The sequence below is a fragment of the Equus asinus genome, chromosome 20 (assembly GCF_041296235.1).
Source record: "Equus asinus isolate D_3611 breed Donkey chromosome 20, EquAss-T2T_v2, whole genome shotgun sequence".
Lineage (NCBI taxonomy): Eukaryota > Metazoa > Chordata > Mammalia > Perissodactyla > Equidae > Equus > Equus asinus.
In genome coordinates this window covers 87145571-87267466 of record NC_091809.1, presented here as the reverse complement: position 1 = coordinate 87267466, position 121896 = coordinate 87145571, and the positions used below count along the sequence as shown (strand labels likewise).

General features: G+C 36.1%; 6 protein-coding genes and 3 pseudogenes across 6 annotated transcripts; 2 read left to right on the top strand and 7 right to left on the bottom strand.

The window, feature by feature from the left end:
* The first annotated feature begins 5947 nt into the window (after positions 1-5947).
* On the top strand, positions 5948-6907 carry LOC106830108 (olfactory receptor 51G2-like). Its single transcript, XM_014839541.2, has one exon. The coding sequence runs from the start codon at positions 5948-5950 to the stop codon at positions 6905-6907; it is 960 nt and encodes a 319-aa protein (XP_014695027.1).
* A 6526-nt stretch (positions 6908-13433) lies between these two features.
* On the top strand, positions 13434-14258 carry LOC106830107 (olfactory receptor 52E2-like; annotated as a pseudogene).
* Positions 14259-19741: 5483 nt separating this feature from the next.
* LOC106830352 (olfactory receptor 52E2-like) lies at positions 19742-20677 on the bottom strand. The gene has a single exon (XM_014839934.3). It carries the CDS (start codon positions 20675-20677, stop codon positions 19742-19744), a length of 936 nt encoding a protein of 311 aa, XP_014695420.3.
* Positions 20678-25770: 5093 nt separating this feature from the next.
* On the bottom strand, positions 25771-34447 carry LOC106830106 (olfactory receptor 52J3-like; annotated as a pseudogene).
* A 7840-nt stretch (positions 34448-42287) lies between these two features.
* LOC106830105 (olfactory receptor 52J3-like) lies at positions 42288-44667 on the bottom strand. The gene is made up of 2 exons (XM_014839540.3): positions 44601-44667; positions 42288-43258 (listed from the first exon to the last, which is right to left on the bottom strand). The coding sequence occupies exons 1-2, from the start codon at positions 44665-44667 to the stop codon at positions 42288-42290; spliced, it is 1038 nt and encodes a 345-aa protein (XP_014695026.3).
* Positions 44668-58386: 13719 nt separating this feature from the next.
* On the bottom strand, positions 58387-59322 carry LOC106830351 (olfactory receptor 52J3-like). Its single transcript, XM_070491544.1, has one exon. It carries the CDS (start codon positions 59320-59322, stop codon positions 58387-58389), a length of 936 nt encoding a protein of 311 aa, XP_070347645.1.
* A 14418-nt stretch (positions 59323-73740) lies between these two features.
* Positions 73741-74676, bottom strand: LOC106830104 (olfactory receptor 52J3-like; annotated as a pseudogene).
* Positions 74677-88535: 13859 nt separating this feature from the next.
* On the bottom strand, positions 88536-89471 carry LOC106831590 (olfactory receptor 52J3). The gene has a single exon (XM_014841898.3). It carries the CDS (start codon positions 89469-89471, stop codon positions 88536-88538), a length of 936 nt encoding a protein of 311 aa, XP_014697384.3.
* A 25736-nt stretch (positions 89472-115207) lies between these two features.
* On the bottom strand, positions 115208-116149 carry LOC106831631 (olfactory receptor 51G2-like). The gene has a single exon (XM_070491543.1). The coding sequence runs from the start codon at positions 116147-116149 to the stop codon at positions 115208-115210; it is 942 nt and encodes a 313-aa protein (XP_070347644.1).
* Positions 116150-121896: the final 5747 nt, after the last annotated feature.

Here is a 121896-nt window from a genome sequence, read left to right as displayed (position 1 = left end):
CCAAAAAACCAAAAATAGTATCAAAAATCTATGAAAATATACTTTAAACATGGAATGAGACAGGAAAGTAGAATTATAGTAAAAGAGTCCAGTTAGCGCTAGAGAATAAACCAAAAAGAATAAATAAATACATTCAGTTACAGCTTATAGATGACAAAGACATTATTTCTTCCATTCTGACTACGTGGTCTCATTTTCCACAACAGTCCAAGCTCCAGGGCAAATCATAGGTAATTCCCATGTACTTTACTCTATGCGCATTGCCACTTAAGGAATTTATTCAACTTTTCTTTGTAAAAGGGACCTCTTATCTCCTTCTTTTCTGAGCTGATTTTCTCCCTGTCTTCTCCTTACCCTTCTTCAGTCCCAGTTTTTGCACATTGTCACATATAGAAAAACGAAGTCTACAAAGACTTATCTGAAGCATTCTGTCTTACACTTGGGCAACTGGCTTCTTTGTGGTGACTCCTCATTTTGGGGGGAGAAAAAGGACTTTTGGCCTGATTAACCAAAAAATGGGCATGAGGCTTCTTGCAAGAAAACAATGAAGAAAAGATTACATATATTAAAACTTCAGCATGTAATAAACTTGCAGATAATGATAGCAACGATGATAAACACAGAAACAGAGAGAGAATGGGACAGAGAGAAGTATCAATGTAAGTGAGGTAGACATTTCTGCTTTGTATTAATTAAGGTTCTGTCAGTAAACAGATGCCATGCTCAAACTGGACAATGAGAATTTGATAAAGGGGTCAGGAGCCATTGAAAATATGTGAGCAGGATTTAGGAAGACCAAGAAGGAAGAATACATATATACATATGTATATATTCCAGTTGGGAGTTTGCTGCCATCACTAGGCCTGAAGTGGCAAAGGAAAAACAATTTACTAGAACTCAGAAAGGGCAACATGTGGAGAAGGACACTTGTTGAGAGTTGCAGCCACCATGAGGAAGCCCAAATGAAGGCTTGGTGGGGAGTCCAGGAAGTAAACATCCCAACTTTATGTTCTTCTGTATTTTTGTTCCCTGTCAAGGAAGGTTTGACCAAATCAAACCAGAAGCCAGAGAGCAAAAGGACCTGTTGATACAATCCATTATGGTCAGCACACAGAGCAAGGTAGATGTGGAAAATAGACTAAGCTTGCCCTTCTTCCAGAAGACACTCTGATTTTCATATTTTTATCCACTCTCGGGTTTTGTGGTCTAGGTAGTGCTCTATCCACACCTCTTAATGTGGATATTTGCCCATCACATTCTCCCCATCCTAGTGAATCATTTAAAATTGAGCTTATGACCTAAGGTTTCTCAAAGAATTGACAGTGGTGAAATAGTTTTCTTTTTAAATTTCCTTTCTTTGTATACCTGAGAAATATATAGACCATATGACAAAAGAGTATGGTTGCATTGACTAATGATAATCCTCTAAGTTTGGGATCCTTGATCATATCAAACTTAGATGACATCAAGGTGATTTAAACTAATATTGTAGGAATTAAGGTATAAGGAGAATTCTGAGGCATTCAGTGCCAGTGAAGACAGTAAGTTCAAAACATTTCCCTGGTAATTTCATAAGGAGACCTCTGAAGATGGAGTTGTGAGGGTCTTTCTAGTGGTAAGGTACAAATAGCCTCTTGTTTTCATAGACTATCAGTGGATGGTGAATTTGTGTAGTAATGGAGTCAATTTTCTTCATGAGAATTACTATTTCTATTAAGGTCACCAATTCCTAAAAAAAGCCAATTCTCAATTGAATGTATTAAACATAAGTGTATGAATATTGGTAAGTTATAACATGTAAGCAATAAACAATATCTCAGCTGAGTGAATGGATGATAGAGTCGTTAGGTGTTATAATTAAACCAATATTGCAGAGATCAAAACCAGAGTTGGAAAAATTAACAGCTGACTATATTATTTAAAGCAATTTCTGTACTAAATAGGACTGAAATTACAAATGGAGCTTCCACCCTGATGAGAGATTTCTTATCATTTAGTAGTCCACATGCCAACCCTGCTGCATGGCTCAGTCAATATTACACATCTAGAAGTCAGCATTGTCGACAGGTAGGGAATTTCATTCATTGAGTAAAAGCTTTGATTTATAATCAGATCAAATGCATCTAATCTGTTTTACGAGGAAGAACTCTACAGCACAGTGAAGAAAGCATCACTCTAGAGAAACAAATCTGAGTGATAAAATTGCCTTTTTTGTATGATTTTTTAACAGATTTTATTTTTTAGAGCCATTTTAGTTTCACAGCAATACTGAGTGGAAGGTATAGAGATTTTCCCTATACATACTCCGTATTATATGGTTTTGAGGGAGGCAAATCTCATAACTGAGTCTCATTTTTATCCAGTATATAATAATAGAACTGAACTAGAGTCACTTCCAGCTCTTAGCTTATAGACTCTATGTCCCTCTACAGTTTAAGTCCTTAATAAATCTTTGTCATTGGCTACACAATGTCTAAAATTTTTTAAAACCCTATCACATTCTGGATACAAACTAATATTTCGTCTTCTGTTTCACTACATCATTTGTTCCAGACGTTGAGGCAATACATGTTTGAGAATCTTTACAGCCTTCTTGCCCCTGTGTTCCCAGACTGCAATGTTCTACTGCAATCTGAGTGGTGTGTGGGAAGGACCATAAACTGAAATGGTGGCACTGACAGGGTTACATGCACTGTCCTGCCTTTATCCTGGGTCCTCATCTCTCTAAGGACTGGAGGAAGATTTATTAACTCATCCTTCTGGCTCTGAGCATTAAAACCATCTCCTATCACAAGAGGAGCTGTTCTACCAAGTACGTGAAAACTGGGAAAGAGAGGAAGATGGACACCCAAAATGTGAGAAGGAAAACCAGGGGACTGGTTCAAGAAGGGATAGGTTTTCACTCCATCACAGGAGATAATTTTCACCAAAATATCTTTATTGTTCATGTCCATGCTTGTAGGATTCTAGCCAGACTCAGACCTTTCATATAGGCCTTGCCGAAGATTCATTGTAGGCGGTCTCTTCTCCATCCATGGGTGTGATACTTATCACAGGGTGGAGGACTATTTTTTCAGATGTGACAGAAGGGGAATTCCAGAATAAGATTGGGGTTACACTAGACAAGCTTCCAATCTCTTCCAATCCCAAGTATCAGTGAACATTTAATTACAGCTCAGAGGTCTAAACTCTGCATTGTAAGTCCTCCAGACTTTTGAGTTTATAAACTCACTCCACAAACTCTATTCCCGTCCTCTGAGGAATGGTGGAAGACATTGCAAAGCCGAGTGAATGAGTTTGAAATTATAGGATCAAGAACAGCAGTAGCTGGACAGTCAAAATGAACCAGTGTTACAATATGAAGTGTTTTGATATGATAAGCAGACCAGAAACCAATGACTATATGGAATATAGTGAATATTTATATGTGCTAACTTCAGGATACTAACGTGGCTGCTCAGATTCCTAGCTCACTGAAATTCCGAAGATATCATTCCTTTTGTTGGTGAGACTTCCCATTTTACCCTGGACTCAGGCTTTTTTTTTTTTTTTCCCCACCCAAAATTGGCACTGAATAAAATGAAAGATATATACACAGGGTCATTGTACTTATCAGAGGAATTTTGGGGTCAGAGAAAAAGATTAAGAGGCCATTCACATCTCAGGCTATACTGAATCTTCACTGGGTGAAAAGAAGATGAAATTGATAAAATTCACTTCCCACCCTCAGCTTACTTAGGTCACTTTTGTGAAATGACCACACATGTTTTCTTCTATGGAGGATATTCCATAGTCTCTCCATATCTTCTTTCCTCCTTTATACTTGAAAGAATTATTATTGTTGTTGTCATCATCATTGTCATCTTCATCATCACCATCATCTTCACTGTTATTTTATGGTCATTATATCCAAGGCTCTATGCTAAGTACTTTACCCACGATGTTTACTTTAATCCTTAGTATAATCCTGTCAAATTGTTGTTATCTTCAGTTTACAGAGGAGGCAACTTTGGTACAGAGAGGAATAAGTCATTTGTCTAAAATTAAAAAGACAGCAAGCATTGGAACTAGAATATAACCTAGGTCAATATGATAGCAGAATCAGAAAAACAGAGTCTGAACAAGGGAGATGATGGATAACTGTCTCCTTAAAACTTGAAGCTAAAGCCATTGAAATGACTGAAGGTGCTTCAGACTGGTCTCCAGATCAGAAATCTTCCAGTTTTCAATTAAACTTCATATTTACTCCTTCTTGGCAGTAGGTTTGAGAGGTTATAAAATCCGAGAAATGGTCTGAACTGACCAAGCAGTGAGGTGGAAAGAAGGCGGATTTCAAGTTTGGATTATGGATGAGAACTTCAAAAAGAATCAACAAAAGAAACAGATAATGTTAGAAATTCTGGGTATTGAAGGTAATAATGAGTCGAAGTGTAGAAAGAAGGGTGAAGTAGACAAGCAGGAATTTTGGGGAGGCAATAAGTCAGGCCGATTGAGGAAAATAGCAGGGCCATAATTATCAGTTCATGTAGTGTATGCGTAGAATTTATTATAATACAAATAGCCAGAAAGACTGAATTTACCTCTGGAATTTACTTCTTTGATTTCTTGGTTATAGATATTTAATTTCCTAGACAATTCTAATTATTAAACATCCCAGGCAAATATCTTCTGCATTCGAAGTTTACCTACATTAAACTAGAGGAGATTGAAGGGGATTTGATGTTCCAAATGGCTGAATTAGACTTTAGAAGACAGGAAGATGCCAATTTACAATGCGAACTAATTTATCCTGTGGATTCTAATTTTTCAAAACAGCATTTTGGTGAACCTGGATGCGTGGCAAATGATGGATGGTGGGATTTTGACAGGCAGCCCAGTTTTCTTACTTCAGAGATATTTTTCTTGACCGCAGAAGAAGTGTCGGAATCTAGTGGGGGAGAAATATGTTTTCTCATTTGGTCTGAGCAGAAAACATTTGATGTCAAGATCAGATACCAATAGGCTTTTTCTGAGCATGAATTTTTTTTTGTTACTTTGTTTTCTCTTGTTTTTGCTTTCAATCATGAGTTTCTACTCTATCTTTCCACAACCCCTTTCTGTCTACTGTTTTACATTTTTTTGTAGAAAGAACCAGTCTCTAAATGATTGTTCAGCTCTGAATCTTTAAAATCAGTCAGACTCAATTACACTTTGCTTAAATTATATATTGTATTACAATAAGAGTATTACATATAAATTATATATTTTATTAAAACTTTTAAAATTCATACATTGTTCTAAGTCTATCTTGTCTATCCTCTATTTAGCTCTTGGGGATACTGGTCCAAGACAAAATTGATATTAGAATTGACTATCTGTGTATACCAGCCCTGTTCCATCAACTATATAGTTGGAGATACGTTAGGAAGAGCAAGAACTGTGCTGACACAGACTCTCCCGAATTCTGTAAAGATAACTTGCATGATGATTTAATATTACTGAAAAAACTATGAAGCTCAGACAGATAAAGGCATTTCATGTAAATCACTGCAAAAGTCATTTGAAGAAAAAAAAAAAGGCCAGTGAAAGGCCAGTAATCTTGGCCAAGAAAGCTCCTGAAGAAACTATAAAATTAAAAACGTGGTTTAGAAGAGGTTGTGTGTATGCTGCTCACGGTAGTGTCTTTAGAAGAACATCTTCCATATTCAGATAGGATGTTGATGAGTCTGCATCTGGGATGCAGAAGGGAAGGTTGTTTTGTTTATAAAGCGAATATTTTACTTAACTGACAACACTCAGCAATGCAATAAAGAAAGAAAAGACAAATGTGGGGATGAATTTAGGAGTGATTATAGGTAAGGCCTGATGTTTTGTTTTGTCTTTTTCCTGACATAGGTGCTGATCTTTTCACTGCTGTCCCCAGTGGAGTCTGATTGTGAAACTGGATTGTGGTTTAACGGTAAATCCTATGGCAACGTTGAACTCCAGCAATTCCCTGTCCTCCACATTCTATCTCACAGGTATCCCTGGATATGAGGAATTTCACCACTGGATTTCCATCCCATTCTGTCTCCTCTACCTTGCTGGAATAATGGGTAACTGCACCATTCTGCATATCGTGCGGACAGACCCCAGGCTCCATGAGCCCATGTACTACTTCCTGGCCATGCTTTCTCTCACTGACATGGGCATGTCTATGCCCACAATGATATCACTCTTCAGGGTGTTGTGGTCCATTTCCAGGGAGATTCAGTTCAATATTTGTGTGGTCCAAATGTTTTTCATTCACACTTTCTCCTTCACTGAATCATCTGTGCTCTTGGCCATGGCCCTTGACCGCTATGTGGCCATATGCCACCCTCTACAATATGCGACCATTCTCACCCCAAGACTCATCACTAAAATTGGAATTGCAGCCCTGCTTAGGAGTGGTTTTGCCATGATTCCACTTCTATCCCGACTGCCCTTTTTTCCCTTCTGCCGCTCCCACAAACTTTCTCATTCTTATTGTCTGCACCAGGACATGATCCGCCTTGCCTGTGCTGACACTAAGTTTAATGTTATATATGGATTGGTTCTGATCACTGTGCTGTGGGGCATGGACTCTCTGGGTATTTTTGTGTCTTATGTTTTCATTCTTAATTCGGTATTAAGAATTTCATCCCGTGCAGGGAGGTTTAAGGCTCTCAACACATGTGCATCTCACATCTGTGCTGTCCTCATTCTATATGTGCCTATGATTGGGCTATCTATTGTCCATCGTTTTGCCAAACACTCCTCCCCCCTCATCCACATCTTCATGGCTCATATCTACTTATTAGTCCCGCCTGTGCTCAACCCAATCATCTATAGTGTGAAGACAAAGCAGATCCGTGAAGGAATTCTCCACCTGCTTCTTCCCCCTAAAATCAGATCTACTGTGTTGTAGACATGTCCTCAAGACAATAATGGCATCAGTCTTAATGAGGAAAATACACAGTGAGTTGTCTGCTCTGGATATGTTGGCACCAGAGTTACTGATGAAAGACTACTTAAAAAGCAGAAAGAGAGCTAAGAGAACATTACAAAAAAGCCCTAAAGGAGAAAATTGCTGTCCACTGGGATTGTATAGCCTGCCTTAACGTGTACACAAACACTCATTCTGTCACAGTGCCCTGAACTTACAGGTGTTGTGTCTGAGCCAGAGTCTTAACTGCTGCAGGCTGTATAATTTGAGAAGCCCAATTCAAAGAAAAAGTTGCTGGGCCCTTTGCTGAAAATGCAAGGGAAAAAAGAGCTTTTATTTTTCTTCCTTGGTCTCTCTCTTAACCATTCACATATTTTTAATTTTCTCTTTTCTCTTGCTCTCTTTTGGGCATGGGGATACCTGTAGAGTAAGTGCAAACGTGCACAGGAACACAAGGTCCATGTCTTGTGAATTGGAGCACTGGTTATGGGTGTGGATAGGTTCAGGGTCAGGAGCATGCCAAGGATAAAAGGCAATAGCAGCAGTCTCTGGTCAGGGGGAAGGTAGCTAGTGGCCAAGAAATCATTCTGGGAAGATACGGAGGGTGCAGCCCGTGTGAATGTATATGAGTTGGGCTCCAACCCCCAGCACCTTCCTCATTTTCAAATCAGTTTTCTATTACTGAACATAAATTCAAAGGCAAAATCGTTTAAAAGTTCAAGAGAGAATTAAACCCAAGTCACCACCTAGCATTATACCCTATTGGTCCCTCTTTTGAAAGCCTAATTTTAAGTACTGAACGGGTCACGCACTCACAAATAGCCCATCAGCATTAAATCAGCCTCTACATGTCCAACTTTTGAGATATATTGGTTATATACTATTTCTGGGGAAGAAAGATGGCAAAAGGACTGTGTAGGACCATACTTGCACAATGAGTTTTTTATTTTTCATAGAATAAGTAGATTTACTTGAAACATTTATGACACAATATTAACGTCTGCTTAAATTTATTGTTAAATTTACTGGTCTGGGTTCTATTACAAAATTTTATGTTAATTTTGCCTATTGTTATAACTCAAAATTTAATCATGATGTTAAATATCAATAAAAAGAATCGAAAGATTTAATGATTACATTGGAGATTAACTATGAATTTGAAATGGATTGGTACAGTAAAACGGAGGGAACAACTGAAAAAAAAAGGAAAACAAAGAGATGAAATGATCTATCCTTGTCACTTTTCTTAGTAAATTTATACAGCTAGTACAACAGAAGTGTTCTAATTTGAGAGCCCTTATTCTTGAACAGAGAATTATACTGTCCCCCATATAATGATCTGGGATGGTGAGAGAATAAACTCCATCAATGGTGTTCTCTGACACAAAGCAAGACAACCAAATGTTGATGGAGACTCACAAGGTAAACAAGAAACCTTACTTTTGCCTGCCTTCATTTACCTGGGAGTCATGGCTGTGTGTTCATGTATCAGGGCCAGATTAGAAACTAGAATCCTCAGAGGCCTTGTGTCCTTTACACAACCGGCTCTAAGAGATTTTCTATTGAAAGCTCCTCCCTGGCAAAGAGCAATGCCCTCATAAGGACTGAGCAGATTGAGGCAGAACAGATAGGATTCCATCCTGGTCTTCAGGCTGGTGAGTCTTCCCTGTCTCCTAGCTCACAGTGCATCCTTGGGACACAGTGATGGATGAAGGGAAAGAAGAGGAATAGAAGAGGAAGAGAATAGACAGGGGATAAGTTTAGGGAAAAGAATAATGAAGCTTTGGGAAAGAATAGGATCACGTTTAGGAAGGGCCATATAATCCTAGTAAAAACATTTGGATTTCAGCGTGAATGCATTCAATGTTCATTTTAGAAAAATTAGCCTGCCTAATAGCTAAAGAATGATTGATAACTAGTATGTTTGGAACATGGTTCAAAATGTTCTAAAAGAATTTTCTGTTCTGAAACCAAGGGTTTAATTTTTAAGAGTTTGTTTACTCTTATTATTTCTGTATTTCAGATGAAAAAAGTGAGGTATAGAGATTCTAAAGTTCTTCTGCAATCTCATACAGCTAATCAATAATATTTTTTAATTTACTTTCCCTCAACTCTAGAGTGAATATGTTTGAAGCTAGGCTTTGACACAATTAGTCTGACTGTGCAGCTCATGCCCTCTAGCACTAAGAAGCCTTGTGCCATAATCAACCCAAAATTGATGTTTGTACCATCCCAGTTAGGATGGAGGCAAGTGTACTGATTTTAATCAGATTTTTAGAAATAGAATCAATAGCATTTTTCTTTAAATTGGTGGAAAAGGGAAAAGAATGATGCTCATATTTCTGAATTGGCCAAATCACTGAATGATAACGACATTTACTAAGATGGACGACAGCAAAAGTAAGATAAAGTTAGAATGGAAGTTTAGAAGTAGGGTTGGGATTTCAATTTTAAAAATATTTTATTTGTAATATTTTTGTGAAAGAAAAAATGGTGGTAATGTCCAGGAGGAATTCGGTTATGTAAATCTGAATTTGTGACTAGCAGATGTAGATCTGAGGTCTAGTGACATTTATTTAAGAGTCTTCATTAAAAGATTGCTATTAAAGCAATGGATGTAGATGAGATGGTTCATATACATTAAATTGAATGAGACATTACAGGAGCTAAAGCTGAAGTTTAAGAATCACTAATATTTAATGAATGGTCAGAACAGGTATCTTTAAAGAAGAATGAGGGGCCAGCCTGGTTAAGGTCACATGATCTGCTTCAGCAGCCGGGAGTTCACCAGTTTGGATACCGGGTATGGACCCCACACACCGCCCATCAAGCCATGCTGTGGCAGGCATCCCACATGTAAAGCAGAGGAAGATGGGAAGAGATGTTAGCTTAGGGCCAGTCTTCCTCAGCAAAAAGAGGAGGATTGGCAGTGGATTTAGCTCAGGGCTAATCTTCCTCAAAAAAAAAAAAAAGGTAAAAAACAGTAAAGAAAAAATAAGTAAAGAAAAATGAGAAGATGAAACCAGAGAGGTAAAAAGAATATCAGAAATGTTCAATATCACAGGCATTTATCTTTCTAGAGCTTACAAAATGCACTTATAGAATGCATTTTACAGTTACAGAATGTCAGAATGTGAGGCAATGGTGACATTTTATATGAAACTCTTTGATTTTGCTGTTGAGAAGGTCTATGTGTTTTGAACCAGAATGTCTTATAAGTTTGAGAAATTCTACTCTATATTAATTTTGAGTAGATTTCAAGATTAAATTGACATATTGATGTAGATCTTATTTCACTATTGGTGGGATAGTTCCATGAATTTATTCTTAGACATTTGTTTCCCTTGATCCTTGCTTATGAACACTGCATCAGATTATATATAACATTTTGCATAATTATACATTATTTTGCATAATTATGCATGTTTATGCATAACTGCACAAGCCTCAATTTTAAAATGTCTCAGAACAGTTTCTGACACATAGAAGACATGCAATAATATTTATTTAGTGCATGAAAAATGCATACATGCATGTAATTATTAACAATAAGTTTAGAAAACAAATTATATCTGGCCTAGGAAGTCTTTATAGACGTTAATCATTTTACTATTAATTCACACTTGATGCAATATACTCTACCAAGTGATGCTGGTGATGCAAAGATAAATACATATATTCTATCTGTCACTAAGGGATTCACAGTTTGTTGAATATTCACATGCATAAATAAACTACATATTAAGTGTGCAGCTCAATTAATTTTTTATAAACTGATCACTGTGATGTAGGTAGTATATAAATGAATAAACAGTCATCATCAGCACCCTAGAAGTCCCACTCATACTGACTGCCAATACTCCACAATGTAACAACTACCCTGACGTAGACTATGGATTAGTTTTTAACTTTTATATGAATGGTTGACTTCTTTCTCTCATCGTTATTTTGTAATATTCTTGCATGTTGCAGCATGCGGTTGTAGATTGTTATATGTACAGCATTTTACTGTGTCAGTATACCGAACTATATTTATTCTTTATGCTGTTGATGGACATTTTGTAAGTGGTTCACATTTTTAAATTTGATACAGACATGTAAACATAAGTCATACTTGTAATAATGCTGTATTACAGATTGGTATTAGAGTTTGTAGGAACACAGAAGAAGGGATAGTCTATATGAGGTAATTCACCAGTGCCCTAAGAATACCTCTAAAATATATCTTGAAGGATGCTTTTAAAAACGTGTTTGATGGAACTTTCCATTATTGTTTACACACATTTGTCCATTAGAAGCTTGGACTTGACATTGATATTTTTACCAATTCAAATACAGGGGAGTCAAGAAGAAAATATCAAGGTGATTCTATTGTAACATCAAATGGATAGAACACCTGTGCGAAACAGTAAAACTTCAAGATGGTTTAAATACAAGATTGTAGGTTTCCTTGGTTTGGAAGATAACCAAGATTACGAACAACCCTTCTTTTAACATATTCATCTCACTATACTTTGCCCCTTTTAAATTTTTGTAATTCCTGAAGGCCTTGTCAACAGGTTCAAGACTATTCCTTTCTACTTTCATATAGCCATAGAGGTTATGTGCTGCCTTGGGGTTTTACAAAATTTAGCCTTTAACAATCATCTAAAAAAACTGTTTAAAGTCCACTGGAACATAAGGATTTATACAGCTGAGAAATCAGATCTTGTTCCTTTCCTCATATTCTTCATTTCCACTCCTTTTTCGTAATTTTGTCTATATTTGTGTTCCACTTGGTTGGTTCATACCATTTTCTGGCTACTTACTTAGTATTTATCCTCTGGACCATTGTAGGGTATGGTTATATGACCAGGGAGCCGTAATTTTCACTAATTTTATTTGCAGTCAATAATATAGTACCATCCTTTCCTCTTAGAAAAGCCAGAGAAGCAGCTTATTTCTACTCTTTAGGAATAAAATCTACATCTAGTACTTAAAGTAACTTTCCCATTAATTGAGAAACTCTTACATATGTATATACTGGAAAGAGAAAAACTTTGCAGATTTTTTGCTGATTTCCACCCATGTGATTCCTAGAATCTTGCCTCCAATGAATAATTCCTACTTTCACTCCTCCTGTTATTCATTGTCATACCTTTTAAAAGTATTGACAACTCCATTGCAATCACATAATCTTATGGAAATAGCCTCTATTCCTACTGCAACTGCCACAGACTGTCTCTCGCTAACAGTCCCCTGCTCCTACCTAGTTTTGGTTCTCTTCACATTTACCATCCACACTCAACTGCTCCTTCCATAATCTTTTATCACAGGCACTCCTTTTCGTTTTCTTCCCTTTTATACCAATGTCTAGATAATACATCTTCTTGCTGAAATGAGGTTGTAATTTTTATTGCTGCTGTGGAATCTTCAAATGACCAGAAGAGATACTTTTTACTACTAAATAAGTACAGAAAGGAGTAAATAAATGCTTTGGAAATACTCCCCTCTCAAATGATACAAGTGAGCTACATCAAAACATGGAATAAGGGTTTAGGGAACTTGGAAAGTGATTGAATTATTATGCACCTAATTTAACAATGCTTTTTTTTTTTATCAGTCTAGTTTTTGGTTGACGTTTATCTTAAATTCCTAAAGTTGTAATTGACTCAGTTATCAATGAGAAATGCTACCATATTTTATTCAGATAGATGTTGTAAGTTTTAAAAAAAACGTTGTGTATTTGTACACTGTGTGTGGAGTATTGTGTGTGTGTGTGTGTGGTACTTGTATATATATTATAGGTAAGTCATACATTACCTTTTCCTTTGCTTCCATTTTCCTTCTGTTTCCATTCAATACTGTTCTCCCTGTCTTGGTTTCCCAGAGCTTCCATGAAAACCATTTTAAACTTTGACAAGCCTCTTAACCTTTTTGATCCTTAGATCACTTATAGATAAAATATGGAATTTTAATATTCTCCTTGAAAGATTTTGTTTTGTTTTAATAACAGAGATGATTTTTGCAGTCTGATAAAAAGTCATGCAAATCATGGCAGCACCTCACTAATTGGTAGTTGATGCTGTGGTGTTACAATTATTCTCTATCTTATTTTGTAATAATATGACCAAATACTAACAAATGCATCAATTTTAATCCTTTCAAGTAATTTTTAATATTTTGGCATAAATTTGGTGAATTTATTCTTTATTGAATAGTTATTATCCATCCCATGTGTTGATCTCTGTGTGTTGTCATTCAATCAACTGGAATTAATGGCCATCTCTATATTTAGAGGCTACCTGAACTTTAAATTGGTTGACATTGAAGGGGAGTTTGTTGGTGATGATTGTGACGATGAGAGAAGGTAGCTAATTAAGTATTCTTATACTATCTTTAGACCTCAAAAGCTACAGAAAGCTATCCAGTGACCTGTAGATTAGGTGAGTTTATATTTCTGAAGACTTATTCATTACCAAATAGGATGTTCTTTCCCACTGGCGCCTAATTTCACCTCTTCTTTTTGTTGCTTGGAATCCTGGGAATGGAAACACACCACATCTGGATTGGCTTTCTCTTTTACGCTGTGTACCTGACTGCACTCATAGGGCACTTCAGTATTCTGTTTGTGACCCAGGCTGAGAGCAGTCTACACCAGCCTATGTTCTATTTTCTGGCCATGGTGGCTACCATTGACTTGGGTCTCTCCACAGCTACCATTCCTAATATTCTTGGGATGATCTGGTTCAACCACGTGGAGATCATCTTTGAAGTTTGCTTCACCTAGATATTTTCCATTCGTAACTTCACACTTATGGAATCAATAGTCCTCTTGGCAATGGCTTATTACCATTACGTGGCCATCTGCAACCCACTCCGATATAGCACCATCCTCACCAACAAGATTGTTTCTGTGATTGGTCTTGGTGTGTTAACGAGGGCATTTATTCTGTTGATTTCGTTTGCATTTCTCATTTTGTGATTGCTTTTCTGTGGAAATCATGACATTCCTCACGCCTACTGTGAGCACATGGGTCTCATTTGCCCTTCTTGTGCCAGCAACAAGATCAATATTATTTATGGCTTATGTGCAATTTGTAGTCTAGTGTTTAACATCATGGCCATTGCCTTTTCCTATGTTCAGATACTTTGCACTCTTTTCCATCTTCCCTCCTGTGAAACCTGACTCAAGTCCCTCAGCGCCTATGGTTCTCATGTGTTTGTAATTCTTGCTTTCTATACATCAGCTCTGTTTTCCTTTATGACACATCACTTTGGCCAAAATTTCCCCCATTATATCCACATACCCCTGGATAATCTTTATACTATGCCTTCAGGGGAACCCAAATGAAGATATGGGCATTAACAGCATTAATTTAATGTATTAACATAGAGTAGAATTGCCCAGCAAAATATGAGTCTCATTATTTCTCTCTCTCTTTCAGGTTTATGTGTGTATGTATATATGTTTGTGTGTGTGTGTGCGTGTGTGTGTGTGTACCTCTTGCTCCCTGAACAAGAAGCTCAATTTTCTAGTGCAGGTATACTATATTTCATATGAAACAAATGGTTAACCTGAAGTGAATCCCTTCAGTCTCAATATGTAACAGGTAAAAGTTTCCTGATATTTTTTACTTCTGAAAATGTATTTTCTTCACTCTCATAAATGATAATTCAGCTGAGAATCAATTATGAAATTGATGATTATTTTTCTTCAGACTAGTAAAAAATGGTATTTAATTCTCAGCTCACGTTTTTGTTGCCTTTAAGAACATTGCATCTGGCTGTTTATCTTTCCTTTTTCAGCTTCTGAATTGTCTTACTCATATCTGCTCTTATTTTTCTCTATATCTTTGATCAATAGATATTTTAATACAGCTGGTGGGATGCAATTTTATATTACAAATTTATATTATAATTTTATATTTGCATATTATAATTACAAATTTATATTATAAATATCTTTATATTAGTCTGGTAATTATTTTGAATAAACTTTTGATGTATATATTTATAATTGCTTTCGTAATTAGTTATCATACATGATATCTTTTAATATAGCTCCCACACCCTATTTTCCAGTTTCTTCTTTTAAAAATCCTATAAATAATATTTTAGAAACTCTTAATTTATTCTCCATTGATCTACCTATAATTCACAGCCATTCGATTTTATTTTTTCACTCTTGTATGTTACATCTTTAGTGAATTATTCATTATTACTTGTAAAGTCTCTATAGTTACTTTTTAGGATTTCTACTTTTTTTGTATTCAACGATTATAAATCTTGGCTATAATAATTATTTCATGATACTTCAGTTTTAATTGGTTGTTTCTTTTTACTCAATTATTGTAATCTTTTCTAAACTTTTAATCTTTTACTTTTGAAGATGATAAACATTTGCATATTTCTTCATTTTGTTTATTTAAGTTTTTTCTGGACTGATTTGTTTTCTTTCTGTGAATATTCTGGTTCACTTTCTTTATGTATTGTGTTATATGGGTTTCAAGATCCATCTTAAGTGAGATATTTCCCTACCTCCTTTTCCTCTCCCTTTTTCATCTGTCTCTTTTGTTTTCTGTTTTCCTCTCTCTCTGTCTCACTCACTTTATCCTCTCCTATAAATTCACCATCATTGTAACTTAAATCTATTTCTGTCTAGAAATTTTGTGATGATCTCTACTAAAACTCCTGTGATGTCCAGTGCAAAAACTGGTTTTGTAGTTGAAACTTCAGGATATCTAAGAGAGAAGCAATGACCAGCAGGTGCTTGCATCATTTGAGTTGAGAGTTTGAGCTGGGAACTATGATCATGCTCCTTTATGAATGTATGAGTACCAAAAAATTTAACCCCAGCAGTGTTTTTCAGTTTTCATTCTGATGCAGTAAGTCTCATCCCAAACTTGATTTTGAATAGTAATAGGTTTGTTTTAGGATCCTGACTCTGGTAGAATGTTTTAATCCTCCTCAGCTCAAAGGAGTAGACAGTCTATCTTACACAGCATCTATTTTTTTTTCCTGGAATATTTTGTATATAGTTTATTTACTCTTGAGGAATAATTAACATGTAGCAAAATGCATAGATCTTTTGTGTACAATTTAATGAATTTTGACAAATGAATGTACTCACGGAGCCAACATGTAAATCTGAATATGCATATTTTCATTACTCCAGAAAGTTTTCTCATACAACCTTCCTTGTCTCCCAAGATAGCCAAACACAATTCTAACTTCTGTCACCACAGAGTTGTCTCGCTTGTTCTTGAGATTTAGATATATTGAAGCATATAGTATTATAGTTTTCCTTGTAACTTATTTTACTCAAAAAAGCATATTTGTTTGTTTTTAGCATGTTGTAATCTGTATAGTAGTTCTTTCTTTTTATTGCTGAATAATAATTCATTGTAGGAATATACCCTAATGTGTTTATCCTTTGTCTTGTTGAATGCATTTGGGTTATCTCCTCTTTGTGGTATTGTGAATAAAGTTGACATGATTGCCAATATTGGGGGTTTTGTGGATATATCCTTCTATTTCTTTTGGTTAAATGCATAAAAGTGGAATTTTTAGGTCATAGGACAAGTATAGCATAATATGTATTAAACACTGTAATTTTTTTCTTTTGCATGATCAACTCAGTAGATTTTCAGTTGTTCTCTATTTGTTTTGTCACCACTTTGTATTGTCAATGTATTTTTGAGTGTATTAATCAACTGGGGCATGAGAAGTCATTTTATTAAAGAGTTGAATTGCATTTTCCTTAAGATTAAAAATTCTAGGCACATTTTCTTGGGTTTATTAGATGTTACATATCATTCTTTATGAGTAATTGCTCAAATTCTTTTCCCCTTCTTTTATATTGTTTTTTTTCAAGTCTTAATAATTGAGTTATAGAATATCTTTATATAGTCTGCTTACATGGCTTTTCTCATGCTATACATAGTAAATATTTGATGTCTATGGTTTGCCCTTTCATCGTTTAGAAGTTCTTAAAAGAGTAAAATAGGGGCAGGCCCCGTGGTGCAGTGGTTAAGTGCACACGTTCCGCTTCTCGGTGGCCCAGGGTTCTCCGGTTCAGATCCTGGGTGAGGACATGGCACTGCTTGGCAAGCCATGCTGTGGTAGGCATTCCACATATAAAGTAGAGGAAGATGGGTATGGATGTTAGCTCAGGTCCAGTCTTCCTCAGCAAAAAGAGGAGGATTGGCAGTAGTTAGCTCAGAGTTAATCTTCCTCAAAAAAAAGCAAGAGTAAAATATTTTAATTTTAATAAAATCCGAGGTGTCTTTACTCATGTGCCTTGCTTAAAAATCTTTTCCTGCCCTGAGGTCTCAAATGTATTACCCTGTTATTTCCTCTAGAGATCTTATAATCTTAATTTTAATAATTAGATTAGGAGTTAGGATTTATCTCAAAAATTCCATTAGAAATGAATAATAATGATCAAGAATTAAGATGTGAAATGAGTGATACGTGTATTTAGGAACCTTGGCAATAAAAGACTTTTATGTAGTGAGTTTAAAATGTGACCAGAAAAATGTGGAGTGGAAGAAATGATTAAACATAGGTACTCAATTTTACTTTCTTTTAAACATTCCCCTTTATTTCCTCATTTCTTAATAATACTTTATAATAATAAAAATTATCTACGTTCAACATCAAACATTTTATACAATTAACAAAATTTCCCCCAAAATAATTATCACTGTCTAGGAATAAACAATTTAAAATCTTGCAAATTTATTTGTGAAAATTATATTTTCTTGGTAGTTTGCATACTGTATACAATTTTGTAACTTGTGGGGTTTTTTCCGCTTAACATTGAATCATGAAAAAATCAAATGCAAGTAACATATGTTAAGGGAATCCATCAAAGATGATACATATTATTATGTTGTCATATAGTACTAAAAACTGAGCTGTGAAATCACGCTGGCTGGTTTGGAATTCAGGCTCCATGTCTTACTAGCTGTGTGACTTTGGGCAAAGTACTTTATGTCTACACGTCTCATTTTGCTCAACTGTTCAGTGGAAGTAAAAATAACACCTAAACCATAGGATTGTTGTGATAGTAAAATCAAATAATATATGTAAAGTATTTGAACCTGTCCCTGATACAGGAGAGTTTTAGAAGCATTATCTATTACACGATCTTGAATAATTTATTTGTTTATTACTATTTGCACATTTAAGATGATGCTGATTTCAAATATGCTTTATTTTGATACTCTTCCTTAATTGGTGGGCACCTCTCTCTTACTCTTGACTATAGTCTTCAGAGTGCATCATGTAATTCGAGGATATCAGAGTATCTACTTATTTATAGTTTTAAATAAAAATGCAGCAGGAATAGAGTTTCCAGTTAAATTTGAGAATAATCAAAAAGCAATAGTGTTCTATCAGGTCCAAAAATAGCAGTGGTCTTGAGAGCAGGAAAATAATAATAATCTCTTACAATTTAAGTCGATGTCATACATCAGATGCAGTGTTAACCTTGTGTTCATATTGTCTCTTTTCCTCATAAAAAAGAGAATTTGCCTCCAGCTTACAAATGAGAGAAACCTCAGTGTTGCAGAACTGGCCATTATCAGTTAAATACAAATCCTTTGACGTAGAAAATAGGTGTGTGATCTGATCTAAACCTACCCTGCTAGATTTGGTGCGTTCTTCAATCTCTGTGTTAACTACTCTGCTCTACCTTACACTGAATCTGCAAAAATAAAGTTTATCAAGTCTCTCTGATCATCCTCATGTTGTTTTATCTCTTGAAATGCGTAATTAATAGAACGGTAGTCCTGGGAACCCCTATCAATCACTAACTTATACATGATACCTGAGCATATGTTCACTCCCTAAATAGAAATAATCTCTTCCTATTCAGAGACTCGGGAGTATTCTGCAGATCTATATGTTTCGCTCTCAGCATATTTCATTGCAGAGATTCTATGTTTTCCTAACAAACACACAGCCTATTTTTGTAAGGCAAATAGCTTTTATAGCCAACTGTACAAATAACACCAGGAGATTAACGAATTGTTCTTAAGCGGAAGAGAGAGAGACATTCGATATGAGCAAAGTGCATCCATCATTGATTTCTAAATGAATATGCTTCTATAAACCACATAGGGTGTATCTTTATTGAGATGCTTATGTATTTAAACATACTGAGTTTCTAGTGTCTGTAAAAATGCATATTATTTCTACTTAGTCCCCTTTGCTTAGACTTCTTGTTTCTAATTCCTCCACTAATTCAATCAACTACTCAATAAAAACAAAAAGAAAAAAGCTGTTCATACTTTGAGAGTAAATGAAATGGAGTAATAAACTAAGGAAGGAGGGGTCAGTGAAGAAGAAGAAAGCTAAGGTAAAACACATTGAAGCAGGTTGGCAGAGACAAATTTGAAGGAGAGAGAAAGCAAGAAGGTGAGTAATAGAATAAGGAGGAAGAAGTGGAAGGGAAGGAAAACAGTAAGGAGAAGGAGAATGAGATAGAGGGAGAAAGAGAAAGAGAAGAGGGAATATCTGGTGCCAATAGGGGAAGTGGAAAAATATCTTCTGTAACTTGACCACTTAGATCTCTGGGAATCATGAACACATCATATTCATCTTCAGAATAACCATATAGAATGATTACTCGTCCACCTTGATATTTAGAATTCAGAGCTTGTATTTTCTCTCCATGAATAAGTGAAATGCACAAAAGAAGACACCCTTCCCATTAAGTGGTCATGGCCTTACCTCATTTATCCTTTTCAAGGCCTCTCCTCCTTCCTCAGATCCATGCATGTTAACGTTTAGTCCTTTGGACAAAAACTGGAGATATTCATCCACTATCTATTTCTGGAGAAATATTCTGAGCACCCTTTCACGGATATGCTTTGTCCTAACTCCATAAATGACAGGATTGAGCACTGGTGGAATAACCACATAGAGATTGGCCAGAAGGATATGGATGCAGCCAGGAACATTTTGGCCAAAACGATGTGTCATAAAAGAGAAGAGGGCTGGGGTGTAAAAGGCCAAAATGACACAGACATGGGAACCACAGGTGCTGAGAGACTTGAGCCTGGCCTCACGGGAGGGGAGACGGAAAATAGCATGGAGAATTTGGACATAGGACAGAGCAATGGCCATGATGTCAAGTCCCAGGATAGCTATGGTCCCCAGACCATATATGATATTGACCTTGATGCTTGCACAGGCCAGACGAGCAAGACCCATGTGCTCACAGTATGTGTGGGGAATGACATGGTGTCCACAGAAGGGCAATCGCAAGATGAGGAATATTAAGGGGAATACAGAGAGGAAAGATCTCCCAACCACCCCAAAATCAATAAAAGCTACGATCTTGTTAGTAAGGATTGTGTTATAAAGGAGAGGATTACAAATAGCTATGTATCGGTCATAAGCCATTGCAAGAAGGACTACTGACTCCATGCCAGGAAAGATGTGAATGAAAAACATCTGAGTGAGGCAGGCACCAAAAATGATCTCCCTGAGTCTGAACCAGAATATGCCCAGCATCTTAGGGATGGTGGCTGTGGACAGTCCCAGGTCGATGGTAGCCAGCATTGCCAAGAAGTAGACCATGGGCTGATGGAGGCTGTGCTCAGTCTGGATGACAAATAAGAGGGTGAAGTTCCCTATGAGTGCAATCAGGTACAGAGCACAAAAGGGAAAGCCAATCCAGATGTGGATGTTTTCCAGTCCTGGGATTCCCAGTAGCAGGAAGGAGGAGGGATGGAGCTGAGCGTCATTGGAAAGGGACATCTTGCTTGTGATTTCATATGAATGTGTTCATTGCAGATGTGTGCTGATCCATACTGGAAGGTACCAGTCTGTTACCAGGATGTTTTGTGGTACTGGAAAAAAGCAGATATCTTACCTGTTTATCCCATTATCGACCCCATCAATAGCCTTTTCGTCAGAATAATTAACATACTCTATGCTAGTAAAACTTTCATAATTGGAATTTAGTTACAGAATACTGAATTAATTTTACTACTCTAAATCTTTGTTTCATAATGCATTTTTATTCATTCTATGGAAGGTGATCTTTTGCTGTATGTATGTATTTGTGTATCTGCTTCTTTACATACATTTACTTATATATACATATACACACATATATAAATATATACACACATATATGAAGAAGATAATAAGTGAATGAATGAAAGGAATAATATATACACAAAGATTATAACCAGGATCATGATTCCTTAGTGCTTACTCTCTTTGTGTTTTCCTTCTATATACTAATGAAGACGGATGCTTACTGATGAATTAAAAATCCTAACCAGAAATACACATAACGTAATACAACATACACACAGAGACACAAGTTATTGTTTCTTTTCTGTAATTGTATTTCAAATTGCCAATAGAGCTTTACAGATTATTAAAAACAGCATCTGAGGGGAAAATGTTTAAATTCATCATCTTTGAATGGTCATCATCGGAGATTTTAATGTACTGATCTCAAAAGTGGGGTGCATCCAAATTCAGATGGTACAGGTGATGTTCATAATATATCATTTTCTTCATTTATGCGTGTTAGTGATCTCTGGCTCAAAAATACTAATCAATTAACCAAGGTATTGAGAAGGAGACCAAATGGAGAAAACACAAATTGCAATGTACTATGAAGAACATTCTATGTCTCACCATGACCAACCCACTTGGAACTAGTGAAGTGTCCCAAATCTTAAGGGAGGCTTATAGTATTCACTCATTATAGTGGAAAGCCAGGGAAAACAAATGTTCTTTCACCTAGTATTTGGTGATTTACAATTCCATTATGTTTACGGCAAAGTAGATGTGACAGAATTTTTCAGAGTGAATAAATGTTGGCCAGAATTGAAAGTCAGGAATACCCAGCCAAAGAAGGGAAAGAGTGTCCATGTCAATAGAAATGTTTGGTTTAGATGCTTAAGTGTGAAAGCCTTAGGTATTCAGAGAAATGTTTTAATCCAGATATAGAGAGAAGGAGAGGGAGGGAGGGAGAAAGAAACTAGAAAGTAAGATATTATGCGATGTTAAGAGTAATTTTTGGGGTGCCTCTTCATTGTAACATATCACTGAGTGTCCCATGGCTTCAAAATGTATGCTTCCTGCCAAGAAGATGGAGTGGTCCAGAGGAGACTAGAGAACTAAAAGTGTAATCCCTGTTGGGCAACAGAATTGCAGACATGGCTACCAAACATTGCTTCTTATCAAATGACTCTTTGGCTTAATCTCAAATATCTTCTTTGTAACTTAATAGATGTTTATACACAAGTTATATGATGTTGTGAACAGTGATATATATGCATATATGATATATATACATAAATATATACATATATATATTGTCTCTTATATATACATATGAAAGCTGTGGCAACAGTTTGCTTATCTTTTGCAAGTGGTAAAATTAACACAAGTAACTGTTATATAAATGATTCTTAAAGGTTTTTTTTTCTGTTTTCTTTGCTTCTTTTTGGTTTTTTGGTGAGGAAGATTCACCCTGCGCTAACATCCATTGCCAATCATCCTCTTCTTTACTTGAGGAAGATTAGCCTAGAGCTAACATCTGTGCCAATCCTCCTCTATTTTTTGTGTGGGGGATGCCATCACAGCACAGCTCGTAAGTGGAGTAGGTCCATGCCTAGGATCCAAACCCATGAACTCGGGCTGCAAAGCAGAGTGTGCAGAATTTTAACCACTGGGCCATGGGTCCAGCCATTTTTTCTGGTTTTTAAGGAGAATCTAAATTATTCTAAGCTCTGGTGAATAATAAATGACTGTAAAAATGGGTCTCCCGTCTCTCACAGCTATAATCTAGACAGGCTGATAATGATTTAAAAAAAAAAAAGTAAGAGAAAAGCAATGCCAAAAGACTCAAGGGTAGATTTAAGTAGATAGAAGAAGAGAGGAAGTAAATCTCTTGCAAATTTGGAGGGAAAGGAAGAAATATTAACAGGGTAAGCTGTCCCGTACACATGCCTATTGTATTTGGAATAACATTTTACAAAATCATTTGAAATTATATTTACTTGCACGTTTAATCTAATTTCTAGAAAGTAAGCTCTTTAACGTTAAAGAAACGCTCTCTTACTTATATCTCTATATCTAAAATCTAGTACTGAGCCTGATATATTGGTTAAGGAAATGTTAAATATGGTTATGTGCCACTTAACTGAGGGGATATCTTCTGATAAGTGCATCGTTAGGTGATTTCATTGTGAGAACATCATGGAGAGTTGAACTTTATACACAGACCTAGATGGTATAGCTTGCTACATATTCAGGCTGTATGCTACTAATCTTATGGGACTGCCGTCTTACATGTGCTCCGTCCTTGACTGAAATGCAATCATGTGGCCCATGACTGTACATATTTCAAGGGTTTTTTTTTGAATAGTGAACTTAAAATCAAACACGCAGTTTGTTTTAACTGTGATCTTTGTATTCTGTTGTTTCGGTAAGTAATAAACAAAATATAAGCAAACTGTAAGGTTTCTTTGATAAAAGGAAAATGAAATATAGCTTAATTAGTATAATAGGATGTTACTTAGTCTTAAATCTTGAGTGATGGAGATAATCAATGAAGAGAACCCAAAGTTTGCTGGCTATCTTGGTAATTTTAGATGATAAACTAAGGAATTCTTTAGTTGTGGAAAATGGTTAATCTTTCCAATACACAATACATGACCCTCTAAAGAACTAGAAACTGAAAATCCTGGACCCTTAGAGATAAGTGCCATATGCAGATAAGTGCCAACACTGTAGATGGGAATACATCAGCAAAACCTTGTGACTTCTGGAAACATAGCACAGTTTGTTTTTTTTTTCAAGTGTCCGCACATGCCGTAAACTGTTTATACAGCATGATACTCATTTTGAGTATGGAGTTACCTGTTGATCTGCACTGCCTAAAGCAGGTCTCAGAAATGCACTAGACTATTTCTACTGTTTCTTTTATAGATCTTTACTTTTAATCACCCTAGCCTTGAGATATGAAAGAACATCTTAAGGGTTTATTTTATTTTTTTTACCTCACCCTAATAGGAAACAATGAACAAATCTTCCTAGGTTGAGACATTTGATCTTATAATGATTAAAAAGATAAAAATGCAAATAGGAGCTATCAAGGATATTTGCTATGACATATAAATATAGAACTTCCTTCATATCATTAACCCAATCTCAGCCCCTCTGCTCTCCTCAGCTTTATGACACTTCTGCCTCTTGTCCTTTCTTCCTCTCTGCCTGTCATCCTGTTGGGAGACTAGGGAAACGTGTAGTAGACTCAGCAGACTGTGCACCGTAAGCCATTCTGAGCCTGTCTTAGACTCCTTATTTCCATGTAAACCCAAACAGGGAATGGAGTTTTTATCCTTTATATGATATTCCCCAAAGGAGAGCCTCCAAATGAAATTCGCTAGGGTCATATTTGTGAAGGACAAGGGCTCAAAGGTACCCATTTTCAGCCAAGGCCTATGCTAAAAGTCTAAAAATCCACCAGGGGGTTTTGTCCTCCTCTAGAGATAAAGACCGACTATACAGAATCAGTGATGTGTACCTGAGCCTACGTAAATCAACTAAACTCCTTGCCTGGAAGATAGGCCATTACAAATCATGAGAACTCTTAACCCCCTCAAAAACCATATAATAATGTGGTTGAACCTAGCAGAGTAGATCCTAATTGCCTGTGTCCTCTTGCAAGCTCATCCACTTACCAGCTGTGTGAAGTTGAGCAAGACACAACCTCATTAAGATTTAATATTCTTATACGGAAAAGGGGGAGTAAAATGGTATCTACTTCATGTGGCTTATGTAAAGTTTAAATGAAGGATAACATGTGGTTGGCCTGATAGTATATCTTTCACATAATAACTATTTAGTAAATGTTAATAATAAATTGAAAATTCCACTAGCTTTGTAGATGATGCCCATTCATTTAGTTTTAAATAAATTTCCCCATATTTCTTCACAGAACCAAAATAAACTTGAGCTCCCAAATGTAGTTGAGTTTCCCAGCCAGTAATTCTCTGCTGCCTCCTCCATTTAGCATGCAGGTCATTCTTCTACTTCTTATCAGAGCCGTCATAATCTTCAATATCTATCATACTTACACTGAACAGCTTCAGACTTCTCTAAAATGTTTGTATTTAATAATTCTCATCATAAAAATATTTTAGATTCAGGAAAAATACAAATAAAAAGCTATGCACTCCCTGTTTAGCACGAATAATAAAACATGGATTAAAATTGAAGCATGCTGTATACTCTTGTTTCTCATTTCCTCATCAAATCTAACTACTAATATCCTGACTTTGGAGTTTATCATTATTATAATAAAAAATATATATATTACACATGAAAAGTTCATAAAGAACTGGAAATCACTCCTTTGCATCAACTGGGTCCATGTTAATAAGCCCTCAATGCCAAACTCCAGTAAAATATGGTCCAACTGGCAAAGCAATTTAAAGAAAATCTGACTTATCTTCTTGTTATCTTACGCAAGAGTCATCAGACATTTTTAAAGAAAAAGTGACCACAAATGCCAAGCCATCTTTTTAGATTCTGTTTTTTCTTTCACCTTTATTCTATAATTCTTTGACAGCATGGAGAGCTCTCTGATCATTCCAAATGTGATTTTAATTTCTAATAGGTTACACAGCAATTTTAGTTATTGTAAGACAATGTAGACAAAATTTTGTGTTCATCATCAAAAGAATCTGAAATTTCCAAATCCAATGATTTCTTTGCTTTTTATTTTTTACATAAACTCAATTTTTTTAGTTTTACAGAAAAATTGAAAGATAGCACAGAGTTCCCAGGCACACTTCACTGTTCCCTCTACTATCAACAACTTATATTAGTATAGTACATTTGTTACAAATGAAGGAGAAGAGAGAGGGTGTACAGAAAACAGGCAGCATGGGGGCCATAAGTGCTCAGCGTCTTGTAACGGGCAACTTGGGATTTGAGGTGAAATACCGCTGAAGGATGTAGTCATAGGAGATTCCAACCAGTACCAGGACAAGGACAAGAAAGGAAGCAACAAAAAACCATAGACGGCATTGATTCAAATGTTGGCACAAACCAACTTGACAATGCCAATGTGCTCATAGTAGGTGTGGGCAATAAGGTGAGCATCACAAAAGGGCATACGGTGGATTAGGTAGATCACAGGCAAGGTGAGCATGACTGCACTGAATACAATACCCACTCCAGTTCGTTACAGCTCTCAGACTGTCTGGACGGTTGTACAATGGAGTGGTGCACAAATGGCCACATAGTGCATGTTCAAAAGCCATGGCCTGAAGAACTACAGATTCGTCCAGTGAAGGTGCTTATGAGAAATAGCTGGGTCACACAGGCTCCAAAGCCAATTTCAAGAGCGTTAAGTCAGAAGGTATTCAACATATGTGGCATCGACAATGTGGAGAGGGCCAGATCTATGACTAATAAAATGGCCAGGAAGGATATTGGATTCAAGAAGATGTTTTTTGTGTTAATTTGACTATCAAAATTGTTACATTGCCGGTAATAGCCTCAATGTAAACACAACAGAAGGGAAAGTAAATCCAGGCATGAGCAGTTTCCAGCCATGGAGTGCCTAAAAAAATGTGCAGGGATAGAACACAGTTATATTTTGATTGTGCATTCTGAATTTGGCTGGAATAGAAGATATGGTCTATTCCTAGAAAAAAAATTCTTAGGCATACTCTGAGATGGTTAGTTCATATTTTAGTAGATTGCAAGAGAAGGCATTGGTGTTCTTTCTTATCTATATTGGTCTATTAGAGAAAGGGAAAGGAAAATTCCCGACACTAGACACAATTAGAAACTAAGGAACACATCCTTCATGATGATTAAACATATCCATCATATCCTTATGATGATTCTAGACACAGTGTAGCCAATGTTGAGAAATAATGTAACATCCTCTGTAGTTCTGAACCAAAATAATTAATATTGTGTTACTATTTTTGTGAGCAAAAAAATTGGTATTTGGATTGATATAAAATAAAGAACTTCCCAAATTTTGAATGATAAGGACAAACCTAACAAATCACTAATGTAGCAAAAGACAGACAGATGTGGATATCTAAACATAGCCACACTAACATAAAGAAAAGCAGAGATAAAAGATATATACATATTATAATATCTATACGCCAAATGCCTTAAGTATGTTTCATTTGAAACTTATTATCACCTGAATTCAAATTCAAAAATTCACCTCTAAAATCAACAGGCATCCTCATGAAATCATTCAACATACACTTATAGATAAATATCATCAAAGGAAACTTAAAGTCAAATATGCACAGAAAGATTTACCAAGTGAAAACAATTTCAGAACCAAAATATTTCTTAGTACAGCAGTGTGCATCTCTATGTTGCTGGGATCATGGAAGAACATAAAGTAACAAAGAGGACTTTAGATTTTTCCCTGTTTCCTGTATTCAAGGATAACATTCAAGAAAGACTGTGAAACATTCAGAGGAGTTGAAATACAGAAGTTTGAGGGAAGTTCTGAGTGTGGTCCCAGCTCTCCCAGGTCAGGGCGAAGTAACATGCTCTTTACACTTACCCAGAGCAATATCCATAAGACCTTGTCCCTATCTTCTAATAATTTCTTTTTTAGTACAGAAAATCAGACATAATAAGGAAAGAAAAGACAACCAGAGAATGAGCAAAAAACAGAGAGTAAGAGCTTAGGAATATGGGAGATGAATAGAAAATAAATGAAACCAAGAGCTGATTTTTTTAAAAGATAAATAACCTTAACAAACCTCTAGCAAGATTGACAAAAGGAGTGAGAGAGAAGAAAGACACAATTTTCAATATCAGGAAGGAAACAGGATATCACTATAGATATTACGGACATCAATAATTCTATAAAAACAATGACAATGTAAATTAAAGGAACCAGTTCCTCAAAATCCACAAACTGCCACTCCTCATTTATATGAAATAGGTCACTTGAATAGCCCTATAACAATTAAGGAAGAAATTTTAAATTTGCAACAAAGAAATATCCAGGTTGGATAATTTCATTGGAGAATTCTATTCAACTTTTGAAGAACGATTAACACTGATTCTTTATAATATCTTCCGTGAAGGAGGAGAGAACACTTCCCAATTCATCCTGTGAAGTTAACACAACCTTGATACTAAAACTAGATCAAGGAAGTACAAAAAATAAAAACTGCAGACCAATAACCACGTACATAGACAAAAAAATCCTTAAAAATATATTCGCAAATATAATTCAACAATACATGAAAAACAATTATGCAACATGACCAAGTGGTGTATATTACAGGACTGAAAGGCTGGTTCAATATTTGAAAGTCAATTAATGAAACCCATAAAAGTAGCAAGTTAAATAAGAAAAAAGCATATTAATATATCAATCAGTCAATGCAGGAAAAAAGCATTTTACGAAATTCAGCATTCGTTCATGTTAAAAACTCACAAAAAAAATACATCAAATGGGAACTTCCTCTACTTCACAAAGAGCATCAAAAAAAGCGAAAGCATACAAAAAAAAAAAAACCAAAACTGTAGTTAACATTATACTTTACAGTGAAAGACTGCAGGCTTTCCCTTAAGATTGCAAATAAGGCAAGGATATGCATTCTTATTGATATTATTCATAATACTGTTGGAAATCCTAGCCAGTGCAATCAGTCAAGAAAAGGAAATAAGAAACATACTGAACTAAAAAAGAAGACTAATCCTCTTTTCAAATGTCAGGATTGTCTATGTTGAAAACACAAAGTAATCTACAAAAACCAACTTACAAACAGAAACTTTTTGAAACAATCAAGTGAGTTCAGCAAGGCCCTAGGATACAAGATCAACATTAAAAATTTAATTATTTCTATATACTAGTAATTAACACACAAAATCCATACTTAAAAATTAAAAAGCCATCAAAACCATTTACATTCATGCTAAAAAAGGATGTACTTAAGTGTAAATCTAATAAAACATGTACAGTATGAAAACCACAAAATAATTCTCTTAAAAAGTTTAAAGTTCTAAGTAATTGGAGAGACTATACGCTGGGATCAGAAGACTCAACAGAGTACTGATGTAAAATTTACCCAAATCGATGGAGAGATTTAACACAATTCCTGTCAAAATACATGCAGGATTTTTGCCACTATAGACAATGTTATCTTAAAATTTATATGGAAAGGCAAAGTATCTAGAATAGCTAAAATAATTTTTTTTAAAGAATAAAGTGGAAAAACGAGTCTTCAAATTCAAGATATTATGTGGCTATAGTAATCAAGCCGGTTTGGTATTGTCAGAGGGTTAGACACATAGATAAAATGAAAAGACTATAAAATCCAGTAATAGTTCTATACAAATATGATCATCTAATTTTTAATACAAATTTATTGATGTAAAATTCACATATCATACAACTCATTTAAAATGTACAATTTAATTAATTTTTGTCCATTCTCACTTTTGCTACTGCACTGCAACGAACTTGAGAATATCTTCGTCACTCTCAAGAGAAATCTCAAATCTGTTAGCAATCACTCCTTTTCTTGCCCAATCATTTCTAGCCATAGGCAATCACTAATCTACTTTCTGTCTTCATAGATTTGCCTCTTCTTGACATTTTAGATAAAAGAAATCATACAATATGTTTTCTTGTATCACTGGTTTATTTTATTCAGCGTAGTGTTTTTTAATTGCAACCATCTTGTAGCAGATAATAAAACTTCATTCCTTTTTATTGCCAAATAATATTCCATTGTATGGCTATACCACATTTTATTTAACCATTCATTGGTTGAAGTGCATTTGGGTTATTTCTGCTGTTTGGCTATTACGAAAGACACTGCTATGGACATTTGTGTACAATTTTTTGTGTGAACATGGTTTCTTTTTCTCCTGTGTATATACCAAGAAGTGGAATTGCTGGGTTATATGGTAAACCTGCATTTAGACATTAGGGAAACGAAAATTAAAAACAGAATTAGATATTACTACACATTTATGAGAATAGTTGAAATGAAAAAAATAGTGAAACAAATACTGGCAAAGATGCAGAGAAACTGGATGACTCATGCATAGCTGATTGGAATGTTAAAGGAGACAGCCATTCTGGAAACAGTTTAGCAGTATTTTAGCACGCAAAGATTTAGCTGCCAAATAATCCACAATCACTGATTGTAGTCTTGGGTATTTATCCCAGAGAAGTGAAAACTTATGTTCACATAGAAACCTTTGCAAAATGCTTGTAGAAGCTCTATTCATAATTGACAAATGAGGGAAGCAACCCAGACGTCCTTCAATGAGTGAATGGTTAAACAAATGGCAGTATATTCATACTGTGGAATACTATAACTCATTGATCGAAGTGAAAAAACCACGATGATAGAGGCAACAACTTGGTTGAACTTCCAGATAATTATGCTGAGTGAAAAAGCCAGTCTCCAAAGATGTCATACTATATGCTTTAATTTATGTAACATTGCTTAAATGTTAAATAAAAATTATTGAAATAGATTAGTGGTCACAAGGATATAAGGCCAAGGGAGTCGAGTGAGAGTGGTAGGGAAGTGGCTGTGCCTATAAAAGGACAAGTTGAAGGATTCTAGTAGTGATGGAAATCTTCTGTATCTTGAATGTCTCAATGTCAACATCATGATGGTAATGTTGTTTTACAAGATGTTACTTTGGAGAGAACTGGATAAATGATATGCAGAATCTCTCGGTACTGCTGACAATTATATGTAAAACTAAAATCACTTTAAAATTTCAAATTTAGTTAGTAAAAACGTGGATAATATCCCTCTGTGGTTTGGATAGAATGTCTATAAGTATCAGTTTGGTCCAGTAGCTAGTGATATCTGTTTCACTTGCTCAATGAATTACTGAGAGTGAAGTGTTGAATTCACTATATTTGTAGATTTCTTCATATCTCTTCAAATATACAAGTTTTTGATACATGTATTTTCAACCTCCATTGTTACTCAATACTCCTTAAGATAGTCTTTGTTTTGAAATATATTTTGTATGATATCAATATATATTCTTCAGTTTTTCTTTGTTAATGTTTTTTTGTATATCTTTTTCCATTCTTTTCCATTTATGCTACTTAGATCTTTAAGTGCAGGAACATAGAGATAGATTTTGTTTTTTATCTAATCCAATAATTTGTCACTTTTAGTTCATTTATTGAAATTGTTCATTTTTAATGTGATTATTTAAATGTTTCATTGAAAATCTACCAACTTTGGTTCTTACTTGTTACATCTGTTTTTTCTTTTTTCCTTATTTTCCATCATCTTGTTTTGATTCAATATTTTTTAATGAATCTGTGTTATCTCCATTATCGAATGATTATTAAATTCATTTTTAAAATATTTACAATATATACATACCTTTGATTAATCATAGTATGTTTTGAAATAATACCATTTCATCTTTAGCATAAGAACCTCATATCATATTCCTAACTCTTCCCTCCTATTCTTCATGGTTTTTTGTTACACATTTTTTTACATGTGTTGTAGCAATACAATATATTGATAATATGTTTTCTATCTACAGTTGCTTAACTTTTAAAATAGTATGGAAAACTACAGCCTATTTGCCAAAATCAACTCACCACCTGTTTTTTGGGTAAAGCTTTTTTGGAACACAGACACGGTTGTTAAGTTTTGTTTAATATATGTCTATTTTTACATTACAGTGGTGGAATTGAATAATTGCAACAAAAACTATATGGCTGGCAAAGCTTAAAATTATTTCTATCTTGCCCTTTATAGTAAGTTTACTGAACTTTGTTTTAGTTAAATTAAAAATAGGAAAGTGAGGAATTTTAAGTTTATTCATTCTATTTATTTCATTACTACACATCAAGTTCCAGAGGCTCTGTTCATCTTCTCCAGTAGAGGTACCAAGTCTAGCAAGGTACCTGCAATTACAGCTACCATCTGTTCAATTTTGTGGTGATTATCTAATAGCGTCTATAAAAATCATTTTTGATGAAGAAGGAAAACAGGTGAATTGAACGTGAATATTGGAGGCAATTACACTTAGGAACTGGAAAAATAACCACAAAATTCTTTGTGCAAAATCATTAGACCTATTTTGAGGTATAGTTGGCCCAACATGCCAATTTTCAACTGGCTTTCACAGGCCTTATTTTAACTGGAGAGTCATTATGGAATTATACTTTTTGAATACTTAGTGTTTTTCATCTCAGAAGCTTTATCTAACAGTTCTTGAAAGTCTGAGCATTTTTCTTTCCCTAGTTAGCATTTATTTTGGCATATATTCTAAAGTAGGCTTTAGGATACTTTAGAGAAAAATCTGAAAAACATTTACTAAATAGGTTCATGGTGATATGCCAATGTCATTCTGCAGAAAGAAGCAGAATCTTTTCATCTGACATCATCTTTCTGCTTGAAACTCCTACAAAAATCATGCTTATTATAATCAATATATTATTATATTTGTTTACCATAATCATTATCTACGTCATCATTAGACATGTTGAGCACTACAATAGTTGCCTATGGATTTACTCACTACTGGTAGTACCATCATCTTCTAATCATTATTACAGATTCCTATTGATCAAAACATTTCTACTCTACGCTGGCTTAATATTTTACCAGTTATGTTGATCTTACCCTTGATTACCCCTGAATCTCTAGATCTTACCACTGGTTACAAACTGTGGCATTTTGTCATCTGCCATTTAGTAATCGCATCGTCCTCTTTGATGCTATGGATCTTAGTTTCATGGCAACATCTTACACTGTCAACTCCAATCTTAGAGGTGAGATTCCACATAGCTGTTCAGTGATGAAAGTGCCCTCCTCAACATTTCTTAATACAAACCTTGGTAAAATATTCTATAGGCCCTCTCCAGGAATAGAATCAAATGGTGGTTCTAATTCTCACGTAGTAAATCTTCTGTAGCTTAATCACCTCCTTAAAACATCTGACACTTCTATGAATATTAAATCAAGAAAAATCTGCAACTCTACTTAATTTATAGGGCCATTGATATGTATAGTTTTTCAGGAGCCATTAATTAGATTATTAGGATTGAATCTCAGTACATCTTATTTATTTATTTTCTACTTTTTTATTGAAGTATAATTGACAGACAATATCTTATTTGTTTCAGGTATACATGATAGAATACATATATTTATGTACATTTATAATTACATATATTATATATATATTATATATGTATCATAATACATATTTGTATTACACATGTATTATAATTATATATGTATTATTATATATTTTATATATTTATATTTTTAAATTTATATATAATTTAGATTAAAATATTACGTAATTATATATTTTAATAATATATAAATATATTTAATTGTACATGCATACCACATATATTTATATACATTGCGGAACAATCACCACAGTAGACCTAGTTACCATCTGTTACCATATAAAATTGTTGCAATATTATTGAATATATTGTGTATGCTGTTCATTACATTTGCATTACGTTTGTTTTACACCTGGAAGTTTGTACCTCTTAATCCCCTTCATCTAGCCCACCCTCCATCCCCATCCTCCTCTGGTAACCACCAGTTTGTTTCCTGTATCTATGAGTCTTTTTCTGTTATGTTTTGGTTTGGTTTTTAGATTCTCTATATAAATGAAATCATGTGACATTTGTTTTTCTTTGTCTGACTTATTTCACTTAGCATAATACCCTCTAGGCCCATCCATGTTATCCCAAATGGCAAGATTTTCTTCTTTTTCATGGCTGAGTAATATTCCATTGCATATATACCACAACTTCTTTATCCATTCATCTATTGTTGGGAATTAGGTTGCTTCCATATCTTGGTTACTGTAAATAATACTGCACAGAACATAGGGTTACATACATCTCTTCAAATTAGTGTTTTTGTTTTCTTCAGATAAATACCTGCTGAAGGAGATCATAGCAGCATTCTTGCTAGGCTTTAAGCCTAGGAAAAATAAATTCCAAATGGGTCACTAGGAGACATGTGATCTGATACCAGATTGTTTGTGCGTTGGAATCAAAGGCCAGAAGGGAATATCTTATCGAGCATGAAGGCAAGGGGCTTATGAATGCCTGGCCCTTGCAGGAACAGAATGCCATCTGCCTACCTTGCTGACTGTTCCTAAGATACTCCCCAAGGGAATGACCTGGGATGGGCTGGTATGCTTCCGGGGATGAAGAATAGAACCTTTGGACTTCGGCTTGCGTGCCCCTGAAGGCATGAATTCCTGCTATTGTACATGCTTGAGATTCTTTACCAGCAAATAAATATGTGGTGATCCGAACGACCTCACCTCAGACCTTGAGGCTGATGGTCTCCTGTCCCGTTGAGTAATATAGATTGTGTTCTGTCTATTAAGTCCGTCCACCCCTTCGGCTGGCTGCCTAGCTGGTCTCGGCAGCAAATACCCAGAAGCGGAATTGCGAGATCGTATGGCAGTTCTATTTTCAATTTTTGGAGGAATCTCGATACTGTTTTCCATAGTGGCTGCACCAATTTACATTCCCACCAACAACGTGAAGGGGGTCCCATTTCTCCACATCCTTGCCAACACTTTCATTTGTTGTCTTTTTGATAATAGCCATTCTGACAAGTGTGAGGTGGTATCCCATTGTGGTTTTGGTTTGCATTTCCCTGATGATTAGTGATGTTGAACATCTTTTCAGATGCCTGTTGGCCATATGTATCTTTTCTTTGGAAAATTGTCTATTAAAGTTCTTTGATCATTTTTTAATCAGATTGTCTGTTTTCTTAAGTTGAGTAAGTCCTTCATATATTTTTGATATTAGCGCCTTATTAGATATATGATTTGCAAATATCTTCTATTTAATAGTTTGCAATTTTTTGTTGTTGATGGTTTCCTTCACTATGCAAAAGATTTTTAGTTTGATATCATCCCATTTGTTTATTTTTCTTTTGACCCCTTTCCTGAGGATACCAGTCCAAAACAACATTGCTAAGAGCCATACTAAAGAGTTGACTTCCTATGTCTTCTCCCAGGAGTTGTATAGTTTCAGGTCTTACATTCAAGTCTATAATCCCATGGTACTTTAGCTACAACTTGCCAGATACTACATAGAATAAGTTACCAAATGTTAAGAAATTATCCTGTATTCAGCCTTCTATTTCACTAAACTTGCATGACACTCTCAAGGTTGGCATATACTTTCTTGGCTCCTTTCAGTAAACGATAATTTGATGTGAAATTCTTTTATGTTTAAACTCTTTTATCCCAAAGCAAAAATGATACTTACTCATTTGGGCTGCACTGACGTTCAAGAGATGAATCTTTTTAAAGCTGCTAACTTGTTCTTACAAAGTGCCTTGAATTGGCTATTAATTTCCTTTTTTTAAATCTGGTTGTTCATAATGCCTTCTAATGCAGTTTAATGAAGTGGATCATTTCACAATCATTAGAATTTTTATTACTAGCGTTCACTTGAGGTAGCAACTAATATACATTCCCATGCCTCATTTTTAACCTATTCCACCTCCCAATTAACCACAGGGAAATCTTTAGTAAGTATTATGCTAATGCAGACCAGTGTTTATCACTATCCTGCTTACCATCAGCAACAGGGTCCTTGCTGCTAAAAGCAAAACCTCCTTCTTAGTGCTTGCTTTCTAGAGCCACTATGGTTCCAATTGTCTTAATACAGATTCTCCAGAAAACAAAGACTGACTCAGTAAAATCGCGTGGAGTAAAATCCCAAGAAGCAGAAGTGAGGGACAGGGGAAACATAAAGCGAAGGAGGAGAGTCAAATGAAGATATTCTCTAGATTGTGGGTTGTTTAATGAAACAGCTCAGTTGCTGTTGTAGCAACATCCCCAAGATGTCATATAATCTACATCTCAGAAATGCACATTTAAAGGGAAGAAAGCCCAAAAGATTTATCCACTGGTCCTTTTTCTCATTTATTTTTATATTCTTTATCATTAATTTTATACTCAAGTACTTCCAGGAATTTTCCTAACCTCCTCCCTGTTTAAACGGCATATTTTCTCCATATACCTTAGGAGAATCACAAACATATTTTTCTGAAAGTGTTATAGAAATTAGACCTTGTGCAACTGAGTTAAGGTTGAGAGAAAGGAGGTAGTGGCAGGACTATGGGACTTAGGTATTCTCTGCCCATGTCTCATTATCTTCCTTGTGTCTCAAAGAACTTCTTGGGCTTCATCTCATATACAACCCTTGATTAATTTTACAGTGGGATGTCAGACAGTATCCTGACGATGATGGATAACACGGTTTGCATGGTAACATTCTGGCTTTTGGCCAAGCATTCAGTCTACTACAAGCCAGAAGTTCTTTTGTCAAAATGTGACTAGAAAATAAAAAAGAGAAGAGGATTACATAATTTTTGTTCCAAAATCACAAAAAAATGCATTGTGCTTTACCTATCTAGGCCAGCCAAAATCTATCTGCTATAGGTATTTCAAGCACTATTGGATCCACTCAATAATATATTGCAAATGGCAGATCAAATTACTCGGCATTGTAAAAAAGCTGTGGATCCTTCTCTTGTATTGGTGTCCTTTCTAATTACTCAAAATGGGCAAATTTTCCAATTATTTAGAAAATGGGTTGGTGTAGTATATTGCAATGTGATATATTTTGCCTACAGAATCAAAAACGGCCAACCGGATTTTGTGTCTCTTTTTTCCTGATAAGTGAGGCCAGATCCAGCAACTTGTTCCTGACTTTGGAAAGGATATCTCAATATGTCAAAATCATTGAACTTCCTGGATTTTCTCCAATATCTCAGGCGTCTCAATTTTTAAGTGACTTATTTACAACCTGCTAACATGCAAGTGTTGAGTCAAATATCCAGATAAATTATTCCTTCTTGTTCACCATATCCAGTCAGCAAGATGTTCTAAGGAATGACGAAGGATCAAAAATCTGAGGACCACATTAGGATCAATGAACGGAAAGCTGATAAAGCTGTGAAGCAGAACAGTTTATAACTATCCTTGCCAGCTGAAGGCAAACCATTTTTTATGGTCTTTACTAACAAGATGGAATAAATAGAATTTGTCAAATCAATAGCTGCGTACCAAATATTAGGAAATATGTTGATTTTATCAAGGAGTAAAGAACACCTGAAAAAGCAGCAGCAATTGGAAACACCACTTGATTAAGTTTCTGATGATACAGTCACCACTCAAGGTGAATTTGTCTTTCACATAGTTAAAAGAGGCAAGTTCAATGGAGATATTATAGGAATAAACATTTTAATTTCTTAATGGAAGAACTAATCCCTGCAATTTATTCATGAATGTGATATTGCTATCTGTGATAAGTTGAGAGACCCTATGGACCCACCATGTGATGGACACAAGTCAAAACTCCATTGATTCCGTGATCTTCATATGCTCCCACACTGACTAGTGAACCACAGTGGGATTTTGCTTCTCCAGATATTAATGTAGGTTCAGGACCAGTGTCCATTAATCCCCCAAGACTCTAGCTATTCCCCATCCCAATGCACAGTCTTGATGACAAATGATTGAATGTCCCTTTCAAGAAGACAAGTATGTATTTGGCTGTTTAGCAGGACCTTTCTTCAAGGAGATACAGCCTCCACTTCAAATGGCTCTAGGTTTCAGAAATGTCTCAAGATCAAATTCAGGAAGCACAATTCAACAGCAAAAGTTCTGGATGCCATTCCCAGCCTGCAGAGAATAGCCAAAACAGATCTTTTCCTGGTTTCTGGGTTCTCCTCATGAATATATTTATCATAGCCATTGTGAAGACAGTATTTTCTAGTTCCTCTGAGGATAGAGTTAGGGGCTAGTTGAACAGGTATTACTTGATAAATCCACTGTAACATTCTGTGCTCCCTGAAATCTTTGGAAATTCCCCTTTACATGGTTTTTAAGGAAATTATTGCCTTCCAGTTTCATTTTCTGAAAGACATCTTTGAGTCCCCCTTTCAGTCAACCAACAAAACAAATTGTTAGAGACACTCTCAAACACATTGAGTCCAGAATCTCTATTTAATGTCCTCATATTACAATTCAGCTTCATGCGAAGTCACATTTCTTCTCAGATCCAATACTCTTACATGTGTTCTCCAGATTTCTATCTGCTTAGTGTGGCAAATGCTTGCAGTTCTTTTTTTTTTTCTTTTTGCTGAGGAAGATTAGCTCAGAGCTAACATCCTTGCCAGTCTACCTCTACTTTATATGTGGGTCACCACCACAGCATGGCTGACGAGCAGTGTAGGTCTGCCCCCAGGATCCAAACCTGCAAGCTCAGGCCACCAAAGTGGAGAAAGTCAAACCTAAACACTATGCCATGGGGCCAGCTCCCTTGCAACTCGTTTGGTTAGATTATTTTACTCTCTAGAACCTGTTGACATTCAAGTCCATTCATAGATCTAGAATTGTGCTTTCTCATACAGTTGACATTAGCCATATATGACTATTGAACATGTGAAAGGTGGCAAATGCAATTGAAAGACCAAATTTTAATATTTATTTATTTTAATTAATTTAAGTTTAAAATCTAGATCAATATAAAATATTTGTCAGATGAATACAATGTTTTGTTTTGATCTTATAAGACTCCATTTCATTTCAGACATTGAAAATTTAGTGTACAAAATAAGATGTGTTTTAAGCATAAAATACTGAATTAAGAAGACATTTTGACGATTTAAAGGATTTAAAATATTTCACTGATATTTTATATTGATTTTATATTTAAATAATTTGTGGATAGGTTAAGTAAGATTAAATATTCTCTTCAATTTCATTGTTATATTTTAGCCTGTATAGTGTGGTTACTAGAAACATTTAATTATGTAGGTGACCCACATTTCACTTCTAATGGACACCGTCAATCTAGAAGCAATGAGGAGGGTAGGAGTCATTCATGGGATAGATCAGCAATCCATTTCAGGTCAGCCCCCTTAGGAGAAGGTACTGCATTTTCTTCAGACAGGGGAGACTGTCAGCCTCAGACAAGAGAAGAGCTACGTCTAATCGTAAAGGAGTTTTGGCAAAACTCAGGATTTGCTTTATGGGGATCTACTCACATAACACCATTCCAATTTTTAGAATTCTAATTCTTCTCAGTAGATAGCCTGATAGAAGATGAATATTCCTGTAGGTTAGTCAAAAATGCTTTCCATTTCCTTACCTGGACCTTGCACTGGGAATTTAACACACTGACTTCATTATTGCCTTTATTCAGGTTCCCCAGCTTATTCATCACAAAAAGACAAATCCATAATCTTTTTTATTCTTGCTAAAATCTTTGGCAGAAATACTTGGACACGCAAAACCTTGCCTTCTTTAAGCACCTGGCTACAGAGGTCTAAAGGTGATAATGCACATAATAGTTTTGTCACTGCATTCCATAGACCACTAATGTCCCCTTTACCAATAGAAGCAAGTGTCTTAATATCCTTAAAGCTAATCAGATAAGGAACCACTTCCAAACTCTCATTCTTAAGAAATGATTGTCAAGGAATCACTTTTAGTATCTATATTTATGTCAGTTTGAGTTCAATGAAGGAACAGAGCTACTATGAGTATTAAGGAATAAAGAATTTATTTCAGGAGTTAGATACAACTATGGAAGGAGCTAGAAAAGAAAAGATCTGAAAACAGATTTACCAGCCAGATTAGGCATGTATGAATGAGTTGGTGTTTGCAGAAAGCTAGGTACATGCAACCTTTGGATTATAAAGGGCATAGGTTAGTAATTTATGGAAGGTGGTTTGCTATTCATGGCTATTGCCTCTGTGTATTTGCAGTAAAATATCATCATTTTTTGTCACCAGGGCTGGTATCCATGGAGAAGCAGACATGGAGCTAAGGAAAGTGAGGAGAAATTAGAATCCTCTGGTGTCATCGTGTTTATCTGTCACTGCCTGTGAACAACGTTAAACTGCAGAAAATAAGGGCTGCTGTTTTACATCTGCTCCCAGAGCATAAGCATATTTCTCATGTGACCAACTCTAAACTGGAAACTTACAGGGCAGGGAATTGTGGAGAACGGTGTTAGTTAGCTCAGTAGTCACAGCACAAAATCACCAGGGAGCATTTCATCACCTGTGCTTCTCCAAGTGAGGAGCACAGCTAATTTTCCCTGAATAGTTTAAGGAATTGGAGACACTGTTTATTAATTGATAGTAAATGAATCAAAGAAAAAATTAACTCAAAATTCCATCTGGGTATTTTTAACTCTGGCAAAGTGACAGCATTTTTTTTCAAATTATTTTATAGAACAAAAAGAGTAAGAAAATTATAGAAGGATAATCAGGTCTAAAAGTTAATAAAATATATTATAATTCTGTAGTGATCAAAACATTGTGATACTGGTTGAAGAATAAACAGACAAGCAGATACATTGATAAAAAGCAGATGTGTACATATTGAAATTTAATTTGAGAAGGAATCAAATCAAATCAATTCCCAAGTGACAAATTATTAAACAAAATATACTCTAAAAAGAAATTAGAAACGGTAACAGAAAAATATGTAATTTTCCTAATTTTCATTTTACACCAATATGAAGTGCATATAGATTAGAATTAAATGTAAAAATGAATTCACACATACACACAGACACACACACCAATAAAACAGATGTTGATGTATAACAAAGCTATGCAGAAGTCATAAGCATGAAAGGGATAGAATGTGTCATAGGTAATAAAATCAGTGTGATTTCATTTAAAAATTTATTCTACCATATGAAAATAAGCTTTAAATATAAAGACTTTACGGGAAAGTGTTAATATGTTGTGAGCTTAAAGGATTTATGGAACAAGACTTTTAAGAAGCAAGGCAGAAAATTTGCGGGGGGGGGAAGGAAATTCCAGTAAATAAGAAACATAATACAAGAAAGTAAGAACACGGTTTATTTAATGAGTAACCTACAATCTAACAATTCTACTTTTTTTTAAAGAGTGACACCTCAGCTAACATCTGTTGCCAATCTTCTTTTTGTTTTTTCTTCTTCTTCTTCTTCTCCCCAAAGGCCCCCAGTACATAGTTGTATATTCTAGTTGTGAGTGCCTCTGGTTGTGGTATGTGGGACGCCGCCTCAGCATGGCCTGATGAGCAGTGCCATGTCTGCGCCCAGGATACAAACCGGTGAAACCCTGGGCCACTGAAGCAGAGCGCACAAACTTAACTGCTCAGCCATGGGGCCAGTGCCAACAATTCTGTCTTTAAGGGTAGAAACGTTAGAAATTTTTCTAATATGCACAAAAACTGTTCATAAAAATGTCATAAGATGGATACTAAATTAAAAATAACTAAACAATTTTATATATCATCAAAGATGTAGGGATATATAAAATGGGAATGAAAAATTCTGCTACATTTTAAAAGGAAATAACTGTATCCCATTCGCATCAGCATAGACAGATCTCTAAATTTACTATTAAGTGAAATAATTTTCTGTGAAATGATACACAGTGCATTACTATTTACATGAATTAAAAATTACAATTTCAAGCCCCCCACAAAACTATTGAATTTGAAATGATAAATTTAGACTCTAAGAAAGAGAAAAAAAAAATGTGATAGTCATTCCTGTCTCTGAGGATAAGAAAAAAACTGCAACTGAACTGCAGTTGCAGTCATGGGTCATTTCAACTTAAATGTCTCATGTGTTTGACTAAGAATAACATTTAAAAGGCCAGTGCCATGATACAGTGCTTAAGATTGACACGTTCTGCTTTGGCAGGCCGGGTTCTCAGGTTTGGATTCCAGGTGTGGACATATATCACTCATCTGCCATGCTGTGGTGGCAACCCGAATACAAAACTGAGGAAGATTGGCACAGATGTTAGCTCAGCGTTAATCCTCCTAAAGGGAAAAAAAGGGGGTGGTGGGAAAGAAAGGCAATAGATGTCAGCTCAAGGCAAGAAAAACATTTAAGATAAATAAATCAAAGTTATAATGTTCTTTAATTCCATGTTATGAGAACAGAAGTATTTGTTATATGTTTCCTTGTCTTTTGTTAACTGGGAGAAAATAATAGAACTTAAAAATTGGGGGGAAAAAAGCAGTGTTAGCAAATGTAATGATAAGAAAGGTCATTGCTTGAACTACTGACTCTCACTCCAAATTTACTAGTACAAACAGTTCTTGCTTCCATAACAGGAATTTGTCTTTGAACTTGAAATATTGTGAATATTATTCAAATTATAGAATCAATAAGGAAACAACATCAAATCCTCTGGAATGCAATTTGGCAGAAATAAAATTTAGACAGAAAAAGTCTTTCAGGCAATAACACACTAGATTTTCTTGCAGCATCAAAATACTTGGTAAACAAAGGAGGTTGAAATCACTATTTTTTAGTTAAGGCACAGAGCACTCGTTCTCGAATCTGTTTGGTCCTCACACCATAAATTATGGGGTTAAGTGAGGGTGGGATAACCAAATAGAGGTTGGCAACAAGAATGTGAACATAGTGGGGTATGTTGTGTCCAAATCGGTGAGCGAGGAAAGAGAAGACTGAGGGGATATAAAAAACACAGATGACCCCAATATGAGAACCACATGTGCTTAGGGCTTTTAGCCGTGCATCTTGTGATGGGAGGTGGAAGACGGCACGGAGAATGTAAACGTAGGAGATGCCAATAAGGACTAGGATCAGAAGAAAGACAGAAACTACAAAGAGCCCATAGATAGCATTGATACGGATGTTTCCACAGGACAATTTTGCAATGCCCATGTGCTCACAGTAGGAATGAGCTATTATATGAGCCTGACAAAAGGGTAGACGGTAGATGAGATAGATCATGGGAAGTGTAAGAAAGACTGGGAAAATTACAATGTATAAACTGATTCCCATCAGCACACGGGATGTCAAGATGCTCGTGTAGTGGAGTGGAGCACAGATCGCCACATAACGGTCAAAGGCCATGGCCACCAGGACCACAGCCTCCATGCCAGTGAAGGCATGGATCAAAAACATCTGGGCCACACAAGCTCCAAAGTTAATCTCATGAGCATCAAACCAGAAGATACCCAGCATGCGGGGCACTGAGGTTGTAGAAAGGGCCAGGTCAATTGTTGAAAGGATGGCTAGAAAGTAGAACATGGGCTCCCGGAGCATGTGTTCCATCTTGATGACGAGCAGAATTGTGGCATTGCCCAGTAAAGCCACAAGGTAAACAGAGCAGAAAGGAAGGGAGATCCAGACATGGACCTCTTCGAGACCTGGGATTCCAATGAGGAAAAATGTGGCTGGGTGAAAAATGCTGCTGTTGGAATAAAATATCCTTCCAAATGACAGATTAGGAGAAGTGGTCATTCCTAGAAGGAGAAAAAAGAAGCTTTGAACAAAAAGTGGTCCTTAAAATGATAAGCTTGGTGCTTCAATATATAGTGAAAATGAAAATAATTGCAATTTGGAAGGGCATATTAATGTAATTCTTTATTCTAAATCAAACTATTCTCATTTGAACAGTCTAGTCTCAAAGATCTTAATCCTTACACAAGTTTAATCCTAATTATTTTTAACATATAGGCCTCATCAGCAAGATCATGGCAGAATTATAAGACATAGAACTTTATATTCATCATGGAATAATTTAATATGCACCATACCTTTTGTGAAGTCCCTATCTGAAGAGGGAAACGTGAAAAATCAAGGATACACATATGGAAATGCAGATATAAATCCAAACAGAGACAGGTGAGAACACAAATTCACAGGCACAAATATATAACACACTTCCATGATTAGAAAATGCAGGAAGTCTCTAATGATTTGGTCATCATTTATTGACATAGAGAAAATACCAAGATCAAGCCTAATATCCTGTGAATAAGACAGAAAGACAATATCAGAGGTATACATTATCACAAACAAAAGCACAGACACTCTGGGATGACTGCCCAGGAGGACACACAGGCTGGGTCATATATTTGTGTGCTTGAGAGAACCCAGAGAGAAAGATAATAATAAACTTTTGGTAGATTTTCATTGATGTCTCTATTTTCCCAAGACCATCCCATTTCATAGTGGCTCATTTAATATTATGGTGGTGATGGTTTTAGTGGTATGTGAAAGCTTCTTCATTCTCTCTCCACTCCACATTCATACCTCTGAGAAATCCTCCTAATTTTACCATTGCTACAGAACTAAGATGTACTGGGTTCACTCCTTCTGCCTAAGTCACTGTAGATGTGGTTAGAGGACAACCTAGAAAGCCTCAGGTGGTTATAGACCTGGGGAAGGCATTTCTGAGTAACACAAAGATCTATGGAATACAAAATCTAATTGGAGAGGGAATTCTTTTCTGTAATTGTCTAAAGGAAATAGGGAAGGATGCTTTGTCAATGCCTTCAAAACGATGAATAAGCAATCAGGCTCTCATAAACTCAAATGTCAAAATAAAAGGTCTTTCCTGGGTCTCCAACTCGACGCAGAGTGGATCAAGCTCAGAATAAAGTAGCACAGACTCCCGTGTTTATCCTTACATAGCTCCATATTTCTGGGGAAAATGTATCAAGGTAAAAAAAGAAAATAAATGGTATAACCAGTGTGAGATTAGAAGAAAGAGACAAAGAAAAAGAAGGAAGAGTTGTATTTTGCAATGCCTCCCTTATTTCTGTTTTTTAAAAGCTGAAACATCCAGGTAATGGCTGCTACCTGGCTGTAGCGGGATGTTGGCTAAGAAGAAGCCTTCTAGACCCCCGGATGCATACTTTGGGTTCATCCTGGAAATAAGCTCTCAGTAATATGCCGCTGCTCACCTCACACTTTCATCATGCTTCCAAAGGCCATTTCATCCCCTATAACCCATGGCAGAAGCAGAAATTATACTTTATCAACTGACTACAACAATCATTTTGTAGAAACATTTTAAATGCCTTGGATCTTCTAGATATTTTCAAGGATACCCAGCCTCCATGTGAAAGTTGCAGGCTTTTTCCCGCTGTGAGATTCAGAAATTGGACCACATGATGTATATCTCATCAGGTCCAGCAGTTCTCAGCCACCTTTGATTCTCTCTCTTCCTTTTGACTGCAATACAGACCTAAATCAAAAAAAAATTCACCTATGATGCTTCTTCATTCTTCCACAAGAATAGAGACTTGAGGAGAAAGTCAAGCATTAAAGCTCCACGTCCCTTTTCTTGTAGAGTCTATGGAAAGTGGTTTTATGTTAAGGCTCCAGCTGCTTATGCCACTGGAGAAACTGAGTTAATTCAGTTTTCTACCATAATGGTGCCCTGAGATTGAATCCTCTGAGGTTCCTGACAAAACTGATAAACTATGATTCAGAAAAACAGAAGTCCCAGAGGGGGCCAGCCTGGTGGCGCAGAGGTTAAGTTTGCACGCTCTGCTTCTCAGAGGCCCAGGGTTCCCTGGTTCGGATCCCGGGTACGGACGTGGCACCGTTTCGCAAAAGCCATGCTGTGATAGGCATCCCACGTATAAAAAAACAAAACAAAACCAGAAGCCCCAGAAAAGTGATGTGGATAGGGATTTCTCTAGAGGAAATCCCACATATGGGATAAAACCACACAGATATAATCATTTATATATGGCATAAAGATAGATACATTTCATCTCCTCCAAAGTTCTATCTTGCAGCCAAATTCTTTGGGTTATTGTTTCCAGATACAATAATATTTAATCCATATTCTAAGCTCAAACATAACAACCTGGCATAGGAGACTCCATATTCAGCCTTAACTCTCACTGTCCCCGTTCACTGACCGTGTGTTTTGGGTTCACTGAACACTTAGATCTAGGGATTCAGATCTGTGAGCCTTTGATCTCACCATCCTTTGTCCCTCATTGTTCCTCTCACTCTTCCTCCTTGACAGTTTTCCTTATCTGTGTCACAGAGGCCATACAGGTAAGTGATAAAAATATCTAATCTTGGGGGCCGGCCCTGTGGCCTAGTGGTTAAGTTCGGCACACTCCGCTTTGGTGGCCAGGTTTGGTTCCTAGGTGTGGACCTACACCGCTTGTGGGCAGCAAGGCTGTGGCAGCGACCCACATGCAGGATAGAGGAAGTTTCACTCAGATGTTATCTTAGCACATATCTTCCTCGGTAAATAAAATAAAAAATATACATAATTCTGAAATTGGTCTGAATCAGTTCTCATACTGGATCTCCCATGTAGTATCTAGGTCACCTTGAGTGATTTACTAATCATCTCTGCGTCTCAGTTTCCTCAAATGGAAAATTAGGGATGATAATAGTACCAACAGCATAGCGCATTTTGAGGAATAAATTGAGTAGTGAATATCAGGCGCTTAGTACAATACATGGCACATTTTCATTGGTTAATTAAAATAGAATTTAACTCACGACACTATCTGATATACTTTTGATATAAGCTAGATTGAGGAATCCCTCATGCCTCTAAGTCTAAATAGCATTTGATCTGAGCGTTCTCATTTATCTTAAACATTTTCCTTCATTTTTCAGTCAAATAAATACATATTTCTCGTTCTCACTCAAATAGAATCATTTCGAGTGGAAGAATTCTACCTCTTTACTACACACTTGAGAAGACATCTTAGGCAATGCCTTGAAAAACCACGATCAGTTTGAAGAGCTAAAGAACAGACTACAGAGCATAAGGTTAAATCCTTTTTTTGACTCTTGTATTTCCATTATGTCACACAAACCTTAAAATTGAATCTCTGACAATTTAAAATTGTATACATATACATACATATCTTTGAATGTGGCTTTTTCTTGGATATTGTGTGCATGCGACTAAATTCTATGAGAATTAATTTTAAGAAATATTAGGCAAGCCTGTGCCCCTTATTCTGTGAATGAAGAAGCATCTACTCCTGAGCTGCTGCTGATAGAAGTCTCAGGACCATGACAAGAGCCAGACTCAGGATAAAGAGGAGTGTCAGAATGGTAACTCCAAAATAGTGCTAGAAATTTATTCCTTGGTGACAAAAGAATCAGATCAACTTCTTGGTGACATGGAGCTTAGAACAATGTTTCTGCTTTGTTTTAATGTGAGTCAAAATTTCCTTTAATATTTTAGTAAGTTAAGTAAGATCAGATTTTCTTTTGCTTATAATTTGAATTTTCATAAAGATACACACTTAATCCCTTTTTTTCCTGTGAGATCTTCCTACCAGGAGTATATGTTCAAAGTACTCTTTATGCTAACTTCTTTAATCTTTAGAACAGCCCTGTGGCATAGATAACATGCTTATTTCCATTATACAGATGGAAAACTTGGGCTATAGAAAAATTTAGCTAATTTCCAAGGGCTGTGCGTCTAGAAAGTAACAGAGATGGAATTTGAACCCAAATGTCTGATTCTAAAATCTATGCTATTAGCTATCCCACATGGTCTTGAGGGGCAAATAATAATTTTAAATAAAACATCTGAAATGACAAGAGACTGGGTATCTTAAACAGAGCTTTGTTATCCTATTAGGTGAATTTATGTGGGAGAAATAATTAGGCAGTGAAGATTCTTGTTTATTTCATTCTTGTTAACTCAGTAATGTGGGACTGTCTCATTACGAGGTATATGTTGATTATTTTAATTTACTTTTCACTGACTTAGGCTTTATTTTTCTAAATCCAAATTCAATAAAGTATTAAATTATTTAGCTTGAACCTAAGATATATAACGGAGTGCTTTCTTCAAAGTTATATTACTTACTTATAGGTAAACATTTTATTTTAAAACAAATAAAAGATTTAGGCTGCAAGGATAGACAAGATGGCCTAGAGCAATTTTCCCTTTCTCCTTTCTCCTCAGCATCCTGACAGTGGCACAGGAGACAACCAAAGGAGAACTCTGAAAAGTGGCAAGATTAGGTGAGCAGGTTTAGGACCCTAAGACTGGAGGAACAGCACACTTGTAGAGCATGTCGTGTCCCCCATCCAACTGAAGAAGACCACTCAGACCCAATGTTTCCTCACTCCCGACTTAGCAACAGAATGCGGCCTAGGTAGGCTCATTCCTTCTCAAACAGCTAAGATTGTTTCTAGGTATGTATTTTAATTTACCTATTTCCCTTTTTATCTTCTTAAAATGCCTTTTATCACTTTTTACAGACCTGTGTTAATATATGGGATCATTTTTTCTTATCCTGAAGACTTCTTGCTAATATTTCCTTTAATACAGCTCTGCTGGCATAAAATGATCTCAGTTATTGTATTTCTGACATTGTCTTTATTTTAAATTCATTTTTCTCAATTTTTATTTTTTAGATTCTGATAGCTTTTAAGAGGTATAATGGACATACAATTTTTTTTTCAAATTTTAATTGTATATTTTGAGAAGTTTTAACATATTTATACACCTGGGCAACCATCACTACAATTAAGATGATGTATCACACACAAATGTATTCTGATGTCACTTTGCAATCCTTCCCTCCTGTCCATCTCTAACTCATTCCCATGTCAGTCATCTGACACTCCCATGTCAGTCATTATAAGGTAGTTTCGATTTTCTATAATTTATCTGAATAAAATCACACTATAAGTATTATTTTTGAAGTAACGGCCTTATTGAGATATAATTCACATAAAATGAAATTCACTATTTTAAAGTGTACGCCACAAAATTCCTCGTGCAAAACGATTACACCTATTTTGAGGGATATTTTACCCGAAATACCAATTTTCAACTGGCTTTTATGGGCTTTATTCTAACTGGAGAGTCACTGTGGAATTATGCTTTTTGCATACCTAGTATTTTTCATCTCAGAAGATTTATCTAACAATTCTTGAAAGTCTGAGTATTTACCTTTCCCCAGTGAACATTTATTTTGGCAAATACCTTCAGGGTACTTTAGAGAAAAATTGGAAAAAAAATGCTTACTAAATAGGGTCATGGTGACATGCAAATGTCATTCCGCAAAGAGAAGCTGACTCTGACCCATGGACATTGTCCAATGGAACTACATGAGCGACCAAGATTTTCTATTTTCCATGTGACATCACCTTTCTGCTTGAAACGCCTACAAAATCATTATTATCATTATCATCATAATAATTATTTATCATAATCCTTATCTACATCATTATTATATACGTTGAGCACTACAGTATTTGCCTATAGATTTATTCACTACTGCTAATACCATCATCTTCTAGCCATTATCACAGATGCCTCTTGATCAACACATTATGATTTGTACTCCAGGCTTGCTAAATATTTTTGCAATTATGTTGATTTTACCCCTCATAACAAAACGTACCATTTGGTCATCTGCCATTCAAGATTCCCATCATCCCATCATCCTCTTTGATGCTATGGATCCCAGTTTCATGGCAATATCTTCTACTGTCAAGTCCAGCCTTAGAGATGAGATTCCACATAGGTATTCAGCGTTAAAACTGCCCTCCTCAGCATTTCTTAATGCCTTAGTGAACCGAACCTCCTACGGGCCTTCACAAAGAACAAACGCATATGGTGGTTCTAATTCTTACAAATCTTTTTTGGCATAACCACCTCCCTAAGACTTCTAACTCTTCTCTAAATACTAAATCAAGAAAAATCTGCAATTCTACCTAATTTATAAGGCCATCAATGTGAACAGTTTTTCAGGAGCCATTAAAATAGGTTATTACGATTGAATCCTGGTACTCTTTGTTTATTTTTTACTTTTTTATTGAAGTATAATTGACAAACAATATCCCATTTGTTTCAGGTGTATATCATAGTGTATATATGTCTATATACATTCATATAATTATAAATATATATAACTGTATATTTTAATATATATTTATACATGTTCAATTTATATTTATATATGTTATATAATTATAAATTTTATAATATATAATTGCACATATATAAATATATTACCTATATTTATATACATTACAAAATGATCACCATGATAAGTCTAGCTACCATCTGTCACTATATAAAATTATTACAATATTGTTAGCCATATTCCCTATGCTGTACATTACATCACAATGACTTATATATATCTTATAATCAGGAGTATGTACCTCTTAACCTCTTTTATCTATTTCATCTGTCTTCCAATCCTGCCCAAATCTGGTACCCAGCAGTTTGTTTTCTTTATCTGAGTCTCTTATTGTTTTGTTTTATTTGTTTTATTTGTTCATTTGTTTTGTTTTTTAGATTCCACATATAAGTGTAATCACTTATATTTCTTTTTTTATTTTAAAGATTGGCACCTGAGCTAACAACTGTTGCCAATCTTCTTTTTTTTTTTTTTCCTGCTCTATCTTCCCAACCCCCCCATACATAGTTGTATATCTTAGTTGCAGGTCCTTCTAGTTGTGGGATGTGGGATGCCGCCTCAATGTGGCCTGACGAGCGGTGCCATGTCCATGCCCAGGATCCGAACCCTGGGTCGCCGCAGTGGAGCGCACAAACTTAACCACTCTGCCACGGAGCCAGCCCCTGAAATCACTTATATTTCTTGTAATATATTTGTTTTTCTCTGTCTGACTTATTTCACTTAGCAAAATATGCTCTAGGTCTACCCATGTTGCAAATGGTAAGACTTCATTCTTTTTATGGTTGAGTAATATTCCATTGTATGTATATACGTATATATACATATGATGACTTCTTTATCCATTCATCTATTGATGAAAACTTAGGTTCCCTCTATATCTTGGCTATTGCAAATAATTCTGAAATGAAGATAGGGTTGCATAATAATCTCTTTAAATTACATGTTTTGTTTTCTTTGGATAAATACCCAGAAGTGGGAATGCTGGATCATACAGTAGTTCTATTTTTATTTTTCTGAGGAATTCTCATCCTGTTTTCCATAGTGTCTGCAGCAATTTACACTACCACCAACAGTGTACAAGTGTTCCTGCTTCTTCACATCCATGCCAACACCTGTTATTTCTTGTCTTTTTGATAATACCAATCTGACAAGTGTGAGGTGGTACTTCATTGTGGTTTTGATTTGCGTTTCTATGATGATTAGGAATGCTGAGCATCTTTTCATGTGCCTATTGGCACGTCTGTGTATCTTCTTTGGAAAAATGTCTATTCACGTCCTCGACCCATTTTTTTAATTGGGTTGTTTGGTCTTTTGATATTAAGCTGTGTAAGTTCTTTATATATTTTGGATATTAGCCCCTTACTAGAGGTATGATTTGCAAATATCTTTTCCTGTTCATTAGGTTATCTTTTTGTTTTGTTGGTGGTTTCCTTTGCTGTGCAAAAGCTTTTTAGTTTCATATAATCCCGTGTGTTTATTTGTGCTTTTGATGCCCTTGCCTGAGGATACCAGTCCAAAACAATGTTGTTAAGACTGATATCAAAGAGCTGAGTGCCTATGTTTTCCTCTAGGAGTTGTATGGTTTCAGATCTTACATTCAAGTCTGTAATCCCAGGGCACTTTAGCTTCAACTTGCCAGATACTATGTAGAATAAGTTACCAAATATTAAGAAATTATCCCGTATTCAGCCTTCTATTTCCTCAGACTTGCATGACACCCTCAAGACTGGCATATACTTTCTCGGCTTCTTTCGGTAAATAATAATTGGATGTGAAATTCTTTCATGTTTAAACTCTTTCATTCCAAAGCAAACACGACACTTCCTTATTTGGGCTGTGCTGAGGTTCAAGAGATGAATGTTTTTAAAGCAACTCACTTGTTCTCACAAAATGCCTTGAATTGGCCATTAATTGGCTTTTTAAAATCATGTTATTCATAATGTCTTCAAATGCAGTTTAAATAAAGTGGAACGTGTCACAATCTCTATAATTTGCATTATCAGCATTCACTTGAGGTAACAACTACTATACATTTCATTTTTAACCTACACCTCCTCCCAATTAACCACAGGGAAATCTCTAGCAAGTATTATGCTTTTGCAGACTGGTGTTTATCACTATCCTGGTTACCACCAGCAATAGCGTCCTTGCAGCTAAAAGCAAAACCTCATTCCGAGTGCTTCTTTACTAGGGCCACCATAGTTCCATTTGTTTCAGTATGAACTCTCCAGAAAACAAAGCCTTAGTCAGCAAAATACCATGGAATAAAATCCTAGGAAGCAAGAGTGACGGACAGGGGAGGGATAAAAGGAAGGAGGAAAGTCACTTTGAGGATGTAGTTTCTAATCTGTGGTTGTTTAAGGCAACTGCTCGTTTGATCTTGTAGCAACATCCCCAAGACATTGTATAAACTACATCTCAGAAATGTACATTTAAAGAGAAGAAAGGGCTAAAGATTTATCCACTGGTCCTTTTTCTCATTTATTACGTGTATACTTCATGGCAATTTTATGTCTAAAACTCCCTTCAGGAATTTTTCTAACCTCCTGCCAATTTAAATGGCATAATTCCCTGATATGTCTTGATAGAATCACAAGCAGATCTTTGTAAAAGCATTTATTGTAAAGTGAAAATTACTTTTTTATCTCCTCACTAGATTGTATACTCAATTCTTATACAAACTATTTCCTTTAAGATTCAATGAGGAAGGTAGAACCATTATGACTAGTACAAAATGAAGAATGCATTATAGAAATTATGCCTTATACAATTGAGCTAAGGATGAGAGAAAGGAGATAAGGTGTCAGGACTGGGAAATTTGGACATCTCTGCCCATTCCTCATCCACTTTCCTTGTGACTAAAGGCCTCCTTGGGCTTGATCTCATACACAACATTTGTAATTCATGGTGAAGTTGTTCTGCAATTAACTTCACAGTGTACTGAGTCGCAGAGCATCCTGACGATGATGGGCTACACAGTTTGAGTGGTAACAGTTTGGCTTATGGTCAAGTGTATAGTCTGCAAGGATGAGGTAGCAAGCCAGATGCTCTCTTGTTAAAAGGAGATGAGAAAAAAAAAGAAAAAGGAGAAGAAGATTGTATAATCCTTTTTGCAAAATCACAAAGATTTGCATTGTGATTTACTTATCTAGGCCAGCCAAAATCTCCCTCTCGGCTATAGACACTTCAAGCACTATTGGATCTGCTGGATCCTATGTCGCAAATGGCAGATCAACTTGCTTGGCATTGTAGAAATGTTGCAGAGCTTTCTCTCTTATTGTCATCTTTTCCAACTATTTAGAAAATAGATTGGTGTGCCATACTGAAACGTAATATGTTTTGCCAACAAAATCAGAAGGGGCCAACTAGTATTTCGGTCTCTTTTTTAGTGGTAAATATGTGGAGATCCAGTAACTTGTAGTTGACCTTGGAAAGGCTATCTCAATATGATCATGATCATTACACCTCCTAGAAATTTCACCAGTGTGTCAGGCTCCTGAATTTTTAAGGATTTTATTTACAATGCACTAACATGCAAGTGTTTAATAGAGTTCTAGATAAATTTCCTTTTTGTTCACCAGATCCAGTCAGAAAGATTTTCTAAGGAATGACAGAGGATCAAAATCCCTGAGGACCACATCAGGACCAACAGATGGAAAGTTGATAAAGCCTTGAAGCAGAACAGTGTATTATTATCCTTGCCAGCTGAGAGCAAACAACTTCCATGACTTGTACTAACGAGATGGAACAAAAAGCTTTTGTCAAATTAACAACAGCATATCAAATGTTAAGGAGTATGTTAATTTGACCCAAAACTATAGAACATCTGAAAAAGCAGCAGCAATTGGAAACACCACTTGATTAAGTTTATGATGACAGAGTCACCACCCGAGATTAATCTGTCTTTCACGTAGTTAAAAGAAGCAAGTTCAATGGAGATATTTTACGTATAAACATTTTATTTTATTTTTCTTTTTTTGAGGAATATTAGTCCTGAGCTAACATCTGCCATGAATCATCCTCTTTTTTGCTGAGGAAGACTGGCCCTGAGCTAACATCCGTGCCCATCTTCTTCTGTTTTATATGTGGATGCCTACAACAGCAAGGCTTGATGAGCAGTGCTAGATCCATGCCTGGGATCTGAACCAGCAAACCTCAGGCCGCTGAAGCAGAGCACACGAACTTAACTGCTACACCATGGGGCCAGCCCCAACATTTTAATCTCCTAATGGAAGAACTAATCCCCACAATTTATTCATGAATGTGTTATTGCTCTCTGTGATAATTTCAGAAAACTTATGTGCCCACTGTGACTTGGACAAAAGTCAAAATTCCATTGATTCTGTGATAACTGTATGCTCCTACACTCACTATTAACCAGTGTCATCTTGCTGCTCCAGATATTAATGTTGATTCAGGACGAGAGTCCGTGAATCCCCCAAGACTCTGTCCGTTCCCTAATCCCCAACAGTCTTGATGACAAATGATTGCATGTCCCTTTGAGGAAAACCAGTACATATTTGGCTGTTTAGCAGGATCCTTCTTCAAGGAGACACAGCCTCCACTTCAATGGCTTCTCAGTTTCAGAATTGCCTCAAGATCAAATTCAGGAAACACAGCTTGACAGCAAAAGTTCCTGATGTCATTCCCGGCCTGCAGACCATAGCCAAAACAGATCTTTTCCTGGTTTCCTGGTTCTCTTCATGAGTATGTTCATCACAGCCATGATGAAATACTTGTTTCCTAGGTCCTCTGAAGATAGAGATAGGGACTGATTGAGCAAGTATTACACAATAAATCCACTCTAACGTTCTGTACTCCCTGAAGTGTTTGGAAAGTCTCCTTCATAGTTTTTTCAAGGAAATTCTGGCATTTCAGTTTTGTTTACTGAATGCCATCTCTGAGTCCAGGTTTCAGTCAACCAAGCAAACAAGCTGTTAGAGCCACTCTCGAACACATTGAGTCCAGGATCACTATTTAATGTCCTTATATTACAATTCTGCCTTATGCAGCGTCATACTTCTTCCACTTAGATCTAATACTCTTACACGTGTTCTCCAGGTTTCTATCTGCATAAAGCGGCAAAGGCTTGCAAGTTTTGTAGTTAGTATATTTTACTCTCTGGAGCCTGCTGACATTTGAGTCCAGCTATAGGTTTAGAATTGTGCTTTCTCATACAGTAGACACTAGCCATATATGTCTACTGAACATGTGAAATGTGGCAAATGCAACTGAGGAAACGAATTTCAATATTTATTTATTTTCATTAAGTTTAAAATCTGAAGCAATATAAAATATTTTAGTTAAGTATGTTTTCTTTTGTTTTTGTAAGCCTACATTTCATTTTAGCAATTGAAAATTTAGTGTACAAAATAAGATGTGTTTTAAGTGTAAAATACTGGATTAAGAAGACTTTGAAAATCTAAATGATATAAAATATTTCATGGATTTTTTTATATTGATGTTATGTTTAAATAAATTTTGGATATATTAAATAAGATTATATATTATATTTAATTTCATTGGGTTTTTTTAACTTTTGTAATGTGGTTACTAGGAAATTTTAATTACATCGATGAGCCACATTTCACTTCTAATAGACACCATCAGTCTAGAAGCAGTGAGGAGGGTAGGAGTCACTCACGGAATAGATCAGCAATTGACTTTAGGTCAGCCACCTTAGAAGAGGGTACCATTTTCTTCAGACAAGGGGAGATTATCCACCTCAGACAATAGAAGAGCTGCTTCTAATTGTAAAGGAGATTTGGCAAAACTCAGGATGTGCTTCTTCAGACAGGGGAGACTATCAACCTCAGACAAGAGAAGAGCTACTTCTAATCGTAAAGGAGGTTTGGCAAAACTCAGGATTTGCTTTATTGGGGTCTACTCACATAACATCATTCCAGTTTTTAGAACTCTAATTCTTCTCAATACATCTCCTGATAGAAGATGAATATTCCTGTAGGTTACTCAAAAATGCTTTCCATTTCCTTACCTGGACCTTGCATTGGGAATTTAACAGACTGAGCTCATTATTTCCCTTATTCAGGTTCCCCAGTTTATTCATCACAAAATGCCTAATCCGTAATCTCTTTATTCTTATTAAAGTCTTTGGCAGAAATACATGGACACTCAAAGCCTTGCCTTCGTTAAACACCTGGCTACAGAGGTCTAAAGGTGAGAAGATTCATAACAGTTTTGTCACTGCGTTTCATACACCACCAAAGTCCCTTTTACCAATATCAGCAAGGACTTTAATGTCCTTTAGGCTAACCAGATAAGGAACCAATTCCAAATTCTCATTCTTAAGAACTTGTTGTCAAGGAACCACTTTTGGTATCTATATTTATGTCAGTTAGAGTTCAATGAAGGAAGCAGAACTACTATGAATATTCAGGAATAAAGAATTTATTTCAGTAATTTGATGCAACAATGGAAGGAACTAGAAAAGAGAAGATCTGAAAAGAAATTTACCAACCAGATTAGGCATGTCTGAATGAGTTGGTCTTTGCAGAAAGCTAGGTACATGCAACCTCTGGGATGGATTATAAAGGGCATGGGTGTAGTAATTTATAGAAAGTGGTTTCCTATTCATGGCTGCACTGTATATTTGCAGTAAAATGTATTGTCACAGACTCACCATCACTTTTGGTCATCAGGGCTGGTAGCCATGGAGAGATGGACATGGAGCTAAGGAAAGTGAGGTGAAATTAGACTTATCTGGTATCACTGTGTTTATCTGTCACTGCCTGTGAACAATATTGAACTATTGAGAAAGTAATGGCTGCTGTTTTACATCTGCTCCCACAGCATGTGCATATTTCTTATGTAACCAACTCTAAACTGGAAACTTACAGGGAAGGGAATTGTGGGGAGCAGTGTTAGTTAGCTAAGTAGTCACAGCACAAAATCACCAGGGAGCATTTCATCATCTGTGCTTCTCCAAGTGAGGAGTACAATTAATTCTCCCTGAATAGTTTAAGGAATTGGATACATTGCTTAATTAATTGATAGTAAATGAATCAAGGAATAAATTAACTTAAAATTCTATTTGGGCATTTTTAACTCCGGGAAAGTGACAGAATTTTTTTTTTTTTTTGCAAATTATTTTATAGAACAAAAAGAGTGAAAAAATCATAGAAGGATAATCAGCTCTAAAAGTTATTAAAATATATTATATTTCTGTAGTGATCAAAACATTGTGATACTGGTTGAAGAGTAAACAGACAAGCAGACTATATTAATAAACAGAAGACTTCTACATATTGAAATTTAATTTGAAGGAGGAAAGAGACAAATTAGTTCTGAAATGTCAAATTATTAAGCAAATTATGTTATATAATCAGTTTAGAAATAAAATCAGAAAAGTGTTTAATTTTCTTACTGCACATTTTACTCAAAACGAATTGCATTTAGATAGGAATTAAATTTGAAAATTAACACAGATACACACACATACATACACACACCACTAATAAAATAGAGATTGGAATTTTTTGTGTATACTAAGGCTGGGCAGAAGCCTTAAGTGTAAAAACTATAGAAGACTGTGCCCTAGGTAATATAATCAGTGTTTATTTCATTTAAAAATGTACTCTAGCCCTATGAAAATAAAGCTTTAAATATAAATATTTAATGGAAAGTGTTAATATGTTGTGTACTCACATAATTCATGCAATGAGACTTTTAAGAAGCTAGACAGAAAATTTGCCAAAGGGGGAAGAAAATACATTAAAAAGAAACACAAATGAGAAAGCAAGAACATGATCTATTTAATCAATAACCTAACATCTGAAAATTCTAGTTTTAAGTGTAAAACCTTTAGAAATTTTTAAAATATGCACAAAAAATATTTATAAAGATGTTACAAGTTACAACATTCATTCCAAACTAAAAACAATTGAATTATTATACATATCATCAAAAGATGAAGGGATAAATAAAATGCAAATGAAAAATTCTGCTACATTTAAAAAGAAAATAACCATATTCCAATATGTGTTGGCATAGCTAGATCTCTAAATGAATATTAAGTGAAACAAGACAGTTGTTTCACTTAAATAATAATATGTAGTATATTACCATTTACATGAATTAAAAATTACAATTTCAGCTCATCCCCCTAAAAATTACTGAATTTGAAACAATAAATTTAGATTCAAGGAATGACAAAAAAGCATGTGGTAGTCAATCCTGTCTTTGAGGATAAGAAAGAAACTGCAAGGGGACTGTGGTGGTGGTCATAGTTCATTTCAACTTAAATGTCTGTATGTATGACTGAGCATAACATTTAAGCTAAATAAATTATTGTAACAAAGGTTTTTAGATCCATGTTGTGGAAACAAAGATATGTGTTATAAATTTCCTTGTTTTTTTGTTAGACTGAGGAAAAATAGAAAGATTAGAAATTGGGGAAAAATAGCAACGTTAACAAAGGCAATGATAGGAAAAGTCATTGCTTGGGCTATTCACACTCACTCGAAGTAGACTAATGCAAACAGTTCTTGATTCCACGATAGAAATTGGTCCCTGAGCTTGAAATATTCTGAATATTATTCAAATTATAGAATCAATAAGAACCAAGATCAAATCCCCTGGAATGTAATGTGGCAGAACTAAATTTAGAAAGAGAAGTCTTTCTGACAATAACAGACTAGTTTTCCTTGCTGGATTAAAATGCTTGATAAACAAAGGAGATTGAGTCCTTATTTTTTAATAAAGATACGGAACACTCGCTCTCTTATCTGTTTGGTCCTCACACCATAAAGGATGGGGTTAAGTGAGGGTGGGAAAACCAAATAGAGGTTGGCAACCAGAATGTGAACATAGTGGGGTATGTTGTGTCCAAAGCGGTGAGTGAGGAAAGAGAAGACTGAGGGGATGTAAAAAACACAGAGGACTGCAACATGGGAGCCACATGTGCTTAGGGCTTTTAGCCGTGCATCTTGTGATGGGAGGTGGAAGACGGCACGGAGAATGTAAACATAGGAGATACTAATAAGGACCAGGATCACAAGAAAGAGAGAGACTACAAAAAGTCCATAGATAGCATTGATACGAATGTTTCCACAAGACAATTTGGCAATGCCCATGTGCTCACAGTAGGAATGAGATAGTATATAAGCCTGACAGAAGGGTAGGCGGTAGATCAGATAGATCATGGGAAGTGTAAGTAGGACTGGACGAATTACAATGTATAAACTGATTCCCATCAGCACACGGGATGTCAAGATGCTCGTGTAGTGGAGTGGAGCACAGATCGCCACATAACGGTCGAAGGCCATGGCCACCAGTACCTCAGCCTCCATGCCAGTGAAAGCATGGATCAAAAACATCTGGGCCACACAAGCTCCAAAGTTAATCTCATAAGCATCAAACCAGAAGATACCCAGCATGCGGGGCACAGAGGTTGTAGAAAGAGCCAGGTCAATTGTTGAAAGGATGGCTAGAAAGTAGAACATGGGCTCCCGGAGCATGTGTTCCATCTTGATGACGAGCAGAATTGTGGCATTGCCCAGTAAAGCCACAAGGTAAACAGAGCAGAAAGGAAGGGAGATCCAGACATGGACCTCTTTGAGACCTGGGATTCCAATAAGGAAAAATGTGGCTGGGTGAAAAATGCTGTTGTTGGTATAAAACATCCTTCCAAATGACAGACTAGGAGAAGTTGTCATTCCTAAAGAGAGGAAAAGAAAAGTTTGAACAAAGAGTGGTTCTGAAAAGGATAAATGTTTGCTTCCAAATAAAATCAAGATGAAAAACTTTCCTATTTGGAAAGGCCTATTAGTATAATTTTTTATTCTACATGGAGCCACACTCATTTGAATGGGCCAGTCTCAAAGAACTTAACCCTTATATTTTAATCCTATTTTTTTTTAACATGTAGGGCTCATGAGTAACTCATGGCAGAGTTAGAAAACATAGAACTTGATATTAATTATGGGATAATTTAGTATACCCCATACCTTTGTGAAGTCCCTGAGTGAAGAGGGACACAAGAAAAAACAAGGATACGTGTAAGGAAAGGCAGAAGCAAATCCAAAAGGAGACAGGCATGTACGAATGTAAAGTCACAGGGGTAAATGTAAAAGACACTTCCTTAATTAGAAAATGTAGAAATTCTTTAAAGATTCAGTCATCACTTATTGACATAGAAAAAATACCAAGATCAAGACTAATATCCTGTGAAAGAGACAGAAACCGAACATCAGAGATACATGTCATTACAAACAAAAGCCCAGACACTCTGGGCCGCCTGCCCACGAGCACACAGAGTCAGGGTCAAACATCTGCATACTTGAGACACCCCAGAAAGAAAGATAACAATAAACCTTTCGTAGATTTTCAATGATGTCTCTTTCCCCAAGACTATCTCATTTCATAGCAGCTCATTTTGGAGTGTCATCGTGGTGAAAGTTACCAGTGGTATTTGAAAGGTTCTTCATTCACTCTCTACTCCACATCGGTACCTCCGAGAAAACCTCTAATTTTACCCTCTAATGTTACCCTTGCTACAGAACTAGCATGTTCTTGGTTCACTCCTTCTGCCTGATTAAGTCACTGGAAATGTGGGTAGAGGGCAACCTAGAAGCCTGCAGGTCATTATGAGACTAGAGGCCTAATAACCTAGGTTATGAGGTTAGGAGCCGTCAGGGGTCTGAGACGGCATTTCTGAGCAGCACAAAAACGTCCAGAATAACAAAGTATAACTGCGGAGTGAATTCCTTTCTGTAACTGTCTAAAGCAAAGAGAGTAGAAGGCTTTTGCAATGCCTTCAAAATGGTAGATAAGCAACCAGGCCCTCATAAACTCAAATGTTGAAATAAAGGGACTTTCCTGGGTCTCCAACTCGAGGCAGAGTGGTTCAAGATCAGGATACAGTAGCACAGACTCTGGTTTTTATCCTTTATATGGCTCCATATTTCTGTGGGAAGTATATCAAGGTGAAAAAATAAAATAAACGTTATTTCCAATCTGAGATTAGATGAGAGAGAGAGAGAGGAGAGCTGTATTCTGCAATGCCTCCCTTATTTGTGTTTTTTAAGAACTGAAAGTTCCAAGTAATGGCCGTTACCCAGGGGCAGGATGTTGGTCAAGAATAAACCTTCTAGACACCCTGATGCATACCTTGGGTTCATCTCCGGAAATAAGCCCTCAACAATATGCTGTGGCTCACCTCAGACTTTCGTCATGCTTCTAGGTCCCTTCATTCCCCATAACCCATAGCAGAAGCAAAAATTATACTTTATCAATGAACCACATAATCATTTGGTAGAAAGACTTTAAATGTCTTGGATCTTGTAGATATTTTCAAAGATACCCAACCTCCAAGTAAAAGTTGCAAGTTTTTTCCCCCTGTTAGATTCAGAAATTGGACTACATGATGTATATCGCATCAGGTCCAGCAGTTCTCAGCCACCTTTGATCACCTCTCTTTCACTTGACTGCAATGCAGACCTAAATCAAAAGAAAATTCACCTGTGATGCTTCATTCTTCCACAAGAATAGAGACACAAGAAAAAAACAAGCAGCAAAACTCTCTCTCTCTCTTTTTATACCGTCCATGGAAATTGGTTTTATGTTAAGGATCCATCTGCTTATGACGTAGGAAAAATTGAGTTAATTCAGGTTTCTACTATAATGATGCCCTGGGATTGACTCCTCTGAGATTCCTGACAAAACTTCAAGAGTATCATTTAGAAAAACAGAAGGGATTTCTACAGAGAAAATCACAAATGTGGGGCAAAACCACACAGATATTATCATTTACATATTGCATAAAGATTGATACATTTCATCCTCCTCAGTGCAATATTTCATAGCTTAATTCTATGTGGTGTTATTTCTAGGTAAAATAATATTTAATCCATACTCTGAGTTCAAACATAATAATGTGGCATAGGAGACTCCAATTTCAGCCTTAATTCTCGTTGGCCCCCTTCACCGACCATGTGTTCTAGGTTCATGGAATACTTAGCTCTGGGGATCCAGATCTGTGAGCCTTTGATTTCACCATCCTTTGTCCATGATTGTTCCTCTCACTCTTCTCCCTTACAATTTTCCTTATCTTTGTCATAGAGGACATAGAGATAAGTGGTAAAGCATCCAATCCAGGGGGCTGGCCCAGTGGCATAGTGGTTAACTTTTGCCTGCTCCACTTCAGGAGCCCGAGTTCACAGGTTTGGATCCCAGGTGGGGACCTACACCACTCCCAAGCCATGCTGTGGTGGCAGCACACATACAAAATAGAGGAAGGTTGGCATAGATGTTGTCTCAGGGCAAATCTTCCTCAAGTAGGAAAAAAAAAAGAAAACAAGAGGAACACAGACAACAGATGTTAGCTCAGGGTCAATCTTTCTCAACAAAAAAGAAAAAAATCCAATCCTGGAATTGGTTTGAATCATTTCTCATTCTGGATATCCCATGTACTAGCTAGATTTCTATGACTGGTTTACTAATCATCTCTATAGCTAAGTTTCCTCAAATGGAAAATTAGGGATGATAATAGTACCAACAACATAGGCTATTTTGAAGAATAAATTAAGCAGTGAATATCTGCACTTAGTACAATACCTGTCACATTTTAATTGGTTAATGAAAATAGAATTTAACTCACAACACCACCTTCACATACTTTCAATCTGTATAAACCAGACTGAGGATCCTCTTATGCCACTAAGTCCGTATAGCATTTGGTCTGAAAGTTCTCATCCATCTTAAACATTTTTCCCTCATTTTTCAGTCAAATGTATATATACTTTTTCTTTCCAGCATGGAATTTTTCTGAGTGGAAGAATTATACCTCTTTACTACACACTTGGGCAAACATCTTAGACAATACTTAGGAAAAAGCACGATCAGGCTGAAGAGCTAAAGCACAGACTTGAAAGCATAAGGTTAAATCCTTCTTTTGACTCTTACCTTTTCAGTTATATCACAAACCTTAAAATTGAATCTCTGAAAATATTAAATTTCGTGGATACACATACATACATTTGCATATGGCATTTACTTGGAGGCCGTGTGCACTCAATTGATAAGTTCAATCAGAGCTCATTTTAGGAAACATTAGTCAAGAAACATTAGGAAAGCTCATACCCTTTTTGTGCTTGTTGTGAATGAAGAAGGATCTTCCTGATTTCTGCTGATAGAAATCGCAGGACCGTGACAAGAGGCAGACTTGGGATCAAGTGGAATCTCAGAACATCAGCTCCGAAATAGCGAATGAAACTTATTCCTTGGTGACAAAAAATCACCAAGAAAAAATTCTTTGTGACAAGGAGCTTAGACCAACGTTTTTACTTTGTTTTGAAGTGAGAGAAAATTTCCTTTAATGTTTAAGTAAGTTAAGTAAGAATGAGTTTCCTTTTACTTATAATTTAAAGTGTCCTAAAGATAAACACCTAAGTCCTTTTTTTTCCTGTGAAATCTTTGTACCAGAGGCCTTTAGCCTATTATGCCAGTAAGGATTGATTTTATTTAATGTGTTATTAAATATAAATATTAAAAGGTATGTGCAGGGTATGTTCAAAGTACTTTTTACATGTTAACATCTTTAATCTTCAAAACAGCTCTGTAATATAGATAATATGCTTATTTCCATTATATAGATGGAAAACTTGAGCTCTAGAAAAATTCCAAAAGCCTTACATCTAGAAATTAACAAAGATGGAATTTGAACCCAAAGGTTTGGTTCTAAAATCTATGCTATTAATCAATATATTATACTGCCTCCTTTTTCTGTTTTTGGATCTTGAGCCTGTTTTGCTTTTCAGCTAGCCTGTTGAAGTTTCCAGAGGGCTATGTAAGGTTCACTTACAATATATGCACACGATAACTACATACACACCTGAAAATAGCTAGGTGTTGAGTGGCACTGCTTCTTCAGAAGATCTACTAAGCCACCTCAAGCCTGCCGTTCTCTTCGGTGAGTGTGTCTCTCTGAAGAGAGAAATGGTTCTGATTTCCAATTTTCAGAGACAGCTGGGATGCTGGGGATGCGGATCCACAGAATCGATTAGTCCGCATGCTTCTGCATGAATCTGCAGTCCCAACCCGTGAAGGGTAATACTGTCTCTTTTTCATCATAGTCCCGTTTTTCTGGATGCAGAAGACAATCCTAGGATTATCCTGATTCTACCTGAAGTCAAGCCAAGTCTGTACTGTAACCACTTATTCCTGTGTTGAAGAGGAACCCCAGGACTTGTTGCAAAGGGTTAGGGGAAAATGGAAGAGAATTAATTCTACAGGTGGAATAAAAATTGTCCCATATGAAGAAATTGATGGAACGTCCTAGTTAAGCAGGACTTTGTTTTATCAGACAGGCCAGGCCGTTTGATTCTCCTTCCTGAGCTCAATTAGGGAACCCAAAACAACTATGCCACTGGAGCAGAAAAGGAGTTCCAGGGAGGCCTAGACATTTTGCCCATGCAGCTGGTATGACAATTTCTGAATATCACACAACATATTTACCATGCCCTTTTTGTTAAGTGAGTTATAAAGAAATACTCTTTTATCCTAGTGACCAGAATTATGTTTTTTTGTTGCTGTTTGCTTTTCTTTGTTTTCTTATCTCATTTTCTAACGATGCTAAAGGGAAAGAGCTAACCCACATGGGCTTGAGGGGCAAATGACAACTTTAAAGAATACTTCTGAAATGGCAGGAGATTAATGTATCTTAAGTACAGCTGTGTTGTCTTAGTAGGTGAATGTATGTGGGAGAAATAATTAGTGCAGTTTAAGATGCTAGTTTATTTCATTCTTGTTAACTCACTAATGTCTGGCTGTCTCATTACCTAATGTTGATTATTTTAGTTTATTTTGCACTGATTAGACATCATTTTTCTTAATCCAAATTCAGTCCAGTATTATATTATTCAGCTTTAGCCTAAAGTATATAATGGAGTGCTTTCTTCAAAGTTATATTACTTACTTATAGGTAAACATTTTATTTTAAAACAAATGAAAGATTTAGGCTTCAAGGATAGACAAGATGGTGTAGACCAATTTTCCCTTTCTCCTCTCACCTCAGCATCCTGACAGTGGCACAAAAGACAACCAAAGGAGAACTCTGCAAGGTAGCAATATGAGGTGAGTTCCTTTGGGACCCCAAGACTGAGGAACAGCACACTGGAAAGGCATATTGTGTCCCCCCATCCAACTGAAGAAGACCACCCAGACCCAATGTTTCCTGACTCCTGACTTAAGAACAGAATGCCGCCTAGGTAGGCTCATCCCTTCTCAAACGGCTTGGTCATTTCTAGTTATGTATTTAAATTTACTTGCTTTGTATTTTGACTTTTTTAAATGTCCTTCATCACTTCTTAAAGTCCTGTGTTACCTTCTGGGATCATTTTTCTTATCCTGAAGACCTCTTGTTAATATTTCCTTTAATACAGCTCTGTGGGCATAGCATGATCTCAGCTATTGTGTATTTGGCATTGTTTTTATTGTGAATTCACCTTTTTAATTTTTATTTTTTTTAATTTGACTAGCTTTTGGGGGTGTAATTGACATACAATAATTTGTTCAAATTTTAATTTTAAAATTTAGGAAGTTTTGACGTATTTATGCACCTGTACAACCATCACTGCAATTAAGATGATGTATCACCCACAAACGTATTCTGATGTCACTTTGCAATCCTTCCTTCCTGTCCATCTCTGGCCCATTCCCACGTTAGTCATCTGCTTTCTGTCATTATACGTTAGTTTAGATTTTCTATAATTTATGTGAATAAAATCATACAGTACTTATCATTTTTCAAATAACAGCTTTATTGAGATATAAGTCACATAAAATGAAACACACTGTTTTAAAGTGTATATTTCAGTGATTTTATGCAAATTCACAGATCTGTGAAACGATTACATTATATAATTTTGAAATGTTTTCGTCGCCCCGAAAAGAAACCCTGCACGCTTTGGTAGTCGTTCCCTAGTGTCCCATCCCCACAGCCGAAAGTAACCGTTAGTCCACATTCTATCACTTTGGACTTGCCTATTTGGAAACACCATACAAATGGAATTATACAATATGTGGCTTTTGGTGTCTGGTTTCTTTCACACTGCATAATGTATCAAGGTCCATTCATTTCATACTATATATCAATACTTTAACCCTTTTTATGCCCAAATAATATTCCATTGTTTGGATATAATGTATTTTATTTATCCATTCATGAGTTAATGAGGATTTGAGTTGTTCTCTTTTGGGGGCTATTATGAATAATACTGCTATGAACATTCACGTACAAATTTTTTACTCACATATGTTTTAAATTCTCTTGGGTACACATTTCAAACTGGAAATACTGACTCATATGGTAAGTTTATGCTTAACGTTTTGAGGAACAATTGAACTATTTTCCAAAGTGTCTGAACCATTTTACAACCCGACCACAAATATTTGAGAATTCCAGTTCTTCATATGCTTACCAATACTTGTTAGTACCTGCTTTTTAAAAATTTTACCCATCCTAGTGTTCTTGAAATCTTAATTTATTGTGATTTTTATTTGCAATCCTTTAATGCCTAATGACACAGAACTTATTTTCATTTGCGATTCCCCTAATGACTATTGATGCTCAAAATATTTTCATATACTTTTATATCATTTTATATATTCTTTGGCGAAATTTCTATTCAAGTCCTTTGCCCATTTTAATTGGACTATTTTTTAATTGTTGACTCGAAAATGTTCTTTATATATTCTTATATAAATCCCTTATCAGATACATGATTGGCAAATATTTTCCTCATTACGTGGGTTATACTTTCTTTTTTTTTTTTTTTAAAGATTTTATTTTTTCCTTTTTCTCCCCAAAGCCCCCGGTACATAGTTGTGTATTCTTCGTTGTGGGTTCTTCTAGTTGTGGCATGTGGGACGCCGCCTCAGCGTGGTCCGACGAGCAGTGCCATGTCCGCGCCCAGGATTCGAACTAAGGAAACACCGGGCCGCCTGCAGCGGAGCGCGCGAACTCAACCACTCGGCCACGGGGCCAGCCCCACGTGGGTTATACTTTCAATATCATGATGGTTTCCTTTAATGCACAATTTTTTTAGTTTAGAAACAGTTGAATTTACCAAAATTTTTCTTTCATTACTTCTGCTTTCTGCGTCACATCTAAAAACAAACAAAACAAAAGCAGCTGTTAGCCTACTCCCACAGCATGAAGATTTCTCGTGTGCCATTTTCTCGAGGTTTCATAATTTTAGCTCTTACATTGAATTCGATAATCAATTTTGAACATCCTTTTATATATGATGTAAGTGTCCAACTTTGTTCTTTTACATGTAGATATTTAGTTGTCCCAGAACCATTTGCTCAAAAGACTATTCTTTCCGCATTGAATCGTCTTGACACAGCTGTCAAAAATGAAGTGGCCATAAATTGTAGGATTTCTTTCTAGAATGTCAATTATTTTTCACTTTCTCTATGACGTTCCATAAACCAGTAGAACACTGTCTTGATCACCGTAAGCTTTGTATTAAGTTTTGAAATCAGAAAGTGAGTCCGCAACTTCATTATTTTTCCTCATTATTTGGCTACTCTGAGTTCCTGCTTTTCCATATGGATTTTACAACCAGCTTGTCAATTTTTACACTCACACACACACACAAATAGCAAGCAAGAGTGCATTGAATCTGTGGATCAATTTGATGAGTATTGTAATCTTAACAATATTATGCCTTCATATCCATGAACATGGAATATTTTTCCATTTATTTAAATCCTTTTATGTTTCTTTCAATAATGCTATGTAGTTTTCAGTATGAAATATTTTTAAAGTTTTATTTAAATTGATTCCTAAATGTTTTATTGCTTTTATTCTATTTTAAATGGAATTGTTTTCTTAAATTGAATTTTCAGATAATTCACTGACAGTGTAGAGAAGTAGAATTCAGTTTCATATATGGATCTTATATCTTGTGATCTGCTGAAGTCATTTGTTAGTTATATTGTTTTTATTGTGTGGTATTTATGTTATTCTATATACAAAATTGTCATACGCTAATGAAAATAATTATACTTACTCCTTTCTAATACAAATGCTTTTCATTTGGTTTCCTTACCTCATTGCCCTGCCTACAATGTTGAGTAGAAGTGGCAAAAGCAAGTGCACATGTCCTCGTCTTGTTCCCAGTCTTCGGGGAAAAATTCAATCTTCAGCTATCGAATGTGATATTAATTTGGGAGTTTTGTAGATGGTCTTTTCAGGTTGAGGAAGTCCCCTTCTATTTTTAGTTTCTGAGTTATATTATGAAAGGGTGTTAGATTTTGTCAAAATCGTTTTCTGCATCTGTGGAAATGATCATATGGTTTAATATTTTGTCAATGAAGTATAATACATTGATCGATTTTACCATGTTAAATCAATGTTGAATTTCTGGCATAAATTCCACTTAATTATGTTGTATAATCCTCTTTATATGTTGTTGAATTAAGTTTGTTGGTATTATGGTGAGTATTTTTGTGTCTCACTTTATAAAGGGCATAGCTCTGTAGTTATTTTTCCTTGAAATATCTTTATCTGGTTTAGATATCAGGGTAATAATCGTTTCATAGAATAATCAGGAAGTATTTCCCACCTGTATGATTTGAAAGCATTTGTGCAATATATTAATTCCTTTTTAAAAATATGGTAGAATTCACCAGTGAAGATATATAGACCTGGAATCCCCACTGTTGGAAATATTTGATTACCGATACAATTTCTTTGCATTTTAAATATCTACTCAGATTTTAGTTTTCTTCTTGAGTTGCCTATAAATATGTTTTGAGATAAACAAAGCAGACACGTTTCATTGCCAGCTGACCTGTACAAGAAGAAATGCTACAGGTTTACTACCAGCTGATGGAAAACAACAGAAGTTTTTAAATGGGTCTAAATGAAGAAATGAAGATCATTGGAAATGTAGGATATTTATATTATCTATTTCAAACATAGACTGAGCTTAGTGCACAAAAATTTTTATTATACTATTTTCAATGATTGCACAAACAAAATAAATACTTAAGTGGACATCATGGTATGTTCACTCAAAGATATCATCATGCATCCATTAAAATAAAAGTGCATCAAGAATCAACACATAATGGGCCCACTTTTAATTATAAATAAACATGAAATATGCAAAACAATATATGACATAATTCCAATAAAAAGTCAATCATACAGAACAGCATGTTTTGAAATAGCATCACAATATCAAAATATTTGGGGGTCATTGCAATATAGATAACATTATTTCTCTCAGTCTAATTTATGGAGTTTAAAATGTGCAAATAATCACCACAAAAAAATTTAATAAGGCAACTATAATAAATGAATATTTATTTAAAAATTCACTTCACTCACACCTATTGTAAAATAGGATATACTTAAAAATTTTTTCCTATGCTATCAAAAAATGTGATAGTCTCTATTGTTAAGATGGCAGCCTACGTAACTATTGTCATTCTCCCAAGAAAGCTCTGGATATATTAAAATTGATATTGGAAATAAGTGACTAATATATATAACTTCACACTCAGTAGGAACAATTACTAAAGGACAAGTATAAGCAGCCTAGCATATAGCGGAAAACATAAGGGATAACTGCATTTCAAAGGAGGGTTATGAATGTCTCTCTATGTCTTGAGGTTTTCAAACAAGAGGCAAGAAGAAACAAAGGGTAAATTCCTAAAGGAGTAGGTGGAGTTTCACAGAAGGGTCTAAACTACACAAAATCCATATACTACTTGGGTAGTGGATGCCATGGTGTGGTATCCATAACCCCCTTTCAGATCTGAAGTATCCATTCCTCCAATACTGGGAATGTGCCTGAGAGCCCTTAGCTGAGTCCTTCTTTGGTTCTTCTCTTGCCTAGTGAGAACTTCCTAACCCAGGATTAAATGTCTCTCCCAGGAGAGCCCCCATTATGAGTGGGTGATGAACCAGTATAAAAGCTCATTCAATTCATGACAATTCAGGACAACTGTTAAGGGCCACTCCAGCTTCAGAGGTCCCTGTATAAACATCTAGCTGATGCTTTTGTTGCCATTTCATCACAAATCATTTTCTCCCTCTTTCTTCATCCACCTAACCCACCTCTAAGAGCAAAGCTGTATTAGTCTTCCAATGGTGCTGTAACAAAATACCAGAAATTTAGCGCCTTAAATCAACACAAATTTATTATCTTACAGTTTTGTTTGTTAGAAAACTGAACATTTCTCACAGGCTAAAATCAAAGGCACCTGGTCTGCATTCCTTTCTACAGACTGGGAGAGAACGTGTTTTGTTGCTTTTTTGCAGCTTCTATAGACTGCCCACATTCATTAACTCATGTCTCTCTTCTCCATTTTCAAAGCCAGCAGTGATGGGTTGAATACTTCTCAGACAGTATTACTCTGACTTTGCTTTTGTCATCATATCTCTTTGTCTAACTGTAATATCTCTGCTTCCATTGTCCCCTTTTAAGGACCCTGGTGATTACACTGGGCACACCTGGATAGTTCAGGGTACTCTCCCTATCTTAAAGTCAGCTGATAAATAACCTTAATTCCATCTGCAACTTTAATTCCTCCTTGCCATGAAATGTAACATCTTCAGAAATTCTAGAGATTAAGACATGGACATTTTAAGGGGGCATTATTCTGCCTACCACAACACCAGAGTAAGCTTCATACAGACAAATCTCCATCTCAGAATGTGCGTTCTAGGAAACCCAACCTGCAATGACTGCTTAGCTGAGGTCTTTGAAGAGTCCAGCAAGAAATCACAATGGCAAAGGAAAACTCATGGTAAATAGTCTCTAAACATCCCAAGATTATTTACGACATTAAAAAAAAGGCTAACACTATAGTAAGAAACTGTGTGAAGTAGAATTAAAAGTAAACCAGTTCAGGATTTTACAACACATGCAGTTAGCAGGCTTAAAGAGATCACAGTTGTGAGAGAGAGAGAATTACAATCATGAAGAAAGCATAGGTTTTTATGAAAAGGATTGAACATGGAAAAATTAAGTGTTGAAAAATAATTATATTGAGGAACTGAAGCATAAAATGGAAACTGCTGAAAATAAAAATTCTGAATATTAAAAATAAGTGGATAGACTTTCAGGACCACAGTAAAATAGACAGAGTGATAGAAAGAAAGAAAGAAAGTTAAAATACCTGAAAGAGAGATAAGGAGTTCAAATTTTATGTTATTTAAAGAAGAATATAGAAAGAAAGTTCAGAAGAAAATACTTAAAGAAAGATTGAAAAGCTCCTAGAAGTGTAGATACATAGTCTCAGAATATAAGAACTAACCCTGAATATTGACCCTGACTTTTTTAAAAAATTATATTTCTAGACTCAATATAATGAAATTTAAGAACATCAAAATTCAGATGACTTACAAAGAAAAAAGAAGAAAAATGGCTGGCCCAGTGGTGCATCGGTTAAATACGCACGTTCTGCTTCAATGGCTTATGGTTCGTTGGTTCGGATCCCAGGTGTGGACTTACCCACTGCTTGTCAAGCCAGGCTGTGGCAGGCGTCTCACATATGAAGTAGAGGAAGATGGGAATGGATGCTAGCTCAGGGCCAGTCTTCCTCAGCAAAAAGAGAAGGATTGGCGGCACATGTTAGCTCAAGGCTAATCTTCCTCAAAAAAAAAAGAAGAAAAATCTTTCCAAAAGAATGAAAAAATGATTGACATCACGTTTCATTAACAGCACTAGTTGCCAGGAAAAAAACAAAGTTGGACAATAAACTCAGAAATCTGATGGAACAGAATTTTGTTCTAAGGTTCTATAAATTTTTAATCTATTATTCAAATATGAGGGCAAATAAGGACATGTTTAGATATAAAAATATTGTTAAATGTGACCAGAGAAAATGGCGTTTTGGAAGGCGGCAGGGGCAGGCTGGAAATAATAGATAAACTCTCCACGAAGATTGTGAATCCCAGAGCAAGAAGATGTTCATGAGGACTAAGTGCACAACTAAATTATTAAAAATATGCATGTTAAATACAAATGGTCATTTAAAAAGGTTTTTTTCCTTATTTTGGAAACAAAATTCCAGCCAATTCAACATGAGAGATATAGATGCACCACACAGGAAAAATAGGAAAAGGAAAAAAAAGAAGTAGAAGTTTTGTTCAGAGTAGTCACCAATTAGTTTAATTAGAAAACTAATGTTTAAATAACAAATGTTAGGAAACAAAGTTAAATTAGAGAAGTATAAAGGTCAGAAAAAAGAAAAGTATTGGAACATATGAAATTTTTTAAAAAGGTTATCAAACCAAAGAACTAGAAAGCAGAAATACATTCTAATTGATTATAGTCTTGCTATCCAATAATTCTACCTCAAAGTACAAAACCTGGATAAATTATCTAAAAATGTACAAAGAAATAAATTCAAGAATGTGTAGCGTATTTTCTAAGTAAAAACTATGTAAATATCTATTAATATATGAATACATAAATAAAATCAATGTCCTAAAACAAAACACAAAGTATTTTAATCTCTGTAAATTAATAACAAGTGATATAACTAAAATATTGCAATTAGTTGTAAAACTAAGAAAATTTGTGGGAGGAGGATGAAAGGGGAAAAAGGACACATATGTATGGTGATGGATAAAACCTAGACCGTTGGTGGTAAAGGTGATACAGTCCATACAGAAACTGACATATAATAATGCACATGTGAAATTTACACAATGCTATAAGCCAATATTGCCTCAAAAAAGTAATTTTAAAAGTAAACTAAAAAATTTTATATTGCAACGTCATAAAAACACTATAGATAGATTTTGCCTCTGGAAAAATAGGAAAGAAACCGTGCAAAGCGGTGTTAAACTTTAATTTAATCAAGGTGATTTCAACTTTAAATCTGTATATAATTTACTTAGTGTTATCTTTGAGATGAGTGTAATGTTAAAAGTCATTAATTCGTGAGTTGTAGGAACAAAGATATTTGTTATGTTGTTACTTAAGTTTCCTTTTTAAGAAGTCTGAAAAAGAGAAAATAAATATTACTTTTTAAAAATACAAACCAATGTGACAAATTTGATGATGCAAAAGGTCATTGCTTGGTCTTTGGAAAATTGTGTTATCATATCAGTTGAGAACTCTCAGTCTCATGCGAAAAAGGTGGCTATTCATCAGTTGAGTTGACAGCTTGTACATTAAAATCACTGGGGGAACTAGAGATGCATCATGTGTTTAGGATGAGAGGCCTTGGACTGAGGATGGAGTATTTTAGGGTCAAATGTAGAATGAGAGAATAGAACTGAATAAAATGATAGGCAAAGTCTAGAATGCATCAGATAGATGGAGAAAAATGCTAAATGTAATTTGATTTTAAGACTACACTTTATGCTTATGCTATGGCCTGAATGCAGAGATGCAATCAATGATGGTACTATTGGTATTAGAAATTACATGCTTGTTTTGGCTATCATTCCAATGAGTCTTACAGATTTGGCAGACCATTCCAATTCAAACTACAGAATTGGCAATGATTTTTTTGAATCCATGAACTTGGCTTTTTTTTAAGAGCACAACAGAATGCAAGCTCCATAGGCCAGATATTTGTTTTAGTTTGGTTGATTGATTTATCCCAGGCAATTAGAATGATTCAAGACATACAATAGACACCAAATGAATGTAAGTTAACTGAATAATCAAATGAATGCATGAATGAAAGATTGAATAAATGAATGAAGTAGGATACAGGGTCAAATTTCCAGTGCCACATTTCTCTAAATACTACAAAGCACCAAAGACCCAATAAATACGTTCTTTCTTCAGAAAAGAAGCAGACTTAATGCTACCAAGACTCTGCATGAAGACATGCAGACAGAGGCTACACACTTCCCTTCCAGGATAGCCCATTAGCCTTTGACCTTGAGATGCAATGAAGTTTCTACAAGTCTTAGAATGTGATAGTAGAAGGTAGGAAAAATCAACTTGTATCGCAACCTGGCAGCAATAGGTTAGGACGAGGAGACATCCCTTAAGCCAAGGACACACAAGACTTCCTGGATGAACAAAATTCCTTAGTAAAAGAATTTAGTAGGAGTCTTATTTATTAGTAAAGATATGGAGCACTCGCTCTCGTATTTGTTTGGTCCTCACACCATAAATGATAGGGTTGAGCAAGGGTGGGATAACCACATAGAGGTTGGCAACAAGAATGTGAATATAGAGAGGTATGTTGTGTCCAAATCAGTGAGTGAGGAAAGAGAAGACTGAGGGGATATAAAAGACACAGATGACCCCAATATGAGAACCACATGTGCTTAGGGCTTTTAGCCGTGCATCTTGTGATGGCAAGCGGAAGACAGCATGGAGAATGTAAACATAGGAGATGCCAATAAGGACTAGAATCAGAAGAAAGACAGAAACCACAAAGAGCCCATAGATAGCATTGATACGGATGTTTCCACAGGACAATTTTGCAATTCCCATATGCTCACAGTAGGAATGAGATAGTATATAAGCCTGACAGAAGGGTAGGCGGTAGATCAGATAGATCATGGGAAGTGTAAGTAGGACTGGACGAACTATAACGCATGTGCTGATGCCCATCAGTACCTGGGATGTCAAGATGCTCGTGTAGTGGAGTGGAGCACAGATCGCCACATAACGGTCAAAGGCCATGGCCAATAACACCAAAGCTTCCATGCCAGTAAAGGCATGGATCAAAAACATCTGGGCCACACAAGCTCCAAAGTTAATCTCATGAGCATCAAACCAGAAGATACCCAGCATGCGGGGCACAGTGGTTGTAGAAAGGGCCAGATCAATTGTTGAAAGGATGGCTAGAAAGTAGAACATGGGTTCCCGGAGGGTCTGTTCTGTCTTGATGACGAGCAGAATTGTGGCATTGCCCAGTAAAGCCACAAGGTAAGCAGAGCATAAAGGAAGGGAGATCCAGACATGGACCTCTTCGAGACCTGGGATTCCAATGAGGAAAAATGTGGCCGGGTGAAAAATGCTGCTGTTGGAATAAAACATCCCTCCAAATGACAGAGTAGGAGAATTTGTCATTCCTAGAGAGAGAAAAAAACTTTGAATAAGAAGTGGTTCTGAAAATGGTAAACTTATTGCTTCAATATATAATGAAGTTGAAAACTTTCTAATTTGGAAGGGCATATTAATGTAAGTTTTTATTCTAAATGGAGCCATACTCATTTGTTTGGACCAGTCTCAAAGAATTTAATCCTTATACAGATTTAATGTTAATTTTTTTTATCATGTAACACTTATCAGCAGACCCATGGCAGAGTTATAAGACATAGAACTTGACATTAAGTATGGAATAATTTCATATGCACCATACCTTTTGTGAAGTCCCTGTCTGAAGATGGAGACAAGAAAAATCAAGGATACACATGGAAATACAGAAATAAATACAAAAAGAGACAGGCAGATAAGAAAGTAAAGTCACAGGCACAAATGGACTAGACACGTCCTTAATTAGAAAATACAGAAATTCTTTAGTGATTCAGTCATCATTTATTGACATAGAGAAAATACCAAGATCAAGCCAAACATCCTGTCCAAAAGACAGAAACAGAATATCAGAGATACACACGATCACAAACAAAAGCATGGACATTAGGGAATGCCTGTCTAGGAGCACACACAGGCTGGGTCATATATGTGCACACCTTAGAGACCCCAGAAAGAAAGATAATACTAAAACTTTTCTAGATTTTCATTGATTTCTCTATTTTCCCAAGACCATCCCATTTCTAGTGGCTCATTTTAGTATTATGATGGTAACGGTTCCTAGTGGTATTTGAAAGCTTCCTCCTTCGCTTACCACTCCACATCAGCACCTCTGAGAAAGCCTGCTAATTTTAAGACTGCTGCAAAATAGCAGGCACTAGGTTTACAACTTCCGCCCGATTAGGTCACTGGAAATGTGAGTAGAGGACAACCTAGCAGGTTTCACATGGTTACGGACCTGGGGAAGGCAATTCTGACCAGCACAAAACTCTCTGTATAACAAAATCTAATTGGAGAGTGAATTCCTTTCTGTAATTGTCTAAAGGAGAGAGAGAAGAGTGCCTCTGCAATGCCTTCAAAATGATGAACGAGAAATCAGACCCCATAAACTCAAATGTTGAAATAAAGGGACTTTCCTGGGTCTCCAACTTCAAGCAGAGTGGTTCAAAATCAGGATACAGACTCTGGTTTTTATCCTTTATATGGCTCCATATTTCTGTGGGAACTATATCAAGGTAAAAACATAACATAAATGGTATATCTAGCCTCAGATTAGATGAGAAAAAGAGAGAGAGAGAGAGAGAAGAGCTGTATTTTGCAATGCCTCCCTTATTTGTGTTTTTTAAGAACTGAACCATCCAGGTAACGGTCATTGCTCAGTTGCAGGATGTTGGCCAAGAACAAGCCTTCTAGACACCCTGATGCATACCTTAGGTTCATCTCTGGAAATAAACTCTCAGTAATAAGCCACTGCTCACCTCACACTTTCATCATGCTTCCAAAGGCCATGTCTTTCCTTATAACCCAAACCAAAAGCAGAAATTGTACTTTATCAACCAACTGCACAATCATTTTCTAGAAAGATTTTAAATGCCTTGGATCTTCTAGATATTTTCAAGGATACCCAATCTGCATTTAAAAATTACAAGTGTTTCCCCCCTGTTAGATTCAGAAATTGGACTACATGATGCATGTTGCTTCTGGTCCAGCAGTTCTCAGCCACCTTTGATCATCTGTCTTTCATTTGACTGCAGTACATCTCTAAATGAAAAGAAAATTTGCCTGCGATGCTTCTTCCTTCTTCCACAAGAATAGAGACATGAGGGAAAAATCAGGCAGCAAAGCTCTATATCCCTATTTTTATATGACAAGCTTCAAGTGTTTATGACATGAGAACAATTGAGTTAATTCAGTTTGCTACTATAATGGTGTCCTGGGATTGAATCCTCTGAGATTGCTGACAAAGCTCATAAACTATGGTTTAGAAAAACAAAAGGCCAAGAAAAAGTGATGTGGATAGGGATTTATATGGAGGAAATTACAAATGTGGGGCAAAACCACACAGATGTTATCATCTATATATGGCATAAGGATACCTGCATTTCATCTCTCTCAACAAATATTTTGTAGCCAAATTTTATGGGTTGTTGTTTCTAGATAAAATAATATTTAATACATATTCTGAGTTTCAACACAATAACCTGGCATAGGAGACTCAATTTTCAGGCTTAACTCTCACTGTCCCCCTTCACCGACCATGTGTTCTAGGTTCATTGAATACTTAGCTGCAGGGATTCAGATCTGTGAGCCTTTGGTCTCACCATCCTTTGTCCATGATTGTTCCTCTCACTCTTCTCCCCTACAATTTTCCCTATATATATCACAGAGGCCGTAGAGATAAGTGGTAAAAATATCCAATTCTGGAAGTGGTCTGAATCAGTTCTCATACTGGACATCTCAAGGACTAGCTAGGGCACCTTGGGGATTTGATAATCATCTCTATGTCTCACTTTCCTCAAGTGGAAAATTAGGGATATGATAGTACCAACAGCATACGGTTTTCTGAAGAATAAATTAAACAGTGAATATCAGGCACTTAGTACAAAACGTGGCACCTTTTAATTGGTTACATAAAATGGAATTTAGCTCACAACACCACTTTTATACACTTTGTATCTGTATAACCCAGACTGAGAAATTTTTCATACCACTAAGTGTATACAGACTTTGGTCTGAAAGTTCTCATTTATCTTAAACATTTTTCCCTCATTTTTAAGTCAAATGTATACATATTTCTCATTGTCACTAAAATGAAATTATTTTGAGTTGAAGAATTATACCTCTTTACTACACAGGAGAGCAGACATCTTAGACAGTACTTAAGAAAAAAACATGATCAGGCTGAAGAATTAAAGAACAGACTACAAAGCATGAGGTTAAATCCTTCTTTTGACTCTTATCTTTCGAGTTGTATCACACAAAACTTAAAATTGAATCTCTGTAAATTTTACATTTCATAGATATACATACATTTGCATATGGCATTTTCTTGGTTGGTGTTCATGCAACTGATGAGTTCAGTCAGAGTTAATTTTAAGAAACATTAGGAAAGCTCAGACCCTTTTTCTGCTGGTTGTGAATGAAGAAGGATCTTCCTGAGTTTCTGCTGATAGAAGTCTCAAGGCCGTGACAACAGCGAAACGTAGGATCAAGAGGCGTCTCAGAACATCAGCTCTGAAATACTGAAAGAAACTTATTCTTTGGTGACAAAAAAGCTGACCAACTTCCTGGTGACAAGGATTTTAGACCAATGTTTCCACTTTGTTTTAAAGTGAGACAAAATTTCCTTTAATGTTTAAGCAAGCTAAGCAAGATCAGGTGGATTCTTCGGGGGGTTTTTTGCATTTAATTTAAAATGTCCTGAAGATACATACTTAATCCCTTTTTTTCCTGTGAAACCTTCCTACCGGAGGCCTTTAGCCTATTGTTCCATTAAGGACTGTATTTATTTAATGTGTTATTAAGTGTAAGTATTAAAAGATATACACAGAGTTCGTTCAAACTGCTTTTTACATTTTAACCTCTTTAATCTTCAAAATAGTCCTATGACATAGATAATATGCTTATTTCCATTTTACAGATGGAAAACTTGGGCTATAGAAAAATGTAGCTAATTTCCAAAGGTTTTACTTCTAGAACGCAACCAAGATAGAATTTGAACCCCAATGTCTGATTTCTAAACATGCGCTATTAAGAATACATGATACTGCCTCCTTTTTCTGTTTTTGGAACTTGAGCCTATTTTATGTTTCCACAAGCCTGCTGAGGGTTCCAGAAGCCTGCTGTAAGGTCTTCACTTGCAATACATGCTCACGTAACTACATGCACATCGGAAAATACACAGGGTGGAGTTGGCACTGCTTCTTCTAAATGCCTACTAAGGCACCTCAAACCTGCCCTTCACTTTAGTGAGTGAGTTTCTCTCACCATAGAAATGATTCTGGTTTCCAATGTTCAGAGATAGCCGGGTTGCTGATGGATGCTGATATCCGTAGAATCTATTAGTCTGTATGATTCTGCTTGACTCTGCAGTCCTACCCAGGATAGATAATTATATCTCTTTATCATGTTCCCGTGTTTTGGGTGCAGAAGACAATCCCAGGCTTATCCTGATACTACCTGAAATCAAGCCAAGTTGTTCTATACTGTAACCACTTACTCCTATTTAGAAGAGAAACCCCAGGACTTGTTGCAAAGCGTTAGGGGAAAACGAGTGGAAATTACTTCTACAGAAGAAATAAAAATTGTCCCAGATGAATAAACTGATGGAATGTCCTAGTTAAGTGGCTCATTGTTTTATCAGCAACACCAAACCTTTTGATTCTTCCTCCCTATGTCAAATGCTGGACCTGAAATAACTATGCCCCTGCTTCAGAAAAGGAATTTCAGAAGACCTCTACACTTTGTCCAAGAAGCTGTTTGACAATTTATGAATATCACACAACAACATATATGCCACGTCCTTTTCATTAAATGAATTATGAAGAAACACTCTTTTATCCTAGTGACTATAATTATGGCCATTTTTTGTTGTAGTTTGTTTTGTTTTGTTTTCTTGTTTTACTTTCTAACAATGCTAAAGCGAAAGAGCTGACTCAACTAACTTGAAGGAAAAATAATAATTTTAAATAAAACCGCTGAAATGACAAGAGACTGGGTGTCTTAAACACAGCTCTGTTGTCTTATGAGATGAATTTATGTGGGAGAGAAATAATTAGGCAGTGAAGATTCTTGTTACTTTCATTCTTGTTAACTCAGTAATGTGGAATGGTCTCATTACCAGGCTTATGTTGATTATTTTAATTTATCTTTAAGATACTTAGACCTCATTTTTCTTACAAAATTCAATCTAGTATTATGTTGTTTAGCTTGAACCTAAGATATATAGTGGAGTGCTGTTTTTAAAGTTAAATTACTTACAGATAAACATTTTAAAACAAATAAAAGATTTAGGCTTCAAGTATAGACAAGATGGCATAGGCAATTTTTTTGGCATGGGAGACAACCAAAGGAGAACTCTGCAAGGTGGTAAGATGAAGTAGAGTTGGTTTGGGACTCTAAGACTGGAGGCACAGCACACTTGTAGGGCGTGTTGTGTCCCTACACACAAATAACAGTCAGGATCACATTAAATTTGTGTATCAATTTGGTGAGTATTATAATCTTAACATTATTAAGCCTTCATATCCATGAACATGGGATGTTTTCCCATTTATTTAAATCCTTTCACATTTCTTTCAATAATTTGTAATTTTCAATGTGAAATTTTTTAATTTATCTAAACTTATTCCTAAGTATTTTACTGTTTTATTCTGCTAAAAATGGAATTGTTTTCTTAAATATTATTTTCAGACATTTCACTGATAGTGTATAGAAATACAATTTATTTTCATGTATTGATCTTATATCTTGCAATATGAAGTTACTAATTCTAATGGTTTTATTGTGGACTTTGTACAAAATTATGTCATATGCTAACTGAAATAATTATAATTATTCCTTTCTAATATGAATGCTTTTCATTTTATATTCTTACTTCTATGCTCTGTCTACAATGTTGAGCAGAAGTAGAAAGAGCACACATACTTGTTCCTAATCTTAGGGAAAACATTCAATCTTCAACCATCAAATGTGATGTTAGTTTTTGTAGATGGTGTTTATCAGGTTGAACAAGTCTCCTTTTAATTTTAGTTTCTGAACTTTTATTATAAAAAGGTATTGGTTTTTGTCAAAATCTTTCTCTGTATCTGTGAAGATGACCACATCTATTAATCGTTTATTTTACTAATGTACTATAATACATTGATTAATTTTTAACATGTTAAATCAATGTTGAATTTCTGAGATAAATTCCACTTAATTATGTTGTAAAACTTCTTTATATGTTGCTGGATTAAGTTTACTGACCTTCTGTTGAGTATTTTTGTGTCTGTATTTATAAGAGGCATTGTTGTGTAGTTTTATTCCTTGTAATATCTTTGTCTGGTTTAGATATCAGGGTAATAACAGCCTCATAGAATGAATTGGGAAGCATTCCTTACTCCTATGATTTGGAAGAGTTCATGCAGCATAGTGAGATAGTAATTCCCTTTTAAACGTATAGTAGAATTCACCAGTGAAGATATCTAGACCTAGGATTTTCAGTGTGGCAAATATTCAATTACTAATTCAATTCTTTTACATTTTAAATATCTATTCAGATTTTAATTTTATTCTTTTTTCATTTATTTGTTTATTTTTGGATGTACATCATAATACGTTTCAAATTCTGTGTAGATTATATCATGTTCACCACCCAAAAACTAATTATAGTCCATCCCCTCACATGTGAGCTTAATCACCCCTTTTACCCTCCCTCCTACCCCCCTCCCCTATGGTAACCACCAGTCTAATCTCCAATGCTATGTGTTTTTTTGTCCTTGTTTTTATCTTTTACTTATGAGTGAGATCATATGTATTTGACTTTCTCCTTCTGACTTATTTCATTCAGCATAATACCCTCAAGGTCCATCCATGTTGTCACAAATGGCTGGATTTCATCATTTCTTATGGCTGAATAGTAGTTCGTCATGTAAATATACCACATCTTCTTTATCCATTCATCCCTTGATGGGCACCTAGGCTGCTTCCAAGTCTTCGCTATTGTGTGTAATACTGCAATGAACATAGGGGTGCATGTATCTTTATGCCTTTGTGTTTTGAAGCTCTTTGGATAAATACCCAGCAGTGGGATAGTTGGATCATATGGTCGATCTATCCTTAATTTTATGAGGATACTCCATACTGATTTCCATAGTAGTTGCACCAGTTTGCACTGCCACCAGCAGTGAACAAGGGTTCCCTTCTCTCCACATCCTCTCCAACACTTGTTGTTTCCTGTCTTGTTAATTATAGCCATTCTGACCAAAGTGAGGTGGCACCTCGTTGTAGTTTTGATTTGCATTTCCCACAGCAAATGCAATTCTCAATGGAGAAAAACTGAAAGCTATCCCTCTAAGAACAGGAACCAGACAAGGATGCCCACGGTCACCATTCTTATTTAACATATATTGGAAGTCCTAACCAGATCAATCAGGCAAGAAAAAGAAATAAAAGGGATCCACATTGGAAAAGAAGTAGTGAAACTGTTACTCTTTACAGATGACATGATTTTATATCTAGAAAACCCTAAAGATTCCACTAAAAAACTTTTAGAAACAATAAAGGAATACAGTCAAGTCGCAGGATATAAAATCAATGTGCAAAAATCAATTGCGTTTCTATACACTAACAACGAAGTAACAGAAAGAGAAATTAAGAATACAATCCCATTTACAATTGCAACAAAAAGAATAAAATACCTAGGAATAAACTTAACCAAAGAGGTGAAAGATCTGTACACCGAAAACTATAAAACATTGTTGAAAGAAATCAAAGAAGACACAAAGAAATGGAAAGATATTCCATGCTCTTGGATTGGAAGAATTAACATCGTTAAAATGCCCATACTTCCTAAAGCAATCTATAGATTCAACACAATCACTATCAAAGTCCCAACAACATTTTTCACAGAAATATAACAGAGAATCCTTAAGTTTACATGGAATAACAAAAGACCCCGAATAGCCAAAGGATTCCTGAGAAAAAAGAACAAAGCTGGAGGTATCACACTCCCTGATTTCAGAATATACTACAAACCCGTAGTAACCAAAAGAGCATGGTACTGGCACAAAAACAGACACAGATCAATGGGACAGAATCGAGAGCCCAGAAGTAAACCCACACATTTACGGACAGCTAATATTCGACAAGGGAGCCAAGAGCATACAATGGAGAAAAGAGAGTGTCTTCGATAAATGGTGTTGGAAAACTGGACAGCCACATGCAGAAGAATGAAAGTAGACCATTCCCTTACACCATGCACAAAAATCAACTCAAAATGGATTAAAGACTTGAATGTAAGACCTGAAACCATGAAACTTCTAGAAGAAAACATAAGCAGTACGCTCTTTGACATCAGTCTCAGCAGCATATTTTTCAAGTCCCATGTCTGACCGGGCAAAGGAAACAAAAGAAAAAATGAACCAATGGGACTACATCAAACTAAAAATCTTCTGCCAGCAAAGGAAACCATCAACAAAACAAAAAGACTAACAATTGGGAGAAGATATTTGCAAACCATATATCAGATAAGGGGTTAATATCCAAAATATACAAAGAACTCAGACAGCTCAACAACAACAAAAAACAATAATCCAATTAGAAAATGGGCAAAAGATCTGAACAGAGATTTCTCCAAATAACATATACGGGTGGCCAACAGGCATATGAAAAGACGCTCAACATCATTAGCTCTCAGGGAAATGCAAATCAAAACTATTTTTATTCTTGAGTTATCTATAAAGATACTTTGAAATAAACAAAAATTGGCAGGTTTAATTGCCAGCTGACCTATACAACAAGAAATGCTAAATGTTTACTGCCAGCCAAAGGAAAATGACAGAACTTTTAAATGGGTCTAAATGAAGAAATGAAGATCATTGGAAATGTTGAATATTTATATTATCTATTTCAAAAGGAATGAGGTTTGTGCACAAAAATTTTTGTTATATTGTTTTGATTGATTGTAAAAACAAAATAAATATTTACATGGACAAAATAGTATATTCACTCAAAGATATTATTATACTTCCATTAAAATAAAAATGCATTAGGAATCTACACATAAAGTACATACTGTTCATTTATAAATATACACAAAATATGTAAAACAATATACTGTATAATATCATTTAAAAAGTCAATCATACAGAAAGGCATGTTTTGAAACATCATCACAATGTCAAAATGTTTCTGGGTCATTCCAATATAAACATTATTTCCTCTCATTTTAACTTAAGGAATTTACAATGTTTAAATAATGACCATACAACAATTGAACAATGCAAACTGACATAAATAATTTATTTTAAAAAATCGCTTGATTCAGACCTATTGTCAAATGGGATATGCTAAAAAATTTGGTTTCCTATGCTTTTAAAAAATGCAGTCTCTTTCATTAAGGTGGGAGTCTATGTACTATTGTCATTCCCCCCAAAAAGCTCTAGATATATTAAAATTAATATTAAAAATAAGTGATTGATTTACATAACTTCAAAATCTATAGGAACAATTATTAAAGAACAAGAATAAGCAGTCTAGCATATACCTGCAAACACAAGTGGTAGTTATATTTCAAAGGAGGAATATTAATGTTCCTCTATTTCATGAAGTTCTTAAGCCAGAAGCAAGAAGGAATAAAGGGCAAATTCCTAAAGAAGTAGGTGGAGTTACACAGTAGTGTCTCGATTACACAAAATTCATACTTTAATTGGGTAGCCTCTTTTCAGATCTGAAGTACTCATTCCTCTAATACTAGGAATGCGCCTGAGAGTCCATGGCAAAGTCTCTTTTTAGTTCTCCTCTTGCTTAACGAGACCTTCCTAGCCAAAGATCAAATCCACCTACCAAGAGAGCCCCCGTTATGACTGGTTGATGAAGCAGGATACAAGCTCACTCAATTCACACTAATTCAGGACAACTGTGAAGGGCCTCTCCAGCTCAGAGATCCTTGTGTAAACATCTGGCTGATGTTTCTTGGCATTTCATCACTTCTTTGTTCATTTACCTCGCCCAACTTTAAGAGAAAATCTGTATTAGTTTTCTAAGGCTTCTGTAATGCAGCCCCAGAAATTTAGCGCCTTAAATCAACTCAAATTTAATATCTTACATTTCTGTTTGTTAGAAAGCTGATGCATTTCTCACTGGGCTAAAATCAAAGTGTAAGCAGGTTGGCATTCCTTTCTGGAGACACTAAAGGATAATGTTTTATTTCTTTTTACAGCTTTTACAGGCTGCCCATATGCCTTAACGCATGTCTCTCTTCTCCATTTTCAAAGCCAGCAGTGAAAGGTTGAGCCCTCCTCATGTGGTATTACTCTGACTTTACTTTTGTTATCACATCTCCGTCTCTGATTCTAATTCTTCTGCTTGTTTTGTCTCCTTTTAAGGACTCTAGTGATTACCTTGGGCTCACCTGGATAGTCCTGGATACTCTCCCTATCTTAAAGCCAGCTGATAAATAACCTTAATTCCATCTGCAAACTGAATTTCTCTTTGCCATGAAACTTAACATACTCAGAAATTCTGCAGATTAGGAAATGAATATCTTTAATGGGTTATTGTTCTACCCACCACAACACTGGATTAAGCTTCCTACAGGCAAATCTTCATCTCAGAATGTGCTTTTTAATAAACGCAACCTGCAAGGGCTGCTTAATCAGGGTCTTTGAAGAGGCCAGCAAGAAATCACAATTGCAAAGAGAAACTCACAGTTAATAGTCCCCAGATGTTCAAAGATTATTTATAAGACTAAAAAAAAGAGCTAATACTATAGTAAGAAACTAGAATTTTCTAAGATATAGAATTAAAAATTATTCGGTTCTGGATTTTAAAATACATGTGGTCAACAGCCTTAAAGAGGTGAGAGAGAGAGAGATTGAGAGAAAAAGAATTACAATCATAAAGAAGGCATAGGTTTTATGAGAAGTATTAACATAGAAAATTTAAATATTGAAAAATAATTGTACTGAGGAACTTAAGAGTGGAATGGAAACCACTGAAAACAAAAATTGTGAGTGCTAGGGGATGGCCCGGTGGCGCAGCAGTTACGTTCACACGTTCTACTTCAGGAGCCCGGGGTTTGCTGGTTCAGATCCCCGGTGGGGACACGGCACCACTTGGCACGCCATGCTGTTGCAGGCATCCCACAGATAAAGCAGAGGAAGATGGGCATGGATGTTAGCTCAGGGCCAGTCTTCCTCAGCAAAAAGAGGAGGATTGGCAGCAGTTAACTCAGGGCTAATTTTCCTAAAAAAAAAAAAATTGTGAGTACTAAAAATTGGTGCATGCATTTTCAGGACCACAGTAAAATAGATAAAGTGATGGAAGGAGGGAAAGAAAGTTAAAATACCTGGTAGTAAGATAACGAGTTCCAATTTTATTTTAAAGTATTTACAGAAGAATATGGAAAGAAAGTTGGGAAGAAAATACTTAAAGAAATAAAATTTTAAAAGCTCCTAAAATCATTAGATATATAGTCTTAGAACGTAAGAACCGATTGAATACTGAATCTGATTTTTTATAAAAAATTAAATATCTAGACTCAATATAATGAAATTTAAAACATCAAAATTAAGATGACTTCCAAAGTACAAGAAAAAAATCTTTTTAAAAGAAGAAAATGATTAACATCATCTTTCATTAACAACACTAGCTGCCAGAAAAAAAAAGTTGAACAATTAATTCAAAAAGCTGATGGAATAAAACTTTGTTCCATAATTCTACAAATTTTTGATCTGTTATTCAAATATGAGGGCAAATGAGGACATATTTACATATAAAAATATAATTAATTATTACCAGAGCAGGTGGAATTGTCACTGGCATCAGGGGTGTACTAGGGAATAATAGATATATTCTCCACAAAGACTGTGAATCCGAGAGCAAGGAGATATTCATGAAGATTTGTTGCAGAAATAAAGCATTAAAATATATATGAATAATTAAAAAAGGTCATATAAAAAGTTTTTTTCAACCTGGAAACACAATTCCAGATAATTCCAACATGAGAGAGAGAGAGAGATGCACTGTACAAGTAAAACAGAAAAGGAAAAAAAAACCTAAAAGTTTTATTTTGCTCAGAGTAGGGTAGTTACAAATTAATTTAATTAGAAAACTAATACTTAACTAATTACGGTCAGGAAGCAAAATTTAATTAGGAAAACATGAAGTGAAAAAAAAGAAACATGTTGGAATATTTGAAATTGTTTTAAAAAGTGATCAAAACCAAAGATCAAGAAAGCAGAAATATGTTCTAACTAGTTGCAGTCTTGCTACCCAATAATTCTACCTCAAAATATAAAACCTAGATAAATTATTTACAAAAGTACAAAGAAATAAATTCAAGAATGTGCAGCATATTTTCTAATTAAAATACATATATATGTATCTATTAATATATGAATACTTAAAATAAAACACAAATTATTTTAATCTGTATAAAAAAAATGATCTAACTAAAATACTGTGCCTGGTTGTAAAACTAAAAAATTTGTGGAGGGAGGGTGAAAAGTGTAAAGGGGCACAAATGAATGGTGGTGGATAAAAACTAGACTATTGGTGGTGAACATGAAGCAATTTGTACAGAAACTGATATATAATAATCTATGCCTGAAATTTACACATTGTTATAAGCCAATAAAATATCAATTTTTTAAAAAACTTTTGTACTGTGATGTTAGAAAAACACATGATATATTTTGCCTCTGGAAAAATGGCAAGAAATTGTGCAGGGCAGTGTTAAAGGTGATTTCAACTTTAATTCTGTAAATATCTTATTGAGTATTACTTTGAGATGAGCATTAATATTGAAAGTCATTAATTTGTTAGTTATAGAAACCAAGATAGTTGTTATATTGCTACTTTAGTGTCTTTTTTAAAAAGTATGATAAAGATAAAATAAATATTGCTTTTTAAAAATCTAAGCCAATGTGGCAAGTTTGATGATGCAAAAGGTTATTGCTTGGTCTTTGGGAAATCTTATTATTGAATTAATTGAAAGCCCTCAGTCTCAAAAACAAGTAGGTATTCATTGGTTGGGTTGACAGCTTGTACATTAAAATGACTGGGGGAACTAGAGATAGATCCATGTGTCTAGGATGAGAGGGCTTAGATTTGAGGATGGAGTGTTTTAGGGTCTGATGTAGACTGAGAGAACAAAACTGAATAAAATGATAGGAAAAGTCCAGAAGGCGTCACGCAGATGGAGAGAAATCCTAAATGTAATTTGATTTCAAGATGCACTTTATGTTTATGCTATGGGCCTGAATGCAGAGAGAGGCAATCAGTGATGGTATTGTTGGTATTAGTGAGAAATTGTTTTGAAGATACATATTTGTTTTGGCTATCATTCCACTGAGTCTTACAGATTTGGCAGATCATTCTAGTTCAAGCTACAGAATTAGCAATGATTTTTTTGAACTCATGAACTTGGCTTTTTTTTTAAGAGCACAACAGGATGCAAGTTTCACAGGCCAGACATTTGTGTTAGTTTGGTTCATTGATTCATCCCTAGCTATTCCACTGAATTGAGAAATACAATAGACACATAATTAATGTAAGTTAAGTGAATAATCAAACGGATGCATGAATGAAAGATTGAATGAATGAAGTAGGATAGAGGGTCAAACTTCCAGTGCCACACTTCTCTAATTGCTGCAGAGCACCAAAGACCAATATTATGAGTTCTTTCCTCAGAAAAGAAGCAAACGTAAGCCCTCAAGGACTCTGCATGAAGACTTGCAGACAGAGGCCACACAGTTCCCTTCCAGGATAGCCCCTTAGCCTTTTGTGTGTGTGTGTGAGGAAGATTGGTCCTGGGCTAACATCTGTGCCAAGGTTCCTCCATTTTGTATGTGGGATGCTGCCACAGTACAGCTTGATGAAGTCCACACACAGGAACAAAACCTGCAAACCCTGGGCCACTGAAGCAGAGAACACAAATTAACCGCTACGCCACCCAGCTGGCCTGCCTATTAGCTTTTGAACATGAGATGCAATGAAATTTCTATAAGTCTTAGAATCCATTAATAGAAGGTAGGAAAACTCAACTTGTATCGCAACCTGCAGCAATAGGTTAGGACCAAGTGATATTCATTAAGCCAAGGACACACAAGTCTTCCTAAATGGACCAAAATCCTTAGTAAAAGAATTTAGTAGGAGTCTTATTTATTAGTAAAGACATGGAGCACTCTCTCTCGTATTTGTTTTGTCCTCACACCATAAATGATAGGGTTGAGCAAAGGTGGGATAACCAAATAGAGGTTGGCAACAAGAATGTGAATATAGCGAGGTATGTTGTGTCCAAATCGGTGAGTGAGGAAAGAGAAGACTGAGGGGATATAAAAAACACAGATGACCCCAATATGAGAACCACATGTGCTTAGGGCTTTTAGCCGTGCATCTTGTGATGGGAGGTGGAAGACAGCACGAAGAATGTAAATGTAGGAGATGCCAATAAGGACTAGATTCAGGACAAAAAAAGAAATGACAAAAAGGCCATAGATAGCATTGATACGGATGTTTCCACAGGACAATTTTGCAATGCCCATGTGCTCACAGTAGGAATGAGCTATTATACGAACCTGACAAAAAGGAAGGCGGTAGATGAAGTAGATCATGGGAAGTGTAAGAAGGACTGGACGAAATAAAATGCACATGCTGATTCCCATCAGTACTCGGGATGTTAAGATGGTTGTGTAGTGGAGAGGAGCACAGATCGCCACATAACGGTCAAAGGCCATGGCCAGTAAGACCTCAGCTTCCATGCCAGTAAAAGTATGGATCAGAAACATCTGGGCCACACAAGCTCCAAAGTTAATCTCATGAGCATCAAACCAGAAGATACCCAGCATGCGGGGCACAGAGGTTGTAGAAAGGGCCAGATCAATTGTTGAAAGGATGGCCAGAAAGTAGAACATGGGTTCCCGGAGGGTCTGTTCTGTCTTGATGACGAGCAGAATTGTGGCATTGCCCAGTAAAGCCACAAGGTAAGCAGAGCAGAAGGGCAGGGAGATCCAGACATGGACCTCTTCGAGACCTGGGATTCCAATGAGGAAAAATGTGGCTGGGTGAAAACTGCTCCTGTTCTGATATTTCATCCTATCACTGGACAAGGAGGTAAAGCTGCTCCTCCTGCAGGGAGAAAAATGAGAAACAGAGAGCAAGAGAGAGAGAGATCAGAGGAAAGACATGGTATGTCAATTTCTAGCTTAGTATTTCAGCATAGAATTGATGTCATGTTTATTATATGAGTAAACCTGTTGGTGAAGGACATAGAGACATTTGACAGGCCAGGCCAAAGTCATATTCAGTGTTTTCATTCTGCCTGTTGATTGAATTCTAATTCCAAACATGAAGGTTTGCAGCAAATGCAACACAGATCTCTAGTAATTAGAAGTTGCCATTTACTTTGGAAGAGAATAGGATGTGATTCCACTCTGGGAAACTCACTCTCTGGTGAGTGACACTGGAAACAACAAGAACGCACATAGACCTAATTAATACCCTACAGAGGCAAGCAAAAACGCCTTTAAGGAATCCATAATGAAAATAAATCATAGACCAAGATGTATAGGTACTCATTCATAATCTGAAGCCTTCTGACTCCTCATTATTCACTCATACAGAGATACATGTGTAAAAACTCTGACCCAAGCCCAGTAGCCTGTCACAGACACCAAATCAGACTATACGAGACAGTCACATGTTCTCAGGCAAGTCCTGTCTCCTCGAGTTGCTTGGCTGGGAGCAGAAACAGCCATTGTTCATGATTTACAGACTACACAGAGTATCAGTTGGGAAAGGGAAAGGAGGGTGGTCTAATGCAATTTACACTCTTTTGTTTAGTATCCACAGCATATCAAGTATTCTCAGAGCACCTATTCATTTCACTTGTGTTAACTTTACCACTGCTGTGGAACCAATACTCGCTTGGTTACTCCTTCTATCAGTTCAAGACACTGGAAATCTGGGTAGAAAACTCTGCAAGCCTTGGATGATCTTGGTACCAGAAAAGGCTTTTTTTTTGTAGCTCTCTGGGATAGCAGTGTATTAATAGAGAAAGTCTACTTCTGCAGTGATCTAAAGGGGATAGAGAAAGATAAATAAGCAATGCCTTAAAAATGCTACAGAATAACTCAAACTGCTGAAAAAGTAAAGAAACTTACCCTGGGGTGTGTGATACAGCAGTTGTAGTTAAAAATAAAGCATAGAGAACCTTGCTTTCATCCTTGTCATAGCTTTACTTTCGTACAATCTTTTAATTATTTTTTTTCAAGGTAGTAACATATCAAGGTGAGAAAAAAAAAATTTATATTTTTGAGTTCAGTCCAACATAGAGAGTACAAGTGTGGCAGGATGGACTGACCCTTAATTGTGTTCTATGAAAATATAGACATCCTGGCCAATCAAGAAACCATTGCTTAGTAGAAAGATGATGGTTAAGGCCAAGGCTAGTGAGTTCCTGTTGCTTATTTTGGAACAACACTGGGAGCCCACTCTTAACAATAGGTCTCCCCTAGCTCCATTCCTTCCTAGTGCCGCAGAAATTCATTTCATCCAATGCAATTGACAGGATGATATTAAATGCCTTCCATCTTTCTGAGAGATTCTAAAGATAATCTTATTACCAGTTGAAAACATAATTTTTTTCCTGCCTGGTGCAGGTTTGGCACATAGTCCAGTTCTCAGCCTGCTCTGCTCATGTATCTCTTCACGTGTCACCACATCTGTTCAACAGAACTCAGCAGCTGAGTCAGTTACCTCTTTACTCCATAGCAGGGGACTAACACGCAGCATCAGGCAGCCTAGCATTTACTCCTGTTTCTGAGCAGTGCGTGGGGGCATGTTTATATTAGGCTTCTATCACCTAGGGGATAGTTCTAAGAGTACAAACTTTACACAGAGCTCTGGGATTGAGTCCTCAGAGACTGCTCACAGACTTCTAGAGTCTACTCCAGAAACAGAAAACCCCGAAGAGTGTAGGAGCAAACTGAAATGTAGGTAAATACAAGTAAAAAGTGGGGATAAAACACACAGCTCTTGTCATTTATACTTGACATATGTGAAAACAGATCTATTGTATTTCCACATGAATATGAATAGGCAGCCCAATTCTATGGGTTACTGATCTGTATAGAGAAGAAACTGGCTAATTTAATTTCAAATATTTAAACCTGCATGGGAGGCTTTTTGTCTGGCTGTAAATCTCACTATTTCTCTTCACCGACAGTTTTTTCCAACCTAATATCATTGCTTTGAGTTCCCTGATCAACACAAGAACACAAATCCACAATTTCTGTACATGAATTTCCTACCATCACCACCACAATTTCACATGTACAAATTTAAAAGATCCTATTGATAAAGTGTCTAAAATTTCAATCCTGGAGTCAGAGCACTGGTGCTTGAGTGTTGGCTCTCCTACATACTAGCTGTGTGACTTTGGGTGACTCTCATATTATTTCTATTGCACAATTTCCTTAACTATAAAATGGGAATCATAGTAGTTTCTGCCTCGGTGGGTAGATTTGATATAAATTAAATGTCTCTGAGGCATTTAGAACAGTGTCCTATACATAGTAAGTAGTCAATTCTAGTTAAATTTATTATTATTATTATTTTAGGTTTCAGCTGATGAGAGCAACTATGGATTTTATTCATGCAAACAGATTGAGAAATCATTCGTACTACCAGTTCTACAGCCATTTTTCTTCTGAAACCTCTAATGACATCAAATATTTACTTCTTTAATTTTAGAGTTAATCATGTATATATCCTGGAGATCCTATTTGAATGTGATGATTTGGATTGAAAGAATTAGATCTTCTTATTATACCATTGAAGTTTCTGGGAACCTCCTTAAGACAGAATCAGGCTTAAGAAATAAAGCTTTGAACACAAAGTATGAGAATTAGTATCTTCTCCATCATTCTGTACAAACATTAAAGCTGTCTACTGTAAATTCACAATTTTTGTTTCCCTGTACTTATATAATGAAATATTCTCTTGGGTCCAATCAAGCTTTTACATGTAATCAAAATCATTCTTAAGACATTTGCTTAAAGGCACATTTCTTCCTCTATGAGTATGAACTAGGACACACGTAATCTTGAGAGTTGCTAAGAGATATCTTAGATCCATGAGGGGAGCTAAATTTAGGATCGAGATGAGATACAGAATCCCCACAGCAAATGTTAAAACAAACGTGGTCCCCAGTGACACAGTTTTGTTATTCAAAAAACTCTTATACAAAACCAGGCCAAGATCTTTATTGTTGTAAGAGCCAATAAATTTTATTTAATGACTAAGACAATTTGGATTATCTTTTCAGAAGCCTACAATGTAAAATATCCCAATAGATACAGATTTGACTACTTCTTTTTTTTTTTTTCATGGGAGACCTCCTTCCCAGTGGCCTCAAGTCTGTAGTTCCAATCTGAACTGGTTGGTTTTCATATGCCTAGCTGGAAATACACTTTATTACTCTCCTGTTTTGAATCCATTGTTCCTCATACCTCATGTCTTTCCGTTTCACAAATAGCTCTCTAGGTTTCCTGGAACATATCTTATGTAAATTCCCAAAGTAGGATAAGTGGAGAATATAGTTTCAAAATCTTTGTCTGACTGAAAATTACTTTGCTTCAATCATTACTGATATTTTAGGTATGCTCATTTGTATTGGTTCAGTTGTGTCCCCCTAAAATTCGTATGTTGCTATTCTAACACCCAGTGTTTCAGAATGTCACCTTATTTGGAAACAAGGTCATTGCAGATATAATTATTTAAGTTAAAATTAAGACATACTAGAGTAGGGTGGGCCCCTAATCCAATCTGACTGATGTCCTTATAAAAACATGCCATGTGAAGAAACAGACAGGTACACAGGGAAAGCACCATGTGAAGATAAAGGCAGAGATCAGAATGATGCCTCTATACACCAAGGCAAATGGCTTTTCTTGTTGGTCAACAGCCTTGAAAAGGAAAAACTGTAAGATTAATATCAAGGAATATAGGGGTAGGGGCATGTGAATAGACATCTGGGAGTAGCACAAAGTGTGAAGATGTTTGGGTCACATTATAACACCCACCAGATAATCCAACCAAGTAGATCCAGTTGACGAGAGCCAGTCTTTGTCATTAACCATAGAGAACATCTGTGTTTAAATAGAGTAGCCCTCCTAACATTGACAGAGACCATGGTTGGGCCCAACTGCATAGACTTCCACTAATCAAAGCTCAGCTAGCTACTGACACTCTGAAGACCCAAACTTCCAGCAGCAGAGGCAAATAATAAACCCCAATATAGCTCCAAGTGATGAACCAAGTATTTGGTGACAATTTAACTACATTATACCTTTCCACCATAAAATAAGCAACCATTCCTTTAAACCATGACATATATTCTAAGTGTGAGTTTGATTTCCCTGCTCACAGAGCCTCAGTCAGCACCATTATCCCAAGGCATATAGCATGTTTAATGCATTGACATGGAATTTAGCATAACATCATATAGAAACAAGGGATCCCTTTTACAACAAGAGGTGTCCAAGGAATTATAGCAGTGGGCACATGTTCATGAGATTCACTGGTTATATCTTATACTATTAGGCCAACAACCCAATGGAGTAATAGGTTGGCTTATTGAATGCATATCTTAGTTCCAGCTTAAAAATTACAATCTACAATGATGGGTACATCCTCCAGGATGCAGTTCACACTCTAAATTATCAATCATTCTAAAGAAAGAATATGTGAGTCTAAGAACTAAGAGATAGAAGTATGAGAGGTTCCCATTACTACTACTTCTATTGACGCACTGAGGAAATTTGTGATTGCTGACCCCACAAGATTCTATGAGTTTGGAGAATCTGGTTCCCAGATTAGAAGTACTTCCACCCAAAGACACTGGTATCTCTGCATGTCACTCAGGCATTTTGGGTTCCTTGTGCCAAATAACAAGTGGATGAGACAAAGAGCTATCATCCTGGGTGAAATAATTTATCATGATCATCAGGAGAAGCCAAAGCAACCAACATAAAAAGGTAGCAGAGAAAAATAGGTTAGGTCCCAAGTGACGTATGTGGACATATCTTAGAAGAATATTGCTCAATTTTGATAGGAAATGGATAAACACAACAACCCACACCTAAGAAAGATATGGTGACCTGGGGCTCCACATTAGTTAGGATCTACTGAGAAGAAAATCCCAAGACAGGATTAGAAATGCAAGAGATTTGTTGATGAAATGCCTATGAAGGATAAAGGTATAGAAACAAGAGAAGGAAAGGAGTGTATTTAGACCAGGATAAAAGTCTCATATCTGGAAGAAGAAGGGTAAAGACAAAGCATTGAATGGAAAAATTGGGGGACTGTAGCACAATTCCAAGAAAGATTCAGCCAAGCCAAGATGGAGTTTTGAGCCAAAGTCATTTGTTGGGGAAGTCCTAAGTCCTGTGAGTGGACATACATTAGTATCTTACTGTTCTCTGTCACTGTCAGAGAGAAGTCCATGGGAAGTGTGGCCTAGGTACAAAGGTGATGGAGGACCAGAGCAGTAGCTTGGGTGTTCAGTCAAGTCTTCTCCCTGTAGTGGAAGATCTGAGTGGTTTATTTACACGATCACCACAGTATATCCCTTGTGCCACACAGACCTTTTTCTCCACTTAGGTTAGGGTACCAGTTCTTTCAGAGTTCCTATTGTTTCATTTGCTCTCAGAACTACAACTGATACTCATTATTTCTACCTTTTATAATATAGTCTAAATTCCCGTAAATCCAAGCTGTCAATTCTGTAGGTCTTGGTGGCTTATCTGGTTGGGTGACCTGAATTTCCATTCTTGAGATGTCTGAGTCTTTGGTAATTATACCCTTCTCTGGATAGGTTGCTGTGTATATCCATTCACAGTTAAGAAAGAGAAGGAAGTATTAGAAGATGTCCAAGGGGATCATGTAGTTCACACATATTCAAAACAAAAGAAACTCAGTGTAGTTGACTTGCCACCATTTTTTACCTCAGATACCACCAATATGTAGTCCTATTTTTCCACCTGGTGGTAAATGGATCAGTACCACAACTTCATCTTATTGTCTACTATTGCAAGTGAGCAAAAGTGAGGACATCTTATTTTGCCAAATCGCCCCAGCCCCTCCTCTGTGTGACTACTCGCTGCTCTGCACACACTCTAAAAATTTCACATACTCTCCTAATTGTGTAAATATTGTGTTATCTTTTTTAATTTTCTATAATGTAGTGTCTCTATGCTCTTTAATAATTTCAAGGCCACTATTTTTGCACCTACCTTTGTATGAATATCTTCACATAAATAAATTTTTCGTTATATTTTAAGTTTTGCCTCAAGATGGATTTTCAGGGAGAAGTACACTCAATCAAATAAGATTTAATATATATTGATAAAGATTGACCAATATAGATAAAAAGAATAACAACATTTAAAAAGAAACTATCACTTCTTGAATTTTACTGCACTAGTCCCTCTGCAAAGTATATATACTTTATGTGCATCTTGTTCAAAAAATGCTCATGGGACAACTGGACATCCATTTACCTTCCTACTATATACCTCAGTCCATAAACAAAAATTAACTGAAAATGGACAAAAGACCTATGTGTAGAGCTAAAACTATAAAACTCTCAGAAGAAAACTTGGGCAAATCTTCATGACTTGGGTTAGTTAATAGTTTCTTTGATATGACACCAAAACACAAGTAATAGAAAAAAAAAGAATTATATGTTGGATTTCACCAAGATTAAAAATTGAAGGCTTCAAGGGACACAATCAACATAGTGATAAGACAACTCACAATATAGGACTCAAACTCAAGAGTAAAAAGACAAATAATACAATTAAAAATGGGTAAAGGATTCAAATAGACATTTCTCCTAAGAACATACATATACGGCTAATAAGCATATAAAAATATTCTCAATATCATTACTCATTAGGGGAATGCACAAAGACACCACAGTGATAAAGCAATTCACTCCCACATCATAACTAAATAAAAAAGAAAGACAATAACAAGTCTTGACAAGGATGTGGAAAAATTGAAACCCTTGCGCATTACTGCTCATACTGCAAGATGATGCAGACACTTTGGAAAACAGTTTGGCGGTTTCTCAAAATGTTAAACATAGAGTTACAATATCACCCAGCATTTCCACTTCTAGATATATACTTAAGAGAAACTAAAGCATGTGCTCATGAAAAGGAAAAAAAAGAGTAAACAAATTGTCTGCATAATTCATAATAGCAAAAAATGGAAACAACTCAAATGCCCTTCACTGATGACTAGATAAACAAAAATACTATATCCATACAATGGGATATCATTCAGTCATAAAAAGGAATGAAATGCTTAATATGGTACAAATCAATGAAACCTGAAAACATGCTGAATAGAGAAGCCAGACACAACAGATCACACATTGCATGATTCTATTTACATTAAATATCCCAAATACACAAATCCATAGGTACTTAATGTAGATTAGTGGTGGAAGGAGGGGAAAATGGAGAGTGACTGCTAATGGCTATGAGATTTATTTTTGGTGTGATGAAAATACTCTAAAATTAAATAGTGGTGATAGTCACTCAATTCTGTGAATATACTGAAAAAGGGTGAATTGTGCACTTTAAAAGGGTGATTTTTTTATTATTTGGATTATATATCAGTAAGCTTTTATATATAAAAAAGAAACTGCATCATATAGTACTTTCCTGTATGCTTCTCTTAAGTACCACGTATGAAATATGAAATGGACATTTTGTTGGAAAAAACTCACCTAGAGACTGTAATATGTCTTCCCTATGACTGGAATGCAGAGTAAGCTAGTGTCTGACCGCTACTTAGCAAATTTTGAGGTTAAGTGAAAGGGCTGACTGGCTGCATTAGCGTCCAAGGTACATGACTTTGGGTTCCAGATGTGAAAATGTGCAATAGAAATGCCAAGGCAATGAGACTCTAGAAATAAGAGGTCTTATGTGGAGAAATGAAGAGCAACCAGTTGAAGGAGAGGCACAGCTCATACTAATATAGGAACTAGCAGAGTTGTCTGTAAAGATTGCAAAGGTACCCTGAAGAGAAAGACTCAACCTTAAATATGTTACCGACTTGGAAAGTCTGAAGCCATCTGATGACAAGATGGTCAAATGAGAACTCTGCCTCCATTTTCTTTTTGCTCTGTTCCAGCACTCCAACCTCTAAGGATCAGATCATTAACTGGAAAAATGGGAGATGACAAAGGAGAAAAGATTAGGAATATAAACACATCCTCTTCCCTACTGGGGAAGGTGTTGTCTACATTAACCTGGAGAGAAATCTTACTTTTGCCTGAAGACTAAAGCAGTTAATTGGATGTTATAATTTTTTAATTGCTTTTTTAAAATTAAATTGACGTTAAGACTTTCCATTACCTAAGAATTACCTGAAATGTCATCGTACCTGCCAAGTTTCCATCAAAGAAGAGCCAGGAGAGGATGACCTATGTATAAAAAGTCAAGAATTGACAGGAGGAAACACAATAAAATCTTTTTTTTTTTAATTAAACCCCATAATTCCTGCTCATTCTATGGTCTTGTTACAGTAGGACTCTGTGGAGTCTCGTTCAGCAGGATGTATTCAGAAGAAAAAGCAAAGAAAACTCTCCACAGGTGACCCTCAAAGGGGACTACATACAACACCCTATAAAGGGTAACAATTAACGATTTGTGGCAAACATCCCATAAGTCTTCTCTGCTGCCTCTGGCAGAATTATGCTCACCTCACTCATGATCCCAGAGCACCAGGTGAATGATTGTAGAGGAGTTCCACCCTGTAAGATAACTATGCCTTTCTGTGTCTGCCTTCTCCACTAGATTGAAATTCCTGAAAGTTACAGGTTTCTCCTTTTACAAATTGAGAAGGTTTTGAAAATTTAGTCAAAGCCAGGGGTTTTCAACTTGCAATACATACAGGTTTCACCATGGAGTTTTAAAAAATACGGATGCCTAAGTCCTATTCCAGACTCACTGAATCTCTTCACTTGAAATTCTTGGTGTAGTCTTGGCATTTTCTTCTTATATTACGTACATTATTTCTCATGACTAATATGTGCCAAGGTATTTTCCTCAGTAATATTTATGCTTATTCATTTTTATACATCAAATGTAATATTCACTGCCCTTGAAAATAGGCTATATCATTATTCTTAGAGACATTTATCTTATCAAGAACTTCATTTTTTGTAAATAATTCATTATTTTATTTTGCATATCACAGAGTCAATTGAATTCTCTTGTCAGTTGCATTATTCTTACTACAAACTCTCCTTGGAACTTTGACCTATGAAGATTATCACAAAGAAATTAATTGTAGCCATTTTAAAGTAGTTTTAGCTATCTTAAGTTATCTTAACTATCTTAAACTATAGATAGTTTTGTTTGACTCTGATGCTTATCTGAAAGCTCTGAAATCACCAGTAGGTCAGATATTTGGGTCTTCAACAAAGAAAGATGGTCTCAGAGCACAGAGAAAAGGACTGTAGGATGTACTTCAAATTTATATACATATATATATTTTTTTCTTTATTTTGGTGAGGATGATTGGCCCTGAGCTAACATCTGTTGCCAATCTTCTTCTTTTTGCTTGAGAAAGATTGTCACTGAGGTAACGTCTATGGCAGTCTCCCTCCACTTTGTATGTGGGATGCTGCCACAGCATGGCTTGATGAGTGATGCATAGGTCTGAGCCTGGGATCTGAAACGGTGAACCCCAGGCCACCAAAGCAGAGCATGTGAACTCAACCACTACACCACAGCGCCAGCCTCAAAAATAGATTTTTTAAAAATAATTTTAAAAAGCTATCAAAAATAGATTCTTGGGTAATGGTGAGTACTTTCCCATGGACTGAGTCATAATGTTCAGGAATCTTTTTAGTTGAGAGATGGATAAATTCAGGAGATTGCTAATCCAGGATCTAGTGGAAGAATAATTGAGAATTAATTACATGACGTTAATTGCACTGATGAGGCCCATTTTCTTGTGCTTGTTTGAAATATTGTTGAAGTAATTTTAATGTTCTATTTTCTGGACATTTAAGGAAGCCCTTTCTCTTTCTTCTTAAGCTATCTGCAATGTATAATAATCTAGGAGACTCTCCTTTTTAAACTGAAGTGAAACATTGTCAAATATTGCCTGTTTCCTACTGAGTCCTCTGGGTTCAAAAATTCATACTGTGTTCTTGCTTTTCATGGCAGTATGGTTGTTTCCATAGGTGCAGTATAAGTCTATCCCCCTTTTTACCAGCATATAACTGGAAAAATTGGTTATGCAGCCAGGGCCTTGCCTGGAATGGCCTACTTGAGAAGGTTCTCAGTTTACTCAGATCTTACAGGCCACTATTAAGGAACCAAGGTTGACTTTATAGAGCTAGCACTGACAAAGCCCTCTGAGTAAAACTGGCCTGACACTTGGCTTTATAGTGTCCAGCCTTTGATGTCACTTCAATAGAAAGCCAGGAACCTAGAGATGTTTTGAACTTCTCTTTAAGAAGAGGGAAATTTATTCAAAATATATAGGTACTACAGGTGAAATCTGATGGAGAAAGTTTCTTGGACATGTCTTCCTAGCTTTGGTAAAGCAAACAATAGTGGCTTTTCAATCTGAGATATTTTGTGAAAACCTCCAGCATCACAAACTTAAGAAGGCCGATATAATAATTTAATATCCTTACTGCCTCTACATAAATAATCAAGCCAAATCTAATGAGTTGGCCTTATTGTGTGATCAAGAATAATCATTCTTTGAGATTATATTTTGTTTAAATGGGAGAGATTGTAAGGAAAATTTGTGCCTCAATGGAAAACTATGCATTATTTAGAGTACAGTCTTTCGGGTTATCTGATCTGGATTACGTGGGGGCTTTGTGCCTTTCATTATCTTTGAGCTATTTTAAAATGCTGTAAATTGTAGATACTAATAACTATACAAACAATTTATGTTTGTAGGCACGCAAATATATTTTGTATGGTGAAAGTTCAATCGATTTCCTTCCCCACTGTGAATGAATCCATTTTTGTACTCATTTCCAAATTCATGTCAACTTTTCTGTCTATAAATATACTTTTTATGGATTCTCCTTCAAACATATTGTAACATTATCCTATTTCCCTCATTAAAAAATAAGTTAGGTGCTCACCCAGTGGCATAGTGGTTAAGTTCACGCACTCCACTTTGGTGGCCAGGAGTTCGCGAGTTTTGATCCCTGGTGCAGATCTACATACTGCTCATCAAACTATGCTGTGGTGGCATCCCATATACAAAATAGAGGAAGATTAGTACAGATGTTAGCTCAGGGACAATTTTCCTCATCAAAAAAATAAATAGGTTAAATGAGATGTTTAACGGATGTTCATTATTTATCTGTGTGATAGTTATGATTTTACCTTATTGGAAAATTATACTATAAAATGGGTTAAATTCTTGTATGGAACAGAGACAATAAACTAAGTATGAAATATTAAGGTATGGCATTAAGTAGAACTCTCATAGAAAAATAGGATGACAGGAAGTTGACTTGCACTGAATATGTTAATATATGATGTTTGATGTTCCAAAAGGAAATACAGAAAGAATGGAATTGATGACCTGCTTCTGAATTTTTGTAACATTTGCTATTGTTTCTTGTTTGTTTATTTGTTTCGTGGTTACATGCATGGGAATGTCATTACTTCATCTCAAATTCAGTTTATGAGAGCAGAGGCATATTTCATATAGGTCAAAACTATGTGTTGAAGACAGATTTTTTTATATGAAGAGGCCATCTTTAGTCACTTACGAACACTATCAAATCAACCCACTTGTCAGAGAAATGAATATTTTAATTTTCAAATAAACACATTGAACATTTATTCACTAATAGAGAAAATGGAAAGCATATTGTTATGGGTTTGTGTCCCCCCAAAATTCATACACTTAAGTCCTAACTTTCAGCACCTCAGAATGTGAAGTATTTGGAGGTAGAGTCTTTAAAGGGGTAATTAAAATAAAATGAGGGCATTAGAGTGAGCCATAATACATTATGACTGTTGTTCTTATAAGAATAGGAAATTTGGACACATAAACACATAAAAGGAAGACAACGTGAAGAGTGACAAAGACACACCTTGTGTGGCTTCTATCCCTTCAAGGTTGTGTCCCTGGATAATGACCCCAGCTCCCCTTAAAATACCTGCCTGAGAAAGGTCAACCCTGACAAAAGAATTTACTGCATGCTCCAGTCAAAACATCACTATAGGCTCCTGATCTGCCTTTTCTTAGAACATTTACTATAGAAAACTTGCAATTGTAAATCCTTTCTCTGTCTCTTTGAGAAGCATCTTCTATAATCAGAAATCTCTTTCTCAAGGACCTAGGAACCAGCCCTTAGAAATTCCATCATCAAGAAAGATAAGATCCCTGTCTTATAGTCTCTGTAGGAGGGTAGATGCCTAACTTCAGTAAAAAGCTTAATCCAACACAAGTGGCCTAATCCCATTGGTCAAAGTTTCCTTCCCCACAATGACCTTCAATACTGTTCCTTTAGGACAGCCCAGCATTTGAAAATCCTCCCACTTTTTGTTTCAGAAGTGGGTGATGAGCTCAATTCTGTACTGAAGTCTCTCTCCCATTCTAGCAGTCTGAATAAAATCTATATTACAGTTTTAACAAGTGTCCAGTGGAAAAATTTGCTTTTACAAGAGACATAGAGGGAAGACAATCATCTATAAGCCAAGGAGAAAGGCATGAAACAGATCCTTCTCTCATGGCCCTCAGAAGGCACAAACCCTGCCAACACTTTGATCTCATACTTGTAGCCTCCTGAATTGTGAGAAAATAAATTTCTGATGTTTAAGATACTCAGTGTATGGTGCTTATTCTGGCAGCCCTATCAAATCAATGCAGATTTTGGTACCAGGAAGTGGGGTACTACTGTAACTGCTTTATCTTTTTTGAGGAAGATTAGCCCTGAGCTAACTACGGCCAATCCTCCTCTTTTTGCTGAGGAAGAGTGGCCCTGAGCTAATATCCATGCCCATCTTCCTCTACTTTATGTGTGGGACGCCTACCCCAGCATGGCTTGCCAAGCAGTGCCATGTCTCCTATTGCTTACGTTTATCTGGAGAACCCTAACTAATACAATGATATTGCCAAGATTTTTTCATGTCTTAAGTATACCCTGAGATTTAAGCAGGTATTTTTCTTTTTTTTTGAGGAAGATTAGCCCTGAGCTAACATCTGCCGCCAATACTCCTCTTTTTGCTGAGGAAGACTGGCCCTGAGCTAAAATCCATGCCCATCTTCCTCTACTTTATATGTGTGACACCTACCACTGCATGGCTTGCCAAGTAGTGCCATGTCTACACGTGGGATCCGAACCAGCAAACCCTGGGCCACCCAAGCAGAATGTGTGCACTTAACAGCTGCGCCACAGGGCCGGCCCCTAAACAGGTATTAAACAGTAAAATATTAACAGTTTATCAAGGACACAGAGATCAATCTTAATTTTTTTGATTGATGATGAAAGTAATTGAACCATTAGGGTTTTCAGGCACTCACCAAGGTGCAGGCCCTTAGGTCTACACTTCAGGTTCAAAAAATATGAATCAAGGATGAAGCCACTCCAATTCCAGTCTTAGGCACAGAGGATTTTCATCGTTTTTTGCTTTTTGTTTTTTTTCTGAGGAACATTAGCCCCGAGCTAACAGCTGTTGCCAGTCTTCCTGTATTTTTTGTACATGAGCTGCTGCCACAGCATGGCCACTGATAGACAAATGGTGTGGGTCCATGCCCAGGCTACCAAAGTGGAGTGAACCGAACTTAACCAGTAAGACACAGTGGCTGGCCAATGATTTTCTGATACTAGTCCTTCCACCCTGATGCTTTTTTGGTGGCTTCTCACGTTGATGATTCAGCGGACTATACACAGAGGGATTAAAAAACCCAGCTGAAAATTTTGAGTCCTTAAATGAGACTCAGTTTAAGGAGAGTCAGCTGAATTCTCATAATGCAAATAATTTAGCCATTTTTGTGGGAAAAAAAAGGGGGCATGTCCCAGTTCCATTATGCTAAATTAATTCCTCTCTCACTTATAATTTCAGAGTATTTTGTTCTTGGTTCTTTTCTAGCAGTTGTTACATTTTATTATTCTATGTGATTATGTTTTGACACCACAATTAAGTTATTAGGTTTTTAAATTCTTAAAGGAACAGATTATTAGTTTTAAAAAATGAGGGGATAGTATTTACTTTTAAAATAATATCTGATATTGAAATAAATTATACTGACATCTGCTCAGAGCCGTGTTACCAACACCTATACAGCCATCTGAGAGGGTCCGGGCTGAGAAGGGCCGAGGGGTGCAGGGACACCCCTCAGTGAAGAATGGCCGGCCGACACCCCTGATATTTTCTGAAATGTATGCATGCTTTTTATCAAGGTTATGACTATATTTGTTTCTGCTTTTTATTCTTGAGGATATATAGTTTAACTTAGCTTTTCAGCCTGATGCCTTACTAGCAAAATGATATTTTCTCCGGGCAGTGTGCTCAAGGGACAAATAGTCCTACCCCCTGAAAGACAAAGGAATGCTTTCACCCCCTAAGGGGTGTGCGAATGTAAAGATTTTTAACTACCCGCTGAGAACGCACGTAGTCCTGGAGATAAGATACCCGGGAGTTGCCTTTTGTTCCCATTAACCATCTACACTAATGACGTAGATGATCGATGGAGACAAGGGTAGCTCCCCCAGGACGTAAACAGACAGAATGCTGTCCTGTCTAGATGCCTGGTCCTTCTCTCTGCCTTTGATCTAACTTTACCATGAATTACAACAGATGTTAAGGTACCTATCTCTTTTAGCTTGGAGACAATAAATAATAGTTAATTGCGGAAAAGATGATCACTAACCTCATGCTCTATAGAAGGGAATGCTAATTAAAATTCATGTGCTCACTTTATACTTCCTTATCTCTCTGAGAACATCCGTAGAGCTCTTTCTGTACTAATCCTGAAAAATATAAAAACGACACTTGTGCACAGTAAAGACAGACTTGATTGCACCGACTCAAGTCTCACGTCTCTTCCTTCACTGCGCCGACTCCGTCCCTCCCTCAGGAACCTGGACTCGGCTGGAGCAGGACTCCGACAGACATCTTTAACACAAAAGGGAATGTTGGCCCTTCTCTTCTCCCTACACCCATAATCAAGGATAATCTCCACTGACCATGTGAAACAATTCATTCCATTCCTCTTTCTCTGTCTACACACTCACACACACCCTCCCACGGCCATACACACACATATTTATTGGAATTAGTTTTCTTTAAGTAGAGTTGAAATAATTTTATATGTACTGTTATTCAGCTATTTCTTTCAATAAATTACACATAAAAAGTATATAATTATATATGCATCTATGTTACTTTATTCAGTCGTATGCTATATATTCCATAATACAGATTTTGCTTTTGTCTTGTTCCCTTATTCTGACAAATAGAGAGTTGATATTTTTCCATTTACATATTTATCCATCCCTCCAGGTATCTATCTAGCCATTCATTTTTTGTATATTAATCAATCCATTAGTTCATTTTTACTTAGTCATTGAATGCTTATTTTGTGTCAAATATCACCAACAATTTTCGCTACTTGTTGGTAAATTTTATTTTTAACTTTTTAAACGAGTGAGGTTGATCTTTTCATTTTCAAGAGCATTTGAATTTCTTTGTAGATACCAGTTTATTGACATTGTTTGCACATTTTTTATTTACTAGTTTATGGGAGTACTTTATTATGGAAATTAAGCCCTTATTGTGATGCAGTTTGCAAACAATTTTTTCTCTTACGTCATTTGTATTTGAATATATAGAACCACATGGCATTGCTGGCAGAAGTGGGGATGATAGGGTCAAAAATATAGAGGGCAAGGAGTCACAGTTAACATAATAAAGGACAAGATTAGCATAGCAGTCAATTAGGGCTAAGCCACAGTGGTAGAAATAGTTAATGTTTTATGAAAATAGTTAATATTTTATTTCACCCATGAGGACAAAGAACATGGGCTGCAGACAATGACACTAGTCAATTTAGATCTGCAGAAAAAGTCAAAGAGATGGGTGACCATGAATCTGAAAGCAATTATGCCATGCTGGGAATTTATATTCTCAGCATATTCCAGACCTAAGAATACCAGGTAACATCATAGGCTGCCAGTTTTGAGTGAGACCAACAGTAGGAAAAGCCTTTGAAGCAGTGGAGTTTGTGGCCAGCCCAGTGGAAATATCTTGGTACCAGTCCCTGTGGTTTGGGAACAAAGCTGCCCATCTGCCGTCTAGAATTACACATCTCTTGAAAAATACCTCCTGGCAGGCTACTGGGTTCTTGTAGAAACAGAATGCCTAATATTGAGATACCAAGTAAAAATGCAAGAATTGCCTACACAGTCAGACCCACTGAATCATAAGGCCAGATGGGCCCAGGAACAATCCATCATAAGATGGAAGTGGCATATCAGGGACCCAGCACAAGCAGGATCAGATGATAAAAAAGCAAGTTGCAAGATCAGGTAATCTAAACCATCATTGTTACTAGACCAAATGTGGATCCCTTCTTGGGAGTTAAATCAAACTTCACCATTAGTAGCTGTTTCATAAAGCAGAATTTTTATTTGTGGTATGTAGCAAAGAAAAATAGAGACCATAGGGAATAATTTCACAAAGCTATGGACCCTCAAAGATGGGGAGGTGGGTACCCTTATTTGGGGTAGGAAATCAATATTCACAAGGGAAGTTTCATCATCGCATGTAGAGGTGGGTATAAACTTGCACATGCCTGGTTTGAGATCATGCGTCTACATAAACATTGCATGACCTAAATTTGGCTGCTTTACTCCTCCCAGAGGAGGGAAATGAGGGCAGGTTACTTTAGTACAATTTTCTGCCGATCTGTGCAGGTGCCACTCTTGTGGTTGTAGTCTGGGCCGGCCGTTTCAGAGCGGCTGGGTCCAGGGCAGTTGTCACTTAGAGTTTCTTCCTGGAACATCGCTGAAACCGCATAAGCTCAAGCCCCAAGGTGTTAGAACTCCAGCATCTTTCAGGAAGACAAGAGAATTAGGTCAGTCACAGACATTAGAATTTAGGCAAGACAAGAGAAGCGCCTGAGGGTCCATGTCAGGTGATATCACGTCACCCTCCACTGTTGCACCAGTGTCCCCCCCTCAGCTCAAACAGATGGTCATATGCAGAATCCCTTATGCCCTGCAGAAATAGTAGGAAAAAGCCCGAGGTTGGCTTACCTCAGTATGTTAGTCCTTGAAAGAAAATGATGAGAGAAAATCCTCCCAATGAGCAAAGGTTTGGTGATACACCTAGTGATTCACTTTGTGTAGAAAAAGAAGTATCCTGAGGTTAGAATGTACACAAAATCATTGGCAGTGCTGAATTAGGGCTGATCAGGAGATTGACAGGACAAGACTGAAAGAGCAGAGTCCAGACGGTCTGCGCTGGAGGACAGGTATGGGCATATGTTATGAAGTTCTTGGCATCACGTGTTAATGCCCACCAGAGAGTATCCTGCACGGAAGATACAGCCAAGCTGACAAAAGAATTCAATCAGTTATCAGTTACCCTCTGTTTTCAGCTGCCACAGTGCTTGCATAATGGCCACATGAACTTAGAGGCCAAAGAGAATGAGATACAGCTGCATATGGGCCTAACCACTATGGATTGCCGCATAACTAAGACTGATCTAGCTACTGCCACAATTGAATGTCAGACCTAGCAACAGAGACTAGTGCTGAGAACTTGATATGGCATTATTTCTCAAGGTTACCAACTAGACACTTGATGACATGATGACCACATTTGACCTCTTTAATCCTGCAACAGGGAGCAGTTTGATCTCACAAAATAGACGTGTTGTAGGATTGTCTTTTCTGCCTGAAAAGCCTCAACTGTACCACTCTCTGAAGGCTCATGGAGTGTTTAAACCACTAGCGCAGAATTCACTAAGCATTGTATCAGACCAGGAGACATATATTATAGCAAAAGAGGTGAGATAGAGGGCCTTATACCATGCAATCCACTGGTTCTATCTTATACTGAAAGTTATCAGCCTAACAGAGCATTCACACAGCTTGTAAAGAGCACATCTGAAGTATCAGCTCAAGCAAAACTCTGTGTGATGACCTCCTCTTGGAGTCAATATACAGACTGAATCAAAGAGCTTCGTATGGATTGCCACCACAAAATGAAGACTACATGGGTCATGGGAGATAATGTACATTCTGTCCTAGCAATGACTGTGTGTGGTTAGATGTCCTGGCAGTGACAAAGAAGTGTATTTTTTCCAGAGGCCAAAGCAAGATTTCCATCTAATTATAAGCTATGGCTAATACCTGGGAACTTTGGGATCTTGGGCACAAGAACCAGGAGATAAGAAGAGGGCAGATCACATCAGCAGGTGTAATTAATCCTAATCTTCAGGAAAAGTTAGGACTGCTGTTAGACAAACAAAAATCCTAGTTCATTGAGGTTTATCTGGGGATTACTATTAAGAGGCAATACTCACTGCAGAGATCTCTGCAGGGTTGGGCAAAGCTTTCTCAGGGCTATATTGCAATTCTACTTCTCTCTCTATCCAATCCTACTTTCCTTTCCTTTCACAAGGAATAAAGATCTAATAAATATATTATACCCCAAACATCATTTTAGCATCTATTTCCAGAGAACTCATATTGCCCAAACTATTTTCTAAAGGTGTTGTACCATTTTACACATCCTGAGCCATGAATGAAACTTCAGATAATCACATCCACACCATTGCTTATTATTTCAGCATCTTTAATTTTAGCCTGCCTCAGTAGGCATATATATTTCTTTATGACTTTAAATTGCATTCCTCCAATTTTATAAAAACATTTTTATGTATTCATTGGCTATTGTTGTATCCTCTTTTGTGAAGTGGCTGTTCAGTGTTGTCCATTTTATATTAGGATGTTTGTCTTTTAATTATTAAGTTATAGTAGTTATTTATTCTACACAAATCATTTGTTATTTGTCTTACAATTATTTTCTTCCAGTTTTTGGCTTGTCCGTTTTCTAACACTATGTTTGATGAGCAGAATATTTTAATATGATGAAGTCTAATTTATCAATTGCGTATACTATGGTTATTGTTTTCTATTTCCTGATAAAAACTTTGCTTACTCTCTGGTCAAGCTATTGTCCTACTTTTACTATAGAAACATTATGCTTTTATTTACATTTGATTTACATTTTACATTTACATCATTTTACATTTATGTCCATGATCATCTTGAATTAATATTTAATTATAATATAAAGTAGAAGCCAAAGTGTAGGCACATAGCTGTTTTATTATTTTTCATTGAAATAATTGTTATTTCTCACTGAAACTGTCTTGGCACCTTTACCATAATCCAACTGATCTTATCAGTTTGGATATATTCATGTAATGGAATATTATATAGCAATAATATTAAAGATACTTTTACATGCAAAATATGTATGAGTCTCACAAACATAATGTGAAATAAGTCAACACAAAAGACTGTGTACCATAAGTATTCAGTTATATAAGTTTAAAAATTAGGCAAAATGATTTGAGAATGTTAGAAGTCTAGATATTGGTTTATATTGAACTTAACTCACAAGGACAAGGACTTAATTTTAGACTTATTTAGACTACTTTAAGTGTAGACTTATTTCCTTGGCCCTAAATATATTCTAGGCTTTAAATGGCAATGTAATTTTAATTTTCAACTATTAGACTTTAATTTATCCCTGGAAGTTAGATATTGGTTTGGGATTACAATTAAACAAAGGCAGACAATAAATGATCCAGGATTATAATTTGAATCTACGTGAAAAAACAAACTCCAGTAAAGGTAATTTTGTAATTATAAGAGACAGTTAAATGTATATTTTTCTCTTAACTGACTTAAAAAGCAATTTTAGGGGCCAGCCCAGTGGCGCAGTGGTTATGTTCTCACGTTCCGCTTCTCGCCGGCCCAGGGTTCGCCAGTTCAGATCCCACGTGTGGACACGGCACTACTTGGCAAAAGCCATGCTGTGGTAAGCTTCCCACGTATAAAGTAGAGGAAGATGGGCATGGATGTTAGCTCAGAGCCAGTCTTCCTCAGCAAAAAGAGGAGGATTAGAGGAAGATGGGCATGGATGTTAGCTCAGGGCCAGTCTTCCTCAGCAAAAAGAGGAGGATTGGCAGTAGTTAGCTCAGGGTTAATCTTCCTCAAAAAAAAAAAAAAGCAATTTTACAAAGTGATATATATGCAATATACTGCTGGCGATATAACATATAGAAATATAATGTATGTATAATGTATTTTGCAATACAGCCCTAAGGAGGTGGACAGGTACAATGTTATATTTCTTAGAAATGACTGCAGATGGTAAATTAATAATGAAAACAATATATTTTGAGTTTTGCAACATTAACAGGTGTATTATATATGTAACAATGCCACAAAGAAAGGGAAAATGGAATACAGCTATATAGTAGTAACAGTTTTAATGTTTCTTTATCACAAGAATTATGCTGGTATACATGTGAAGCTGGTTTGGATAAGACGATTACAGTAGGCCCTATTACAATCACTAAGAAAAAATATCAAAAATATATAGTGAAAAAGTCATTAAAGAAAATTAACTGCTATTTATGAAAATATTAATTTAAAGCAAAAAATAGTAGTAAAGAAACAGAGAAATCAAAAAATAAAACATGAGATAAAAAGACAAAAAGTAAAATGGTGGATGCACATCCAACTATATCAATATTAGCATTAAATGTAATGAACTAAACAATACAATCAAACAGCATAGTTTGTCAGACTAGATAATAAAATATGACCCAACTATATACTTTCTACAGGTGACATATACAAATGGGTTGAAAGTAAAAGAATTGAAAAAGAAATATCATGGAAACATCAACTACAAGAAAGTTGGGTTGGCTATACTGTATCAGAAAAAATACATTTTGAAATTTAGAAAATGGTACTATATATGAAGAGACCCATTTTATAATGATAAAATGATTAATTCATCAGGAAAGCATAACATGATAAACATATATTGACATAATAACAGATCAGCAAAATATAGGATGCAAAATTGATAGAAATGAAGGGACAAATAATTCAAAAATAAAGATTGAAGGGGCCAGCCTGGTGGCACAGCGGTTAAGGTCCCATGTTCCGCTTTCGCAGCTTGAGGTTCACCGGTTCAGATCCGAGGGTGACCTATGCACTCCTTGTCTAGCCATGCTGTGACAGGAAGCCCACATATAAAGCAGAGGAAGATGGATACAGATGTTAGCTCAGGGCCAGTCTTCATCACCAAAAAGAGGAGGATTGGTGACACATGTTAGCTCAGGGCTACTCTTCCTCCAAAAAAAAATAATAATAAAGACTGAATACATTAGTACTCCACTTTCTCATTCTCAATAATGGATAGAAAAACTAGACAGAATATCAAGAAGGAAATGGAAGCCTTAAACTATACACCACTGCACTCAACAACAATAGAATATATGTTTTTCTCAAGTGTACATGGAATATTCTACAGGATGGACTATATGCTAGATCATAAAAAAATACTAATACATTTAAAACGATAGAAAGTATGTTCTTTGACCACAATGCAATAAGATTAGAAATTGCCAGATACAAGTTAAGTATATAAAAGTCAATTATGCTTAAATACATGTATAATGTACAATATGAAAAAGAATTTAAGAAAACAATGCAATTTATAATGCATCAAAAACAATTCAACATGTAGAAAATATTTTTAAAATATTGCAAAACTTATACTAGAAAAACTACTGAATGAAATTAGAGAACATCATCAAGAAGAAAACATTTTTAAAAAAGATCTTTAAGAGAATTTTTAATTATTAATTAAAAAATATTCTATATGCAGATATACGAAGATTTAACTATGTTAAGATGGCAATACTTCTCAAATTGATCTACACATTCATTGAAATTCTTAGCAAAGTCACAGCTGATGTCCTTGGGCAAAATGACAAGTTGATTTTAAAATTCATATAGAATTGCAAGGGACAGGTAATAGGCAAAACAACCCTGCAAAGGAAGAATAAAGTAGGATGGCTCATGCTTCCATATTTCAAAATTTATTACTAAGCAACTGTAATCAAGACAGTCTGGTCCTGACACAACAGTAGATAAATTTGTCAATGGAACAGAATTAAGTCTCCAGAAACAAACATCTATATCTATGGTGAACTGATTTTCAACAAGGGTGCCAAGACTATTCAATGTGAAAACAACACTTCAACAAATGGTGCCGGGAATACTAGATAGCTATATGCAAAAAAAAAAAAAAAAAGAGAGAGTTTAAAATCTTACCTCACATCATATGCAAAAATTAACTTCAAATGGATCAAATATTTAAATGCAAGAGAGAAAACTATAAGACTCTTAGAATAAAACATAGGATTAATTTTTTTCCTCCCAAATCTCCCTGGTACATAGTTGCGTACTTTTAATTGTGGGTCCTTCTAGTTGTGGCGTGTGGGACGCCGCCTCAATGTGTCCTGATGAGTGATGCCACGTCTGCGCCCAGGACCCGAACCTGCAAAACCCTGGGCCTCCGAAGCAAAGCGCCCGAACTTAACCATTCAGCCACGGGACCAGCCCCCATAGGATTAAATTTTTAAGACCTCAGATTTGGCAGAGGATTAGTAGATATCACATCAAAATGATGAGCTACAAAAGAAAAAAAAATGGACTTCATCAAAATTAAAAAATTTTCTCTTCAAAGGACACTGAGAAAGTGAAAGGACAACCCAGAGAATGGAAGCAAATATCTGCAAACCATATATATGATAAAGGGCCTTGTATCCTGAATATATAAAGAACCTCTATAATTTAATAACAGAAAGACAAAACAAAAAATGGTGAAGGGATATAAATAGACATTTCTTGAGGAAGATATACAAATGGTCAATAAGTACATGAAATATGCTTAACTTTATTGATCACCAGGGAAATGCAAATCAAAGCCACAATGAAATATTTTATACCCACTAAGATGGTTATAACAAAAAAGTCTAAGAACAAGTGCTGATGAGAATGTGGAGAAATCAGAACCCTTATACACTGCTGGTGAAAACGTAACATTTTCAGCTACTTTGGAAAAGTTTGGCAGTTTTTCAAACAATTAAATTTGCAGTTACTATATAATCCAGTAATTCCACTCTGATGTAAATATCCATGAGAAATGAAAATATATGTCCACACAAATATATGTACAAGAATATTCATATTAGCATTATTCACAATAGCCAGAAGGTGGAAACAAAATAACTGTTCATCAACCATCTGAACAATAAAATTTTTGATCTGCACGGTAGCGAGTCTGAGGAGTTAGAGAGTTATCAAGGAAGAATTTTGACCATAAGATGGCAGTAGTGCACAATGAGCTTTCTTGGGCAGCCCTTGGACTGTTTGTATGGTAGGGGAAATCCCACAGTGTGGGAGACTTTCCAGGGGTTGTGGTGCAGGCCACCATCCCAAGGGCAAAAGGGCAAGGGAACTCCCGGGGCAGGAGGCAGTTGGAGAGGGGGCGCAAGTTTCTTAATAATATCTTTCAGCAGCAAGGAAGGTAGTCTCTGGGTCAGAAAGCCCTGAAAGGCAGTAGTGGTTTAGGGTCTATTATAGCCTTAGCGTGTGTATTATCTATAGCTAGGAGAAGTTGGGTGCAGTTTTGTGTAGTATGCAAATTAGGCAGCCTCTATATGGTTATAATTATATTTATTTGAGATGTATATAAAGCAATTAGATATGTAAAAATTTCAATTTGGTGCCAGTGGGCTAGAGCTCAAGTTCCTACCTGCTGTGATGTGAACAATATACAGATCAATACAGAAGGGCTATTTTCAACTTATCAATATAACCTATAAAATGAAATATTATTCAGCCATGAAAAGGACTGAAGTACTGATACATGCTACATCAGTATGCTAAGTAGAAGAAGTCAGCCATAAAATACTACATATTTTATCTTGCATTCATCGGAAAGTCCAGAGTTATGGAATCTATTGAGCCAGAAAGTAGATTAGTAGTTCCTTAGGACTAGGTGGAGGATATGAGGTGGAGGTGATAGCTAGAGAGTATTAATTTCTTTTTGAGATGATAAAAATTGACTGTTTCGATGATTATACATATCTATTAATATATTTTAAAACATTGAATTGTACATGCTACATGAGAGAATTGTATGGTAGGTGAATTATATCTCAGAAAGCTTTTAAAATTTTTAAAAACTAACCTGCTACTTAGCAAACTAGGGCCCTAGGATATATATATATTAAAGTAAAGGAAGGGATAAAAATATAATATGCTAACACTGATCAAAAGAAAGCTAGAAAAGTTATGTTAATTGCAGAAAAGACATTTTTAAATGAGAAAAATGATCAAGGAGAAACAAGGGCATTACATTTTGGTAAAGTGATTTCCAAGAAGATAGAAAAAATCTTAATAACTATGCACCTAACAACAGAGAATCAAAATACCTGGAGTAAAACAGACAGAAAGACAAGGAGAAATAGGCAAATCCACTATGATATTTGCAAGCTTTAATATCTCTCTTTCAGTAACCAGCAGATCAAAAACAAGCAGAAAATGGATGGAAACCTGAGTCTCAGAGGTGTCTGTACTCAGAATAGAAAGATGTCTAGGTTCTTAGACACAGAATCATCATGGTTTCTGGATTGAGAGCTACCCAAATCAGTTCTATTATTTTGGCGCAAGTCTTCTTCCTTTTATATTTCTGAAAGTGTGCTGAGCTTCATCCATTTATCATTTTCTCTTGGTGACGTCTTTGCTGCTGGAAATATTTTTCCTTCCTGGACAGGAGATCAAAAACTGTGTTAAAAATATTTTCATATTAAGATCAATTGTTTGGGGAAATATTGTTGATCTAGACTACAGAGTCTATATTAGACCTAGCTGCTGTTAGTGCTGTCGAGTCAATTCCAACTCTTAATGACCCTGTGAACAGCAGAGCTGAACCTTGTCTGGTCATTTTTCACTATCTTCTCCCCTTCCTATGCTATACCAGACAGTGATTCAATGCTATTTGTTGGATTTTCATGGCTGATTCTTTTGGAAGTGGGTGACCGGGTCCTTCTTCCTAGTTTGGCTTAGTCTGGAAGCTCCACTGAAACCTGTCCACCATAGGTGACCCTGTTGGTGTTTGAAATACTAGTGGCATAGCTTTCAGCATCACAGCAACACGCAGCTGCCACATTATTCCCAGACCAGGAAACAAACTTGGGTCGTGGTGGTGACAGTGCCAAATCTTAGCTACCAGACCACCAGAGCTGGCTATATTAGACTAGAGACATCATAAAATCTAAATCCTCAGAAATCAAGGAACTTCAAAAGGTATCACAAATAACTTCACTAGATTGTTGACTACTTGATGACTCTTTCAGTTTCGCAAGCATTTACTGCTGATTATTAAAAGAACAGTCATAATTCTACCAGGAATTGCCTAACCTGGATTTAGTGACTGTATTCTCTAGTGTGTCAACATGAATATAAAAAAAAAGATGGCTTTATTCTCTATACTGAAAAGATAGGGTTTACTGTTATTGAAGTTTATATCTAGCATCTTAAAGGAAAAATATTATTAGTAATTTTTAAATTCAGAATTCTACATTAAAATGACATATTCTCATAAATATAAAGGAGAGGAGAGGGGAAGTCATGTTTTAGAGGTTTTTTCACCTAAACTTTCTGTCGCTTAAATTTCTTGAGGATTCTGTCACGGATCTGCTTGGTCTTGACGCTATAGACAATAGGGTTCATGAGGGGTGGAACCAGCAAGTAGACATTGGCCATGAGCACATGGACAATTGGAGAAGCATTCTGCCCATAGCGACGGATCATAGATAGCCCAATCATCGGTGTATAGAAGGTGAGTACAGCACAGATGTGGGAGATACAGGTATTAAGGGCTTTCACCCTCTCTGTCTTGGAGGCTATTCTCAACACTGTCCCAAGGATGAGGATATAGGAGAGAAGGAGGAGCACTGAATCAAGTCCCATGGAGCAGATGACCACCATGAGGCCATAGATGCTGCTAACCCAACGACTGGATACAGTTGTCTTTATGAGATCCTGGTGCAGGCAGAAGGGGTAGGAGAGAATATTGACAGGATGATATTGAAGCCTCTTTAGGAGGAAGGAAGCTGGAAAGACCAGAGTCAAGGCCCTTCCAGCAATTGCCAACCCAATCCCAATGATTACACCATTCGTTAGAATGGCTGCATAGCTCAGGGGCTCTCGGATTGCTACAAAACGGTCAAAGGCCATGGCCAACAGCACAGCTGACTCAATAATTGAGAAAACATGAATGAAGTACATCTGGACCAGACAAGCATTGAAGGAGATCTCCCGGGCATGGAACCAGAAGACGCTGAACATGGTAGGCAAGGTTGTCATGGATAGGCCAAGATCAGTAAGTGCCAGCATTGACAGAAAGTAGTACATTGGTTGGTGGAGGGAAGGCTCAGTTCTGATAATAAATAGGATGGTAATGTTTCCTGCAACTGAGGTGCCATAAATCAAGAAGATCGGGAGGGAAATCAAGCCATATCTGCTTTCAAGGCCTGAGAGGCCTGTCAGGAGGAAGCGAGGGTATAGAGCAGAACTATTGAAGACAGACATTGTGCGCCTGGAGGTACTCTCAGTCTAGGTGGGGAGACAAGAAAGTGCAACAATTAGGCTAAAGTCAATACTGCAAGAAGAAGCAACGCTCTGATGCATGCTGCTCTGTGTTTACTGTTTTCAATCACTCTTCTACTAATTATATATAATTGCCACCTGTAGTTATGATTTTACCGATTTGTTTTCTCTATTCACATTTATTGAGAACATATTTTATAAAAGGAAATCTAGCAGTGCTAAAATGTAGAGAAATATTTGAGAAATCCCTTTAGATACTTACAGCCCAGTTGATAAAGAGAGCTAAAATTAAAATAAAGTGTTAGTTTAATACAATGTCCTATAAAATGAAGAAAAAGAAACTAACCTGACCCAGGTAATCAGGGAAGACTTATTAAAGGTGATTAGTGAATTAAGTCTCAAATTACAAATATGAGTTAGATGAGAACAAAGGGCTGTGCTGGATAGTCTGGGCTGGTTGACACCTATGTGAATGTAGAAAGGTATTAGTATTATAAGTGAAAATGAACATAATCGAGCAAAGCTACAGGGTAGGGTGGCTCTTCAGATGGTTATTCAAGCTAAGACTGTATAGAAACGGAGCAGCATTTCTGAGGGAACTTGTGCATATATATAAAGAGCTTGGACTTAATCTTAGAAGACACAAGATAGTCATTTTAATAAAAAGTAAACAATTTGACCAGTTTTATATTATATCACGGTCAAACTAGGGTCAATTCTAAGAATGATGAAAAGAATGACAAAAGAGAAGGCAGGGAAATTCTTTAGGAGGCTGTTGTAGTAATTTAAAAAATTGGATGAAAGTGAAGTGTAACAGTGGGGATGATAAAGGATAAATAGATATAAAAGTTATATGTGGAGGAAAAACTAATAAAATACTGGTCAATGATCATAAGCTAAGAATGAGAAAAAAAAACCATGACAAGTTCAGTTATTTAGTAGATTTTGTTGTCATTTATTGAAACAAATAAACAAAAATTCAGGAAGACCTGCAAGAAAAGTTGGCGAAACTAGGGGGTAGGATTAATTCAGTTTGCTTAGGATAAATTTGAGGCATGTGTGTTGAGGAGATAGTAGTGTATTGGGTCCCACAGAGGGTTGTCAAAAGGGAAATTACCCCAACTCAGAGAATTTGGAAGGATTCCTAATAGAGCAAGGAGAGAGAGAGAAAATTTTCTTAGGAAAATCAAAACAACCACATAACACATGGCATGTTATAAGAAAAGTGTAAGAGCTTTAGTTCTCAGGGCTCAGGCACCCAATGGATGCAATATGCTGCAGGAAACGTAAGAGACAGAGTTTGCCAGGGACTGGAGAGGATGAGGCATCATTCTAAGAACTCTAGAGACTTAGATTACTTAGCAACATGATGGCCACCCAATTTCAATTTCTCTGGGCATCAAACACCAATAAAAATTTTTCATTGATCATATTCAATGTCAAAGTTTTTCTAAACTTCATATGGCCCCCAACTTACCCTGCTCCAATACAATTACACTTTATACTTTCCTCTGACAGACTTAATAAAATAACTAATTCCCTATAGAGACCACAGAAACTTTTCCACTCTGATACCATTTGCTTTCCTTTTTAGGAGCACATAAAATAAAGGGAACAATTACTTTACATATTGTCATCCTGTGATTTATTACTATACTAATCATAGCATATTAGGCAATACTGGTCTTTATACACCTTCCTCACTTTCCTACCTTTTTATGTCACAAAACTTCTGGTTTCCTTTAACGTCACTGAACAACTGTCATCACTTGGGCACTTGCATGCAATTATTTTCTTCTTCCTTGATATCTTCTTGAAATCTTTCTATTTCTTAAGAGACTCCATCCTGCCCAGGTATGCTGGATCTTTCCTCTTAGATCACTTCCTCCTACTTCTTAACAGAAAGGTCTCTGACTTAGGATATTCATAAATCGTCTTCTATAAATGGGTCTATCAGATAAGGACACAAGCACACTGCTCTCATTGGTTATTCCTCTAGAATCAGAGAAAGTGATGACAACTGTCATTCATTACCTCTATCACATTGGACAGATTACTAAACTTCTTTGACCATAAAAAATGGGAATTGTATTACCTTATGTAATATTTAAGAAATTCAAGAAAGTGTATCAAAAATACTTGGCACAGAGTCTAAGACCTAGGAGATACTTTGGGCTTACATGAAGCAAAATGTTAATGGAGATGCTGAAATAGCCACAATCTTTAAGCATATCAGCCATATACCACAGTAATCCAAAGGCAGGTGTGACTTGGAATGCCCAAGTGTTACCACTGGTAAAGATGTTACCCCTTGGGGTTACTCCTGAGAATTATTTTGTCTAATTCCTTTTTTGGCTGATAATAATCCTAAGTGTGTATGATATACATGAAAGTGAGATAGAGGAGGTACTCAAATCATCATCGACATTATCATCCTCATCATCATCACTGTTTTTAACAATATAATCTTTAGTTAATGTCAGATAGCAGTGTTTTCAGAGATGGAACATTTCAGCACATGGATTCCCATCGTAGGTTCTGTCTATATCTGGAGGTGAGTTTACAATGGCATTCCATCCGAGAGCTCTTCTGTGCAGCCTTTGAGGATGATAGTCTGGCTCCTGTGAGGGAATGACAATCTGTACCTCTGACCTATCCCAAAACAATAATTTCACATGAGCAACAGTCAGTCCTACATCTTGACTTTGTCTTCTACTTCCTGGATTCTTCAAATATTTTGGGTATTAATCTCTTACCTATTGTCCTCACCTCAGGAGCTTTCCATCATGTATACCTGAGCCCTGAGGTGTAGACAGCCATTCACACTGCTACAGGTTGGCTGGGTCTCCAGTTGGCCAGGCCTAGCTACTTCTTATAGGTAGAGAGAGCCATTGAAGACGGACAGAAGAGAAGAGGATCCTAAGGCAGATGGTTCTTCAAGGAGGGAAGCATTCCTGAGGGAAGCATTCATTTCTTTTTCAGCAACTCCAGAGCCAAGATAGGATATTTTTTCATTCAGCATCCTTGACTCTATCCAGCCAGGTGCCTTATCAGCACTACACTTCTACCTTTAACTACTTTAAATGCTGTGCCTCCTCTTGAATTTTCCATTCCCTCAGGACTAATTATTTTTTTCTCAATGCAACCTGCAGGGAGGATGAATGATGCCACTGCCACTGGAGATTTTTCTCTTGCTCAGGAAAAGGAAGTGGTCATATCAAATTCTGAATCTGGGAGTTCACATTTGACAGCAACTGGGAAGTGTCCCTAGGATCATCTGATGGAGAAAAATAATGGTCTTAGAATAATGTACAAGAAAAAGTCTGTACTCTGAATAAGCAGAGACAGCAGTTACTAGCTGCTCAAAAGTGCTAATTCTTTACACTGCCTATATCCGATTTTCTAAACATGTAAAATAGACCGTATTTAAATAGAATTAATGACCAAAACAAACAAACAAATAAAGTGAGCCTTGGTCAACCAGGTTTTGGACAAACTGCATGTTGTAATAACCTTGCATGTGAATATTTATATTGTGTGCTAATGTTTCAGGGAACTCCAGCATTGAGGAAACCTACTAATATAATATAAGCCAGCCTTTTCCAGATATGTTTTATCCAGGCAGTATTTATTTATTTATTTATTTATTTTTTAGAGATTGGCACCTGAGCTAACATCTGTCGCCAATCTTCTTTTTTTTCTTCTTCTTCTTCTCCCGAAAACCCCCCACTACATAGTTGGATGTTCTAGTTGTGGGTCCCTATGGTTGTGCTATGTGGGATACCACTTCAGTATGACTTGATGAGGGACGCCATGTCCACGCCAAGGATCTGAACTGGCAAAACCCTGGGCCATCAAAGCGGAGCACGTGAACTGAAACACTTGGCCACGGGGCCGACCCAGACAGCATTTATTAGCATCTAAAATTTATGTTCTGCCGAACTCCATTTAGGAATGGAGTTGAGAGAATCCTTGATTTAAGGCAGTAATTCTCAACAATAATCAATTTTTCCTACCAGGGGATATTTGACAAGGTCTGGAAGCATTTTCAGTTGTCATAACTTAGGATAATTTAGGAAAAGTTAATGGCATCTAGTTTGTAGATGCTAGGGATGCTTTTAAATATCTTACAACGGGTGAGACAGGCCCCACAACAAAGAATGTACACATCCAAATGTCAATAGAGCCAAGGTAGAGAAACCCTGATTTAAGCTGGAGGAGAGAGGAGGGAACAAAACTGAACTAAAACCCAATGTTCTGTGTTTAAGTCTCAGGGTAATACGAAGGCAAAGAGCATGGACTCTAGGACCATGAAAGTAAAGAACATGGACTGTAGATCCTGAGCTTCTTACCTTAGAATCCCAATCCTGGCACTTATTGACTATGTAACCTAGGGAACATTACTTAGCCATTTTTGCCTCTCTTTCCTTATGTATGTAATGAATTCATAATAATTTTATCTGTCTCCTATATATGTTTAAAATATTCAATGAGTTAATGTATGCATAGCATGTAGAATGCATAAAGTGCTCAATAACAGATATTCAAAAATTGATTCCCTGTTCCTTTGCTACAGATTTATTATTTAGTTATTCTTAGTATTCTGTCAGTCTACCAAATTTGTGACCCTGTATTTTGTACCCTGAGCTAAAACTGCTTTCAAAGCCCTTGGCAAGTATTTTCAAAGGGTACATCAAATTTCATAGCCACTAAATAATTAAATCATATGGCTAATTTCTCTGTATCTAATCTCATGAATATCAGACAGTCTTTTAACCATGATTTGGATTTTCATGTATAATTGTTTTCAGAAAGCAAACTTTCTTCCTTTGAGTAGTATTTATCTAGTCTAGAAAAGTTGCATTTCACGCGTTAAGTTAAATTTTCGCATTCTAAAATATACATCGTATCAAATGAGTTTGGTGTTCAGGATTCAGCACTCTTGGTATCTTATTAGTCATGAGATATTAAGAAGACTGATTTTTTTCTGAAAAGGTGAAATAATCCCGGGAAAATATGAACAAGAAAACCAATCGATCTGTCTAATGATATTTTTAAACTTCTTTTCACCTCCATCTAATTCAATCAGACTTATTTTAAATGATTAGTTGCTATATTCATTCTATGCTCTTGAAGATTAATCATTAATTCCATATTTCCAGTTTTCCAGGATAACATCATTCTCCCAAATCTCAGCCAATCTCATTTTTCACAAATCTTTATCATATAATCCCATAGTCACATCCATCTTTCTCTTAAATAAATGGAGTTTATTGACTGAGCTAATGGGGGAGTGAGTAGGACAATTTCCAAATGAGATTTCTTTACCAAAGAAAAGTGTATAAATGTATTTAAGTGGAAGGGCTGATATACTTATTTTATGTTTTAATACCATCCAGACTTAAAATTATCCTGTTATTAATTCATATTATAAGAGAAATTAGGATAATGACAATATGTGTGTCGTGGGAAATCTGGGAAGCTCTCATTTTCTTAACATGGTATGTTCAGAGACACAAGTTCATCACTGAGCCTAATTCAAAGAGTTCATGTGGGGGACGTGTGAAAGTTGACAAAGGAGATTGGTATGGCTCAAGATACGCAAACTCCATGCTCAAGGTGTTTGCAACACAACTGAGAAGAAAATGAATATATATGAAACAATAAAATATCATCAACGAAAACATATATGAAAGTCATCTTAATAAAGAAGAAAAATGAGTTATTGA

What these genes read in the sequence shown, in the direction of transcription:
- LOC106830108 (XM_014839541.2), top strand. Translation starts at nt 5,948, where the DNA reads ATGGCAACGTTGAACTCCAGCAATTCCCTGTCCTCCACATTCTATCTC.
- LOC106831590 (XM_014841898.3), bottom strand. Translation starts at nt 89,471, where the DNA reads ATGAAATATCAGAACAGGAGCAGTTTTCACCCAGCCACATTTTTCCTC.
- LOC106830351 (XM_070491544.1), bottom strand. Translation starts at nt 59,322, where the DNA reads ATGTTTTATACCAACAACAGCATTTTTCACCCAGCCACATTTTTCCTT.
- LOC106831631 (XM_070491543.1), bottom strand. Translation starts at nt 116,149, where the DNA reads ATGTCTGTCTTCAATAGTTCTGCTCTATACCCTCGCTTCCTCCTGACA.
- LOC106830105 (XM_014839540.3), bottom strand. Translation starts at nt 44,667, where the DNA reads ATGAACCCAAAGTATGCATCCGGGGGTCTAGAAGGCTTCTTCTTAGCC. An exon ending in CAACATCCCGCTACAGCCAG is followed by an intron (nt 43,259 to 44,600) that starts GTAGCAGCCATT and finishes TTCTCCTTCTAG; the next exon opens with GAATGACCACTTCTCCTAAT.
- LOC106830352 (XM_014839934.3), bottom strand. Translation starts at nt 20,677, where the DNA reads ATGTCCCTTTCCAATGACGCTCAGCTCCATCCCTCCTCCTTCCTGCTA.